The sequence below is a fragment of the Chelonia mydas genome, chromosome 2 (genome assembly GCF_015237465.2).
Source record: "Chelonia mydas isolate rCheMyd1 chromosome 2, rCheMyd1.pri.v2, whole genome shotgun sequence".
Classification (NCBI taxonomy): domain Eukaryota; kingdom Metazoa; phylum Chordata; order Testudines; family Cheloniidae; genus Chelonia; species Chelonia mydas.
In genome coordinates, this window is record NC_057850.1 from 209,617,865 (window position 1) to 209,739,760 (window position 121,896).

The following is a 121,896-nucleotide window of genomic DNA, read 5'->3' on the forward strand; positions in this document are numbered from 1 at the left end:
AAAGGATCTCTCTTATGCTGTGGTCTACTGATAGGGAAAGAAAAAGAACTACTGACTTGCTAGATATACTGTTTTTTCAGTATTAATGTTAAAAAGGTGGAATCAGTGTACTCTAGCTCAAGCGCAGTTGTAATTTTTTGAATATGCCAATTAATGGGTTAGCTTCTTGAAGATAAAAACCTCACAGCAAACACTGTCATATAAATGAATGTGTTGTTTCAAGAACAATACATAACCAAAAACGACGAAAGCTGTTCTCCCTCCCTGCACAAACCTGAGTCATCAGACTTTGCACAGGGCTTTTTCCACAGGGGTTGGAGAAATGGAAACTTTCCCCTAGGCCATGCTCCAAAACTACTGTAATGCCCCAAAATGTGAATGTGGTGGATTCACATAGTTGCAGATCAACTAGCTGCATCCTGCCCAACACCCGCTACCTTCTTAACCAAAGCTCCTTGTGATGCGGTGTCCACCCCACATAAGGCAAAGCAGGCAAATTAGGTTAATTAATCTGATAGGCTGCATCTGGGGAAGAGCCAGGGACTGAAAGGTTGATTGATGATGGAGCCCATGAGAACGAACAGGCAGGGCTAGTATAAAGCCAGGAAGCTTGCAGCAGAAGGGGGCAGCAGTGAGGGATCCTGTGGCCATTCGCTAGATATTATGGAAGGAAGGAAACTCGGGGGAAAGTAGAAACCCCCGGGGAATCTAGGCCCTGAATGAAAGGTTAATCCAGAAGGGTGGTGGAGCAAAAGCCTGAGAGATGAAAAGGCTCAGGAAAATGACAACAAGGTGGGACACTGCAAGTCTTGGGCTGCTGATTAGAGGGTTCCGGAGCTGAAACCCAGAATAGAGGGTGGGCTGGGCTCCCCTACTACCCACAGGGGAAGTGGCACAGTGAGAAAGAAGACTGCCATTTCGGATAGAGAGCCTTTGATAAGCCCTGGAAGGGGAAAACACACATTGACTTGGCGAGAGGGCCAAGCCATGAAGAGAGAGCACCCTGAGTTGCAGAGAGAGAGATAGCAAGGGTGCACGAATGAGTGACAGAAGGGTACATTAGACCTGGAAGGAGCTGATCCCCAGAGCAGCCAGGAGGAGGCGCCCTAGCAGTGAGTTAACCACTTATACTCCCCTCCACTGCTGTGTGATTTAGGAGCACAGCTCTGGTGTACCTGCATAAGCTCTCCAAGACCTATTCCCCTGTGCAGCACATTTGTTCCATTGCCTTTCGGACTGTAGGCACTTGCAGAGAGTGGTAGACTTTATTTGGGCTTATATAAATACATGTTGTATTCACGCCAGAAGCTGCGACTGGATGACATCAGTCATTTGATAATTGCCCTGTTCTGTTCATTCTCTCTGGATAATCTGGCACTGGCTGCTGTTGGAAGACAGGTTACTAGGCTAGATGGACTAGTGGTCTGACTCAGTATGGCCATTCTTATATTCTTATTCCCAAAAAATAACACCAGTGTAAAATTAAGCAGAATTAGACAACAAAAGGCCCAATTAGTTTCCATTGTAGTCAATGGCAAAATTCCCACTGGCTTTAATGGGTGCAGTATTCAGGCCATTATAGCATGTTTCTTTGTTTGAACAGAAGGGTGGTAGGATCCAATTTAAAAAAAATGAATTGCTCTCTTGTTTCATAGATAGTATTACCAATGTGCTTCAGTTACTCTAAAACATACCTGCCTTAGTCAGTCTGGGTTGGATTTTCCTCATGCCTAAATAATCTTGATTGGCTGCGCTTGATTGTCACTTGGAGCCCAAGAGGTTTTTCTATTACCATTGTCAGAGGTTCACGAATTTGCTTAAGCTGCTTTGTGAGGAATTTCATTCATGGAGGCACATGCTGCTTGCATATGCCCTTGACATTTGTCACAGTTTCTAGGACTTCAGACAAAATAAATTTGGCATCATTATCATTATGTATATTAGTTATTACATTGGTGCCTAGAGGCCCGAATCAAGGATCAGAGTCTTATTGTGCTAGGTGCTGTACAAACACATAAAAAGACATTCCTTGTGTCAAGGAGCTCACAGTCTAGAATTAAGATAAAACAAATGAAAGAAACAGACAAAAGGGAAGAGAGGAGGATGGCAGGACAAGATAACAGTGGGATGCATGCGTTATGCATGATAAAAAGTGATCTCAGCGCACCACCTGTCTTAGCATTAGAAGAGTTTTGCAGGCCTTGGAAGATCTTGGGCCTGATACTGCTTCCTTTGAAGCTAATGGGAAAAATTCCAATTTACTTCAACAAGTGCAGAATCAGACTGATTGTTCATTAAGGGTAAAATGCATAGATAACTGAAGACAGACTTGGCAGCAAATCATTAACATGCCAAGCAGAAATTCTTCTGTTATACTGCAAGACTTCAGTTCTTGCGTATAACAACAGTGAACCCACTTGGAGGGATTTGTAAGTGGGTATATGCACAAAACATTATTTTCTTTCAGCTCACAGATAACATGATTTTAAAAAACACATTTATACATTGCAGTTTCATGTTATCAGTGAAGAGGACTAAAAGATGATTAATCTAGTGACTCTATCAATCATCAGCTCTTGCCACTGAAGTTGTAAATCCAAGTTTTGGCAAGTGTTTCCATAAAAGCAAAACCAGTCTGAATGTGTTGATGCCTTATGTTGATGTCTGATCTAGTCAGCTGATAGAAAGATACAGATATTCTCCTGGGGTTTTGATGTTGATGCCTATGATGATTCACCTTGCTGATGGTGGCTTGCATTTCTGATCCTCCCTCAACCCCCCACTTTTTTTTAAAAAAAAAAAGAGAAAAACAATAGTGGCAGAGAGCTGATGGAGGCAGCAATTGTTTGGATGGGCCAAACACACAGCTGTGATTTTTTGAACATTTTAAAAATAAAGCTAGCTGACATTTTAAGCCTGTCACCAGCTTTAACAGAAAAAAGCGACATATGAGTGAAATTTACTTTTTATTTTTTTAACTGAGGGTCAGTACAGGAAGATTGTGCTGATTTTGGTGGTATGTGTCAACACCATCACAGCAGGGGTCATTTTAAACACAATTCTAAAGGGGATACAAATATGAAAAACATAATCAAAAACATAGAAGATTCTCAGCCGGTGTAAATCGGTATAACTAAATGAGCTATGCACACTTACTGAGGTTCTGGCCTGTTAGGCTCACACGCGATGGACTGTGAGTAGGTTCCTTGTTGCCTAGTCAGATTGCAGTATTGGTATCAAGTTAGTGTTTATCTTCCCAGGAAAGCTTTTTCAGTATTACTAGCTTTTCCATATAAACTGCCTTGTGGCCACACACAAAGTTTCCTTTACCTGGTATCTTATCCCACTTTAATTAATCTGCTTTGAAGTGATAGGGCTCTTTTCTGGAATGAGTTATGCTTCTAAAAGGTTTGTGTGCATGCATCCCCATTTCAAATTATCTATACTGCGTCAGGCAGTCCCCTCTGCTACCCCATACTGCATTGCTTCACACCTGCATGAGCCTCCCTGGTTATCAGTGTGCTCTCTGCTGCTCTAGGGATGTCACTTGCTTGTTTAAGTGTTGGCACACACTCATGTGCGTCCCTTTGCCATTCCAGCTCGTGGCAAATTCACGTACCTGGAGTCCATTGTAGCAGCCAGGCCCTGTGCTCCTGTCACCCTATCTGGAACTGGACTTTGTTGCACTCTGGGGAGAGGAAAATGTCCAGTCCCATCGTAACAGGAGTTACTGGAATTTGAAAATTTATTAGCCGCTATCGCAGTAAATGAAGAAGAAGGGGCCATCTGAGGACTTGAACAAGTGCTACTCAAAAGCCAAGGAGCAAAGGCAGAACTACCAACCCCCTCCCCCCCCCCGCCCCCGCCAAAAAAACCCCTCTGTTCCCAGTACACATACTCACAATAGGGACCTGGTCTGGCTTTCTGCCAGGGATACCATCATGGAACCCCAGTATCTGCAGGTCAATTTGTCCATGGCATCGAAAGACAGCCATTCAACCAGGGACCCAAGCGAGGAGGCGATTTCCCTGGACAGCCGAGGTCTCTTCCATGTGCCCAGCATCGAGCCAGTGATCCTTTGCCAATTCATCCAAAGCCACTGGTCAGCATGATTGCCAATACATCTGGAGCACCCTGTTCATAGTAATAGACATGACTGTGGCGCTCAGCAGTGCTTTCTCCAAACTGCCTGATGGCCATTTGAAAATGACACTTACCCACTAAACCCAGATGAGTTTTGAGATGTCAGGAAAGGAATCATTAGAGTTTGTCCCAAAATACCTACCAGAACCTACTGGAATCCTACAATGCCCTGCGAGAAAAATCCCAGATTGCACTGAGCCTAAGGTGGAACATTGCAACATAGGATACCTGCCCAGAATGCTGTGTGATTACTTTGAAAAAGCACAATGGATGCAATGACTCAGAAGAGAAGCAGCTTAAGCCAATTTAAACAAAGTGATGTGAATGTACTGTTTCTTTATAATTATAAATTGGTATAATCATAGTGGAAAAATGTATATTGGAAAAACTTTCATGTCTACAAGCCCTTAGATTTTTCTGTGCCCTTTCAGCTGAGGGAAACCTGTAAGTTATTTGCATGCATATAGCATCTTTCATTCTGTGAGGATTTGTGCACTGTCCCTTTAAAGGCAACTTTTTCCAAAGCCCCAAAAGAAGTTTGGCACCAAGTTTCAGTCTTTCACAGTATTGCCAACCTCAAACATTCAAAAATTACAAGTCAGCCCCTCCCCCGTCAAAATCATGAGATCTTTAAAATAATGAGTTTGGGGCTCTTTATTTGCCTTCTGGTTTGAGCCTTTTAGAATGCACTGTGGTCACATTGTCACACTTTTTAGCTTTTCTCTGCAGCCATGAGAACTAGAATCTTTCTTTAAAAAAAAAAAAAGCTGAAATTCATGTGTATTCACGTGATTCTGGGAGCTGGAAATAAAATGAAAACAGATGGCAACAATGCTTTCAGTGAGAGTTAGGCACCTAACTGCCTTTTGTCCTTTTGAAAAACTCATCCTAAATCTGTAGCAGAAAGGGATGCAGCAGTGGGGCTGGGGAAGATTCTCAGCAGAAGCTCTACAATGAAGCAGAGAGATAGAGCGCTAGTCTCCACCACAAAGGCTTTGTGGATAAAGCTAGATGGGTATAGCTACACCAGCAAAGCCCCCTAGTGCAAACAGCTGATACCAGCAAAAGGAGTTCTTTTGCTGGTATAAGCTGCATCTACATGGGGCATTTTGCTGGCATAGCTATGTTGGTCAGGGTTGTGCCTTTTTCACACCCCTAACAGACAGAGCTATGCCAGAAAAACTGTGTAATGTACTCCTGACCAGAATCAGAGTAGCTATAATGATCATCCCTTTTTATTTACTTTAATTAAGTTCCTTTTTCTGTCTTATGCCTTGCCTACACTGGAGGTTTTGTTGGCACACCTATGTCACCAAAAATCACCCCCCCTAACTGACATAGCTATGTATGCAAAACTTTTCAGTATAGAGTAGGTGTTAGAAGAAAGCGACTTTTGGGGGTTCTTCATCATCACTTGACTCACCCATGGTTCTCAAAGCATTTCACAAACAAGAACACTTCCCTATGAAAGAACTTCTTAAACCTGATTGAGCTGCTTAGGGCTTGGCTACCCTTGCAAGTTAGAGCGCATTAAAGCAGCCCCAGACGCCCTAACTCATGACCCGTCCACACTGGCAAGGCACTTAGGGCTTGTCTACACTTACATTTTATAGCGTTCTAACTTGCTGGCTCAGGGGGGTGAAAAAATCACCCCCCTGAGTACAGCAAGTCTGAGCGCTTTAAAGCGCTAGCGTAGATGGGCTCCAAGAGCTAATCCCCTCGTGGAGGTGGACTACCAGGAGCGCGACCACACTCGAACTTCAAAGCGCTGCCGCGGGAGTACTCCCATGGCAGCGCTTTGAAGTTTCTAGTGTAGCCATGCCCTTAGAGTGCCTGGACTCTGCAGCTGGAGCACTCCTTGTAGTCCACCTCCATGAGAAGCATAACGCTTGCTGCGCCTCGGTTGAAACGCCCCAGTGTCAGCATGAACAAGGTGTTGTATTATTGTGCTGCGATTGGCCTCTGGAAACATCCCATAATCCCCTTAAGTCAAGTGGCCACTCTTGTAATTGTTTTGAACTCAGCTGTAGGAATGCGGATATGCCATTTCAAAGCTCCATTTCTGACAGCCGGCTGCTTATCTGCTCCAGGACAAAGGAGCCATTAGTATGGAATGTTGCTGCTGTGAGTGTGTGAGAGAGAGAGAAGCAGAGGGGAAGGGGGTCTGCTGCTGTCTGAACTTACAAGACAGCATGCTGACATGCGCCCAGCCCCCCAAAAACCCACTCCCCCTCCCCCCACATACACACAACACATTCCCTGTCACACTCCCCCCTTCCCCCCCATTTGAAAAGCACATTACAGCCACTTGCATGCTGGGATAGCTACCACAATGCACTGCTCTCTGTGGCATTGCAAGAGCTGCTAATGTGGCCACGCCAATGGGCTTGAATCTGACAGCATGGACACACTGCAACGCTTTCCCTACTGCGCTCTCCGAGGGCTGGTTTAACTCACAGCGCTCTACATCTGCAAGTGTAGCCATACCCTAAGAAGAAAGGATTGTATAAATGCAAAGCATTATGAATGACTACAGTACAGGTGATTAAACTGAGGTGTAATGTCTTGTCCATGGTCACACGATGGATCAACAGCTGAAGCTGGACTAGAAAGTAAGAGTCCTGATCCCAGTCTCTAAACTCTACATGGTACTCCCTAAATAAATTCCTTGTGTATCTGGGATGACAGATTAGCAGCGAGGGCATGATTACAGTGTGTCTCCTACTATTCTGTCTGTTCTACCTATTATACCCAAAATTGCTCAGTTTAACATTTTCAAAAAAACACATAAAACCTAAATACAAAATAGGGGCACAAAAAGAATCTGTAGATTCCAAATACTTTCTAATAAAGTGGAGACTACCTTAAACTTTGAGAAAAGCAACACCAAGAATTTGATATTTGAAGAGATAGGCAGCCCTTTATTTTCATGTTTGATACAATCATTGTACTATTTAATAACAACCTTTCCTATTCCCACAGTTTTAATAATGATGTCACATCTATTATTTCAGCACTGAATTTGGTCTCTTGAAACATCATAGTGTTTCTAATAATGCATGTAAAAGTAAAGAAGATTTATATTCGGCCACAGAAATGTTATGCCTACAGGATGTTTATCACCAGATTAGCAAAGAGTGGTACAAATGCATTTTCCCTAGAGTGATGGAGACTTAACAGAACACACACACACAATTATATCCACCAGAGCTACATTTTAATAAGGAACTGATGTTGGCAATTCTTAGTCTTCAGCTGTTTTTGACGTCAGCATCTGTGAAACCAGAGCACAATGTAAATTGCTTACTGGGGAGAAAAAAATAGAAATGCCTTTGATTTGCCTCTTTACTGATTGCATTATACAAGGAAATTGCTAATCAGTCCTTTCATTCTTGTCTTATAGCAAAATTTTAAAAAAGCATTTTAGTGTCTGAAAGATGACCTCCAACACTTAAACTGTGGAAGCAATTTCCTTCCATGATGAGGGAGACATCCCAATCTGTTTGTTCTGCATATTTTGGGTGCAAGTTGAAAAATTCTACAAATTGTGCTATCCTGCAATGAAGTCATTGGATTCTAATGGCTACCAGAATAAAATAGAAAGCTAGCTAATCCTCGTGAGGATGATTCTGAGGCCTGGTCGGAGTTTATGTCGGATTTAGCAGCGTTAAATCGTCCTGCACCCGTCCACACAACAAAGCCATTTTTTTCAACATAAAGGGCTCTTAAAACCGATTTCTGTACTCCTCCCCAACAAGGGGATTAGTGCTGAAATCGACATCGACGTTTTGGGTGAGAGTTAGTGTGGACGCAATTCGAAGATATTGGCCTCCGGGAGCTATCCCACAGTGCACCATTGTGACTGCTCTGGACAGCACTCTGAACTCAGATGCACTGGCCAGGTGTACAGGAAAGCCCCGGGAACTTTTGAATCTCATTTCCTGTTTGGCCAGGCAAGCTCATCAGCACAGGTGACCATGCAGTACCAGAATCGAAAAAGAGCTCCAGCATGGACCGAACGGGAGGTACTGGATCTGATCGCTGTATGGGGAGAGGAATCCGTGCTATCAGAACTACGTTCCAAAAGATAAAATGCCAAAACATTTCAAAAAATCTCCAAGGCGATGAGGGACAGAGGCTACCGCAGGGACGCAACACAGTGCCGCGTGAAACTTAAGGAGCTCAGACAAGTGTACCAGAAAACCAAAGAATCAAACAGATGCTCCGGAACAGAGCCCCAGACATGCCTCTTCTACGCTGAGCTGCATGCAATTCTAGGGGGAGCTGCCACCACTACCCCTCCCCAGTCCATGGACTCCGATGATGGGGTACTCTCCACCATGCCTGAGGATTTTGTGGATGGGGAAGATGAGGAGGAGGACGAGCTTGAGGAGAGCACACAGCACACCATTCTCCCCGACAGCCAGGATCTTTTTATCACCCTGACTGAAATACCCTTTGTCAAGGTTCCTTCCCCACTCTGAACTCTAGGGTACAGATGTGGGGACCTGCATGAAAGACCCCCTAAGCTTATTCTTACCAGCTTAGGTTAAAAACTTCCCCAAGGTACAAACTTTGCCTTGTCCTTGAACAGTATGCTGCCACCACCAAGCGTTTTAAACAAAGAACAGGGAAAGAGACCACTTGGAGATGTCTTCCCCCAAAATATCCCCTCCCCAAGTCCTACACCCCCTTTCCTGGGGAAGGCTTGATAATAATCCTCACCAATTGGTACAGGTGAACACAGAGGATCAAACCCTTGGATCTTAAGAACAATGAAAAATCAATCAGGTTCTTAAAAGAAGAATTTTAATTAAAGAAATGGTAAAAGAATCACCTCTGTAAAATCAGGATGGTAAACACCTTAAAGGGTAATCAGATTCAAAACATAGAGAATCCCTCTAGGCAAAACCTTAAGTTACAAAAAGACACAAAAACAGGAATACACATTCCCTCCAGCACAGCTTTTTTTACAAGTCATTTAACAAAAGAAAATCAAATGCATTTTCTAGCTAGATTACTTACTAACTTTACAGGAGTTGTAAGGCTTGCATTCCTGATCTGTTCCCGGCAAAAGCATCACACAGACAGACCAAACCCTTTGTTCCCCCCACTCCAGATTTGAAAGAATCTTGTCCCCTCATTGGCCATTTTGGGTCAGGTGCCAGCGGGGTTACCTTAGCTTCTTAACCCTTTACAGGTGAAAGGATTTTGCCTCTGGCCAGGAGGGATTTTATAGTGCTGTATACAGAAAGGTGGTTACCCTTCCCTTTATATTTATGACACCCTCCCAACCCAACCAAGCTGGAGAAGGGACCTCTGGTGAGTGTACCTTTTAAAATGTAATACATGTTATAAAAGCAAGTATTTTTTAATGATTAAGTAGCCCTGAGGACTTGGGATGCATTCGTGGCCAGTACAGCTACTGGCAAAGTCTGTTAACGTGTCTGGGGATGGAGTGGAAATCCTCCAGGGACATCTCCATGAAGCTCTCCTGGAGGTACTCTAAAAACCTTTGCAGAAGGTTTCTGGGAAGAGCAGCCTTATTCCGTCCTCCATGGTAGGACACTTTACCACGCCCTGCTTGTAGCAAGTAATTTGGTATCATTGCATGACAAAGCCTGGCAGCGTATGGTCCCAGTGTTTGCTGGCACTCAAGCAACATCCATTCTTTATCTCTCTGTGTTATCCTCAGGAGAGTGATATCGTTCATAGTAACCTGGTTGAAATAGGGAAATTTAATTAAGGGGACATTCAGAGGTGCCCGTTCCTACTGGGCTGTTTGCCTGTGGCTGAAAAGAAATCCTCCCCACAGTTAGCCACACGGTGGCGGGGTGGGGGAGGGCCATTGGCGCTGAGCTGTTCGCATTTGGCAAGCAGGGATCTTCCCTGATACCAGCCACGCGATGGGGTGAGGGGTAAAGCGATCATCCCAGAGAATTGGATCGGGGGGGTTAGTTTGGTTTCTGCTGCTGCACGTTAACAGGAAAACCGCAGCATTAAATGGCCAACTCAACGTGCTTTGCTTGGTATGGGAGAGGAGGGCGCTGCTGTTAGGAAGGTTGCAGAAGCCGAAAGACTATCGCTTACCATGGCTGCCTGCAAGCCAAATTCTGTTGCCCAGCACTGCGTGTGGGATCTCTAACACCAAAGCTGCAGGCACTCAATATAAGATGCAAAATGTGACCGTGTATCAAAATCACGTGCTATGTAATGACAGGTTTCAGAGTAACAGGCGTGTTAGTCTGTATTCGCAAAAAGAAAAGGAGTACTTGTGACGTGAGCTTTAGCTCACGAAAGCTTATGCTCAAATAAATTGGTTAGTCTTTAAGGTGCCACAAGTACTCCTTTTCTTTGTGCTATGTAATGTGAATAGTGTTGTTCACCGTGAAAGAGTATAGCCAATGTTCTGTAAAATGTATCTTTTTAAATACTTCACTCCCTTTTTCCTCCAGCAGCTGCAAGTGTTTCAAGCCTCCCTCCTCCGTCCCAAAGGCTATCTCAGATAAGACGGCAAAAAAAATGCACACGCAATGAAATGTTTTCTGAGCTCATGCAGTCGTCCAGCACTGACAGAACTCAGCAGAATGTGTGGAGGGACACAATAGCAGAGTACAGGAAAGCGGCCGATGAACGTGAGGAGAGGTGACGGCAGAAGATCAGAGGAGGCATGATGCAACCCTGGGACTACTGCAGGATCAAACGGACATGCTCCGGCATCTGGTGGAGGTTCATGAATGGCAGCAGGATCACAGACTGCCGCTTCAGCCCGTTTAACCGCCCTCCCTCCTCCCCAAGTTCCATAGCCTCCTCATCCAAACACCCAAGAACATGGGTTGGGGGGTGGCTGGGGAGGCTCCGGGCACCCAATCACTCCATCCCAGTAGACAGCCCAAGCAACAGAAGGCTGTCATTCAACAAGTTTTGAAGTGGCCTTTTCCTTCCCTCCTCCCACACCCCACTCGGGCTACCTTGTGAGTTATCTCCCTGTTTTTATAATCAATTAATAAAGAATACATGTTTTTTAAATGATAGTGACTTTATTTCCTTTGCAAACAAGCTGTGATCGAAGGGGGGAGGGTGGGTGGCTTACAGGGAATTTAGAGGCAACCAAGGGAGCGGGTTTTCATCAAGGAGAAACAAACAGAAGTGTCACACAGTACCCTGACCAGTCCTGAAACTGGTTTTCAAAGCTTCTCTGATGCGCAGCGCTTCCTGCTGTGCTCTTCTAACCGCCCTGGTGTCTGGCTGCACAAATTCAGCAGCCAGGCGATTTGCCTCAACCTCCCACCCCGCCATAAATGTCTCCCCCTTACTCTAACAGAGATTGTGGAGCACACAGCAAGCAGCAATAACAATGGGAATATTGGTTTCACTGAGGTCTGAGCAAGTCAGTAAACTGCGCCAGTGACCCTTTAAACATCCAAATGCACACTCTACCACCATTCTTCACTTGCTCAGCCTATATTTGAACAGCTCCTGACTACTGTCCAGGGTGCCTGTGTATGGCTTCATGAGCCAGGGCATTAAGGGGTAGGCTGGGTCCCCAAGGATAACTATAGGCATTTCAACATCCCCAACAGTTATTTTCTGGTCTGGAAAGTAAATCCCTTCCTACAGCCTTTTAAACAGACCAGAGTTCCTGAAGACGCGAGCGTCATGAACCTTTCCCGGCCCTCCCACATTGATGTTGGTGAAACGTCCCTTGTGATCCACCAGTGCTTTCAGCACCACTGAAAAGTACCCTTTGTGATTTATGTACTGGCCGCCCTGGTGGTCCGGTCCCAAGATAGGGATATGCATTCCGTCTATAGCCCCACCACAGTTAGGGAATCCCATTGCAGCAAAGCCATCTCGTATGACCTGCACGTTTCCCAGACTCACTACCTTTGATAGCAGCAGCTCAATGACTGTGTTGGCTACTTGCATCACAGCAACCCCCACAGTAGATTTACCCATTCCAAATTGATTCCCGACTGACCAGTAGCTGTCTGGTGTTGCAAGCTTCCACAGGGCTATTGCCACTTGCTTGGGTACTTGAGGGCTGCTCTCATCTTGATATTCTTGCGCTTCAGGGCAGGGGAAAGCAAGTCACAAAGTTCCATGAAAGTGCCCTTACGAATGCGAAAGTTTCGGAGCCACTGGGAATCATCCCAAACCTGCAACACTATGCGGTCCCACCACTCTGTGCTTGTTTCCCGGGCCCAGAATCAGCGTTCCATGGCATGAGCCTGCCCCAGTAACACCAAGATCTCCAAATTGCCAGGGACCACGGTTTTAGAGAAATCTGTGTTCATGTCCTCATCACCACGCTGCTGTCGCTTCCTCACCTGGTTTTTCAGGTACTGGTTCTGCATAAACTACATGATAAAGTGCGAGGTGTTTACAATGGTCATAACTGCTGCGGTGAGCTGAACGGACTCCATGCTTGCCGTGCTATGGCGTCTGCTCAGGCAATCCAGGGAAAAGGGCACGAAATGATTGCCTGCCATTGCTTTCACGGAGGGAGGGTTGACTGATGACATTTACCCATAACCACCCGTGACAAATTTTTGGCCTCATCAGGCATTGGGAGCTCAGCCCAGAATTCCAGTGGGCAGCAAGGACTGCAGGAACTGTGGGATAGCTACCCATAGTGCACCACTCAGAATGTCGACGCTTGCCACGGTACTGTGGACGCACACCGCCGAATTAATGTGCTTAGTGTGGATGCATGCACTCCACTTTATACAATCTGTTCCCAAAAATTGACTTCTGTAAAACCGGAGTACTTTCATAGTGTAGACATGGCCTCAGATTCTTCTACAGCAGGAGAAGAGAGGGTTTCTGGCTATTGAGGCCAGATCTGGAGTCTAAGGAAGAAAAAGCCTGGCCTATGTCCTCCCAAGCTAGGATCCTCGTCTGCTCCAGCCTGTGCTTCCTATATGACGCATCCTCCCAGCTGCTGGAATTAGTGAGTGAGAGGTAGATCACACTGAAAAATAAGATTGGTTCAAATGAAGACCCAACATGGAGCTTAGAGCAGCTCTGAACAGGAAGTGGGGCTGGTGATTAAGAAATGGGCAGGGAGGGTAAAGAAGTTGACCAATGTGGGTGGAGGTTCATGGTGTTCATGGAAGGGTGTCAGAACTTAACTTGGGCGGGGGGGAAGCAAGACTGGTTGCGGTACTGACAAGAATGCTTCTAAGAAGAGTTGAGCCCTGAACCAGGAAGATCAGATTGAGGTCTGGATTTTAGCAGAGTTCAAAGAGGTTTAGAGTACTCATTCTAAAACAAATCCATCTTTTAGGGAAAACAGAACAAAGCTGAGACATTTGGATCTGCAATTCTCCAAAATTCAGAGAGTTCAATGGATTTTGCAGTTGATGTTCCAGTTCATGCCCATCTCTAATTCTAAACTGTGCTTTGAAATGTAATCTTTTTAAACAGGGATGGCTTTAACATTTTGCAATAGGTGAAGATTCAGGGGACAGTGGTTGAGAAAGGCTGACAAAAAGGTGATGGTCATGGTGGTGCCGGATGATGCAGTCTTAGATGGGGGTCTCAAATTCCCAACTCATAGGAGCAGTGGTTATTGTAGATAGAAACAGAAGAGAAGTCTCATTACACCTGCCAAGGAAGGAGAACTGCGTGGGAGTCCTGCTTACCCATGCTAGGGATAGGATGCAGGGAAGGGGCAAATTTGGAATTAAAAAAACAGGTCATAGTCCCAAGCGCCACTTGGCACCAAAGCTCTGCTTACCAGTAGTCTGAGATAATACGTTGATGAGCAGATGGCAGCATGATGGGCTCCGCATCAACACATAGGGTACGTTTACACTGTAGCTAGGAGTGTGCTTCCCAACGCGGGCAGAAAGACGTGCTAGCTCTGCAGGAGCTAGAGTGCTAAAAACAGAAGTGTAGCTGGGTCTAGCACGAGTGCCAGCTTGGCCTAGCTGTCCAAGCAGAAAACAACCCGGACCCACAGGTACTTATGTGGGCAGCTAGTCTGAGACACCTCTTGTGCTACCCCCAGCTACACTGCTAAATTGGGTGCACTAATTCAAGCAGAGCTAGCATATCTGCCTACCTGAGTTGGGAAGCACGCTCTTGGCTTAAGTGTAAACATCCCCATAGACAGAACAGAATAGGTGTGAATTTCACCCATTAGAGATTGGATAGAAAACTAAAATTATCCCTCCCTTTGGGTGGTCTCAGATTCCTTGTGCTGAGGTTCCTGGGTTCAAATGCTGGGTACCCTAAGTCGTCCTCCTTAGGATGTGTAGTGGGGTCTCAGTTTCCCTGTGCTGGGGTGAACACTCCTCTCCTTGACTGAAACGGAGCTGTGTTGATCTTGACCTGGAGACTCTCCTTCCTGCATTACTGCTCCTCCTAAGTGGCTTTGTGCAAGTGGGGGAATAGTCCCGCTATTGTGGGGAACTTTCCTGGCTTCTGCACTTCCCTGGTGAAGTGGGCTAGAGAAAGGATCTGAGTCCTCGCTCCCACTTCCTTTACCCAGTGGCCTCCCTGCCCTTGAGGACTCCCCTTCCACTCTCCTGTCTGGCAGAGTCCTCGTAACCCCAACAAGGCTGGGCCCAGGATTCCTGGGGGGCTCGACCCCCAACTCTGCTGTGGTCACCTAGGACAGGGGCTAGAGTGTCCCCACTCCGGGGTACTCTCTCTGCACTGGGCACTTCTCTGACCCACTGACCATTACATACAAGTTAAAGCAAATGCAAGTTATTTAATCAACAATTAATTTTAAAAAGAATATGAAATAATGGGAAAGGTTAAAGGAAACACATCAACCCGCTCTGTGGCAGGGAACATCACAAACAGTGTCTCTGGAATGTCAGGGCAGTTCACAGTCTGTTCCTTGTAAGTCCCAGGCCTTCTTCTCAGGCCTGGCTGTGCTGCAGGGATGCTGTGGGTTGGACACTTGCTCTGGTGGTGGCCACACGTTCTCAGGCTCTAAGTTGTAGGACCCTTCTGCCCAGCGTCGCCCCCGCCCTGTCAGGGTTATGATCCAAGCCTGGCCAGCAGAACCTCTTGGCTGAGGCGTCTCCCTGTGCTGGGCCTGCTGCCCAGGGTCCCCCTCGCTCTCCCCAGCTGCTCACCACACCCAGCACCGGACTGCTCTAGCCCCAGCTGCACCACTCTGTCTCTGCACTGCTGCTGCTGCTCTGCCTCCAGCTCCCTGGGCTGCTTCTTTGGCCCCTCTGGCTCTGGTTGCTACAGCTCTGCTCCCAGGGCAAGTCTGCTCTGCAGGCTGCTTCTGTGACTCTGCTCCCAGCACTTACGTGCTTCGTGGGCTGATTTTCTGGCCCCTCCAGCTCTGGTTGCTGCAGCTCTGCTCCCAGGGCAAGTCTGCTCTCTCTGGGCTGTGCCTCTGGCTTTGCGGCTGCAGTTCTGCTCCCAGGACAGGGTCTGCTCTCTCTGGGCTGCTTTTCTGGTCCCTCTGGATCTGGCACAGCTCTGCTCCCCAGCTTAGCTTGGGCCCCTGCTTTCTCCTTAGCTCGGCCCCACTCTGTCTAACCCAGGCAAATCCAGCTCACATGGAGGATGGGACCTCCCTGGCCTCCTGACTCCCTGATTAGCCTGCCCGCCCTGTCATTCAGGCTGACCTGGAGCATTGGCCTCTCCCCATTGTTCCTGGGGGCTGTCAATCTCAGGGTCCTGATTCCCCATTGACCCTTCCCCCTTTTTAGTACTGGGAGCTAGCCAACCAAAACACCCCCACTGAATGTTAGTAAGGGGGCAACAGTCCCCTTACATTTGTCTCCTCTCCAACTGCAAAGCCAGGGCACAGCTGCTGTGTAGCCTGCAGGGAGATGCTTCTCTTCTGGAATAGCAGTACCTTGGACCAGCTCCTGGTGTCTTGTGGGCAGATCCTGTCCTGTTGCCCCAGGCTTGCATGCAGAGAAAGGACTCCAGTGGCTGTACTGCCTGCTCTCCTGCCTCAGTAGAGGTTGGGGGTCTGTGGAAGGAGGGTGTTCTTGCTGCTGGCAAATCGGATGCCTGATCTGAGGCTTTCATACCCCAGCCTTATGCAACAACACTTTTTAATTTTGGCATTTCTGGCTCTGATGGGCTAGTGGCAGAATTGATGGCAGAAAGGAAGCAGGGTAAGATGGTGGGCAATTCAGAAAGGTGCTGGTACAGCGGATGGACACATACAGGCCCAATCCGAGCCCCAAGGAGGAGCAACAGAGCTTTTTATGGAGAAGGGACAGTTGTCACCAGCGATTCCCCCCTACATTAAGGCTATGTCTACACTACACAGCTTTTAGCAACACAGCTGTGCCACCAAAAGGTACGCAGAGTAGCCACTGTTTGTCGGCAGGAGAGAGCTCTTCTGTCAACCAAAACTTCCACCCCCAATGAGCAGCATTGGTGTTGTTGGCAGAAGAGCACTCCTGCCGACAAAGCGCTTTTCACACTGGCACTTGTTGTCGACAAAACTTTTGTCTTTCTGGGTGTGTGTGGTTTTTTTACACCTCTGAATGACAAAAGTTTTGTCTTTCAATTGCCAGTGTAGACAAAGCTTAACATCCAAAGGCCTCCATCTCTGGGCTTGCTGCTGAAACCCTAGATCTGTCGGCTAGAAATCTGGGTAAATCCTACATGCTGGGCTGTAGTTCAGAACCTAGCCGTCTCATTTACAGACCCAGCCCTACATCTGATCTTTCAGCTCAGTACTACTCCACACTAAGGCTTTTAGGGGAGCAGCCTTTGGACTCCCTTAACATTACTGGTCTCTGATCTGCTGTTGTGAAGTGATTTGGGGTCCAGCAGTCTAGCACATGCCGTACACAACGTTTCTTTGAGTGTTTCTTAATCCCCGATAGCTGAAGATTTAAACAAACAAAATTCCAGGCAATTCTAGATTCCCTAGTTCCAGTCTTTTGCTGTTACAAAACTAGGTGAAACAAAAACAGCCACCAGAGCAATATTCAACAGGGAAAAGCCAGTACAAAGGCAAAAGCAAACAGCATCAAAATGAAAAGGAATCTCATCAATTATATTGATCGTACTGCCTGTGGTCAGCATGAGCTCAGTGTTCCCTTCAGCTCACACATTTTGCAAGATATAGTCCCCCCATGACACATTAGATCAATGTATTGAAACCACATAAATGTATGTTTGCTAACCCATGAAATGGAGGTGGTGAAAAAGAAGCAAAACTAAGGCCCTGTCAATATTAGAACCATGACAGCAGCAGGCACATTTAAACACAGTCCTTGTCTACACCAAAAAATTCAGCCCTCATTTTCCAGCAGTGGTGTGGACACTAGTGTATACAGGCACTGGGGGAAGGGGTGACATCCTGAAAGCAAGTATACTGGATCCTAAGTAGAGAAGAGTCTGAGGGTTTTCATGACCAGGTGGTCTTGTCTACTTTAGTGCTTGCTTTCACAAGTGCAGCTGCTTTTGTTAAAAAGGGGAACACCATTATCTAGTGCAGATGCACCTATGGTCATTGCTAGCAAGGTTCTCTAGCAAAGTTACCCTGACTAGTCTTGCCAGGGTTTTTTTTCATTAGAACTGTATCATGTCACTAAACTGTGCTTTTGTCTACCCAGCTGACACTAGCTTTTTCCCCCCTTATAAAGTTTTCCACACTTGCTGTCACAGTGAAGCTGAAGCAATGTTAGCACAGTGTAGAAAAGGCTCCATGCAGCTGCATGTGTTTTTAAATGTCAGGTTGTCTAACCCTGCTGAAAGCAGTTCTAACTTGACATGCTGCTAGCAACCTTTGCAGCAGTCTGGATAATCATTACTGTTTATATGACAGTAGAGCCTAGAGGACCTGATTGAAATCAAGGCCTCATTGTACAACCACATTATAAAAGACAATCCCTAGCTCAGGGGTGGGCAAACTTTTTGGCCCGAGGGCCACATCAGGGTTACAAAACAGTATGGAGGGCCTGGTAAGGAAGGCTGTGCCTCCCCAAACAGCCTGGACCCTGCCCCTTAAGCACCTCCTCCCACTTCCTGCCCCCTGACTGCCCCCCGGGACCCCACCCCCTTTCCAACCCCCCCGCTCCCTGTCTCCTGACTGCCCCCCCGAACCTCCGCCCCATCCAACCGCCCCCTGTTCCTTGACTGCCCCCGGGATCTCCTGCCCCTTATCCAACCCCCCCTCCCCTCGCCCCCTTACCAGGCCACTCAGAGTGGCAGGACAGGCTTATTTGAAAGTCTGGGAGGTGGGTGGGTGCAAGCCGCACTGCCCGTGTGGTGGCATACCTATGGGGGAGGGGGGGACAGCAGGGGAGGGGTCAGGGGTGAGCCTCCCTGGCCGGGAGCTCAGGGGCCAGGCAGGATGGTCCTGCAGGCCGGATGTGGCCCGCGGGCCGTAGTTTGCCCACCCCTGCCCTCGCTAGAGGAGCTTGCAGTCTAAACAGACAGGCAAAGGGTGGGAACAATGAATTATTATCCTCATTTTATAGATGGGGAACTGGGGCACAGAGAGATTAAATGATCTACCTAAGGTCACACAGGGAGACTGGGGCAGATCTGCAGAGTCATCACCCAGTACTTTAACCACAAGACTTCGCACCCCTGAATGCCTTATTGCTTCCACCTTTGCTCCTACCAGTGGCGCTAAACCAGTGGCACCAATGATGGGAAATTTTATGGAAGGAAATAATTTGCATATAACCATAAACTTCATCTTACAGTGCTGAAGTTACATGATACACTGGTTCCTCAAAGGTGATGGTAGGACATGGCACTGCACAAACCATGGCAGCCATGAGGCTGGGGCAGGGAAGGAAGGGGGTGGCTGGGAGGGAGGATGTTTAGGGTTAGGTTAGATGAGCGGGTGCTGGAGAGATTTTGTCAGTGAATGCTGGAGTGTCTGAGGGTGCTGGGATAGATGGGTGCTATGGTGGTGAGGTCCTGGGTGCTATCAAGGCTGAGAGGGTGCTGGGATATCCGAGAGAGGTGGGATACTTGTATGAGTGCTGAATGGTAGGGAAGCTGAGGTCTGTCTGACATCAGGCTGGGGCTGTCTGGGAAAGTGGGGTCAGTTTAAGACCCTTCATCTGCTGTTCCCACTTGTTAGTCACTCACCACTACTGCTGACTTCTCTTGATGTTCCTCCTGCTCAGATGCGGGGGGGTGGGGACAGTGGAGAGCAGACAAGCCTGCTGGCTTCCCGAAGCCAGGCTCTGTAATGACCTTTAGCATCATCAGGAAAAACTACAGATGAACGCATGTGGACTCAGAGGTACTTCGAGACAGGACTGCCAAATATGTGTCACACAGAATGCATGAAACTTGGCAGCGCTGTAAAAATCCCCGTCCAGAGGGAAAGCCTGTTAGACACCAACTAGCAATGATCTTGTTTAAATGCAGTTGTTGCTAATATAGTTCTACTACTAGCATAGAAATGGCCTAAAAGCACAGACCTGTTTTAGGCTTTGGGTTAAATCAGCCCAGTCAGATGGCCAAATTCAGCCTTGGCATAAACAGGTGCAATTCCTGTGAAATCGCTAGGAATCATGCCTGTTACATGATAATGTTAATGTTTCACAGACAGAGTAGCTTTCTTCCAATACCGAACAAGGAACTTCTTTAGAATAAAGAAAAAACAGTATTATCACTCAGGATAAGCTCAGTCATTCTGCTTCACTGTACAGCGTTTGCCTAGAGCCTTCCCCAACCTCTTGGCTTCCAGTGACACAAGTCCTCACAGCACCAGTTTGCACCAGAACTGATCTGTTCAGAATATCATCCCAAGTGGTAGCAGATTATGAGAGGTCTGCCTATCTTTTAAATAATTGTTATGCTTGTAATTATAGCAAAGGAATAAATCTGAGGAAAAAAATTGGTTAATAGTTTCTTGCGGGAGGATCTGCCCTTTGGTGGGTTTTTTTATATGCCACGAATCCCAGATTTCATGGCATTCTGGTGAAATCTGGAATCTGTGGGGGAAAGAGGGCATCCACTTTTTTGAACTCACTGTCCCTAGTGTCTTTTTGTGGCAGGGATTGATTTGTTTAATTGACAAGTAGCTTTGCATGGGATGCTTTTGAAATCCCAGCTACTTATCCTCTGAAGAATCACTGAGCTGCTAATTATTTCAGAGGAATAATAAAAGTAAATTGGAGAAGCCAGCACATTTTTAATTTAGGCTGTACAGGACAGGGTTGGAGTACTTTTCTAAAGCAGGCCTGCATGAGCATCGCATGAGAAGGATTAGGAAAGGTAGTGTAAGGGCAGCAGGGCCAAAATAGTCATCTGCTCATCCTGGGGTCTTCCAGCAACCCTACAATGGAAACATGGCTTCAAGTGAGTGTAGCATGTCACTGTCTAGTGTAAGATAAACATGTTGATAGTCACAGGAGGGCCCAGCCCAGCACCCAGAAAACTCCAGCTAGTACAGAATGCTGCAGTGCATTTGCTCAGTGACACAGGATTCTGTAAGCACTTCACACCTGTCCTCTGCTTGCTGCACTGGCTGCCCATTGAATTTCAAAGTCCTTATCTTCAAAGCACTCCATAGGCTTGGCTCAGGATAGCTAAAAACTTGTCTAACGCTCTGGGACAAAGACTGTGGTCAACAACTTGGTTCCTTTTGGCAATGGACCATCACAAACCTCACAACTTTCCACTCCAAGTTTGAGGCATAGTTCTATGACCTCGCCTTCTCTAGCAAACACACAGCAACCAGGTATATTTCAAAACAAAACAAAGCAAAAAAACGCTACCAAAAAAGAAACTTCACTGCACACACACTTCTCCCCCTGGAGAGAGGATGAAAGAACAGATGTGTAGTCATGTTTCTTAATGCACCACTAAAAGGCACTCAGAAACTATGGCGATGAGTGTAATTAACAAACCAATATAGCATAAAAAGGGGAGTATGATAAGATGTTAGGTAACTGGGGAGGGCTAAGACTCTGATCTTGCTCCCACTTAAATCAGAACTCCCACTGATTTTAATGGTGTAGGGTTCACACCCTAAGAGGGGCCAACGATCACTGAGAAAAAAAAGAGAGCAAACATTTTGGGGGGGAAGACTGTGGGCCTCACATTGAGGCATGATGTGTCAAATGGACTCTGTTACAGAACAGGGGGTCTGTAAGGAAGTATGATTATTAAGATGTTTTTCTAGGCTATAAGTGATTTCCATAACGTATTCTCACTTTAGGCTCAAGTCTGCCTTAAAGGCACAGCCCCACATTGGGCGTGGCAGGGAGCTGCACTGCTCCAGAGAGATCTGGGAAGTAATCAGCTTCAGGGACAGAGACTTTCTCTCAGGTATGTAGGGAGAGTACACCTCTCTGCTGCCAGCCAGAGTGCAACATACTCCCCCACTGTATGCCTCCTCTCAATTCTGCTGACAGATGGCTAGAGGGCAGGGCCATGGTCACACTTCCTCTAGGCTCTCTTTGATTCTGCAGCTGGAACAAATTTTGTTGCTGTATGAGAAAGAAGAGAAGGTAGCCCCTCTCCCATAGCTGTTTTGGCTCTTTAGGACTAAAGGAGTAACATGCTTTTTGTCACACATATAAGCACGCTCAATTCTGAAACACTCCCCCATACACACACACACACTGAACAGACTGTTGAGTAAAAACCAACCCTTTTTATAGTCACCTTTCAGAGCAGGACTGCAGCTAGATATCAGAGAATGCTATAGGGCAAAGTGTATATTTAAAATATACTTATCTGATCCCGGAGGCAGGCTTCTCTGCCATGTGTAATGTTTGCTGAGATTCTGATATTGGCCACGTTATTACAGATGTAAATTACTAATACCATTTATAATCGTAAAATGGCCTTTTGGGCCTAATGATTTCAATTGTTATCTTTCAATTTCAATTTAGTATATGCTGATGAGTTATGATACTATATTTACCACCAGCAGCACATGTGATCACTAGTGATTTAGACTGGTCTTCTAGTAAAGATAACACTTCTGCAATAATTTGCTATTATAAATGGACAAAGAGTGCCCTCTCCTGTTTGGTAATAATGCAAGATGTGGCTCACCCTTGGGTGCAATTCTGAGTGTTTCTATACCCACATTTTGCCTTTCTAACCTCTGTGCAACAAGACAGTTGTGTTTGCCACTTGGGACCTTAAAACTAGGTACTGAAGCCCCTAAAGTAGCCTTATTTTCAGAGGTGCTGAGCACTCACAGCTCTCATTGAGAATATATACTTTGGTTACAGGATTTACCACATTAGATGAGACTATTGGTCCATGCTGTCTGGAGACCTGTCTTAGTCAGTCAGTGTCCAATATATCTGATGCTGTAGAGGAAACTGAAAATCCTATTTGTACAGCACCTAGCACATTGTGGGCATTGCCAGAGACAAAGAGGCCCCAATTTCCAAATCTGGGTGCTTAGAGTTAGGCACCTAAATAGAACTGAGCACAGCTTCACTGACCAATGTGGTCAAAGATGTTTTTATTTTTTAAGGAATTTATAACAAGATTTTTATTTCTTTATTTTGTTAAAGCCCTCACTGATCAGAGAAATGTTGTGGAGCCTTGCTAACAACCATTGTGCTTAAACACAGTTGATAGAATTGTTTCAGTCATAAGGCCCTAATGCCCATCTACCTAGCAGTAATCACTGTAAACACCATAATGCCCTGCCCAAGTTATAACATAGTTTATCTTGCATATGAGCCAAAACTTTGTTTATCTGTGTTTTGGAATATACTGACAGGCCCCTGTAAAGATCAGAGCTGTAACAGTGTTCTGGAACATAGTTAAAACATAGTTTGACTTTGATCCCATCTACATAAGTGAGACTAAATTCTGTTTATAATACAATTAAGGCATTATTATATTTTATAATACACTCTTCTGACATGGCAAAGATTGCTAAAATCGTGAGTGAGCAATAGGTTGCTGATTGTCCATAGGACCCCATTAACTGATCAACTGAGGTTGTAAGCTTTTCTTTTTTAATATTCCTTCTGTTTAGCCTACTTGCAGTCTCTTAGAAAAGTGCAGAGGACATCCTTTTTAAAAAACATGCTGTTTCCTTTTCCATAAAATGATCTTTACACATATTACCCATCGTGTGTCCTGCCAAGAGGGCTGCAAAAAGGAAATTGATAATTGGCTGACTAATTTGATCACAATGTTATTAACTTTCCTTAAAGATGAAATAATATGCTGATAAGCATGCACTTCTTGGCTGCTAGTCAAAGCATGTTTTGTATAACTTTGTAATGTCGCTGGATGAGCTGATATGATGGGTCAACTCTCTGTGCGTGTAAATTGATGCAGCTCTAATTTACACCAGCAGAGGATTAATTACTAGCTAATTAAATTGTCCCCCTAAGAAGGAAGTTAGTGTTTGCCATTCTTTTAAATATCAATGGGCACACAAAATAAACAAGAATGTTTCAGGAGAAAAAAAGATCAGCTTTCCACAAACTGTTATAGTGTTGTGTTTTGTCATTTTTTTACATGAAATGACACATCCAAATACAGCTAAGTTGCATTAATATAGATTTAAACAAACACTTTAAGCTAACAAACTCCCAGAATTAACCCTCTTCACCCTCCCAACACTTGAAAAATAGAATTAGATTCTTATATTTTAATGTGGTGCAGTATTCCCTGGTTCTTACACTATCAGCGACCCAGCCATGCAACTTTGTTCAATAATATTGACGAATGAAGTTGAGACTGTTTTCACTCCTTTGGCTTTACTGAGCTTCCAATTCACCATTAACAATGTAGAAAAAATATAAAAAGCCATTTTTAAAATTCCATTTCAAACTCATTTAAAAGTACAATTAAAAAACACAATTAAAATTCCTTATTTAAAAATCCACATTGACACGGAGTCCATTTGATTTACCGATGTACACACTGGCATTAAAAGGAATGCTACGAGATAAATGTTCAAAGCATTGCTATGGGTTTGAAGCTGAATGGTCCCTGCTAACTTTATAGGGAGTCGTGTGGTTAAACCACAAACACACACACTGTTTGAACGTGTTTTTTTCTAAATTCACAAGAATAAAAATAATCTGCATTCTTCACACCAGAATGACTATGTGATTCTTTGCAATTTTTGAGAGAGACCCCGGGCCAGATTCTACAGTGCTTACTCAGAGCTCCATCTTTCCAGGACACTCAGTGCTGCTGAAAGAAAAGTGGTTCCCCAAAGCATTGACACAGCACATTCGAAGTCTGCTCAGCACCTGTGTGAAGAGTTTCAGTCTCCTGCACATTGAGGGAAAACACACAATCTGTTTGGCCATATGAGCAAATCTCTACACTTGCACAGAACTGAGCACTGATGAGTAGGGGAAAAAACGAGACTGGTGCAGCCTGAGGTAACTTGTGGCTGGGATATGCAGTGTGTGCTCACAGTCCGGTGAATGAAATGATGTGTGTTCATCCACTTTTAAAGGTGTCAGTGACTCCTGCTGCCTTTCAGGAGCAATAGCTCACTTAAGTGTATTTAAGAGCAGCAGTTAGAGCAGGGGTCTCAAACTCAATTTACCTTAGGGCCAGTGCCAGTCCTCAGATCCTCCCAGCGGGCCAATAATGTCACTGCAGATGGTGTTCAAGCCACCTCCCAGCCCATTTCCCACCCTTTTCCCTTGCCTCCCTTGGCCTCATGCCGCCCCAGCTGACTCTGCCCAGTGACTAATGATGCTGCCTCCATGGCTGACTCTGCCCGGCCACTAGTGATGGTATCTGTCCCTCTCCCCCAGCCTATGGGAACTGCGGGGGGCAGCGCCTGCAGTGGACAGAGCCGGCAGCGTGGCTGCATGGGTCTGTCTTCCGTGGCTCCGCCGGGAACAGGAGGGATAGGGAACCGCTTGCAGGGAGCCAAGCTGCCCGAGGTGAATGACACGTTGCCGAGTGCAACCCCTGGGGGCGTCCCAGCAGGATGGAGCAATGTTGCGAGGAGGGACATGTGAATCTCTCCTGCCCGCTCCCCTCCAGCCTCCCCCTTCAGCCAGCAGCCATGAGGGCCGGATGAAGTAACTTCTTTAAAAGTTTCCGCAGGCCACAGTGGGGAGGTTCTCGGGCTGCAGATGGCCCGTGGGCCGGGACTTTGAGACCCCCAAATTAGAGGAATCTGAGAACAGGGATAACATGCGACCATGTCTGAGGGCTCTATAGAAACAGTGTCTGTCACAGCCAACTGTGCTGGGCCTCATGATGATATATGTTCACATCACATTCATTCAAGCCTATAGTGTCTTCTCCATTCAGATTATATCCATTTCCTGGACCACGTGTAACAAAGTATCATTTTCACATTGGCTCTCTCAGAATCCTCATCCGCACCCTGCAGGACAGAGCTCCCACTCCTAATTCAGACTGCAATGGACGTTTCGTACTAGTAAGGACTGCAGGATTTTGACACTTTAGGTAAATTAGGGCTCAATCCTGCTGCTGGGATTCTTTCCCCTCAACTTCAATGGGTCCTGGGTGGGCCAAATTGTGCTCTCACTTATGCTGGGGTAAAAAGCAGAATTTGGCCCACTGATGAATGTTAGCTTGTAAATTGTATATTAATGTGCTACTGATCTACAGGTTTTGTTTGAAAAAAGGCATTTTAGAACCAAACCAATGGTATCACTCTACATAGATTTGTAAAAAACCCAACCCGCCACCAAGAAGTTATGTTACTACTTTATCATCTCATTTAACCTTTCCAAAGCTTAGACATGCTAGTTTACGCAGAGGAATATACGAACGCTGGGGAATGTGTGACAACAGCTGCATCAATATTGTTTTACAAGCTAATGCTTAAGAATGCTAGAGAATAGTTGTGCTCTGATTGCTGTTCTGTCTGTCGTGGAGGCCTTCACCGACAGATCAGTTTTTCCATTTGTTGGAATCCCAGCCCAGGAACCAGCCTGTGAATGTAGGGGGCTCGTATCCTTGCTTCACAATAACAAGTGGAGTCCCCTTATCTCTTCCAGAAGGATCTGTCTCAATGTAGCGTTTGGCTAAAGAGATAACAGTAAAACATGGAAAATATTAGTCCATTCACCAGGAGAAAAATAATTAAAATCCTCAGCAAAATAAATGAGGATATTATTACACTGATTCAGCTTAACTACATCAAATGATCAAATAGCTATTGCTTTCTCTTAGCTGCCAGTCAAATTTTCAGAATTGTCATCTCAGATGTCAGTTTACAATAACAAGATACAGGCACAGTGGTCTTTGCCCTGGTCATTTGGGTCCTACCATATAATAGCTCTTTAGCTCTGGAACGGGTGAAGGCCTCAGGTACTGCTGCTGGAATGTAGATGCTTCACTCATGGTTTTTCCAAGGAAGAGCCTTATGGTTGAATCCAATGGTTTGTCTAAATGATGCTAGTAAATGTCTGAAAACAAGCTAGGTAACTATGTCTGAGGTGAGGGTGTGCCAGTATTTTCAATATAAATCTTGGTATGATAGCTCAGATGCGTTAATTCACATCACTGCTGGCACATGTTTTACAATAGAGGGACATTTAAAAAAAATTGGATTTCAGACTGCTCAAGTAGTTTAGGCACACAACAGATTCGCACCCATGTAAATTCTGAGAGCAGAATTTAGCCCATATGATAGAATTAGAGAAGGACAACAATGAGCAGACTTGGAAGCTTTATCTATTTCTCTGGCTATAAATAGTTTAGGGTCAAATTCTATAGTCACTCCACATACAAAACTTCCAGGGCAGGTTCTGTACATGGAGCAGCTATAGACACGGGTCCTTTATACTTTTTAATGATATTTTGTGCCTATTAACACCATGTTGATGAATTTCATTCTTTATGGAAAGTTACATTTAAGAAGAATAGAGTTGACTTTTTGGTGACTGTTGCATTGTTTAAAATGGCACATAAAGAGGGAATAACCTAATCATGGAATCTTCAGAGGTAATTGCTACTCAAGCTCACTAACTCTTTTAAACACCATGCTTAGTATAATTAGAGTGCTGACCATTTCACATCTCCTCTTTCATTCATTTTTCATCACCACTGAATCCATTTCGTTCAGCATTTTGTCAAACACATTTCTTACCAGATTTCACAGATTCATTTCGCTCAGTTTCATTAGCATCTTTACCAATCCAGACAAATACCTGTAAATAGAAGATTTAAAAGTTTAGTTGTCATATTGTTATGGGGATTGGCTCAGATTCTGATCTTATTTACACCATTGAAATCTAGAATAATTGCATTGACTCCATTCGGAGAAAAAGCAGGCATCAATGCAGTGACTCCAGAGTTACACTAGTGTAAATGAGATCAGAATCTTGCCCATCATACATAAAGACACAAGTTTTCTACAGACACGGTTCTATGCTTCAAAATACCTCCACATCCTGGACTTTTGCAAGTCCAATGCTAAATCCAAGAATTCCAGGGACATTTGTTAGACCCTCTCTTTTCACAGCTTTGTCCTAGTGGTTGGCACTGCACATGTTTCCAGGTTAAGCTAAAAATGTTGAGCCTGATTTTCCTCGGCCTTGCGCCTTGTGCAGTCATGCAGAATGGGTGAAAACCACAATCAAACAGAATTCTGGGTAGCACTGTACCCTTACTTTGCACAGATGGAAGGAACAGGGGAATCAGGCTCATTATTTATAACCCATGCTGAAATCCGCTCCTCCCCCCAGCTTGTACAGATCACAAACCAGGGCAGTGTGTTCTGCATGTGTTACTAGTAATAAGTGAGCTGTGGCTCACGAAAGCTTGTGCTCAAATAAATTTATTAGTCTCTAAGGTGCCACAAGTCCTCCTTTTCTTTTTGTGGATACAGACTAACATGGCTGCTACTCTGAAACCAGACTTTTTCAGCGTGTGATAAAAAAAATATGAGAAACATCTTTAGTGTTTATGTTTATTGGGCCAAATCCAGCCCTGGTTCTGCAATGCAGGCGATTCCTCACTCCCTATATACTGTGAAAAAGCCATAACAACCCTTTGTAGAGCGGTGTGGATGGGAGTTAGGGTGGAGGGGCATGATGGATCTAAAAGCCAAACCCATTTGCTTTGGATGGATGCTGCCCCTCAGCTGTAGTAATAGCTGCTGAGCAACTGTGCTGGTCTCCCACAAGCTGGGGGAAAGGAGCAAGCTTCTGTTTTCTCCAATCCCTGTGAAGTTCCCCTGAAGAAGACCAGTTTGCAAAGGTGCTCAGCAGAAGCCTATGATTTGGCCCATTCTCTACTCATGTGCTTTTTCTGCCACATACTGCTATGTTCTTCTGGAGGCTTCTGAAGGTTTGGAAAAGTTTTTGTACACAAATTGTGAAGACATTAAACAGAATTGTCCAAAACATTGTTGGGCTGACTTGAAGTGCACTGTGGTCGCTTATAATCAAGCAGCTTCCATTAGCATTAAGGGGAAATGCAACTATAATCTTGCACGATAGTATGAAAATGTAGTGGATATTCATACTTGCATGTCAAATAGCTCTATTTTCTTCCTCAGTTATAATTTCAAGAAAGCGAAATTCCTTCTAGCCTCACAACATGGTACTTTTGGTATGTAATTATCTTCACCCCCTCCTCTTTATGATAATTCTCTTACTGTCTTCTCGCTGGTTGTCCATCCATAAATTGTTGCTAGCAGTAAATCCTTTTTGTCACCACATAAAGCATTGTTAAGTACATAGCTTACCTGCTCCCAAGTATCTAACAACATGACATCATCTTCAGCTAAATCATCCTGAGTGAATTCTCCTGGGACCTCCTCAATCTAAAATGGATAATAAAATTGGTATTGTAGTTCCATTCAAGATTTTCCATCATGCTTGAGTTTGGACAAAGATGAGACTTTTAAAAGGGATGACTCTAAAAACAGTCATGCATTTGCTTTTTTCTTTTCTTCTGCAGAAGCAGATTCAAAACCTATTTTGATCTATGAGTGAAATGCAGTAGACTGGTGGGAGCAAATCAGACATCTGGCCACATCATAAACCCATCTTTGAATTTGGCACAATTGTCTGTGCTCAGGAGAGGCACAGATTTCAAATAGTAGCAGTGAGTTGTGTAAATTGGGACTGAGATGCACTGGCGGACAGGGGCAAGGAAATCCGCTTACTGCCTACCTGCACTAAATGCCTGGACAGAGCCAAACTTTCAGCTCGTATGTTCATGGGCATTAACATTTACTACAACACCAATTAAGTGAAGGAAGGTGATAGTTTTGATGTGCAGTCCATGGGCTCAGTCCTGAAATGGCAAAACTCCCACTGATTTAAAAAAAATGGGATCTTTGGTTTGACTAAGGAATTCAGGGTTGGGCCTCAAGAGAATCAGAGGCTAACTTCTTCAGATGTGTTAAAAGCAAGTAGGAAAACAGTTCCATTCTGGTTTGTATCAAGTAGGATAGGTAATAGTTCAGCTAGTGGTCAGGCTGCCTTTGTTTGATGTGATTTCACGGCTTGTCTGTGCTTGGCCCTGGGGCAATGCTGAGGTGAGGAGAGGGCAGAAGGTGCAAAGAACCTTCTCTCCCTCCCCTCTTTTGTGAGCATGTGCAGGAGCTGGGAATGATCAGCTCCTTGTGCTGTCCTGAGTGCAAAGACATGGGAAGGTGAGCACTAAAGTGAGGCCAGGTCCTACGGAATTTAATAGACGGTGATAACTTTGGATATAGGGTTTTTTTTAAAAACCATCTTGTAGACGTTTATAGCAAATTCTATTCCTCTGTGGATTTCCATGGCAGGGTTTGAAAAGGCTGCAGGAAAGACATACTTCTCCATTACATTTGATAAGGTCTTAGTCCTTTTCTAAGAACCTTACTGGTTCCATCTCTTTTAAATTGGATGGGAGCTTTCCGCAAGGGGCATGAGTAGGGAGAAGCTCCACTCCCTTCATGCTCGTCAGCAGCGTTTGCCCAAGAGAGAGTGCCTCTTTTCCAAGTGTGGGGCAGTGCCTGCGCTCTCAGAGCTCCCTGCGTCCATGCGCCGCAGTCACATAAACCGGCTCTGGAAGTGCCTGCTGGGGAAGCATGCCTCCTCACCTCCCTCAATACTCAGCACCTTAAAGGCACAATTACAGAAAAACATCCAGCTGCTTCCAGCACTATGGGTTAATGAGGGTTCAAGGAACCTTCCCTTTCCCCACCACTATTAGCACACACTTGATGGACCCAGGGATGATAGAGACCTAACATTTTCTTGAACAACTGGCTGTGGGCTCAGCTGGCATATCTGGCAATTCTCCAGGGCTCCATGAAAACATGGCTAGGAGGGTTTGGTCAAGGCCTTACCTATCAGTGCACCTTCTAGTTGCAGGTAGCAGACATTAGTAGGAGTACAGGCTACTTCCTTCAGAAGCAGGGCTCTCCCCAGAACTTCCTAAGGCATTCATGTCTGCATCTGCCCTATGTCTTCAGAGCACCGCTCATCCCCTCTAGCTTTCCAGCTGCCACCACCATCAACACCTCTACAGAGAGCAGTAGTGTAGGCCATGATTTTGAATTCTTAAATAAACCTACTAATGTGCAAGTCTCATTTTGACACATTCATCTTTTCCATCAAACTTTTTTTTCTCTCACCGCATTGATCTGCATATAACAAAATGAGAATGAAATAGTCTTGAACTTTTATTTCCCTCCAGCAGTCACCGGTTTGTAACCTTACAGGACTAGCCCAGACACTCTACACCATTTTTATCTTGTGCTGCTTAATAAATATTGGAATAGTAGACTAACAATTCACAAAGGTACCATGCTGTGTCAATGAAGGCCTCAGGTGGTATTTCATTTAGTGTCTATTGCTGCCCAATATGTCAAAGTACAGAATGAACAGAGGGGAAAGTATCCATCATATACTTACAATAAACCTGCCAGTCTTATTGGAACAGCCATAGAGACGGGGAGGGTGGTCTTCAGACTCAGTTAGCAGCTGTGCTGAAGTCTGGTATTTCTTCTTACCTCCAAGGGCTGTCCAGAATTCCTCTGGAATATACATGATATAATCTACTTGGCACTGAGTTTTATGTTTTCTTCTTTAACTGAATGGATATTGTTTCAAAAATCCCCAAACAATATTCCCTTTGCCCAGCCCATAATGTGTATGTTTTTCTTTAATAGTTCTATTCTTCCCAATGTTTATAAAAGCCAATGCAGATATTCATGTGATTACATGTAATCACACCTTGCTCTCTCTCTCTATTTGTTTTAGTCACTCAGTATGTGTAAAGGGCTAAATTCTGTTGCATCCACTGCAACTCAGTTGACTTCTATAGATAGCACCACTTGTAAATCAGCTCAGATCCTGGACAAATATCCTTATTGCAAAATACAGCCAGATTTTCAAAGAAAGGAGAGTGTAACCGGTTTGTCCACAAAAGTGTGTATTTGCAAAAAACCCATTTGTATGCACATTTGGGACCCAATCCTGTCTGGTATTGTGCACCCTCCATCCCACTGAGCAGCCAGATCACCCAGAACTAACCTGGTTCCTGGCCTTCTACAATCCTAGCAGTTTGACATTTCAGAATCCTGGCTACATATTGAGCTCCTTTTTCCTCTTCTCTGCTTGCTCCTTTTCCGACCCAGGTGTAGCCGGAGTTTGTTGGCAGTTTCAAAACAAAAACATCATTGGAGTTCAATGAAGTTGCATCAACATCAACCTAGAGCAAGAATGAGATTGTTTCATTCTTCTGATTTTTAAATAACCCACACATTCACCTTTCTGCACACTGATGTAAAGCTGTAATACTGGTGTAAATCCGAAGTAACTGCACTTTCTGCTGTGGTGTTTCTCTAGATTTACACTGCACTAGCTTGGGGCACATCTACACTGGAGCTGCAGGTGTAACTTCCATCCCAGGCAGACGTAAGAACACTAGTTTTTATCCAGCTAATGCACTAAAAATAGCAGTGTAGCCACAGTGGCAAAGGCTAGCCACCCAAGTATGATCCTATCCAAGACCCTACGTTTGTACTTGGACAGCTAGCCTGACCTGCTGCAGCTGCACTGCTATTTTTAGTGCACTTGTTTGATCAAAACTGGCACGCATATACTACTCAAACTGAAAATTACACCTCCAGCTCCAGCGTAGACGTACCTGTAACATCCCACTTGAAACTGATAATTGGCCTGAGAGAAGAATTTTAACTAGCTGCCCAGGTTTAGGAAGACAAGGTGGATTTGGTAATATCTTTTATTGGACCAACTTCTACTGGTGAGAGAGATGAGTTTTCTAGCTTACATAGAGCTCTTCTTCAGGTCTGTGTCCTGGTTAGCAAGAAACTTTCCATACGCTCAGCTTATTCTTTAATTATCCTCTATGGGATTTCTTGCAACTTTCTCTGAAGAATCTAGTACTGGCCACTGTCAGAGACGTCATACTGGATTAGACCTGGAATGGCATCTGATCCAATCCAGAATGCGAGCTCCTATGTTCCTACTCATACTATAACCATCAAACAGAAGTGACTTTAACTCACGCTTGCCACTCTGGTGCTCATTCCAACTGTACTATGTTACAGGGAGAATATTTTACTGAACAGGTGATTTTTACCTCCACAATCCTGGTGATGGAAGCCAGGTTCCTGCGAATCTGAAAGAGACGCTTGGAGGGAGGGGGTTTCTGACCTCCTTTCTTGGATGTTCCATCCTTGTAGACAATGAGTGGTTTGTCTTTGAACAAACTCAGCAAATGTGTAGGTTCTTTTCCTTGGGAGACCCGGATCTGTACAAATAAAGGAAAAGAAATTAAAGGATTTTACATTAGTTTTGGCATGACTGAAGACCAAGGTGATGATAGCTAACAGGGTAAGTAGGTTAGGAAGAATTACTAATGGCAAGCTGTCTCAGCTGAGCTAAGCACCCATTATTTCAGAGGCACTGAGGTTGCAGCATTCATAAGCTGTTTTGTCACTCATACTAACACATACACGCAGACTAATATTTCTTACAGAACATTGAGATTGGGACTTGTACATTTAGTTTCTAAGGGATTAAAACTCTGATGGTTGCCATTTACTTTAATAAGAAAACTGTTCCTTTTTGAAAAAACATTGCCTCTTTACAGAGGTTTTATGTAGGCATTTAATTCTCCTGGAAGACTCTAGTTCTGAAGGTTACGGGATTTGTATTTAAACGAAGTAGCAAAAACGGGTTTTTCATCATAACCATTATTTCTAGGTCTGTATGTCTGCATGAGGATGAAAAAGGGAGCATAAATCCACCAGGTGATGGATAACTAGGCTGACAATATAAACTTCTAGTGTATATGGGAAAAGATGGTATTTAAAACTGAACTGGCAAATGCCTCTAATTTTCAGGGCATCTTAATATAAAAATAACATACATTTATTATTGTACAGCAGAATTCTCTATTTCTTCACTCTGGAGGAAACAAAAAGATGACAACTAAAGGCTACATTCTGCCCAGAGACTTTTTTCTGTTTTCCTTCCCTCTTGCAGTATACAAGAGCAGCATACTTTAAGCATGATTTGAAGTATACCACATATATATCAAGTACTGTATGCATCAGAGGAATGAATGATGGAGGATAAATGAGAAGACAGGTGAAAAGTAAAGGGACGGAACAGGGAATTGGCTAAAATCTTTCTTTAAAAAGGAGCACTACAGAAGAGAAGAGGGAGATGAGGGGAGAGAAAACAGCAAAGACCACCACTTGATACAGCTGGCATGGGAAAGAAAACTCATTACTTCAGATGCCAGAAACACGTACTTCTACGTGGTGTCCTGAATGTGCAAAGCAACCAGTTTAGCCAGCAGAGGGAGCTTATATGCCCATGAGCAAGTCTGACACATTTCCTCAGAGACTGCAACATACATAGAAACAGAGCTCGCTAACCTCTGTTTTTTGGCCTGAGCCTTCTGCTTTGAACCCTGGTACATCAGCCTACCAGCTGGGTCCTCTGCCTTTTGGGCCAGATGTCAGATTCCCTCCCTTCCCCCTGAAAATGGCTTTCCCTCATCCAAGAAAAGGAATAGAGGGCCAGAAAAGGGAATGTTCAACTGAGAGAGGGAAAGAGCCTCAATACCAGCCCAGCAAAACCCTGATCACTGCCTCCAGCAGCAGCAAAGAAGCAAACTGCTCAGCACTGCCTGCTGGAGGAAAGGCAGATAAGGAAGAGCTGGCTGCCACCGAGGAGCCTGGCACTTGGACTCTAGGAGGAGCAGAGCCTGTGAGGTGTTGGTGAGGAGCTTATGTGAGATGGTTGTATGCTGATGCACTGTGTGGCTGAGAACTGTCTGCTGGATAGGGTGCGTGGCTGCAAGCCAGCGCAAAGGAGCAAGGGGACGCCTTATTACCCTGTGTGGGCTACCCACAGCACCCGAGCTTGAGCAGGGGAGGAGCAGAGCCACTGCCAGTGGGGAGAGGACAGGCAAGGATGGGGAATGGGAAGAGCCTTGGCATATCAGTGAGCACATCAGAGCAGGTGCAGAGGGGGGAGTAATCTGTGCCAACAAAAGAGCTAGGAGCACGGGGAAGCAAGAAGCAGATTGTGACAGTATTCCTACCCTCCAACCGGGGCAGTGAACCCCTTACTCTGTCTGGATTGTAGGACTGCAGTCCAACCTAAGGTTGCCAGGCCAGGCATCTGGGTTTCAGTTGGAATGCCCAGTCGAAAAGGGACCCTGGTAGCTCCGGTTGGCATTGCCGACTGGGCCGTTAAAAATCTGGTCGGCAGCGTAGCAGGGGCCCAGGGCTAAGGCAGGCTCCCTGCCTGCTCTGGTTCCACATGGCTCCCGGAAGCAGCCGCCAGGTCCTTGTGGCCCCTATGTGGATGGGTGGCCAGGGAAGCTCCGCATGCTGTCCCCACCCCGAGTGCCGGCTCCCTAGTCCAACCCAAAGCAATCATTTTAACAAACTGGAGAAACATTTTGATCACCCCAGAGATAAAGGGCTCCTTTTCAGGCCAGCCTCAGCCTGGCCGTCCATTTGCTCCCACAGTGTTGCAAGTGGCAGCAATGGAGGGCACTGTCCCATTTCGATGTCTCACTGCTGGACCGGCAGGCGCAGTCAGAGAGTGAGACAACTGAATGAAATCAATTGCACCCGCCATTTGTGCAAAATCATGGCAATTATACGCAGGTGCCGAAAGAGAGGCCACACTTTAAAAATCTGCTCCAAAGACGATGAAGTGAGCTGTAGCTCACAAAAGCTTATGCTCAAATAAATTGGTTAGTCTCTAAGGTGCCACAAGTACTCCTTTTCTTTTTGCGAATACAGACTAACACGGCTGCTACTCTGAAACCTGTTAGGAAATAGGTGGCTGTAACTGAAGTTTCAGTCTCTCTCTTTAGTGTAATTTGGATTGTAGTGCCATCTAGTGTCTAAAAAGATGGTTACACTGGAAAATGCTACGAATTATGCTAAATATCATTTTACATAATAAGATTTAGCATATATATGCTGAAAGTAATTAGCTTTTAAATATTACAGTCATTGCAATTAGATGGAACTCTTTTAGCTTAATGAAAGAAAGTTCAGTTAACTATAAAATAATTGATTATTTAACATTTATTTAGGAAGGTTTCAACTAAGTAATTATATCAAGAGATTTTAACCTTCACTTAGTGTGATGTCAATAATCCATTGCTATTGATTTAACATTTAAAACTATCCCCTGCAATCTAATTAGTTATAAACTTGAGAAAAATGACAGACCTTCACACTTATACTTAAGGGATGGGAGTCAAACGTTTTACTGTTCTCATCCCCTGCCTCGTAACCCCCCTTCTCTCCCTAGCCCTCCTCCTTCTCCTCCTCCATCCCCTCTTTCAAAGGAGAGCCCTCCCACCTCCTGAGCTGCATATCACCCTTATGGAAGTGAAGGCTTGTCCCAGTGGGCAGCTGGTCTAACGCTCCCATCTGCTACACCTTCCCTGTTAGCCACTTCTTCAGCACAGAACGGTTTCTGGGCTCTGTGGCAGGAAGTTGGCCCCCCAGCTACCTCTGCGGTAGGGAGTGGGACCAGTGGGTGATGGAAGGCAGGACGGAATGAGAGAAGGCCAGAGGAGCAGGAGGTATTTTTAGCAGGGGAACAGTGGGTCACATCAGAACTGGCCTTGCCCCAGCCACACCTCTTAGCAACCTTTGTCCTCTCCTGCACACCACATTCCTTCAGGTAAGGACTTGTATCTGATATCTCATCCTGCATTTCTGCAGAAGAGAGCACTACCATAGGGCCAGATTGTGCACAAGGGAGGAAAGACATGAGTTACCTCCTGTGCAAGTGACAAGAACAAATCAGACCCTGAAGGAGAATGCTTCACGGTGCTCTGCCTGTGGTGGTAAATCTTTATCCCATCAATGCAAAACAGTACCTCAATGGCACAATTTGGCCCCTAGCATGTCATCAGGTCTGACAAAGAGCAGCTCCATAGGGTTAGCCATTCTCAGCAACTTCAAAAATGGCATGAAGGTGGCTGGGGGAAACACTCATATGCCCTTATTAAACAGCAAGGGTCAAAGTGGGCAAGGAAACCTCCAGTAGAATGGCAGGTGCCTGATGAAAAGGTTTAAAATGGCCGAAAGAGATGGACTGGCATGGGCAGGAAGGAGGAATTCTGTGACTTTATGCTGGAAAATTCTGTTGCAAAGTGATTTGTGCCATTGACAAAGCAGGTGTGAAAAACTAAAGGGCATAGAAAACAAGCCCGTTCATTAAGGACTGTGGAGAGTCTGAACTCTTTTTTACTTGTGATCTGATCACCAGTTTCCAGAGGGAAAAAAGCCAATATATTAACGGAGTCCTAAAATGTGCTCCACAGCTTCCCTCTGCATGGTGAGAAAAACGATGGTGATGATTATGAGTATCATAGAATCATAGAATATCAGGATTGGAAGGGACCTCAGGAGGTCATCTAGTCCAATCCCCTGCTCAAAGCAGGACCAATCCCCAACTAAATCATCCCAGCCTTGGCTTTGTCAAGCCTGACCTTAAAAACTTCTAAGGAAGCAGATTCCACCACCTCCCTAGGTAACGCTTTCCAGTGTTTCACCACCCTCCTAGTGAAAAAGTTTTTCCTAATATCCAACCTAAACATCCCCCACTGCAACTTGAGACCATTACTCCTTGTTCTGTCATCTGCTACCACTGAGAACAGTCTAGAGCCATCCTCTTTGGAACTCCCTTTCAGGTAGTTGAAAGCAGCTATCAAATCCCCCCTCATTCTTCTCTTCTGCAGACTAAACAATCCCAGTTCCCTCAGCCTCTCCTCATAAGTCATGTGTTCCAGTCCCCTAACCATTTTTGTTGCCCTCCGCTGGACGTTTTCCAATTTTTCCACATCCTTCTTGTAATGTGGGGCCCAAAAGTGGACACAGTACTACAGATGAGGCCTCACCAATGTTGAATAGAGGAGAACGATCATGTCCCTCGATCTGCTGGCAATGCCCCTACTTATACAGCCCAAAATGCCATTGGCCTTCTTGGCAACAAGGGCCCACTGTTGACTCATATCCAGCTTCTCGTCCACTGTAACCCCTAGGTCCTTTTCTGCAGAACTGCTGCCTAGCCATTCGGTCCCTAGTCTGTAGCAGTGCATGGGATTCTTCCGTCCTAAGTGCAGGACTCTACACTTGTCCTTGTTGAACCTCATCAGATTTCTTTTGGCCCAATCCTCTAATTTGTCTAGGTCCCTCTGTATCCTATCCCTGTCCTCCAGCGTATCTACCTCTCCTCCCAGTTTAGTATCATCTGCAAACTTGCTGAGGGTGCAATCCACACCCATCCTCCAGATCATTTATGAAGATATTGAACAAAACCAGTCCGAGGACCGACCCTTGGGCACTCCACTTGATACCGGCTGCCAACTAGACATGGAGCCAGTGATCGCTACCCGTTGAGCCTGACAATCTAGCCAACTTTCTATCCAATTTATAGTCCATTCATCCCAGCCCATCTATCTTTAACTTCTTTAACAAGTAGCAACAACGAGAAAAAAAATACAAATCAGCCAGTTAGTGTTGTAAATGTCTATGGTGCTTTTCAAATGTAGAAGATGACAAATTCCCTGCTTCCAAAGCTTACAGGCTACGTCAAGCCATGTCACAACAAGAGAGGGAGAATATGTGGAATTACTGAGGAAGTAGGGGGGGTGCCTGGAAGATGCCTGGATCAACCATTGTTATTTCTGGTGAACTCAAATGACAAGCAATTTCATTTCATCTCCAAAGTAAGCTACAGGGGGAAGAAAATATGGTTCTGTGAGGACGTTTGTTTATGTTTACTTAGGTGCAATACAGATGTAGCTTCCATACAACAGACAAGTTGTCTGTGTGGCCTGGGGTGTTACTAAGATTGGCCACCTCTTTTAAAAGAAAACTAGGTCACATTTATTCCTTAGAGAGACACAAACCTGGACAGCCTGTCCATTTAGTGACCGATCAAGCTGAACGGTCAGGAATGCAGATGCAGTCAGCTCATCTTTTGTTGCATGTGCCCCTTGCCTGAGAGTAAAGAAGAAAGAAACAAAGCTGAAGCCCAGTTTCAAAATGATCCAGGACATATATTTCAAGCAAAGCACACAATAAGTAAGTCAGCTCCTACAGCCTTTATGCAGGTGTGGGACTGGATAGAGCCACTTTCCCCCTCCCTTCCTTTCTCCCCCCTTTCCCCCTAACCAGTCCCTAGTACTCTGTGCAGACCTGTCAGGCTGGGGGCAGCACCACGCCAGACCATGGACACAAAATTAAACTGCAGACCACTGGGAGGGTTTGAGCCAAAGAGCAGATGGGGAGGGAATGGGATGGGGAACAAGCCTGGGAAGGTTAAGGGAGACAACAAAAGAAATGGCAGAGGAGAAGCAGTAGCAAGGAGCTGGGGCAGAGACTGAGACACCCCCAGAGCACAGGGCTGCAGAGTTTACACTAGGATCATCTTGCAGGGGAGCCAGCTGCTTCCAAAAGGGGACTCTTACAGGTACACAGCCTGGAGCCGACAGGACAGCTGAGACCACGCTACAAGACCCACCTGTCTGGGCTCTCAATGCAGGTGCCAGTATCAGAGTACACGGACAGATTGGAATGACTGGGGAGGAGGAGAGAGATTTGCACTGGCTCAGGCCAGAGAGTCTGTGTGTGTCTAGCTAGGCATGGTGGCATGGGGGTGCTGTTTTGCTGTATGCTGTGCCAGGGCAAGGGAGTCTCTCTAACCCCCCACTTGAGATCCTGACCTGCATCTACTCCTGGCTCTGCCTAGGTTAGATAAAAATTAAGTGTGGTGCTTATTCCACCCCTTCCCCAACCCTGGGACCCTTGTGACATGTTAGTCTTCCCACTGGTTTCAGTGGGACAACTCACATAAAGCCAGCAAATAATACAATATCCGTGGGCTGAAGATCAATGCGGACCAAACATACCATGTGTAGATGATCTGTCCTTTAGGATAAGTATAAAGTATAATGTAGCAGTCACCGCCAAAAAATTCTCCATATGTCTCAGATGCCACAGGGATTCTGCCATTACTTTCAACACGCCAGACCTAGGAAACCAAAGCCATCACTGGAAAATATTGGAATTCATCAGCATTCGACTTGAAGCTGAATATTGGGGAAGTGGTCAAATGACTTACTATGTTACCTTCTTGAGCAACACCTGTTTTCTGTCTCCAAATACTATGTTAACCTAACTGCCATCAGAAAAGATCAGGTGATCCTAAATGACAGAGACTGAACCATCTTGCAGTGCGCTCGGCCCAGCACTGCCAACTAAATGAATTGTAGCGGGAAGTCAATTAGAAAATATTGTGCTTTCCTCTTGACATTTTGATGTCACATCATGTAATGTACTTACACTAATCCATTCACATTCCTTTCCTTCATATCATAGGTTAATGGTACCACATTAAATAAAATAGAATGATAAGTAGCAACAGAAATAGAATTCCACAAGGAAAAGGTATGCTGCACTCCAGACAAGTACCCACTGCTGCACACATTATCCTCCACTTGATCCTGTATATTTCAATTCTATGTCATATGATTAATGCTTGAGACCTGAGTTGCTAAAGGCTAAGACTGCTATTCAACCAGGGCTAAGCCCAGGGACCCACTGGCCACCTCAAACAGCAGGCAGTGCACAGAGTAATCCCATAAGGAACAAGAGGAATACTCCCCACAAGCTGCAGAGCTGTTCTGTTATGTCAGCCCAATGGCTAATATAACCCTGTGTTGCCCCAATGTATCCTCAACATGGGGGCAAGGACTCGAGGGTTTACAGTCATGTGTGGAACCCTGCACTGTGCGTATCATGCCATCTTGCCCTCTCTGAGTCCAGTCCCCACGGTTGGGTAATGAAACCCACTGATTCTGCTTCTGTGAAGGAGCTCTCTAGCCTTGAGTTGAAGACTGCATTCAGAGAACAGACCTGGTGTATGAAGGACTTACAGATATAGAGTGAATGGGTAAAATTCCCATTGACTTTTGACTTCTGGGATTTCACCCATACTCTTTAACTGGCAGGCTTCTAAGTGGAGAGAAGGGAGAACTGTCACTTTAGAATAAGTGTCATATTTAAAGTATTTCTTTTAAATACATTATATAGAAGCTGGGAAGGATTTAAGGATTAGATTTTTATCGGTAAATGTCGATAACCATTGATTTCACCATATACGCACAAACTGTCAAAAAAAAAAAAAAAGCTGTTTTCATCAATAATACTTGACATTTACAGATAGGCAAAGTAGGGTACATGCTGCTTGAGAACTTATTACAGTTTAATTTAAATCTATGTACGTTGTACATTTTGATATGTGGTGGTGACAATTTGTGTTTTAATAGTTTATCAAGCCATCTCAATTTCTACTGTCATTAAATGATTGTCTGACCCCCACAATAATTTCCAGCAATTGTGACAATTTGAATAGACAAAAATTGAAAAAAAGTGCTCAAACCCCATAATTCTGTGCAACTATAAAAATTTAAATAGATAAAAAAAATTAAAATGCTTAAAAAGAAACAGTGATATCCATTCAAATTATTAAAAAAACAAAAATAGAAATCAAATTCTGCCAAGCCTAATTTTGTAAGAGAGGTGGCAGTTCTACTTTTGTACAGAGTGACTGATATAGCATTTTTAATGGGCATCAAAGCACTTTACTGAAGAACAAACTGTACAGCACATAGATGACACGGGGATTCATTCCCTCTCCACCGAAAGGCTTTTGAGATGTAAAGCTGCAGATTTTGCAACCAAACTACTCAACAGTTTAAACCTGCAAAATAACAACTTATCCAGTAAAAGTAACACGAGAATGTACCATATATACTCGTTCATAAGCCGAATATTTTTGGTAAAAATGTGACGCATCAAAGAGCGGGGGTTGGCTTATAAACAGGTCTACACCAAAATTTGATGACTTTAAACTCTGTGAAATTATTGAATTGAATATCTAATACATTGTCATTTTGTTTACCTGGAGCATTCGCAGGCATGGAACCCTCAGTTCTCTGTGGCCGCAGTTTGCTGTTCCCAGCCAATGGGAGCTGCGGGAAGTGGCACCACTTCCCACAGCTCCCATTGGCTGGGAATGGCAAACTGCAGCCACTGGGAGTTGAGGGGCTCCGTGCCTGCGAACGCTCCAGGTAAGCAAAAAGTCCTGACCCGCCAGCTGCTTACCCTGATGGGCCAGGAGCCAAAGTTTGCCAACCTCTGAAATATAGGGTCGGCTTATGAAAGGGTCATACAGTTTTTACCATTTTTACTTATCCAACTTGGGTGGGGTCAGCTTATAAATGAACCAGCTTATGATTGAGTATATATGGTAGGTAGTTGAAATTATATATATAATATTTCAATTTTTTAAAATTACAAAATTACCTCCACTTTCCCTGAACCGTCATCAATCATATTGTGTTGGGCAGCCATTTGTGGAGATTCATGTAACTTGGTAGCATCAAATTCAATCGGCTCAATTCTAGCCACTCTCTCAGTGACATAGACTTTTCCAAAGCCTTCGCTTTGATATTTATCCTTCCAGTCTCTGAAGAACTGTTTGAAGATGGGAGTTTCCCCTCCTTCTGGAAGCACTTGAATCTGCAGGTAAAGAAGAAATGGGGGAGGGGAAAGCCGGTATGTTACTACTACTGTCCCTTTAGTGGAGCAAAGTAGAATATTTTGGGTGGCTGATGGTCCACTGGTTGCAAATTGTTCTAATTTTTTGTGGCCACTTTTGAGACCCTCTCAAATGACATGTGGCCACTGTGATCCATGCCTTTCAGACCTCCAGTTTAGGATTACTGGTAATGTTCTCAATCTGCAGGTAGCCAAAGAGTCTATCCAGAAATTAAAGCTAGTACTGCATGGAGCAATCCACCTGCTGATCAAGACAGAGCATTAAGAATGTATCACACCAGCTCTTAGCACTAAATATTGGCTGGCTATCCACTTCCAAACCCAATTCAAAGAGCTACTCCTAGTTTGCAAAGTCCTATATGGAGTGGGCCTTGTTGCACAAATCAGGAAGATAGCTACAATAATCAACTGGGCACAGTGGCCGACAGAACTGGCCCACAGTGCCAGATCCAGGGACAGAGCTCTCCGGGGAGAGATCTGGCAGCTGTGGAGCAAGCTCCTGGCGGAGATGAGGCTGACCTGAATCTGACTGCTTTTAAGGCATGCTGCATGACCTGTTTCTTCACAGAGGAGTTTTCCTAAAAGGAAGGATGAAGATGCCTGACTCCACTTCGAGTCTGATCCTTCAGGCAAGAAGTTGTGATGGGGGAGAGAGTGAAGAGCAAGGATTCTATTATGAGACATTCCACATATGAGATAAATTTCTTATTGTTGTTGTTGGTAATCTAAAAAATGAGGTCTGGAACTGAAGCCAGGCATTGAATGAGTAAGGTTTGTACAAACTATCTTACTTCAAATGAATAAATAAGAAGCTTTCTACATTAGCGATCCCTTTCACTGACTCTCCAAACTTTTGGATACTTGTGTACACCAAACATTTGGAGATTCACACATCACTGTTTATAGGCAATGTTATGAGAATTATTTTGATCAGCTAACCCCCCCCAACCTTAAAAAATGATTGGCTAAACTGATTAATAGCACCACATGCACTTTAAACCATTGACCAATATTTAAAAAAAAAATCTCTTGTATTATTTATCTCACAAACGTACTGCACCTGGGTGTTGGCAGGGTAGTTCATTTGTTGTATGAATTCTTCGGCAGTCTTCATGGCTGCCTTTCTCTCATGTGGGTTAGCATCTTTGCCTGATTAAAACAAACAGGACAAGATTACGGCAGGGGAAAGGGAACATGTTCTCAGAAGGTGTAAAAGAAAAATTCCTGGGAGAAGTTGCAAATGAATGAGGTATCCTTTAACATAGTTCATTCTTACATTTTGTTTGCCTCCAGGCTGCACAGTGACAAAACTAAAGTCTGCTAACAGAGGTAGGCAAAGAGATTCACACCAGGTCAAACTGCCAAAAATCTAAATTCTACTGATTTTGAAAATGAATAAAAATAATCTGTTCACTTTTTTAAAATGTGTCTGTTTGCATTGATAGCCTGGGTCAAAATAATTATCATGATGTGTGCTGTGTTTAGAAAGGCTCGACCTGCAAAAGCTCACTGGCTACCTGCATTGCTGGAAGGGGGAGGTAGGAAATAAGGTTGCTTTCCACAGCTGCCAAGCCCATTGCCTAGCAACCCCTCTCTTCCATAACTTGGTTAAATGAAACTCCCTATTAGCCAGACTTTGGCATGTCACATGCCACCATTGTTCCTCACACATTGCTCCTTTTTGGGCTCCAGAGTTTTTTCGACATTCCTGAAACACAGTCTGGAACTGCACTGTGTCCTGGTTCTGTTCCCCATAGCGCCATTAATAATTGCATTTTAAGGCCCAGATCTGAGCTGTTCTGCTGGAGCCTCAGTACATTTGATTTTGAATGAGACAGTTGCTGAAGCAGCCTGTGTAGCATGGCTTTAAAGCTGTCTCCTCTGAATGCAGCTTTTGCAAGAGAGAAGGTGTGAAAGAGAGCAGGGGGAAAGGGGTGCTATCGCTTTAAGGGCCAGCTTAGAGCCTACAGAAAGAGAGAGGAGTAGAAGCCAGGCAGGCTGCAGTGCATGGCATTTACTCCTTGAGGCACCTGTAGACAAGCCTAACCTGATTCAGAGACTTGGGTGTGGACTGTAAGTTTGGCATTCTGATGAAATGATTGTGGTAATGATTCCTGGACCCAGGAACTGTTTGTTGTAAAGGTGCCTGACCTAATGAACTGTTTGCTCTAATGGTCCCTGAGTTGAAGCCTTAGTAAAAGGGATATGGTTAATGTGCATTGACTTCCCCTTGCCCCTGGGCTGTTAAAATGGTAATTGCTGCCCCCAGTACAAGAGTGCAGACTGAGACAATAATAGACTCACTGAATAATAAGGAAAAAGAAAAGGAGGACTTGTGGCACCTTAGAGACTAACCAATTTATTTGAGCATAAGCTTTCGTGAGCTACAGCTCACTGCATCCGATGAAGTGAGCTGTAGCTCACGAAAGCTTATGCTCAAATAAATTGGTTAGTCTCTAAGGTGCCACAAGTCCTCCTTTTCTTTTTGTGAATACAGACTAACATGGTTGTTACTCTGAAACCTGGATAATAAGGGTTATAACCAATTGTGTTGCTAACATAAGTCACAAAAGAGAGAATGCCTGGAGCAGCACCAGTGCACCTAAGGGGACACATGGGTGCTTCCCAACTCTTCTCTATTTAAAAGATGCCTGAACATGTGCAGGTGAGATTTTATTCTGGCAAAATGTTTGCAGTACTTCCTGGATTGCTGCAGATGACTGGCGATGTATTATTTCTAATGCAGTTGCTACAAAGCAATTTTATTAAGAACTGTGCTCAGTCAGAGAACAGAACACCCTTTATACTGGATCTAATGGGAGCTCTGAAATCTGCCCAGCTGCAAGGAGTTCAGGCATTCTTGATTTTCCAATACTGTTCTATTACAGGGAAATGTGCTGTCAACATAGCTCCAGACACTGTTGCAAGCACCTATGTCGGCACAGAGAAATGTTTAAAACAAAGAAGCAATAAAGTAATGATAAACATATGCTTTTAATGATGCGTGACGTTTAGATTCTATCCAGTGCTGGCTTTACAACCTCCCATCCGTATCTAACAATATTGTGGATGTGAGAGCAAGGTACAGTTTACATTAATTATGAAGCAATCAGCCTCTGGGTTTTGTCCCTGATCATGATGATTTGCCATTCCACAAACAAGGCTCTATGTGATTTTTTTATGCTTTCTTCATAACTGCTGTTCAGATCTTAGGCACCAAGCTGATAAATACCCAAGATACATAGACTGGACCCAATCCTTGCAAACCCATACTCATGTGAGCAGTCCTTATCCACAGAAAAAACTGAGAAAGGACTGCTCAGGCGAGATAGGGGTTTGTAGGATGCCGTGCTCAGGCAGTATGTAGCCCTTCTATGTACCCACATGTACTGTGTGCACTCCCCAGGTTTTGGCAGCACTGGTTCCTGAGTGAAATCTCTAGTCACCGAGAAGCAGTGTGGGTCATCTCTTACCTTTCCACACAAAGATCTTTCTTGCAGCACCATGGTCCAAAATGAAACACTCTTCAGACAACAGCATAGCCCTCGAGAAGGGGTTTTCCTCTGCAACCACCGACACCTTCATGGACCCACTTGCATCTGACACCTGAGGAAGCAGTAATTTCAGATTTAGATGAACCCAAGCTTTCACACTCAGATCACTTTCCCCTCCCAAAACTACATTAGCTTTGCTTTACTAATCCTGTATAAATGACTTCATATAATCCGTGCGTTACTGGAAAGCTGTGACAGCTAATGAGAACTCTTTAAAAAATTGTTTCATTTCACATTATGTCCAACAGAGGGAGCTAAGCTATTAGCACTGTGATTTTTATCAGCTTCCTTTCTCACAATCTTATTAATAAATCACTTTCTACTCCACCCCTGCTTAAATACATGTTCTATGAATACCTTATATAATTAAAAATATGCAGATCCTTCAAAATTGATAATTGCAGCTGAAACACCTACACTCATGAATTATTCTTATGCATTTAAAGCCTGCTCTATCTACTGATTCACACCCACAATGTGCACGCACAACTAACGGCAGGTACAATCACTTGCAGGTACAAAAAGGGAGGCTGGCTTAAAGCCCCTCCTTGGATCAGGGCCACAGTTTTGAACAGCATGGTTAAAAACATTTCCTAGACCAAATCCTTGGCTAGTATAAATTTATAGCTCTATTGAATTTAACTGAGCTTTACTGATTTACACCAGCAACTGCAAACTGATGGAAATAACAGGCGTCTACAGCCCCAAAACAGAGTTTAGCATACAAGGGATATTGCATGTCTGAACGTCACTGTTTCAATATATCTAGCCACAATAGAAATAGAAAGATTTGGCGCTTACCATGTATAGTTTAGCAATTCTCCTGTTTGCGATATCAGCTGCCTCATCATCATTATCATCACCCTCACGAAGCAGTGGCTTAGTCCCTAAAACCTGTATACCAGAAGAAAAACAACTTCACTGCAAAGGCAACATGGGTTTCTTAGTAAATGTACTTACATATTTTTAATATCTGGTAACTCAGCAATTAGACTGGATCATCTCTGTATATTATTATGAAGAAATATAAATCCCATCCGTTGGCTGGCTTGATTGCAAACATACAGGTGTGTTCAAGCAACTGTGCCAGATTTGCCACAGTAGGGTACATTTGTATGTGCTGTCTTTCCCACACGCCAGCTCCTTGGTTTTGGGTAGGTTGGGAAGGGGATTCACTGAGAGACCCAGGCCACAAGATAATTAAGAACCAACTTCATTTTTCACTTTCTTGGTGCTTTCTGTTTGTTTCCCTACATTCCAGTTTTGGTCATTCACGCGTTGGCATTGCTAAACACTGAGAAGACCTTGGTGTTTGATTACTAAACAAAAGACATCCACTTCTGGGGGGTCATGTCAGTAGAGCTAGTTGAGATTTTCCCCCAAAAAATGTTTTTTTTTTTATCAGAAAATGTAGATTTGTTGAAACAAAAATGTTTGTGAGAAAGGGTCGGTTTCAATGCATCTCAAAAAATTTTTGAAAAAAAAATTCAGAACTGTTAAAACATCCTGTTTCAACATTTTCAAAAAAACCTTCATTTTTCAAGTTAAAATGACTTTTCATTTCAAAATTTTAGTTAATTTTACATTTTTAACCCTTTATAAAGTACAAAGGTCAAAACTGAAACAAAATAATTTGAAATTATCTAAACAAAATGTTCCAATTGATCCAATCCATTCCCCCACCCCAGATTATTAGTTTGTGAAAACTTTCAAGATTTCAATTTTCTGTTCCATTTCAGGATGGGGAAAAATTTTCAAAATCTCAAATAGTCTTACGGGATGAGAAACCCATTTCCCACCCAGGTCTGTTACCTAGTTAACCACCAGCACTTTAAGTGGCCAGTTTTGTACCAGGGCTAGTTTTATACTAATTTATCATTAAAACAAATTCACAATGCTACATTAAGAGTATACATTAAGACTGAAATGTCCAGGTATTCATTGAGAGAGACAAGGCAGGTGAGGTAATTACTTTTATTTGACCAACTTCCGTCAGGGGAAGGTACGAGCTTTCAAGCTTCACAGAACTCTTCTTTGGGTCTGGGATTGTTGTAGACATGCTGGTCCTAGGATATGAGAGAGACAAGGTGGGTGAGGTAATATGTTTTACTGGACCAACTTCTGTTGGTGGAAGGTACAAACTTTGGAAGGTCCCCAGACCTGATGAAGAGCTCTGTGAAGCTTGAAAGTTTATACCTTCCACCAACAGAAGTTGGTCCAATAAAAGATATTATCTCACCTACCTTGTCTCTCCCATATCCTGGGACCAACATGGCTACAACACTACAGGTATTAACTGGCTTTTTGACTGATTGTCAGACCTTCTTCCTAACAACCCTCATTTTAATAAGATGTTTCCTTTTTGATTCACATATGGCCAAATCCAGCAAGCCTTACTCAGGCAAATAATTTCAGTGGGATTACTCCCATGAATCAGGGCACCAGGATATGGCTTAATATCTGATAATGAACTGTTAAAATCAAATATGTCAGTAAAAACTTTTCTGTTGACAGTAGATTTGCATAGAGCCATTCTAAAACACTGTAAATATTTGATTACAGGGATGCAGCACAAAGCACACAGTTGTAAAGAGTTCAGAGGAAAAATACCATAAATATTTAATAAAAATCATCAGCCATCTGTATGATTTTCAGTCTTGGCAATATCATGTAAGCTGGATGTGATTGTCCTAGGTTAACCTCAAGTAGTTCACTTCTAACTGGAAATAAAACAAAAACACAGTGCTCTTAGCCTTTAAGAGAGATGTTCCCATTAGCTTTTCAACAGATAATAGTGTTCACTGTATGAATTTACAGTGGCTGCAAATTTAATGATATTTAAGGTAATTAGGAGTAAATTTTCACATCATTGTACGGGCCATGTAGCTGAATGACACATTATAATCAATGGGATTATATGGCAATAACTGGAAGAATTGCTTTGAAAATACTCCCCATCATGAACTTTTACATTAAGTTATAGCTATCCAAGGTACGAAGCCTCAACAGGCTATGGCCATTGGCTTTTTTACAGAAAAGTCAGACAACAACCTGGCAGTAGACATATTTCTTTATGTGAGCAGATATGGGATATATTTGAGGCTATGTAATATTGAAATGTCTGTGAAGATCTAGAGGATGAAGTGCTCATATTAATAAAATCTTCTTCCACCCACTTTAATACTTTCCTCCTGATTCACTGGGAGTTTGCAACAAACACAACAGATGGTCCCATTATCATACAAACTCAACTGTACAATGTGATTGCCTGTGGTATGATTAATGCAGAGTTTCATCTTGCCACATAGATGGGAACTATTTGTAATGCCAAAATAATGCTGCAACCCTTATTATTGTCGGTGACTCCAGGGCTAAAAGATGGTACGAGGCAGCTGCCCTTAGTTTATAGTGAGCCGCCTTCTTCTACACAGACTTTGGAACGTATGTCAGCACCATTGCAAACACCCTATTCCAACAGGGGCTGTGCAGGAAAAGTGCAAAACAGGGGCTAATGGTGTGTAAGCAGAGTCTGAATGAGCTCTCCCCGGACATCAAGTAATGAGCTAGAGGAACAGACTCCAGGAACAGACTGCATAAACATGCCAACTCTGCCTCGCTGTGCAGCATGATGGAGCTACTTTGCCAAAATGATCCCTTTGGACTGGTTGGTACAAGCTTTTGAGCAAGCTTAACAAGGAAGGTTTAATTTAAAGGATGACCCCTTCAATCAGGGCAGGCTAAGTACAATTCTGCTGCCCATTACTCAGACAACAGGGATAACACCATTTCATTACCCCACACTCAATACAAACAGATTTAATTTTTTTTAATTAAAGCTAATGTTAAAATTAGCTAATACACAGGTTAAGGAAAGAGTGTCTATACATCTGGGTATAATGCTTAAGTTATCCAAAAGTACTAAGTTTGGTCTGAAAGTCATAAAGTACACATAGTACATAATCTGCAATATCCCAAATTAATGTTAATAAATTTAAGATACAGTTAAAATATTAGCATCCAAATATTTGGGTATATCACTCATAAAAAGTTATACCAAGAGTAGCTTATGGGAAGCAAGTATAGCAATGAGTGTAGATTGTCCCTCAGTAACTGAGAATTTAGGATAGGTTGTCCCTCAGTAATCATAGAATCATAGAACATCAGAGTTGGAAGAGACCTTAGGAGGTCATCTAGTCCAACCCCCTGCTCAAAGCAGGACCGATCCCCAACTAAATCATCCCAGCCAGGGCTCTGTCAAGCCTGACCTTAAAAACTTCTAAGGAAGGAGATTCCACCACCTCCCTAGGTAACGCATTCCAGTGTTTCACCACCCTCCTAGTGAAAAAGTTTTTCCTAATAGCCAACCTAAACCTCCCCCACTGCAACTTGAGACCATTTCTCCTCGTTCTGTCATCTGCTACCACTGAGAGCAGTCTAGAGCCATCCTCTTTGGAACCCCCTTTCAGGTAGTTGAAAGCAGCTATCAAATCCCCCCTCATTTTTCTCTTCCGCAGACTAAATAATCCCAGTTCCCTCAGCCTCTCCTCATAAGTCATGTGTTCCAGTCCCCTAATCATTTTTGTGGCCCTCCGCTGGACGTAATAGAAATGGGATGAAATTTAATAGTGCAAAGTGCAAGGTCATGCAGTGAGGGACAAACAAGAATTTTTGCTATGAACTGGGGAGTTATCACTTGGAAGCAACAGAGGAGGAGAAAAACCTGGGTGTACTGGCTGATCACAGGATGAGTACGAGCCGCCAGCGTGATGCAGCAGTGAATAAAGCTAATGCAGTCCTAAAATGCATCAGGTGAGGTATTTCCAGTAGAGATAAGGAAGTGTTATCACCATTATACAAGGCACTGGTGAGACCTCACCTGAAATATTGTGTGCAGTTCTGGTCTTCCATGTTTAAGAAGGATGAATTCAAAATGAACAGGTGCAGAGAAGGGCTACTAGGACAATCCGAGGAATGGATCGTACCTTAAGAGAGGAGATTTAAGGAGCTTGACTTGTTTAACCTAACCAAATGAAGGCTGAGGGGAGATATGGTTGCTCTCTATAGATACATCCAAGGGCTAAACACCAGAGAGGCAGAGGAGTTATTTAACTTAAGGGTCTGTGTTGGCGCAAGAACAAATTGATATAAACTGGCCATCAACAAGTTTAGGCTTGAAATTAGATGAAAATTTCTAACCATCAGAGGACTGAAGTTTTGGAACAGTCTTCCAAGGGAAGCATGGGGCATGGCTGCTAAAATGAACTCAAGGAATGCAAACTTGTCACAAGCTAGAATCGCAAAGGGGGATACTTGGGTGTGTGCCAGGATTTAAATAGGAAGGTATCATCTGGTCAAGATGACCAGGGGAACAGTGGAGGGCACACTGGGAAACACATAGGCTGGTCCAGGTGTGAAGTAGTGCAGTGTGGGATAGCAGAGGGAGGACTGCCTGAAGTAATATAGTCAATCCTAAATAGGGATGCATCCTTGTCATAAATATAAAGGGAAGGCTAACCACCTTTAAATCCCTCCTGGCCAGAGGAAAAAAACCCTTTCACCTGTAAAGGGTTAAGAAGCTAAAGATAACCTCGCTGGCACCTGACCAAAATGACCAATGAGGAGACAAGATACTTTCAAAGCTGGAGGGGGTGGGGGGGAAACAAAGGGTTGTCTCTGTCTGTGTGTTGCTTTTGTCGGGACCAGAGCAGGAATGCAGGCCAGAACTCCTGTAAAGGGCTAATAAGCAATCTAGTTAGATATGTGTTAGATTCTGTTTTGTTTAAATGGCTGATAAAATAAGTTGTGCTGAATGGAATGTATATTCCTGTTTTTCTGTCTTTTTGTAACTTAAGGTTTTGCCTAGAAGGATTCTCTATGTTTTGAATCTGATTACCTGTAAGGTATTTACCATCCTGATTTTACAGAGGTGATTCTTTTACTTTTTCTTCAATTAAAATTCTTCTTTTAAGAACCTGATTGCTTTTTAATTGTTCTTAAGATCCAAGGGTTTGGGTCTGTGTTCACCTATGCAAATTGGTGAGGATTTTTATCAAGCCTTCCCCAGGAAAGGGGATGTAGGGTTTGGGAGGATTTTGGGGGGGAAAGACATTTCCAAGCAGGCTCTTTCCCTGTTATATATTTGTTAGACGCTTGGTGGTGGCAGCAATAAAGTCCAGGGGCAAAAGGTAAAATAGTTTGTACCTTGGGGAAATTTTAACCTAAGCTGGTAAAAATAAGCTTAGGGGGTTTTTCATGCAGGTCCCCACATCTGTACCCTAGAGTTCAGAGTGGGGAAGGAACCTTGACAATCCTCATGAACCTTCTAGTGATATAATTTATTCCAAAATATACGTCACTTCCCACATGGATTAAAGTGGGACAAGACACCAGATAAATCAAAAGAACTTGTGTGTGTGGACACCAAGCAGTGTATGCTGAAAAAACTAGTTATACCAAAAAAACCCTCTCCCATGTAGGTAAGCCCTCATTTCATTATGGGAAGGGGAACGTTGCTAAACTGGAGAGTGTTCAGAAAAGAGCCAGAAGAATGATTAAAAGATTGGATTAAAGGATTGGAAAACATGCCTAACCCTCAGTTAGAGTCTGACTTTGGCCAGGAGAGTTCAGATCCCTTCCAAACTTTACCTAATGTTTCCATTAGCTGTGCAAACGTGCAATCCCTTTTTGAATCCTGTTCAAGGAGCTCAATCTATTTAGTTTAACAAAGATTAAGAAGTGATTTGATCAGAGTCCATGGGTGGTGGGTGAACACCTCCTTCTGGGAGGCTAGTCTGCCGGCCCCACCCCTTCCACCTGAGGCTCTGCCCCCCCGGATGGAGGAGCCCTGAGCACTCCCCCCCCTCCACCAGCTGGAGGAGCCTGACTCATACATCCTGCAGCCCACCTGCCCCAGCAACCCAAACCCACCAGCTGGTCTGAGCCCCAGCCCCAGAGCCAGTCCACCAGCCAGCCCCAGCACCGGGCCTAGTGCCGCCGGCCCAGCCCCCGAGCCAGTCAAAGCACTGCCCCGGGCCACCCTGGGCCCTGGCTGCTGGTGGGCCTGAGCTCCAGGCCGCCAGCTGGAGTTCAGCCCCCACTGGTTTATGGAGATGGGGGAGGGAGAGCAGGGCCTCGGGGGTGGAACATGGGCAGGGCCAGAGCCTGGGTTAGGGGAGACTTAACCTGCCCTGGCCTTTGATACCCGTTGCCCATGTCACAATCTGTAAATTCCTACATGGGGAAGAGAAATTTGATAATAAAGGGCTCTTCAGTCCAGCAGAAAAAGATCCAGTGGCTGGAAGCTGATGCTAGACAAATTCAGACTAAAAATAACATGCCCATTTTAACAGTGAGATAATTAACCACTGGAACAATTTAGCAATGGTAGTGATGGATTCTCCATCACGGGCAACTTTTAAATCAAGATTGGATGTTTTTCTAAAATACATACTCTAGTTCAAACAGGAATTAATTCAGGGAAGTCATCTAGCATGTGTTATACAGGAGGTCACATTAGATGATCACAGTGGCGCCTTCTTGCTTTATAATCTATGAATAAGACATACCAGCATAAGGTCTTTATTTTAGTTATAACTATGTCCACACTATGGATTATACTACAAAATCAAAAATCACACACACACCCCTAACCAAAACAGTGATACTGATATAAAATCTATGTGGAGACCAGGCCTAAATCAACTTTATAATGTTTTACTTGATCTACAATGATTAGATGAACCATATTTATGTCAGGTTCACAATACCCTGCTTCCTAACAGGGTTAGGTGCAGGCACTGTCAACATCATCTCCTTTATGGCTTCTGGGAACCGAAAAGGGAAGAAAAAATCCTCTGCAAAATCAGCTGAGCAGAAGTCATTTAGTATGATGATATAAACGTGACAATTTTATCAATAAGATAACAAAGCCTGTACTGAATTTTGGTGTACCAGAGATAGTAGGTTTCAGAGTAGCAACTGTGTTAGTCTGTATTCGCAAAAAGAACAGGAGTACTTGTGGCACCTTAGAGATGAACAAATTTATTTGAGCATAAGCTTTCGTGAGCTACAGCTCACTTCACTTCAGAGATAGTAGGTTAATCGGAATTTTGTCATATAATTATATCTGCAGATGGTTGGCTAGACTACTATTCCACATAATTCTTCACCTTTTTATAGCAGTATTCTCTGTGCTGTACATTATAAGGAAAACTAGTCATGCCTCTGCGGTTTACCAGCTGCAGGGAAAAGCTAGCTCAGGCCATTGATCTTTCAGCAGAGCTACCCAATGAAGCCATTTAGGTAAATGGGGAATTTTTTTATGGCCCTGATTTACGTACATTTCCAATTTAGTAGTGAAACCTGTGATAGCTGGTCACATAGGACCTGATTCTGTAAACTCTTACACAAGCAGTCCCACTGAAGTTTGTATTCCTGTGGTTGGAATTGAAGCCCCATAATCCTTACTTACCACCACCAGTACATTGGAAGTCAATAACTCTTCACTCTTCTTGCAGTCACATAGAAGGGAATTCTACTTCCTTGAAAACATTTTAGATTGGCTGGGGAAAGGCCCTTATCTGGGGAGGCTCTGAACATCCTCCAGTGAATGGGGAAGAGTAGGAATTGACCACCTGCTTCCTTCTGAAGACTGCGAAGGGACCACTGGGTCCAAGGAGGTAAAGTCGACCTGAAGACAAACATGTTTGTGAAGGGGCAGTTTTTGAGGTAGACAACAAGTTGGCTGTCAGTGGCATCAAGCCATGACTCATGATGTGTTTGTGAACCTGAGATGCTGTTTGAGATTTTAATGGAACCCTGAATTCTCCCTGATTTCTGATGGTTTCATGTTTCTTCTTTGAAATATTTGAGGTACAACTTAAATTTGCAGCAGTGTTATCTGTCCTTGTTTAATCACCCAACCTCAGTGTGCATCTGCCAGCCTTCTGGGAAAGGTGCAAAATACAAAAGTAAGGTTCACTCTTAAGCAAAACCAAACAAAGAGAAACTTTCTACCCTGTAGGAATACTAGGGTAATCCTGGCTAAACACATCTCAGCAGAAGAGAGAGTCTATTTCTTGCTGTTTTAACTACAGGAGTTTCCTGCCTTGAAATGCAGGTACACGTCCTAACAAAGCAGACACTGATTTAATGGGAACACAAAGATTATGGGGAGCTGAGAGTCTGGCTGGAAATATTACAGCTGAAGGAGAGGACAGATACAGAAGGAAGTGTGAATCACATGAAACAATAGGTCAGACAAAGGTTCATTTAGGCCAATCTGCAATGACCAAACCAGTTTTGTATTGTTGAATTTGGTTACACTAGTACCACAACAATATTTGTGTTTTCTCTTTATTATAGATAATCAGTCTCTGGGGCTGAAGCTGAGCCGTTTGTTGCAGCTGTGAGCCAAAGTATTGTATCTCAGAAAACTCCAATTTCCATCTTACATATATATAAGGAGATTAATTTACTGCCCAAAAAGCAAGATAAAGAAAAGGAAGTCAGATATTTATAGAAGTCAATATTGTCTCATGGATTTGATGATATTTTACTGCTCTATGCCTTTGAAAACGAACAGGATTAGGAGAGTTTGTCATTTTCTTGCTTAACTCGCTGACACAAGGAGTTACTGCCATTTCCTAACACTATGGATTTCAAGCCCTCCCAATGTGCACAGATATCTATCAACCATTTGTGTGAATGAAAGATACACACGTGCACTGGGGATCCCTCATAGTGGATGCAGAATGATTAGTGTTGAGCTACACAATCTCTGTGTGAACTCATCAGCACTCACAGGGGGTTGTGTGTTAATCTCCTAAGTAGAGAGGAGGCTGTCACAGAGAATGTGCCTCTACAATAAAAATCACCTCAAATCTCAGTTCAACTCCAGTGAACCAATGCATGGAGACAAATTCTCATTCCAGTGAACCAATCCATTACAGTGAATAAAATTGCTCAGGGCTAGACTGTTCCTACCCGTAACAGGGCCACTGAGAGGAGTAAGAAATCTATCCCCTTCCCTGTGTGACCACACTAAGGCTTGCCCAGCTTACAATTCAGAGCCTGGGAGCTGAGGAGAAGTAGCTTGTCCCATGCTCTTTTGGCCCCCTGTAGACCAGTTGGTGAGGTAAGGTGGAACAGCCATGGCTTCACCCTGAAAAGGGATGTGGTAACTTATCTTCCCTTCTAGAGCAAAGAGGAAGCAGGTGAGGAATGGTGACCCGAAGTCACAGTTCCTTCCCGGGCCTCCTGGGTCAGCACAGCTACACTAAAGACAGCATTCATCATCTATTTTGACCTCCACTTACCAATACAAAAGCAGCAGTAAGTCACTCTATTTCCATGACTAAAGTGTTGCTACCCTTTGCGCACAAAACAGGGGGAAACTGCTCTCCTCTGTTAATGGGCGAGACTGTGCCATTAGGCCCAGCCCAGAGTAAGGGATGGTGGGGAGCTGCACTGCCCCAGAAGCAGATCTGAAAAAGAATTGAGCCTCAGGGCCACAATTTTTGCTCTGTTGCCAACTTGCTCTGAGGGGTCAACCTGTAAAGTACTTATCTCTTTCTGTGTTACTCTGGCTGGTGGGTAGGGATGCATTGCCAGGGCTCCTCCCACTATCTGTCCATCTTCCCTACTCTCCCCACCCTCCATCCTCCTGCTTGTAGCAGATGCAGTCTAAGAAAGAATAAAAGAAGCATGCCAGGAGCCTACCCTGCTTGGGCATGAGCTACAGTGCCCCCCACAGGTGTGCCACTATAAGGCCAAGGTCCTAAAAATCCATAGGAAATGCTTAATGACCACAAAGTAGAACCAAGCTTTAAGGGCTGAAGGTGACAGAAGAAAGCAAGAAGCCCCTTTTTCTCCCAACTACCTCATTCCTTGTCAGGCAGCACTCTCAAATGAAGCCACTAGTGCTGCTACCATCCCTTACTGCCCAGAGGGTGACTGGGTTTTGTGGCTGTAGGGCGGTCCTGCTGCAATGACTAACAGTGGGCTCACCTCGAGTCATAATCGCTTTCTGTTTGTCTGGCATTAGCATAAACACAGCATTACCAGCGAAAACCTCCTTTGACACTGCATGGTCAATTTAGGAATAGCAGAATAAATCTATTCCCCCTCCCACCCGCCCCGCTCTCCTGCTGGTAATAGCTCACCTTACCTGATCACTCTCGTTACAGTGTGTATGGTAACACCCATTGTTTCATGTTCTCTGTGTATATAAAATCTTCCCACTGTATTTTCCACTGAATGCATCTGATGAAGTGAGCTGTAGCTCACGAAAGCTTATGCTCAAATAAATTTGTTAGTCTCTAAGGTGCCACAAGTCCACCTTTTCTATTTGATTGCTTATCCACTGAGAAAGTTACAATCATAGGTTCATGTCCTTGGAGAAAGGGAGGCAGGCTCAAGGTAAGGAAGCTTTGCTAAGCTGCCTCACAGACAGCAGGTTCTGACTGGAATTATGTACCTGTGGTATTCATAGCAGCAGCTGCAGCCTTCCTCATGTCTGCACCTCTCCCAGGACAGCAGGAGACCTCCCATCGACCTTAGTGGAGGTTGAGAATACGGTGGAGGAAATAATAAAAGCATTTCTAATATTTAAATTACAGGCTACAATTGAACAGGTTTCTGTTGTCTCCAGAGTTTCAAACATAAATCATAATTTGATTCCTGGTACCATGTTTGACTTCCTAAAAGTGGGGCACTGTGCTTTGGCAGCTTTCCATCAAACAGTACTTTGCAGCTTTGCAGACATATTGTACAGAGTAACTTGAATATAAACTGTTTACTATTCTGATGTGGTAAAACATGCTGTCATTAATCTGCAACACTCTAAAAACAGACCTTGGTTAACATTTTCAAAAGCACCTAAGGGCTTGGCTACACTTGTGAGTTAGTTACCATTAAAGGAGCCCCGGGCGCCCCAGCTCACTACCCGTCCACACTGGCAAGGCATGTAGAGCACTCTGACTCCACGGCTAGAGCGCTCCTGGTACTCCACATCGGCGAGAAGATTAACACTTGGGTGCACCTTGGCTGAAACGCCCGGGCTCCAGTGTGAACGAGGTGTTGCATTACTGTGCTCTGATTAGCCTCCAGAAACGTCCCATAATCCCCTTAAGTCAAGTGGCCACTCTTGTCACTGTTTTGAACTCGCTGTAGGAATGCGGATATGCCCTTTGAAAGCTCCGTTTCTGACAGCCGGCTGCTTATCTGCTCCGAAACAAATCAAGCCATTAGTGTGGAATGCGGAGGGGTAGGGGAGGGGGTCTGCTGCTGTCTGAACTTACAAGACAGCATACTGACATGCTCTCAGCCCCCCAAAAACCCACTCTCTCTCCCCTCACATACACACAACACACTCCCTGTCACACTCCACCCCACCTCCCCCATTTGAAAAGCACAGTGCAGCCACTTGCATGCTGGGATAGCGACTACAATGCACTGCTCTCTGTGGTCGTTGCAAGAGCTGCTAATGTGGCCATGCCAGTGCACTTGCAGCTGTCAGTGTGCACAGCTGGTTTAATTCAAAGCTCTCTACATCTGCAAGTGTAGCCATGCCCTAAGTGACTTAGGATCCTAAGATCCATTTTCAGAAGTGACTTTACTAAAGATTTTTAAAGGTATTTATATGCTTAAATAGGCATCTAGGCACTTTTGAAAATCCCACTAGACATCTATATGCATCTTTAAACACATAATATACCTTTCTCAAATCTGGCCCTAAGTTGCATTTGAAAATGGGACTTAGGCACCTTTGGAAAATTTCCCCCTAGTTATTTTTAAGTAACTTTTTCTTTATTTAGTGATATGTGGGTGTTCAGTTTTAAAGCAAAAAGCAATAATGCACAGATAATAAACTAAAGCCTTTTATTTTTAAGACAGCCCTAACTTTTTCTTATGTGTACCTAGCTTCCTTTGTTTCTCTCTGCTAAGCAAATAATCACACTTAGGAACTCCTTTTACATGCCTGCACACTTTTTAAATTCTCACAGAAGAAAGTTTTATTTTGGCACTCAGATTTGCAACTTATCCTATTCCAACTAACCACATTGCAAAACCAAATATTTATATTCAGCATTTATGCCTATGTGGGATGCTACGGTGAGTAACAGATCACAGTCTTGGTGGTACAGCAGAGCTGCTAAGAAGAGAAAGGTGGACAGCACAGGAGAGAAATGAAGACTTCTGATACCAAAACATTTTCCATCTTCTTGGGGATTATTTCCTCAGAATTGCAAGGAAAGTTCAAAACATTTTAAACCAGAGAACAGAGCTCATGGCAATTTGCAATGGAGCAGAAAATTGTCCCTCCCACCAAATGACCACAGAAGCACTGCCTTCCAGGCCTCTATAGGCCACAAGCAGTCTGTACAGGTTAGTGACAGGCACATACCAACCCCCAAACCCTCCAAGCATCCCCTGCAGTGTCCAGCCCCTGATCCGCTGGACACTAACAAAATTACCAGAAAAAAGAAAAGGAGTACTTGTGGCACCTTAGAGACTAACCAATTTATTTGAGCATAAGCTTTCGTGAGCTACAGCTCACTTCATCAGATGCACACTGATGAAGTGAGCTGTAGCTCACGAAAGCTTATGCTCAAATAAATTTGTTAGTCTCTAAGGTGCCACAAGTACTCCTTTTCTTTTTGCGGATACAAACTAACACAGCTGTTACTCTGAAACCAGAATTACCAGATGAGCTCTTCCCAAAGGCTCAGTACACCACAGCTCACCAGTTACACCTCACCGCACTGAGATTCATTTATAGTGGAAATAAGTAGAAGTGTTTCTAACAAAAGAAAAGCGATGCAAATGATAGTAAGCTGAAATATTGGAAACAAAGCGTTATGTGCTGTGATCTTCTGTGCATGAAGCAAGCCCACCATCAGTTATTTCCTAGGTGAACGATGCACTTTGCCTCTGTCTACAGTTAATGTCCAAAAATTCATTACTTGCAAACAGGACTCACCCCCAACCTACTTGTTTTTTCCCTTGTCAGTTTTTACAATCTTGATTAGCATTTGGCTCAGACTGTAGATAGGCTTCCATTGTGAATGGACATCACCCAATACACACGTGCCCAGTCAAAGAGAGATAAGCATCTCTTCCTTCTTGCCTGAGAAGTGTGTGTAGATCACCTTCTGGTGACCTGCCTTAACCCACAGACCTGAAGAATATAATTTTCAATACATGTGCATGTGTATGTACATATTGTCTGTACATACATCTTGCAATTATTATAATGACCATTGAGACACTGGCTTCCATTCGAGAACTTACATGACACTCGTTGGTGAACCAGATCACCAAACCAGATCCAGGGAATCCCTGTAACCCTTATGTATCTCTGTGCCCTCTGCCAGTTGGCACCAACAGGTCCCTGGGTCAGAGGGAGAAAGACGCACTATCCTTCTATCACCTTCAGCCCTTTAAATGTGGTTCCTGTCTGTGGTTGTGCATTTTCTATACATTATTAGCACTGGGGTACTTACATCAGTCAGGCAGGATAGGCTTAGTTCATGTCTGAGCAAGGGCATGGTAGGCTCCAGCCACCTTTCTTCACAACCTCTTTCTTAGACTGCATCTGTTATGGTGTTATGGGCAGCATTGCTGCAGCCATGTAGGTCCCAGGATATTAGAGACAAGGTGGGGGTGCAGTTTTGCTTCTCATCCACACTTGTGCTCTACTATACCATTGCAGCTGCACAGCCCAGTGAGTGCCCAGCTCACTGATACTCAGATCTTAGTGGTTCAGGAGCCAAATTAGCAATCAACATTACCAAAAAAAGCCACAGCAGTGTGAATTCTTTGTTTCATTTACTGTAGTACAATATATTGATATTTAAACAGTACGACAGGGGAAATATTTAGTTTACATATATTATTCTCACAGCAAAATGACTGACCACTATTATTATTTTATCAATTACAATTGGTTAATAACATAGTAAAAGCATCCTGATTGGTTAATAACTTAAATTGGTTAATAATTAAATCACACAGTGTTTTAATATCATGTGCTGCAAAGAGTCACAGGAGACACATTAAAGAACCACTTGCAGCTCACGAGCCTTAGTCTGAGTATCACTGGCCTAGCTCAAATTCAGTGGCTCAAACCACAGTGGCTTCTGGGAGATTTTGAATGGCCCTCAAAGGAGCTTTTTCTTTTTTTAGGTTTCAGAGTAACAGCCGTGTTAGTCTGTATTCGCAAAAAGAAAAGGAGTACTTGTGGCACCTTAGAGACTAACCAATTTATTTGAGCATAAGCTTTCGTGAACTACAGCTCACTTCATCGGATGCATTGGATGCTATAGCTCACGAAAGCTTATGCTCAAATAAATTGGTTAGTCTCTAAGGTGCCACAAGTACTCCTTTTCTATTTTCTTTTTTTAAAAACCTTTGGAGGTCACCTAGCTCTTGCGCCCTTTTTAGCTTCTATATGTAGCATGAAAGAAGCCAGAAAGGGATTTTTTAAAGGTTTTTTGGGAGTAGGGCCTGCTTTTTATATTGGAAATTCATGTTGCGTCTAGTCTGAAAGACATGCATTTGTTTCCTGTGAAGCTCTGTATGATTTATGATGGTAGGGGCTTATGCTTCTAACAATATGACCAAAGCAAATCTTCAAAGAGAGTTGCATATTTCAGAACGGTTTGTTAAATACTTCAAAGCAAGCCCCAGTGGCCTGATCATGTGCTGCTTCTTCTGAGCATATGCACAACATGCCTCAGGTGGCACATGACCAGGATTCATCACCGAATTTTGTCTGCAGGTTAGATCATTAGCTTCCCCAGCCTGGACCAGATACTGATGGGGGCTGTGACGTGAATGCTGATGCATGCGCTGATTGAAATCAACAGGAGTTTTCCCACTGATGTCAATGGGACCAGTACTAGGCCACAAACAGTGAAACGTTATACAATATAGGGGAAATTCCCAGTTCTAGTAAGCATTTACAAACTGTATTTTAAAATATCCAGTGGGTGGGATTTTTCCAGTGCTCAGTGTTGGCCTAACTACTTCCATTCAAGTTAAGGGGAGTTTTGCTGTTGATTTCAGTGGGAGCTGAGTTAGGCCAACACTGAGCGCTTTCAAAAATCCCATCTTGTTGCTCCATTATAATGCAGTGAAACTCTCTTATGACTAAGAAGGTTTGCTCATGTAAATTCATTATATCCTAGCTGGCCACCCTAACTGGATCTGGTACATCATAAGGTATTGAAACAATCTGGGAATTTCATCCTGCTTCATTATACAGGAAGGGTCTGAATCTCATTTTATGTTAAAGTGAGTGGGAATGTAATTAACTCTCCCTTTCGAGCCCCTTAACTACGAAAAGCTTATGCTCAAATAAATTTGTTAGTCTCTAAGATGCCACAAGTACTCCTTTTCTTTTTTCCAGGAGGAAGGATGGCCAGTCATAAAAGACACCTGTTGGGAAAATCACACAATGTATGCAAACACTCCAGAGCTCACTATTACAGCCACAGAAGCTGGATAATGAAAATGGGGCTGTTTACCTGCTCAGTATAATAAAGTAATTCAGTTATGCAAAGGAAGAAAGCAGCCCAGCTTTCATTATGGAGCCATCTTGGATTTAATGTTTTACCCTGAATGCTTACTCGTAATGTCAGTATTAGCCATACACCACACTATTTTAACCACTTTATTGCTGGTCCTCCCTCCACTCTTATTAATTTTGAATCACATTCCACTGACCAGTCCACACAAGAGATCCACTTCCTGGACACTATGGTGCTAATAAGCGATGGTCACATAAACACCACCCTATACCGGAAACCTACTGACCGCTATTCCTACCTACATGCCTCCAGCTTTCATCCAGACCACACCACATGATCCATTGTCTACAGCCAACCTCTACGATACAACCGCATTTGCTCCAACCCTTCAGACAGACACAAAGACCTACAAGATCTCTATCAAGCATTCTTACAACTACAATACCCACTTGCTGAAGTGAAGAAACAGATTGACAGAGCCAGAAGAGTACGCAGAAGTCACCTACTACAGGACAGGCCCAACAAAGAAAATAACAGAACGCCACTAGCCATCACCTTCAGCTCCCAACTAAAACCTCTCCATCGCATCATCAAGGATCTACAACCTATCCTGAAGGACGACCCATCACTCTCACAGATCTTGGGAGACAGGCCAGTCCTTGCTTACAGACAGCCCCCCAACCTGAAGCAAATACTCACCAGCAACCACACAACAGAACCACTAACCCAGGAACCTATCCTTGCAACAAAGCCCATTGCCAACTGTGCCCACATATCTATTCAGGGGACACCATCACAGGTCCTAACAACATCAGCCACACTATCAGAGGCTCGTTCACCTGCACATCCACCAATGTGATATAAGCCATCATGTGCCAGCAATGCCCCTCTGCCATGTACATTGGTCAAACTGGACAGTCTCTACGTAAAAGAATAAATGGACACAAATCAGATGTCAAGAATTATAACATTCACAAACCAGTCGGAGAACACTTCAATCTCAGGGAGCTGGGGTTCCAATTCCCAACTAACCACCCAGCCCACCCCCAGAGAGGACCTGCTCCTCACCCACCCACTCACTCACTGGATGACCTGCTGGGGATTCCATAGACTGCGAGCTCTTTGGGGCAGGGACCCTCATTTCCCTCTCTGTACAGGACCCATGTGGTCCATGACTAGAGCCCACAATAAAAATAACAATCATACTGCCATACTGGATACTCGACTGCCACCACTGTTGCTGTGAGGAAAAGTTCCCAGGAGGAACCTCCCTGGGAAAAGGGAAGCACGATAAATTGAGAGAGGGTGGGGATGGCCGAATCAATAGGTTGGGTGAAGGAGCTGGTGGGATTGAGGGATTTGGCAGGGGAAGGCTAGAGCATTCTACCTCAACTGAGGTGGACACTGTTTGAGGGACCCCTAGTTAAAATGTTTGCAGCACAGCACGGGTAAGACATAGACAGAGTTTTTAAGGCCAGAAGGGACCACCTGATCAGCTAGTCTGACATCCTGTGCATCGCAGGCCACCAACACCTCCCAGTACCCCCACACTAACCCCTACAAGCAACGATCAGAATTAGATCAAAGCGTTACAGGATTACACACCTCAGGAGACTAAACTATTGAGTGCCACAGGTGGAGAACAGGAGGGACTGAGGTGCCCAAGGCCCCGGCAGTAACAGGGACTTCATTAAGTGAGATATACTCAGATGATCCCAGCACTTCAGAGGAAGGCGATCCCCTCCACCAAGGACACTGCCAATCTGACCTGAGGGAAAAGTCCTTCCTCACCCCACATATGGTTCTCTTCTGAGGCACAATCCCTCCCAGAAGTTCTGCCAGGGTGTGTAGCTCTGCACGGCCCACAATGCAAGCCCATGGCTACAACCCAGTGTCTGATCCATACTGGACAGTATTGCTGAATGATTACTGTTGGATTGAAGGCAATGCACTCTAAATAAGCACCCTATCAATTATTTTAACGTAAGCATTTTCCCATTATGAATGTTACTTTGGCCTGAGGTCTCTGTTAGTATGCACCCTAAGGTCCCTGTTTTTCGGGGAGTTGATTGGGGCAGCCAAGGATATAATGCAACAACCTTTTCTACTTCTGTATTTATCAATTATTCAGACACCCAAAGCTGTGTTCAGATAGCATTAGAGATCTGCCTTTAAACACACAGAAAACAGGGAAATTCTGTGGTTGAAACTCTGGGTCAAGTTCTCAGCATGTGTAAACAGACAACTTTCCACTGAAACCAAAGGAACTGTACCTATTTGCATGAAACAAGAAATTGGCCTCCTGATATCTCTCATCGCATTGGTGCTTAAGAAAAACTCGATACTTCGGTGTTACATTACATTCCTACATTTGTCTGGAAATCTGAGGTAATTGATTTTTCACATTCAGAATTTCCTTATTCTTGTAAGCTGAAATTCAGTCTACAATATTGTTTGAATGTATTTTTAATGGTTTAATTGTCCTTGGATTTTTGTTGTTAAAAGTTACGATTAAAAATAAGGCACACTCACTAATTCAACATAACCTTCCTCCGGATTATTTTATTTTCCAAGATAAGGTCAAGTTCCATTACATTTGGATCTTTTAGATCACTGAAACAAATATCTGCATGCAAGACGTTTACAAAATTGTACTGATGACTAATAAATACAGCATCTATGAGACATCATGCTGGGACTCCCTTCCTATGATGCTCTACATGTTACCACCCAACAGAAATGAAAGATGGCCCTGTTTGGTTTTTTTTCCCTTAAGCAGCACAAATGCTGGAAACAACTTTTGTGTTCACTACTATTTACCTTGGCAGAATTTTATATATATAAAAATGTAGATGGATAATATTAATGTTTATCTTAAAGCATTTTTCAATTTTTATTGATTTAAATTTTCACAGTTATGGAAAACTGTGGGTTTTTAAGCATTTTTTCCTGTTTTTAGCTATTCAAATTTTCATAATTGTGGGAAATTATGGGTGGTGGGAAGCCAGACAATTATTTAATGACAGCAGATATTGAGATTCAAAATGTTAAGTCTTTATAATATTAAAATACAACTTGTTAACATCACATGTCAAAATATGCAAAAATAAATGTTTTTCAAAGTCCAATATGTTCTTGAACAACATTTTTCTTTCTTTGTAAATTTCAATTATATGTTTCTGTTGGTTTGTGTGTTTACAGTGAAATCGACGTTACCAACATTTACCAATAAAAAAAAAATGTATGGTTTGATTTATACAAGGTAAGTAGGTGTTTAGTTTTCAGAGCAGCAGCCATGTTAGTCTGTATCTGTAAAAAGTAAAGGAGTACTTGTGGCACCTTAGAGACTAACCAATTTTGAAAGCTTATGCTCTAATAAATTTGTTAGTCTTTAAGGTGCCACAAGTACTCCTTTTCTTTGTAGGTGTTTAGTTACACACTTCTCAAGAAACAAGCCTCTAGTCATACTATTGTATTGTCACTATTTATTTTTCAAACATTGCTATATATACATATACACATACACACACATATACATATATATACACATACACACACACGACAGAGACAGAGCCAAAGTTGGTATTGTCATATCTGTGTTTGTGTGTGTCTCTCTCTCTCTCACACACACACACGACAATACCCATTTTGGCTCTATGTCACATATATTCCTTATCTTATAAAAAAAAACTTTTTTTAATAAAACAAGATTCAAACAAATTAAAATTTTATAAGTCATTACAAAAACCATTTGCAGTATTCTTTCCCTGACTGTATTGACTCACAGTGTTACAAATTCTTATTTACAGCTTTAAAAATATGTAGGCCCAAATTCTGCTCTCAGTAATACTGATGTAAATTCAGAGTAACTCCAGTGAAGTAAATGGAGTTATTCCAGATTTATACCAGTGTTACTAAAAGCTGAATTTGGCCTATAGGATTGAAAAGGTCTGTAATAGCCAGCAAATGTTTTGGCCAGAATTTTAAAAACTGACATGTAAATATTTATTGGATTGTTGTTTAGGGTTATCCTGATCTATTTCCTGCCACAATTTCTATTAAAATAAAACACTATGTTGAAATGTAATTCTCTGCAAAATAGAGCTTTGCACTTTTAAAATCTTTAATGGCTGTCTTCGATGACAACCATCAGTTCACTGCTCACTAGTCTGATAGATTAACAGTTTTATTGTTGGTCACAACATCTGCTGTGCTACCTTTGTAATTTATGTTCATTTAAGTTAGTGGAATGTAAGAATGGGTGTGCCTGATGCATTGTGCAGCACACCAGGTGAATTCAGCTAGATATACAATACCTGGAGCAGTCAAATGATTATAGAGAGCTGAAATGCATTTTAAAATCATGAAATTGAAAATTCTTTTCCAAATTGATTTCTTACTGGGAGTTGCAGTTTTATGGAGTACATTTCAAATTAAAAAAAATGGTTTAGAATTAGTTTCTCTATCACTAACAGACAAGACCTCAGTTCAGAGTTCTACATTTCTCTTGCAACACTAGATTACAGTCACTAATGCCTGAAACCAATATGAGGCATACAGGCAGAAACTTGACATCCTAAATTGGAATCTTGGAAAGTGAAATGGCTATCAGTTCACCTTTTATACTAGATGTGTGTGGTCTAACTGCACAGTATATCATCAAAGGTGACCACTGTAATAGTAACTCATAAGCTTTAAGTGTCATTTCAGTCCCTTTATTGCATAATCAGTTGACAGTGGTTTTCATGCATGATAAAGTGACTTATCCTCTAAAGTCTTCTACATTCTCATGAAAGTTTAATTTCCCCTTCGTCCCTATTTGTTTATATTTGGCTGCATGTGAGTGGTCTCAAAAGGAACTGGTGTGATTTTCATTGTTTCCATTTCTCCTACCTCTTGGTTGCATAATGAGATCTCAACTCTCCTTTGCAAATGTTTGTTCTCGTTGTCTCTTTGATATGGGGCTTTCTGCAGAGAAGCAACTTGTTTTCACGGTTACTTATTCCCACGTCATAATTTAATTTGGTCAAATGATTTCTCTAAATTCCTTGCTATCTGGTTTATCATGTGGGGCTACATCTATAAGTCATTCAGGGTCTCTGCCTCCTGGTGAAAGTCTTGAGGGGTCTATGATGCTATATGTTGTTCAGGAAAAGGAATGAAGTCTCTCAAGATAACTGTTTATACTCCATTTCTAGACCAGGTAATCCCCTTTTTTATATTCCTAATTAGGGTGACCAGGTATCCTGTTTTTAAAGGGACAGTCCCGTTTTTGGGGACTTTTTCTTATATAGGCACCTATTACCCACACCCACTGTCCCGTTTTTTCAAGTTGCTATCTGGTCGCCCTATTCCTAATGGACATAAAGGTATTTTAAGGGCGGTATTAGACATTATTGCTTTCTCAGTGCTGTGAGGGCAGCGACCATGTTATTTTCCCCTATATGGAAGAAGCAAGCCCTTGATAAGCCTATGAGCCCAGGATATATTAGTTAGAGAAAGGCCCAGATCCACAAAGGAACCTTGGGTGTTGTGATGCTGAGCACTGCAACACCTAACTTTTAAGTGCCAGGAACAACACTGCAATCCACAAAGCCCGGGTTAGGTGCCCAGGCTCCTTATACAATGAATGGGACAAGATAGGCACCCAAGAATGTTATCCACCAAAGCCAGCACACTGAGTAGTGAGTAGTCTAAGCAGTCCAATAGGAGATGCTGACAAGATGAGTGTTTCGTAAGCCCTGCCCCCTCACAAAGATAGGCACCTAAGTCCCAGGTTCAGGAAGGCACCTATCTCTGTTTGCAATCTACAAACAGGAATCCCTCTCCTGGAATCAGACGGCTCAGACGCTTAGGTCGTTTTTTGTGCAAATGAGTTAGGTGCCTGCCTCATTCCACACAAAACCAGAGGAGGAGCCCACCTTGTGGCCCAGTGGTTAGAGCACTTGCCCGGGATGTGAGAAACAATTACAATTCCCACCTCTGCCTAAGCATGAGATAGGAGTTGAACAGGGATCTCCCACCTCTCAGAAGAGGCATGATAACCACTCAGCTGTGGCACATCCTGAGGGCAAAGTGAGGGAGGGTGGCTCCCTCACTTGAAGCTGTTCCACTTCGTATAAATACTTAAAGAGTCATTGGACCAGAGAGCAAGAGAGACTATGATTCTGTAGTCTAGGGGTGGGCAAACTACGGCCCACGGGCCGCCTCCGGCCCATCAGACCTTTTAATCCGGCTCTTGAGCTCCCACCAGCGAGCAGGGTTGGGGGCTTGCCCTGCTCCGGCGCTCCAGTCGATGAGCGGAGCCAGGGGCTTGCCCCATTCTGCCCACCTGGTGCTCCCCAGCCCCCGACTCACAATTCCTTGATGAGCACCATCTTCCTGCACGCGGAGCCACACTGCGCAGGCGTGACAGCACCGCTCACCCAGACTTCATTTGCAGAATCAGAACCCCACCCCACGCGGCAGCGCGCCCAATCCCCAAAGTGCCACTCTGTTTGCACCAGCTTCCGCCCAAACTAGCCAATGATCAAGATTAGCAGCATCACAAGATACTGCCCCTAATTGAGTCCAGTTAGAAACCACAAGCTCTTTCATCAACCAATCCCTGAGGTACCGCTCTTCCAAGAGACTCGCCTCATTCCTCATCGGCCAATCACCGTGCTCAGACCCTCCCAGTCTCCTACAGCCCCACCCTCGAGACTCTCAAAACTGCCCAGGGGCCGCACTCATCCCAGCTAGGTTGCCTCTGCCCGTGGCAGTGCATGGTACGGCCACCTCAGTGTTACTGCCAGCAGGGCCCCTAGGAGTCCCCAGTACCGTCCCTGTAGAGCACCCCCCAAGCCACACCCCATGAGTCCCCCTCCCCCCGCTTTAACATCTCTTATAGAGCCCCCCCCATGCTATATCCCATAGAGTCCCCCTCCCCCACATTAATCAAAGAGGGCATGGGAAGGGGGTAAGTTTTGTTTAATTATTGTAATACGTTGTTATAATGGTATATTTATAATAGTAAGTAAGGTTTTATGTTTATTTCCACTAAAATGTATCTTTATTAAATAGAATTTATTTGAACATTTCTAAATTGTTAATTTCGAGAGCATTCATGACCTGCAATACAATTTCCATACCCAGATGTGGCCCTCATGCCAAAAAGTTTGCCCACCCCTGACCTACAGGGTTAGGCGGCAGTTGAGCAGTTTTGTGAATCACAGTCTGGCTTTGAAGGTCTGGGCTTTTCAAGCTATGCTTCCTTATTAAGGAGAGAGAAAGGGGAAAAATCACCACTAATCTTTATGGGCAAGGGGTTAACAAAAATGTTGCCCATTCCTTTTATTACCAAACTCTGAAAGCAGCAAAACAAGCTAGTTCTTAAATAAGTTACAAACAGCATTTCACAAGAATTGCGTTCACACACAGAAGAAAATTGAGCACCAGTGCCAAAGATTGCTGGGAGGTTACTAGCATGCATCCGATGAAGTGAGCTGTAGCTCACGAAAGCTTATGCTCAAATAAATTTGTTAGCCTGTAAGGTGACACAAGTCCTCCTTTTCTTTTTGTGGATACAGACTAACACGGTTGCTACTCTGAAACCTAATAAAACCAGTAACACCAATACCAACCATTCATGAATCCTGGGTAGGACCTCCAAACATAGTGAGATTAGCCTACAAATCATGAGATTTTAAAACAATAATAAATGTGGGCTCTTTTTATTTGCCTTTTGAGTCTTGCGCAGAAAGAACAATGTTGTCATGCATTGAAGTGTGGGTGGTTTGCATCCTCCCCCACAGTGCTCTGCTGAGACATGACTGAACCCCGAAAGCATATTTATGCACACCATCTACACTACAGCTAATAATTTTAGCCACTCCACTGAGTAGAGACTGCATGAAAGGCAGGTCAACTAGATGACTAATTTATTTATATTTGTAGTTTACAGTGCGGCCAGAATGCTGTGAAGAGATAAAGTAACAGCGTATGCTTTCAGCTGCCATAAACTGAGCAATAAAGTAACCTCATTGGATGCAGAAACTACTATACTTCAGCCAGTCAATAACCCACATGTTCATCAGTCAGACAGTTTTAATAGACAAAAGATCAAAATGCCACTGAATAGAAACAGATAATTTATTATGCAATTTTTAATAACTTATTTACTTTGCCAGATAGCCCCAATCTTTTTTCCTTGAGAAATTACATGTGATATTCAACCCATGATTTTCAGAAAATGCCATATCTTAAGTGTCTGACAGTAGCTAATAAGCAGGTCCAGTGCTTTGCAACATGTGTCAGAAATGGATGGAACTAATTTATGGGAGTATAGTAGCAACATTCTAGAGGCCCTAACTAAGATCAATGGTCTGTGGGGAGAAGTATCAAACACAATGTGCAAGAGGCTGTCTCTGCCCTGAAAACCTAACAATCTAAGGCCTTGTCTACAATGCCACTTTAAAGCACTGTGACTTTCTCGCTCTGGGGTGTGAAAGAACAGAGTAGACAGTGCACAGGCACTGGGAGGTGTGCTCCCAGCGCTGGTAGCTACTCCGCTTGTGGGGGTGGGTTTTTTTTTTTTTAATTTTATTTTTTTTACAGCGCTGGGAGATCTATCACAGAGCTGGTGCCGCAACTACACAGCCACATTAAAGAGCTGCCGTGACAGCGCTTTAACGTTGCTAGTGAAGACGTACCCTACGTCGCCAAACGGTGGGAGAGTTTACCAGTCAAAGAGGCTAAGTAATTTGCCCAAAGTCACACAGCAAGACAGCAGCAGTGCTGCAAATTGAACTCCTAAGTCCTAGTCCAGTTTAACCCCTTCACTTAGAAAAGCCTCCTTCAACCATCTGACTAGCCCTAATGTGACTGCACAGGAGGAAAGTTTGACCCTTAAGGAGTAGGTATTTGTAAGATGCTATGGAGTTCAGATAAAGATCCCTGTAAATACTGAACTTGCCACTCAGGCTCTGGGATTCAGAGTAGTATTTAAGAACATGAGGAATGCTATTCAGCTATTCATATGCAAGTACTCAAGTACCTTGCTAATCAGTGTCTCACTCTAAAAGGGACTTGCTTAACAGGCTCAAAGAAGAGTGAATACAGTTATTTAGGCATGATCTACATGTAAAACTTAGGTTGACCTAGTTACATTGCTCAGGGGTGTGAAAAATTCATTCCTATGAAGGACATAGTTAAGCTGGCCTAAGCCCCTGTGTAGACATCGCTAAGTCGACGGATTCTGTGGACCTAGCTACCACCTCTCAGAGGGGTGGATTTACTACAGTGATGGATAAACCCCTTCCATTGCTGTAGCAAGCATCTACACTACAGCAGGGCAGCTACAGCACTTGTAGTGCAGACGTACCCTTAATCCGTTTTACAAGAAATCTTAGGCCTTGTCTACACAGGGAAATTTCCTAGCATAGCTGTAGTGGAGCAGAGATTCTATTCCAGAATAAAATCACTTTTATTGTAGAATACCCATAGCAATGCCAGAAAATTTTCCCCAAGACGACAACACCTTAATTTCCTATCAAGAAATTCTTAATACAAGAACAGTTTCTGACAACATAACTATGAACGTTTAATGCTTTAACGAAACTCTGTACTCTTTAAAAGTATAAAAGATGGATGACAATAAAAGCCATAATCTGATGGTCTAGGTATACCTGGCCCTGCCTCAGCACAGGGGCCTGTAATAGATGACCTCTCAGGTTATGTCTACAACACTACAGTTAGACACCTGCAGCTGGCCCATGCCAGCTGACTCTGGCTCATGGGGCTCAAGCTAAGGGGCTGTTAACTGCAGTGTAGCCATTCATGCTCGGGCTGCAGCCCGAGCTCTGGGACCCTCCCACTTTGCAGGTTCCTAGAGCCTGGACTCCAGCCTGAGACCGAATGTGTACATCGCAATTAAACAGCCTTAGGCCGAGCCACACAAGTTGGTCAGCTGGCAAGGGGAGCTGCGGGTTTTTAATTGCAGTGTAGACATACCCTCAGGGTCCCTCTTCCAGCCCCACATTTCTATAATTCTGTGAAATGCATAACATGAATCAAGAGAACATACTCACCAACTATTCCCCACAGATCCAAAAACATCAAAGCTCAAAAGAAACAGTGTGAGATTATTTAAACAGGGTTTGCTTTAAAAAACAAAAAAACAAAAAACCTGATGTGAACAGGTTAAGAAAGAAACAGGGCTGGGGAATGGCTAAAGTTTCATTCCTCATATTTTTTAATGGGACAGGAAAAGATATTGTAGGTGCAAGAGACCATAAAAGAACATTTGTTGTAACTGCTCTCCTTACTGAGTTCTGGATTGTCACTGAAAGGTGACTACAGTACCATTACACTGGTGAGCAACAGATGGGATCAGTATCAGTTTATAGTGTTCACTATATATATTTATACATATTAATTTTTGACATGTGACTGTTTCTTTTCTAACACTGCCACTCAATAAGGATGGTAACTATTTTTCAGCAAATTAATTGACCGGGTAATCAATTTTCCTGACATTTACAGCTGGATGGAATCTACAGGGAAGTTACTCTGACTTGGAAAAGATGCCAACTGGCAAAATAAAGCTGTTCATTTGAAAGATAAAACTCTCCTTCCAAAGACTGAAGAGTGAGGAAATAACCCATATCTATGAAAGTCTGGTTGTCTACATTAGATTCACATTATTCCCAACCCAAAGTTAAAAAACAATGAGTCAAACACACCTCCCCCCAAATGATGAGATTATTAAACTAATCAATTTTGGGTTCTTCTGGGGATTTTTTTTTTCAGCTGATAGGCTTTATGTTTCACCCACAACCAGGGGGGCTAGAAAATTACTTCTTTTGTTTGACACTTTTAGAGTTCTTCCAGCCGAATCTCAAGAGAGTATTGCACCCCTGCTTCTGGTCACATAAGGCTACTATATTTGCTGTGTAAAACTGTCACTACAGTAGCTCTGTTGACTTCAGTGGAGTTTCTCCAATTTACAACCTCAGAGATCCTAGTTCGTACCGTTGCCCTTCGTGAAAGTAGCGAAAGCAGAAGGAGAATGAAACTAATAATATCAGCGTTTCTCTCTGCTGCTCCTCCCAGGGCTAGTGCTGGGAAGAGAACGCACCGTGTGACAGGTGTAATACAGCCAACAGATTAAATCATCTACTGCAGATAGAACTGCTAGAGATGAAAAAATAGGGTCTCTCTCCCTGTTCTCTGATCACCCCAGCAGCAGCTGAGAATCAGATCCAATCATAGAACTAAGTGAATAACTCACAGTGATCAGTGTAGTTAATTCAGGCCATGTCTACCCTACAGGGTCTATAGCAGCATAGCTCTGGCACCGTAGCTATGCCAACGCCACCCCATAGTGTAGACGCTACCTACAATGACAGAAGGGGTTTTCCTGTCAGAGTAGGAACACCACCTCCCCAAGCGACAGTCGCTAGGTTGATGGAAGCATTCTACATGGTCTACACTGGAAGCTAGGTAGCGTTGTTACAACACTCAGAGTGTGGACTCTTCATACCCCTGAGCGACACAGTTTTGTTGATATAATGTTACGTGTACATCAGGCCTTAGCCAACTTTTCCTAAGTCAATGTTCAATACTTTTTTTACTCTGTAGATTGATCAACACAGCACAAATTTAGAATATTCATGCTTAGTTGTGATTGGTCAGCTGAGTCACATGTTCTTGTTCTTCAAGTAGAAATACAAGTTCTGCCAGCTTGAAGAGTAAAATTTGCCTCCACACAAACATTAATGCTAGTAAACTCGATCATTAAGATTTTCAAAGTCTCCTAAGGGATTTAGGAGCGCAAATGTCACTGAAAAGTTTAGGAGCGCAAATGTCACTGGAAAGTTTTTCAGGTAGGGGAGAAGTTTCCCTGACAGACAACTGAAGCTTAGACTGCAGAGGTTTCTGCAAACTGCAAAAAAAACTACACTTGTGCATTAAGCCAAACGCAGGGCATGGCTTTCACCAAGAGGCAAAAAACTAATTCCTACAACCCAGGCAGCAATTCTGTTGTAAATTCTTCATCTGTATTTGCATTGCAAACATGTACTTATATGGCAGCAGCCTGGCATCTTATCAGCAAGAAAAACTGCGTACCAGAATAGGATCTATTTGTGAGTGTTCACAAGCAACAGGAAGAGCCATGTGCCTGCATCCAAGGGAGAAAACCGCCTCAGGAGTTCCAGTCTGGTACGGGATCGTGAGAATCTCACTTTTTCCCACCTACTCATTTTATAATTTATCTTTTAGGGAAATGGGTGGCACCCTCCTCTGCCCCGGCCCATGCCACTTCTCTGACACCAAAGTGAACAAATACAATGACGTTTCCGATCTACCCAACAGCATTAGGGAAGTCTTATGAGCAAAAGCAAAGAGGCACTCTTTTATGGGGAGCAAGGGTAAGCCACAAAAGATCAAACAAAAAGGGAACAACAGGGGACAGATGCTTAAAGAAGGAAAGAGGAGAGATGGCCTAGTGCAGCATTTCTCAAATGCGGCCACCTGGCCGCATGTGGCCACCAGGGGCTTTTCTTGTGGCCACAGCCTCCTGGGCAGTGATTGCAGGTGAGGGTGGGGGCAAAGCAGTGGTTCCTTCCCTTGGGCTGCAAGGAGGGGTTGGGCCCTGCCCCCATTTGGAGCCACAAGCGCCAGAGGAGCAGACAGCTGGTGTGAGTTCCCCACCTTCCCAGGAGAGGTGGGGCTCAGGCTTCTGGCTTCAGGCCTGGGGTGGCGGGTGCCAGGTGGCCGGCTCTGACCATGGGGCTTTCAGCTCTGGGTTTTTGCTGTGCAGTGGCAAAACCCCGGTCTCCGGGTTCACCACCCCCCTCAACACCCCTGGCCCACACTGCTGCCTCAGCCCCTCACTTATCCACCCCATCACCCTTGGCCCCCGCTGTCTCCCTATCCACCTCCCCGTCGGGGCTTAATTTGTCCCCCGGCTTGCCAGGGCTGAGTAAGTCTGCTGTGAAAAATGGTATGTATATGTTTGTAAATATCACTCATCACTGCTTCAGAGCTAGATAACAAATATACAAATATCACTTTTCACAGGAGCAGACTTACTAGCTAGCAAGTCTAAAAAAAACAAAAACAAAAAAACACCACCACCACCAAAAGATAAGAACATGCAAAACACCTTATTTGTGCTTCTATTCTGCTTAGGTCCAGTCAAGAATAGAGATAACTGTACATTAATTATTAATGATTGTTATCATTGAGTGTACAAATAAAAACCCTACATAAATAACTATGATTTGGACATGTTTATGTGCATATTTATTTGTTTTTCCTAAATTAATTATTTTAGAGAAAACTGTCATAGTGGCAACCAGCAAGATTTGGTGGCCGCACTCTGGGGCCACTGAAACATTTGTGGTGAGAACTCCGGGCCTAGTAGCTATATGACAGCACATTTCCCTAAAGCTTGCAATGACTGGGCGTGCGATGGAGGCATGCAGGCGCAGCTCCATATTTCTTTATTGAGCCAACACTCCCACCCCTGCCGCCTGAAGTACTGCCCGCAGAACTTCCCTGGTACTGCTGATCACAGGAGAAGAGTTGTCACAATGGTGAGCAATCAGAGCAATAAACACTGTTCACTTAACTCACCAATAGTCTCCCACCTTAATATTTACCTTCGTAAGAAAGGAAAAGCTGAAACTTTCCCTCCATTGTTGCTGGGCAAGTAATGAAAATCATTATTCACTAATATTTTCCAAGACAGGGAAATCAAATTACAACCGTGGCATTTTCCCTGTCCTTTTAATCACCTGTCTAGGTCTCTATAGGTTCCAGGAAGTTTACACGAGTTAATAGAACCACAGCTGAATGAGGGCTTTGTGATGAGATCCGTGACCCAGCCTGTAACATCTTCCTCCCACACAACCCCATGGACTTCTTCAAAGATACCGAACACCAGAGTTACGGACTTACCAGTCAACCAGACACCCTGTGAAACCGGAAGTCCTCAATCAGGCAGCAGCGCAGACAAAAAAAAAAAAAGAAGCAAATACTGTATAGTCTAGTAGCTGGGATATCACAGAATTATGCATTCCTGAGCATCACAGTGGAGCAGAGGTGACACTTCATCAGGGCCCTCAACGCCTTAATGATGAATGGGTGTAACTTTTCCTTTATAATATCTACTATGTATTAGGTCCTGAACTAGTTGAAAATGGACATGTGTGTGTGCGCGCGCGTGCGTGCGTGTGTAGGGTGGTGGTGGGGGATTGCTTAAGGGATGGGAACCCTATTAAAAAACAAAAAAAACCAAATTTACTCAATTTCAACCAGCTCTAGAGAAGATTTTTAAAAGTGGGGGAGGGGCAGATTTGTAATTTTTCCTTCTGAAATGCCACGCCCCCTTCCCTCCCCCTGTTTTCTGAATCTTCAACAGCTGAAAAGTGTTGACCAACATTGTGATCTGGTTACAGTTCACATACTAACCTCCTAACACACTCGGAATTTATTAATGTTTCTAAATCAATTTTTCCCATTCAGACTCTCCCCCGCCCCCTCCAAAATGGGAAAGGAGCAAAACGCTGAACATAAAATAATTCTTCAGCAAAATGGAATAGGCACATTTAATTTCTGATTTGGCGTGTGTTCTGCCCCATGTTATCTGCATGAAGCAATACTAATGGAGTGTGCATGAAGACTGTGTTTCTGGTGCACCACTGTTTTGTCATGCTGATTGTAAGCAATAATTGTTTAAGCAATAGAGCAGAACAGGTTCTGTGCCTTTTGCCCCTGAGGCAAATTAGACTTCAAAGTCAATTATTTTAGGGGCATGTTTTCAAAGTAGAGGAGATGTGGCCTCCCTTTCTGAAGGTGCATTGCATGTCCAAAATATCCACATGCAATTTTGCAATTTGAAAACGAATTGAAAGTGCACATCAGGACACTTGCACCTCTCATCACCTGATCTGCACCTAATTAGAGGGGGAAGTACAGTAGAGCCTCAGCGTTACAGACACCGCGGGCATGGAGATTGTCTGTAACTCTGAAATAGTCTGTAACGCTGAACAAGACACTACGGACTTCTGCTATGGGGGAATTGGGGCTGCCGCTGTAGGGTTGAGAGGGGTCAGGACTCCAGGTGGGGAGGGGGAGTCGCCAGGGTTCCCGGCAGGGGGCTCAGGGCTTCTCCCCCTGGGAGCGCCAGGGCTCATGGCTTAAGACCTGGAGGGAGTGCTGGGGATCGGGGCTTTAGCCCTGCTGCTCTGTTCCAGCTTCAGCCCCACAAGGTGTGCCAGGGATTGGGGCTTCAGACCCGCAGTTCTGCTCCCAGTTTCTGCCAGGGGTGGGGGAGGGTGTGCGCCGGGACTCTAACTATGGGAGGAGTGCTGGAGCTGAAACCGGCACTCCCCCTCATAGCTAAAGCCCTGATCCCTGGCACCCCCTGCGAGGCTGAAACTGGGAGCAGAGTCCTGGGGCTGAAGCGCCAATCCATGGTGTGTCCCCCACCAAGCTGAAGCTGGGAACGGAGCCGTAGGTTTGAAGCCCTGAGCCTCAGTGCTCCCCCGGTCTAAAGCCCTGAGCCCTGGTGCTCCTGCAGGGAAGAAGCCCCAAGCCCCTGCCTCAACCCAGAGCCCTGACCCCCCAGACACACCCTGCGGCTTTACAGCCCCAACCCCCCCAGGACTCTGCTGGAGCATGGAGCCAGCGTATAATGGCAAGCACTTTCGGTGATTAAATGAGACTGAGGCTACATCAAACCGCTGAGCAACTAACCCCAAGTGTAGAGAGTGCGAGATCAAGTTCTTCCATCAATCAAACCCCTCGGGGAGGTGGATTACCTACACTAGTTAGAGAACACCTCCCATTGGCTGCTGCAGTTGTGCTGCTGTCACGTTTCACGTGTAGACAAGCCCTGAAGCCTGGCCTACACTTAAAATTTAGGTCGACACGGGGACATTGCTCAGTGGTATGTAAAATCCAAACCCCAGAGTCACATAGCTATGTCGACCTAACTCCCGGTGTAGATGCAGCTAGGCCAACAAAAGAATGCTTTCCTTAACCAAGCTACTGTCATTCAGAGAGGTGATGTTACTACACCGACAGAACAACCTCTTCCTTTGGTACAGGCTGTGTCTACACTATGGGTCATGCTAGAATAGCTACAGTGCTGTAGATATGCCAGTACAGTCCCCCTAGTGTAGACATGACCTGACTCAGCTGATAATCTTTTTACATATGACTGTATTCAAAGTCTGTGTTATTATTTTAAATATCTCTGTGTATGAAAAATAACTTTGCCATATAGAATAAAAGGGGACTTACTCAAGTCCCCATGGACTAGCTCCATAGTACAAAGGTGTTCCTAATAGCTGTGATGTTCCAAAGCAATGCACGAGGACTTTTGTCCTCCCTCCCAAGTCCTTCAATTTGTTTGTTACACTCCCTTCACCAGTTCTCTCACAAGCTTTTCAAGGCACTCCCACCACTCATCTCTCCCCTCCATAAACTTCCCCACAACTCTATCTAGCACTGATCCTGCACTATTGAGGGAGCTTTTCCATTGACTTCAAAGACCATAGGACCAAACCCTATATGAGTATTGTTTATTTAGGAGAGGAAAGGAATAACTTTGCTAGGGAAACTGCTGGATGAATTTATGCTTGTAGAATGTAATTACTCCACTGGGATTTGTTCAAGACACAAGGGCTAACATTCTTACTTTTCCAAAAAGGGGGCCATGAAAGACAGCACATAAAGGGAGTAAATCATCTCATAGCACTAGGCTGGGGCACTAGCTCAGTCCTGACTGAGAGGGAAGAGCACCTAGCAGTGTTGTGTATACAGCACTCTTACAACAGAGCAATGAAGTTGATGGGTGTCCGGTGAGGATCTCGTCTATGTAAAGACTGGGTCCAGTCCTGCTTAGATAATGAGATCTGATGACATATCCTGAGGTGAAGTATTATGGCAGCAGGACACGTCCAGAAGTCTGGATAACAGTGTATTTGAACAGTGTATACCTTTGTAAGTTGTCTTGGCTCACTTCCTTCCTCTACAACAATTAGCTGAGATCTTCCATTCCTCTCATTGTCCCGAATGCCAACAGCAACTTGAGTAGCCTTCAGACGCTCAAATTTATTGCATGTTGAGCCACACCACTGGTAAATTTCCTAGAATAAATGAGAACAGATACTTCAGTCATCAGAATCAACAAAGGGCAGAATTATGAAATACTTTAGAGCTGTTACTAAAACACAAAGGGCCAGACTGTCAGGTTGTGTAAATCAGCACACCACCATTGAATTTAATAGAGTTACCTCAAATTACACCAGTTGAGGATCTGGATCAAAGACTGTTTTTGTGTCATATAGACTGGTGCTATAACTGAAGTATTCATGTAGCCTCACTCACCATAGTGTCTATGCACTAGGGCTTTGGTTTGGTCCAGAAGTGCAAAAATCTGGCTGTTTATCTGAAGCTTATCTAAACAAGCTGAATCCCTTGGAATTTCTTCATGAGAAATTTCTTCCCCAATCTCAGAAATGAAATTTCTGGTACTTCTTCCAATGAGGAACACTCTGAGTTCAGCCCCTCTTATGGAACTGTCAAGGCTAATTTCCTACTCTGGCACTTTGAGTGCAGAAGGTAGGGGCCCGCAAGGATTCTAAAAATTAATACAGGCCACTCCAGGCTTGTATTAAACTCCCAATGTTACAGCTACTTTCTCTGATCTTGGATTGGTAGATGCTGCCACCACCCAAGTAGGACTCCTTTTAGACCCCAGGAGGGCACACTTGGGAATTCCTTCCTGTGGGGTACCCTCAAGCCCTTTCACCCCCTCTCCAGGCACGAGCTGACAAAGAAAAAAAAGGGAAATCAGCTGTTGTCACCAGCTAATTAAGCAACATGTGCACAAAACTCTTAAGACACACAAATCCAATTCTGTTCTTAAAAAAGGTAAATTTTATTAATAAAAAAAAGAAAATAAATACATCTGGGAACTCAGGCTATTGCTAGATTTTAAAAAAGCAACTACAAGGATTAAGCACTAAGAATAGCTTTCTTGAGGTCCAGCTTAAAGGATACAAGCAAAACAAAAGCACCTGGGGTTAGCACAGAGGAATCCACAAGCCATAACGAAATAAAAGGAATAAACCTAATTGCATCTTCCTAGACATTTCCTGATCAACTTACATATCTGGGGTTTTAAATTAGTAGTTTCTAGGTATAATACTGATGATTTTTTCATACCTGGCCCAAGCTTCTTACAGCATAGCTGCGGCCCTGTCTGCCTCTCCCGGGGAGAACAACAGACAGACAGACAAAAGGGGAGTCTTTTTTCAATTTTAAAAAGTTCTAGCCTTTCCATTGGCTCTTCTGGCCAGGTGCCCACTACTTCCTTTTACCTATGCATCACAGTGAGACTTTTTAACCTTTTACAGGTAGAGCAATTAGAGAACAGCTATTAAGAAGGATTTTATAGCTACTGGTTGGCTGGGTGTCCATAAAAGGGAGCCCCCCCACCCTTTCATTTATCACGGGGACTTTGACAGTTGCAGTTCTGATTCCAGCCAGAAACCAGAGCCAAAGAAACCTCACCCAAACATTTCAGAATTTTGAGTCTGGTTCTCAAAAATGGACAAAAGTCCTTCAATTTGGTCTGCTAATTCCTGTTTTGAGGACCTTTCATTTTAGATTGCTATTCTCGTGTAGGCCCACTGCTGCTTTGACACATCACTAAAGTCTGGGTCACTCAAAGGCACTTCCAAAAGAGCAAATGCCTATTGGCCTTCAATAAAGCTCTTCTGTATTGGAGAGTTTGCTCACCAGTGTTCTGATCCAAAACCACATGAAGTCAATGCAAAGCCTCTCACTGAGTCTAGGTCAGGCCCTAGGTAGGCCCTTCCAGGATCTAGTTATCACTATGGGGATTCTTCAATTGTCACAATGATTAACGTTTGTTTAGAGCATCTGAAATGTGTCAGAAGTCAGATAACCTATCCTAGAAGCAGACTATGTGTAATAGAATTTCAGGGTTGGAAGGGACCTCAGGAGGTCATCTAGTCCAACCCCCTGCTCAAAGCAGGACCAATCCCAACTAAATCATCCCAGCCACGGCTTTGTCAAGCCTGACCTTAAAAACTTCTAAGGAAGCAGATTCCACCACCTCCCTAGGTAACGCATTCCAGTGTTTCACCACCCTCCTAGTGAAAAACTTTTTCCTAATAGACAACCTAAACCTCCCCCACTGCAACTTGAGACCATTACTCCTTGTTCTGTCATCTGCTACCACTGAGAACAGTCTAGATCCATCCTCTTTGGAACCCCCTTTCAGGTAGTTGAAAACAGCTATCAAATCCCTCCTCATTCTTCTCTTCCGCAGACTAAACAAGCCCAGTTCCCTCAGCCTCTCCTCATAAGTCATGTGTTCAAAAATAGTCCCCTAATCATTTTTGTTGCCCTCCGCTGGACACTTTCCAATTTTTCCACATCCTTCTTGTAGTGTGGGGCCCAAATCTGGACACACTACTCCAGATGAGGCCTCACCAATGTCGAATAGAGGGGAAAGATCACGTCCCTCGATCTGCTGGCAATGCCCCTACTTATACAGCCCAAAATGCCATTGGCCTTCTTGCCAGCAATGGCACACTGTTGACTCATATCCAGCTTCTCGTCCACTGTCACCCCGAGGTCCTTTTCTGCAGAACTGCTGCCTAGCCATTCGGTCCCTAGTCTGTAGCAGTGCATGGGATTCTTCTGTCCTAAGTGCAGGACTCTGAACTTGTCCTTGTTGAACCTCATCAAGGATTTCTTTTGGCCCAATCCTCTAATTTGTCTAGGTCCCTCTGTATCCTATCCCTACCCTGCAGCGAATCTACCTCTCCTCCCAGTTTAGTGTCATCTGCAAACTTGCTGAGGGTGCAATCCACACCATCCTCCAGATCATTAATGAAGAAATTGAACAAAACCGGCCCGAGGACTGACCCCTGGGGCACTCCACTTGATACCAGCTGCCAACTAGACATGGAGCCATTGATTACCACCCGTTGACCCCGACAATCTAGCCAGCTTTCTATCCACCTTATAGTCCATTCATCCAGCCCATACTTCTTTAACTTGCTGGCAAGAATACTGTCGGAGACCGTGTCAAAAGCTTTGCTAAAGTCAAGGAACAACACGTCCACTGCTTTCCCCTCATCCACAGAGCCAGTTATCTCGCCATAGAAGGCAATTAGTAGCAGCGAACAGCAGAGAGGCTAACAGAGGGAGTTTGCCTGGGATCTGTCTGAAGAGGAGTAAAGAAAACAGATTTAGGTCTTTGAAGTACTTGCTGAAAACATAGGCAGAATAGAAAAAGTGAAGAAATTCTGGAGGTTGAACTGGAAGGAGCTAATCAAAAGGGCATGAGTCAGTTAGTATTTCTAGTTATTTTTTTCATTTCTTTTTAGACAGTGTTAATTTGAGAGAAAAAAAAATGTTTTCAATAATTCTGCAGGGTCTCCAATACAATAGCAATGACAAAAGCTACACAATATACACATCACATTTTTAATAACAAGGATCATCACTAAATAATTAATATTTTCATCTTTCAAAAAGGAGGTTAAACAATTGGCTGAGCAGGCTGGTGTCTCTGGATATGGTACAAATAGTAAGAGATGCACTGTCTGTCAGCACTTTCACAGGTAAATAACTGGTTTGTAAAGTTTAGGTCAATATAATAAAAATAATGTGGCCCAATTTTTTTATCACAATTTTAAACTCTTCCTTGCAGACTACCTCTGTAACTCCCACACAAGAGTTGTAGTCACGGAAGTATCAGTTTCAGATAAGTGGGTTATGAAATATTGCTTATTCATGCAAGTCAAAGCAAGTACCTTCTTGTAAATGCTAACTTGCTGTGTATAGAACAGACAGTAGATACCCTACTCAAAGCTTATTTCAAATGTCTGGCTTTGACTGATTAAAGGAAACTAAAACACATGTGACTCACAGTCTAGACCCTAGGCCCTTCCCCACCAAGTGGTTACCCATGTTTGGAATCAGCTGCCACCAACCAGCTGTTTTAGGCTTTCATTAAGAGTAAAGGTAAACTACAACCAGAAGCTCAAATCTGGACCTCTTCAAATTTCAGGGGGCTCATTTCTGAATCTCTATATCTTTGAACCTGCCTTTATAATTTTGATCCTAGGTCTGAGTCAAAAGCAGATGGGCCTGTTTTCCCATTCTGGTTTGGATGTGTACTTTGTGAGCTATCCACAATCTGGGACCAAAATCTTGCTTCAAATTTGGCTAAATCTAATCTGATTTAAAAAGTGCCTTCTTGACCCATCTTTAAAACAAGATTTTGTTATGAAGTATTCTAAATCTGTATCAAGAGAAGTCAGATAAAGTTATTGTTTAGAACTGTGCTACACTGAGTATAGATAGGCTTGGAAGGATTATATTTTTATTGGTAAATTTCAGTAAACATCAATTTCACTGTACACAAAAAACAGATGAAAAATGATAAAGATAGGAGGCAAAGAAAGAAAAATGCTGGTTGAGATCTTATTCAAGTTTGATTTAAGGATATTTACTTCTTATATTTTGACATGTGATGTTTACAATTTGTGTTTTAGCAGTTACAAAGCTTTAACTTTTTGAAATCAATGTCTACTGTTATTAAATAATTGACTGACCCATTCTGTTGCCTGCCTCCCATATTTTCTTGCAACTGGGCACATTTTAAAAAAATGATAAAAAGGAAAAAATGCCTTAAAAAAACCAACATTTATATCATCCATCAAATTTATTCAAAAAAATTGAATTCTGCCAAACCTAAGTATAGAGTAAAAACCATTGCAAATCCAGTCTCATTTACCATATTTTTTATTCAAAAACAATCATGTATTACCACAAAACTAAGGGTGAGGTTAGGAAATCAAGGATGTCTTAGAAAGACCATGTAGCATCCACATAATTAACCCCACTCAACAAATGTAGGCAAACATTTACCAAAGCCAAAAATATTAGAAAGATGTATTAAAAACATAAATACTGAACAAATAAGGTGTACCTAATGAACGACAGAGAAAAGACACTGGAACTTAGTAAAGCATAAGGTAATAAAAACATAGAAAAATAAAAACTGAGAACAAATATTTTTCCTTTGTAATCATACTGTATAAAATTAACGCTCATTGTAAACAAATATGACAACCCGTATGAAGATAGCGGGAGATCTCAAATGGAGTGGTTAGTGTTGTTTTATTGCTCTTTCGCTAAATGGAGGAGAGAGAGAGGGGAGCCATAAACAAGATGTCTCTTCTCAGAAATCCTTCACAAACCTATAAATCCATTCACCTTTTTATTTTCTTCCGAAAATCTTATTTATTTTAGATCTTGTCTACACAGAGGAAATTGACCGGCATAGCTATTCCAATTTAACTGTTCCATGTGGGCACTCTGTTCCAGAATAAAATTGATTTTATTCCAGAATAATTACTTGGCTTTGTGAATGGAGTAATTACTGTGGAATAAAGCCACTTTTTTTCAGGAATAGTGTCTGCATGGAGAGCTATTCTGAAATAGCTATTGTGGAATAGTTTATTTTGCAACAGCTATGCCAGTCAATTTGATCAGTTTGTAAATAGGGCCTTAGTGCTGGACAGATCTCAAAAGACTTAGAATTTGGTTCTGAGAAGCACCCAGAAGTTTACTTCTTTATCCAAATTTCTTAGATCTGCAGAACCCAACTGGAAATCTTGTAAGAAGTCTCACCTGCAAGATTTTTGGTACTACTATGAATTAGGAGGCAAACCCTGCAAAAAAAAAAAATAGTCTAATTATTTCAATACTTCTGGTTTTCTCACAAGAAGCAGAACAATAGAGGTCAAGATAATAAAAAGAGAGAAGTAACCAAGCTTTTGAAACTTCAGTAAAGGTTTATTTTAAGTGAAAGATAAAGGAACTATAATTTTATCCAAACTGTTTTCCCCCGATCTGTTTCTCATGTATGCTCACATTTGAATTTTTTTTCAATGGCTTCCTCAATTCTCAAAGACTTTCTGTGTGCATATATACCTTTTGTTCATATTATATTTATGCAGAAGTGAAACATTCAAACATATGTTTCAGGCTTACTTTTCATTCTCATCTTGGCTTTTCTCTTTGTTGCTCCCAATTTAGCTGATTTCAAACATCAGTGACACATGCTGGGACCACTGAAGATGTATCAGCAATAACTAAGAGTTTTTTATTTCTCGCAAAATATAGAAGCAATAAGGAGGAGAAACAAAATATGTTTCTACAAAATTAACTGGAGAGATTAAGGAAGTCTTGCCTTATGTGTGCTTTGCAAGTTGAAAGAATCTCTCTCTCCAGCACTTTCATTAAGGTTAAAGTTCATCAGGTTTCTACTACACCATACCTGAGCATTATTCTTTGCACCTTGACTCTCTCTTCTTTAAATAAATATTACCTAGCTGTGTAAAGTTCAGTCTTGGAGGATGACTGCAGCTCTATAAATATATACTACAATATTAACAATACTCACACTGGGCTGTCATTTGCATTTAAAAAAATAAGGCCAAGATGATCAAAAGTGAATAATGATTTAGGGTGCCATCTTAATGCATCTTAAGAGAGTCTGGTTTTCAGCACTTTCTGAAAACCAAGCCCCTTTAAGGCTGAAGTTAGAGACCCAAAAATCAAGGTACCTTAAATCACTTTTGAAAAAAATCTTGATCCCAGTTTCCTCCAGTGGGATTAACATGGCTGACTGTATTTTGGGTTTTATTTGCATTGGAATTAAACCTGACATGTACGTGGTGAGCCCAGGGAAGGTATTTTTTTCCTAAAAGCAAGACACAATGATCTGATCACTCCATATGTTAAATCTGTGGGATGGGCCTCTGTGGGAGGAAATCTCCACAAAGAGATCTCCCCTAGATCCTCTCATATCATCCCATTAGGACAGGCATGATATTTGCAAACCTCCACTCAGCCCAGCCCAAACCATGGCAGATCCTGGATAATCACGAGGGTTATGTGTACACTGTAATTAAACATTCACAGCTGGCCTCTGTCAGCTGACTCTGGCTCACAGGGCTCGGGCTGTATGGTAGTAAAACTGCACACACACAGACTCACTCTCCTGCTGGTAATAGCTTATCCAAAGTGACCACTCTCCCTACAATGTGCATGATAATCAAGGTGGGCCATTTCCAGCACAAATCCAGGTTTTCTCACCCCCCACCCCCATACGCACACAAACTCACTCTCCTGCTGGTAATAGCTCATCCAAAGTAACCACTCTCCCTATAATGTGCATGATAATCAAGGTGGGCCATTTCCAGCACAAATCCAGGTTTTCTCACCACCACCTCCCGCCCCAACACACACAGAAACTCACTCTCCTGCTGAATAACAGAACGCCACTAGCCGTCACCTTCAGCCCCCAACTAAAACCCCTCCAATGCATTATTAAGGATCTACAACCTATCCTGAAGGATGACCCAACACTCTCTCAAATCTTGGGAGACAGGCCAGTCCTTGCCTACAGACAGCCCCCCAACCTGAAGCAAATACTCACCAACAACCACATACCACACAACAGAACCACTAACCCAGGAACCTATCCTTGCAACAAAGCCCGTTGCCAACTGTGCCCACATATCTATTCAGGGGACACCATCACAGGGCCTAATAACATCAGCCATACTATCAGAGGCTCGTTCACCTGCACATCCACCAATGTGATATATGCCATCATGTGCCAGCAATGCCCCTCTGCCATGTACATTGGTCAAACTGGACAGTCTCTACGTAAAAGAATAAATGGACACAAATCAGATGTCAAGAATTATAACATTCATAAACCAGTCGGAGAACACTTCAATCTCTCTGGTCACGCAATCACAGACATGAAGGTCGCTATCTTACAACAAAAAAACTTCAAATCCAGAGTCCAGCGAGAAACTGCTGAATTGGAATTCATTTGCAAATTGGATACTATTAATTTAGGCTTAAATAGAGACTGGGAGTGGCTAAGTCATTATGCAAGGTAGCCTATTTCCCCTTGTTTTTTCCTACCCCCCCCCCGCCCCCAGACGTCCTGGTTAAACTTGGATTTATGCTGGAAATGGCCCACCTTCATTGTCATGCACATTGTGGGGAGAGTGGTCAGTTTGGATGAGCTATTACCAGCAGGAGAATGAGTTTGTGTGTGTATGGGGGTGGGGGGGGGTGAGAAAACCTGGATTTGTGCTGGAAATGGCCCACCTTGATTATCATGCACATTGTAGGGAGAGTGGTCACTTTGGATAAGCTATTACCAGCAGGAGAGTGAGTTTGTGTGTGTGTGTGTTTTTTGGAAAAAAAAGGGGGGGGGGGTGAGAAAACCTGTATTTGTGCTGGAAATGTCCCACCTTGATTTTCATGCACGTTGTAAGGAGAGTGGTCACTTTGGATAGGCTATTACCAGCAGGAGAGTGAGTTTGTGTGTGTGGTTTTTGGAGGGGGGTGAGGGGGTGAGAGAACCTGGATTTGTGCAGGAAATGGCCCACCTTGATTATCATACACATTGTGAAGAGAGTGGTGACTTTGGATGGGCTATTACCAGCAGGAGAGTGAGTTTGGGCGGGGTGGGGGGGGGGGCGGAGGGTGAGAAAACCTGCATTTGTGCTGGAAATGGCCCAACTTGATGATCACTTTAGATAAGCTATTACCAGCAGGAGAGTGGGGTGGGAGGAGGTATTGTTTCATGGTCTCTGTGTGTATATAATGTCTTCTACAGCTTCCACAGTATGCATCCGATGAAGTGAGCTGTAGCTCACGAAAGCTCATGCTCAAATAAATTGGTTAGTCTCTAAGGTGCCACAAGTACTCCTTTTCTTTTTGCTAAATAACTGAAGTCTTGAAGCACAAAACCAAGCAAATGTTATCCAGGATATTATACACTTGTGCTTTTAGTCTAATTAGTGTGTACAGAAAATTAAAATATAAATATGAATATAATTTTTAATACTATTCCATATGAAGAGCAACTTATGTGATCCTTTTCAATTTCCATTATTAAAGATCACTATAAGGACACAGTCCACATGATGGACTAGCAGCCTCCAACTTAATTTAAATTGATTTAGTTTAAAAAAAATGGCAAGAAAGCAAACAAAAACATATAAGTGGGTTTTGCAACAGTCCAGTTTTACAAAAAACAATGTGATTCAATTTGAAGTTTGTGAAAGAAAACAATATGACCATAAAAAAGAGTTAGCCCTAGATTGTCGAGCTTGTCAGTCAATTTTCACATTTTAGAATGTTCTTTGTCAAGTGAGAGGCCCAGGAAGAGGTGAGGGAGTTCACACAGGAAATGAATACATTAGGGACCAAGCTAGTGCAGTAGATCCTCAGGGTTCCTGGGTCTTATTCTTAGCCTTTCAGTGGTTAGCTATGCAACCTTAAGCAAGTTAGAGGACTAAACTGAAATAGAGTGACTGTCAAATGGATGATACATACTGTGCCAATCACACAGGAGTGTTGTGAAAAGTAATGTGTGTGTTTTACATTCAAAGTATTTTTTACTATCTCCATCTAAGCAGCAGAATTAGAATATACATTAAAATTTTATGCAATATAAATATTGTTTCAGGTACAGGATATATAATTTCACAGAATTTACTTAAGCCACTATTTTTAGTCTTACTTTACTAGAGTTATTCTGAATTGGAAGGCTGACAAATTAAATATCTATTAGAGTGAAAATAGCCTTCAAATGCTCACTCTTCTCAAAACAGCAACTTAATTCATGAGTAATTCCTATGCTATACCCTGTTTATTTTTCAGAAGTCCCTTTCTGAAATTATATAAACAGCCAGCTTGAGAGGAATCAAAGTGACTATGTATGTTACAGAGCTATATTATGTTACTGGTATGTACGGTGCTTTATATCCTTCTCTATTTTCTTTCAGTGTCACTGTAGGACAAATTATCTCCTTCCTCACATTTGTAAGCAGCTATTCACATGAGCAATTTCATTGAATTCAAGTCTATGGGACTACTTGTGTGCGTAACTGGTCACCAATGCGTTTATGGAGATCATATGCTAAAAAATCATGACTGACTTTAAAATCACAATTTGAAAAAAAATAATTGTTGAATTTTTTGTTATTTGCCTTCTGGTTTTCAAGCCTCTAAGGTGAAGTTGGGTTACAGTTTCCATCTTTTCTCCATAACCATGTGCTGTTGCCTGCACTGTATGTACTGACTGATGGGTGTCTGGACACAAATGCTTGCCAACAGACCTTTTCCCCCTTGGAGCTGCAGTGTATAAACTGGCATAGTAACAGGTCCACATTTCTAGTGCTCTCTCTGTCCTGCTGCTTGTGTGTGAAGAAAGCATCTAGCTCCTCAGGATAAAACAGTTATTTACCTGTGTTGTACCTGTTGTTCTTTCAGATGTGATGCTCACAGAGGTGATGCATGGGAGGGGAGGGGGTAACGCGTGGTCACATGCTCTCGCTGCTGCCCTCACACTGCCCCCCACTACCGGCAGGTACAGGATGCGCACATGTATTCCATGTACGTGTGTGTGCCCCCAGTGTCCCGAAGCCAGAGAACTTTGCCTAGCAGTACCCATAGGGGCAGTGCTCATGACCTATGGCCCTAGCCCCTCTTCTGCGTGTATAAGGGCAGCACTGCCCCCATTCCCCTCAGTTCCTCCGCACCAAACGTTAAGAGTAAGGACCTCAGTGCAGAGGGGATGGAGGGTGGGTTGCAGAATACATGTCAGCATCCCATCTCAAAGAACAAACACGTAAGTAGCCATGTTTTCTTCTTCGAGTAGATGCAGTCATGTATTCCATGTAGAAGACTCACAAGCAGTACTCGCAGGAGGGGCTCAGAGTCTATTTAAACACAGACTGCAGGACTGCCTTCCCAAAGTTTGCATCTGAGCTGGATGTAGTAGTAATGGACAATGGTTTGTAAACATGTGCAGAGGACCAAGTGGCAGCCCTGTAAAATGTCCAATATAGAAACATCATTTAGACCAGTGGTTTTCAAACTTTTTTTCTGGCGACCCAGTTGAAGAAAGTTGTTGATGCTGGTGACCCAATGGAGCTGGAAATGAGGGGTTTGGGGTGTTGGAGGGGCTCAGGGCTGGGGCAGAGAGTTGGTGTGCGGGGATGAGGGCTGCGGGGTGGGGCTGAGAATGAGGGGTTTAAGGTGTGGGAGAAGGCTCTGGGCTGGGGCCAGGGATGAGGGGTTTGGGGCTCAGGAGGGGGCTCTGGGTTTGGGGGGGGCCTCAGGGCTGGGGCAGGGGATTGGGGCGTTGGGTTGGGACCCAGGCTTACCTTGGGCAGCTCCCAGTCAGTGGCGCAGCTGGGGTGCTATGGCAGGCTTCCTGCCTGTCCTGCACCGTGGACTGGAAGCAGCCAGCAGCAGGTCTGGCTCCAAGGCGGAGGTGCGCAAGTGGCTCAGCGTGGCTCTTGCCCACAGGCACTGCCCCCCAGGCAATGGGAGTGCAGAGCTGGTGCTTGGGGCGGGGGCAGGGCACGGAGCCCCGTGGCCCCTCCACCTAGGAGCTGGACCGGCTGCTACCCACTTCCAGGGCACAACACAGTGTCAGAACAGGTAGGCACTAGCCTGCCTTAGCCGGGCAGCATCGCCAACAGGACTTTTAAAGGCCCGGTCGGTGGTGCTGACCAGAGCCACTACAACCCAGTGCCTTACATTCTGCGACCCAATACTGTGTCATGATCCACAGTTTGAAAACCACTGATTTAGACAATGTTGCCAGGGCCCTTGTAGAAAGAGTTTATGCCATTTGGGCAGATGCAATCTGAGCTATTTTGTATGCTGTCACAATACAGCCCAGAAGGTGCCGAGGACACAATGGAGGATGAAGTGCTAGAAACTCCTGGAAACACCAGAAAATACTGGAAAATTCCTGAACTACTGGAGACTCAGGGATTGAGAGGCAAAGCAGGACTGAAGCCACCTCCTATGCCACTGATGTGGAAACATTCAGTGCGGGTCCCGATGTCATCACTACTGGACTCAACAGACCCCCCAAGGCCGGAACGGGAGTCGATGATATGGGCTCTCACTGATATCAGCAGGGTACTGGTAAGTGTTTAGATGGCCCTGCTCCAACTGCATGTAGGAAGGAGTATGGTGCTGTCAGTACTCCCCATAGAAGATGAGGAAGAGCTACCCGAAACAGGGAGTGGTCCTGATTAGTCTTACGGGACTTCTTCCTCACCGCATCAGAGAGAGAATGAATCCTCTTCCTCTTGGGGGAAATAGCAGGGTCCAAATGTTGTGCAGCATCACTTGCCAGTTCCATAGGTGACTGCCAATCACATGAGGGCCTCAGTGCCAGCTTCGGAAGGCCTGCTTCGGAAGGTGCTGCTTCAGCTGTAAGACCCTCAACACTTGTGTCCTCTTTTTGAATGACTTACAGATGGAGCACTATTCTTTAATGTGCCAGTCACTGAGACACAACAAGCACCTCTTGTGGGGATCACTATTGGGAATGGCTCCCCCACACGATGGACAATGCTTGAACCCTGGTGAGGACATCACACAAGGCAGCCAACTACTCCAATACTATACTAACACTAAAGTAAACCTAAGGTTCTACTAACCAACTATTATCTGGGGGGTGGGGGGGAAATCTCTCAGAAAACTGAGGCTGAAAACATGAGGTGAAAACACCACACTAAACACCAGACTCGAGCCCTGGGCAGCGAAAAGGAACTGAGGAGGAGGTTGGGGCAGCACTGCTCTTATATAGCCAAAGGAGGGGCTAGAGCCACATGACGTAACCACCTCCCCTACGTGGATACTAGGCAAAGTTCTCTAGCTTCAGTGAGCTGCGTGTGTGTGCACACACCTACATGAAATACACAGCTGCATCAACTCAAAGAAGAATTCTCCCTTTTCAACGTATTAGTGTAGAAGGGACAATATAGTGTGGTCTACTGGGTACAATGTGCAACTAGGAATCAGTAGTCCTGGGCTCTTCTTCCGACTGCTAGGGGCATGCTAAGTGACATGAGTTCTCTGTGCCATTTGAAAGAACGATATAACAATACTTACCTGCTAAACAAAAGTGTTCTGAGGATTGATTACTTACAGTTTGCAAAGAACTCTGAGATCTTAAAATGAATAGTGCAAGCAATTATTACTGGAGAGAAATTATAAAAGCACATCCCAGTGCATCCATTTCTGGCTCTGAACTAGGTGTGGAGTTATTAATAACAGTGCAGGCAAAAACACTTGCTCCATTCAGAGGAGGTTTGGTATGAAATTCCGCCCCCACACACACACCCTTCTCCACATACAGTGCACTTTATATTCAATTGGCACCCTGTCCTGATTGAAGGCAAATGAAAATATGTGTCCTGTCCATGTACTATAAAACCTTAGCTGGCCTAAAAAGAGAAAAGCTAAGGAAGCCAAAAACAAGTGCCATAAAAATTCTAATAACTAAAATAATTTCACAGGAAGGGCATTCATGGACTGGTGTACAAAGATTTTGTTCCATAATCTGTTTCTCCAAGTACCTAGTATCTATCGAGCCTATGTTTTACTCTTGATACTGCGCTGATCCCATGCTAATCAGTGATGGATACTTTTTCTCCCCTACAAATGACAGACCACTGAGCACATTACACTCCCCATTTCAGAAGTTTCAGCAGCTGCATGACAACTCGTAGCAAAACAGATGCACTATACTGCATAGAAAAAACCCATATTGGACACTATCTTTCATGGCTTCTTTAAACTACGCCTTTGAGATTAGAATTTAAATAAAACAAGCTGTGGAGTATTTGGAGTAAAAACCTGTGTTCATGAAATGAGCAGAATTAACTACTGTGAGAAGTTGATATGGAGGAACTGAATACATTGACTAAACAGTTTTCACTAGCTACCTTTCCATGTATACTCTCCCTGTGGTAAGTACTAGTCCCACATGTCTTGTTCCTTAAATTATAGATTGTTCGGAAACCATATGCTAAGCAACTCAGAATTCACATGTTCTGATCACTTAAATAGAAAAGAGAACATTAATGTCTGGCCCTTGTCTTCGAAGTCAGATGCGGTAGTAGAAACAGGCACAAAAAAAAGCCCCAGATACAGACAGCCCCAGACTTTGGGGAAGTTTGGATCCAGATCACATACATACGAAACTGCCATTCATTCACTTAAGTACAGCAAATTTGGTTTAAATTTTGTTTTCTGTTACACCAATAAAATCCCCATTGACTTCAAAGCCCAGGTAATAAAACAAATCACATAAGATTAAGCTAGGTGTTGGGTTTTTTGGGGGAGAAGGGGGTGGGGAGCGGAGTTGGGCAATCAAGGTATGTCTATACTGCAATTAGACACCCATGGAGGGCCTGTGGGACTCAGGCTAAGGGGCTGTTTAACTGCAGTGTAAATTTTTGGGCTCCAGCTGCAGCGCGAGCTCTGGGACCCTTCCACTTCAGTGTCCTGGAGCCCAGACTCCAGCCCGAGCCCGAACATCTATATTGCAATTAAACAGCCCCTTAGCCTGACCCTCTTAGCCCAAGTCAGCTGGCATAGGCCAGCCATGGGTTTTTAATTGCTGTGTAGACTTTACTCTCAATTACATGAAGGTTACTGAGGGTAGACTATGTTGCCCTTAGTTTGGGCAACAGGGCAAGCAAAATATATAAACACAGTTTCAGTCTGTGGAGGGTCTTTTTAAAAATGAGTTTGAAGGAAATTGAAGTGCCTGGATTAGATTATACTGGTACACAGGGAAGAATAATCACAATAAGATATGTAATGGAAGATCACATAAACTGGACCAAGGGGGCATCAACACTATCAGATTTTTGATTATCAAATAAAATGACACTCAGTAACCTGTTTGCTGCCTGGTATAAAGCAGGGTTACTTTCAAAAACTTGAAAGGAAGAAAGTATAGAATATTTACATTAATTTTGTAATGTGTTCCACTCCTTCCACCCCCACCTCATCTCACTTCTCTTCACTAGGAAAACAGCTGTGTTCTCACCACATGTTGGCTAGTTTCAGTTAACTAACATGAGGTAAAATTCCAGTGAAGACAAGGTGCTCTGCAGTTTTCACATTTGTCAGCAGGTCAAGGTACACCCCAGACTCCCCCATAGTAACTTGTGTGAAAGCTACAAACTGCCTTGTCTTCACTTAGGATTTTACCTCAGGCTAACTACAATTCACTAATGTGGTCTGGACACAAGGTTTTTTCCCCTCCAAGTGAAAACATGCCCTTTTAGTTTGACTGGCTTTTCTCTATTTTCCTCCAGTGTTATTTCCATTTTCTGAGACTCCCCTTCAAGTTGTCTTTTAAAAAAAAATTGGTTTAATTCCTCAATCCTTTCTCCTCCCCACCTCCAGTATTTTCTACATTGTTAAATTTAAGCAGGTCAGAGTCCAGGGAGAAATAGCCAAATCTCAAAAACCATCACTGCAATTTCCCTCTTGTTGGTAAATCTGCAGTGAAGCCAAAGACTGAATGGCATGAAACAGAAAAAAACAAAAACTGTAGAGAACTGAAAGTGTGATAAAGAAGGTGGCCAGACAGAAGCCAGGGAGAACATCTGGGGTGAAATCCTGACCCTAAAAAATAAAATGGGAGTCTTGCTATTGACTTCAGTGGGTCAGAATTACACTTTTGAGAGGATTGGCCAGGTCTATTGATGTTACAGCCAGTTGGAATATATATGAAGGCTCTGCAGACCTCGACACATGACTCTCAGAGTGTCCGATAAAACACTTCCCCCTGTTTGGGACTTCACAGATTCTCTTCTTGTGAATGTAGGCTATGACTTATTAAAAAGTTGAGTAACTTTTTTTGTGTGTGAAAGGGTTCCTAATTTTTAACATTTTGGGTTTTGTTTTTAAGGTAATGGGAAAGGAAAGTATAGATTTAAGGGGCAATGGCAATTCAAATTGAGCCTCAAGTTTAGGTTTTCTAAAACCTTATTTTTACAGAAGTAGAGACCAATAGAAACGGTTCCATATTTTTTTAAGTTTCAATAGAATTAGTTTTAAACCAAAATTCCAGTACCTCACGAAGCATCTAACTCAAACACTGCAACCTCTGGAAATGGAAAGTGAAGATGACTAAATACAAAAGCATAAATTATGTCATTGTTTTTCCACTGTCCCAAAGGAGAAAGTGCAAAACCAAACAATCAGCACAAACAGTGAAGAATAATTTGGATTTTACTATTTTGTTATGTCATGTCCTTACACCAGCTTTCCACTAGCTCATCTACACTCTGTCTGGTGAAGGTAAGTATAAATAAATATACTGATACCGCAGAATGCTCTGATTTAGCATGGTTAGTGTGGACCGTTTTGGAAGATTTTCCCCATTGAAATTACTTATTTATTCAGCTAAGCAGTTGAATTGTCAATGCTTATTTTTGTCTAAACTGTTTAATTCTGGGTACTGAGAGAGAAAAATCCTGTCACAAAAAATAGTTAAATCACCTTTTTAAATTCCTTTGAGACCATGACACAATGAACCTTGGAATGATCAAAACTCTGCAAGTTTCAAAGCAAACTCCGTATTCATTCGGTCAGAATAATGTCTGAGGGCCCTAGAGTCCTTTCTATGCTACAGTTACAATTGTATGTCTTTTTAACCCATTTATGATACTGCCATCTGATACAGCTGGAACAAATACAGCTGTTATGAAAAACACGGAATGGAACAATGTGCAAAGTAATGCACATTGGAAAACATAATCCCAACTATCCATACAAAATGATGAGGTCTAAATTAGTTGGTACCACTCAAGAAAGATCTTGGAATCATCGTGGATAGTTCTCTGAAAACATCTGCTTAATGTGCAGCCACAGAAAAACAGAAAGCTCCTCAAAAAAACTGACAATGTTAGGAACCATTAGGAAAGAGAGAGAGATAATAAAACAGGAAATATCATAATGCTTCTATATAAATCCATGACATGCCTACACCTTGAATATGGTGTGCAGTTCTGGTCACACCATTTTTAAAAAAGATAGAATTGGAAAAAATACAGAGAAGGGCAACAGAAGTGATTAGGGGTATGGAACAGCTTCCATATTAAGAGAGATTAAAAGGACTGAAACTATTCATCTTAGAAAAATGATACTGAGGGTGGGATATGCTAGAGGTCTATAAAGTCATGAATAGTGTGGAGAAAAAATGTTATTTACCCCTTCACATAATACAAAAACCAGGGATCACCCAATGGAAATTAATAGGCAGCAGGTTTCAAACAAACATAAGGAATTATTTTTTTACCCAACGCACAGGATGTTGTAAAGGCCAAAAGTATAACTGGGTTTAAAAAAAGAATTAGATAAGTTCACGGAGGATAGGCCCATCAATGGCTATTCTCCAAGATGGTCAAGGATGCAACCCCAAGTTCTGGGTGTCCCTAAACCTCTGACTGCTGAGACTGGACGACAAGGGATGGATCACCCAGTAATTGTCCTGTTCTGTTCAGTCCCTCAGAAGCATCTGGCCCTGGCCATTGATGGAAGACAAGATATTGGGCTAGATGGGCCATTGGTATGAGCCAGTATGGTCATTCTTATATTCTGGAAATGGCAGTCATGTGTCTCCCATGTGTGTGTTTCTCACAAACAATGCTGCCTAACTATTGTATTTGTGCATTCTGGGAATATCTGTGTCACTATCACTTACTGCTCAGCAAAGGATAAAATACTTGAAGGACATGCCCTCAGAGTGGCACCAGCAGCATGAGAAGCAATGCACTCTTGGATGTCTGACTGCATACAGAGCGGCAGGAAGACAGGCCAACCTAACTGGATACTCTAGCACAGCTAGCAGGTCTGTCTACACTGCATAACTATCATCAGCTCTGACAATTTTATTGCAACTCACACTATGGGGCGTTTTTTCTTAAAACCCTACCTCCAGGAATCAGGCATTTACATGAGAATCAAAGCTTTCATTAAAAAAAACAAAAACAAACCAAAACAAAAAGAAACAGTAGGTTTTCTAGATCTCCTGGTATGGAGAAAAGCTTGAACACCTGAGCTCTAATGTGTCAAAAAACTGGAGTGCAAATAAAAGGTTCTCAAAATTTATTATTTTTCATCTCAAGATTTTGTAAAACTGACTCATGAATTTTGAATGCTTGGAGCTAGCAATACTGACACTGCGACAACAAAGTTCTAGGAAACCCAGTTTGACCGACAAGGGCAAAACGCTATGAGCTGGCACACTTGCTAAGCAGGTGTCAACTATCATGTAGGGATACAAACCAGGTCTCGGAGTCCGTTAAAATTATGTGGACAGGGCCCAATTTCTTCTCCTGGATTTTTAACCCAAGAACTGCTCTAGCAAGGTCATCTAGACAAATTGAGAGTCGGTGACAAATTGTGGAGAACAAGAACCGTAGGAGAAAAAGGCATGTGGTGAAGGAAATGAGGCTTTTTCTTTTCTTTTTTTTTTTTTGATTACTGGTAGTGTAGTAGGGAATAGAATGAGAGAAGCAGAAGTAGCCCACCATATAAGAAACAGATTTATAAAGGTGAACTCCCATGTGGCAAGATAGGAGGCTGGAAAGCCAGATTTGAGTGTATTGATTCCCACAGCATGGCTAAAAAAAATAAGTGACTAATATACTGACAGGAACAAGTGGTCCCTTAAATGGTACAAAACATCCTAGAAAAAATAACCCACTCCAACAGGAAGAGAGAGCACAGAAGTAGATAAAATGACAGCACCCATGCAAAAGTGTGATGGTGAATCATAACTACTAGTGTGGAGCCACTGTCGCGCTGCGAGGGCAGACACTCTAAGCTGACAGGAGAGAGCTCTCCCGTCTACTTAATTATTCCAGCCCCGTGAACGGTGGTAGGTATCTTGGCAGGGGAAGCTCTCCCACTGACATAGTGCTGTCCACGCCAGCCCTTAGGTCGGTGAAACTTATGTCGCACAGGGGGGTGGCTTATTCACACCCCAGAATGACATAAAGTATACCGATTTAACATGTAGCGTGTATATAGCCTTAACTAGGTCTCTGTGCTCTTGATTTTATCATTGTCATGAAGAAGAAATGCAAGAAGCTGAATTTGTGTCTACAATGCAGACGAAAAAATCAGCTGATGGCAAAAACAGCAATTGTTATAAAGAAAACAGATTTAAATAAACAAACAGATAATCCAGATGAATTCTATGGCCCTTTGGAAAAATGGGCAGTCTCTGTTCCCCTTTCAAATAATGCTGGGGTTCATGCTGAGTGTACAAGCAGGAACACAGAGAGGCTTGTGTGGTCACACAGGGTAAGAGCTTTATTCAAGACAACCCAGAAGAGACCCACATTGTGGTCCTCTAGCAACTAGAACTTTTACAACTTGCCCTAACTTAATTCTCCACTGGGTAATATATCTTGCCCATCCTGTTGATTTCTTAACACTAGGCATCGGTATCAATTTATAGCGGCCTATGCTCAGAGAAAAAATTATCATTCCATGAAGTTATTAGTTCTGACTCAGGGCCGGATTATGACTTTCTGAGGCCCTAAGCTATGTCAAGTATAAGAGGCCATACCATTAATAAATTTTTCCCCCCTCCCCGCCACAGAAAGGGCATTGAATATATAAACACAAAAGCTTTATATTTGCATATATACACAAAGGCAAAGTTGTAAAAATAGAATAATAATCTTCATTTTCAGCAGCCCTCTCTGGAACAATCAGATCATGACAAATAAATTTTAAACAAATTCTCTGAATTGCAAATGTAAGTAAAGTAGAAGTAAACAATACACTATAAAAAATACAAAATAAAAAAAATACAGTAAATAGTACAACGTACTAGAAGAGTTCTCAGGAAATTTCTCTTCTCTGTTGGGGCATCTGAATTGTGGAATTCCTTGTCTGAATAGGCAAAGAGACTTTTAGAGGATATCAGATGGCAATAGAGTATACAAGAGGCAATAGAGGATATAGGATGCACATAACCCATAGGCATAAAGCTCAAATATTATGGTAGTTCTACTGATATGAATTATACCCAGATTATAAGCAAACCATCAGAAAATTGTATGCAGGTTGTATTTTTCCAATCAGTTGATTTGTTTTGTTTTTATAGAAGGTTATGCTGAATTACCTAGTATTGGTAATAAAATTAGTAGCAGAAAATTTTTATTGAAACCAGTAAAAAAAAAAAAAAATTATATATATATATATATATATATATATATATATATATATATATATATATATATATATATATATATATAAAACCTGTGTTATTTTACCAGGATATTTCTGTGAAAGTTAGTGCTATGTTATCACAGGGAAACAAGAAAGGATATATATTTTTTTTTTCACCATGAATAAAGAAAATTATTCTTCTTGTCATATGAATAAATAAATAAAAAAACATTTGATTGATTTTGTTAGGGAAATATAAAGTTTATCCAGACTATATAGAAAATATATTTACAAATGTTTATTCTGATTTAATTTTCACTATGAAACAATGAATTGTTGGGATTTTTCTTTTGCCATACTATAAAAATACAATTATGCATATGATATGTGATTTATAAATATATATAAGAATTTTTACATAGCATACTACCTATAATAAAATATTATCTTGCATGCTCCAAACCTGCCGAGCTGAAAATCCCAGTCTTTTTCTAGGCAAACATCTCTCTTCATGTTGGCTTCTCTATCCTCTGTCTCCCACAGGACCACTAATTAATCTCGAGTAAACACCTCGGACACAGTGACAATAAGCTATATGCGCAAAAGAGAAAGGAGGAATTTGCCAGTCTTTTTTCTGCTAATCTCTAGACAGGCATTGAGAAAATGAGAAAAACTATCTTATATTTAAAGCAAATATAATGAATATTATAGGCTTTAATAGCCTATAAATTATATATGCACATGGTGAGCAAGTTATTTCAAACTAAGTACTCAGGATATTTTGAAATATATGTACATATTCCTTCACTTATCTCAAAACCCTCTATTTATCCTTTCATCAACACTCTGATATTTACTGTGAAGGTTCCCAAAACTGACGGAGGAAAGCCAACACAAATTTATTCTCCTCAAGATCCACTGGACCCAAGTCCATAAGATGATCACCAGCAAACTCAATCATGTGAAGCATGGATAGTGCATGAAGCAGAAATAGGCGTACACACTACAATACACAGTTGTACGTTTTTACAGATCAAAAGAAGAATACACTAACATATGAGTGTGAGGTTGGCAGGATTGTTTCACAACACTGCTGTCTCTGACCTCACATTTTTCCCAATTTTATCAGCAGTGAGATTTATTTATTTAAATAAGTTATGAGGGCACGGTCACAATTTTACCAGTAGCAGCTGGCCAATGAAATGCTGCTTTAGGAGACTGATAGCAGACTTACTCAAAGAAATACTAATTTTACAAGTGCAATTATCATTTCTTCCTCAGCCCTGGCCTCTCGCCAATTAGTGAAGGGTAAGAGTATTTGTGTAGCCAGATGTGCTTATTTTTGTCATATTTGAATGAAAATATCTATATTTAGAGCGAATCTTCTTTTTCCCCCCCATGTCTCCTTTATTTATCAATGGATTTTGATAAAATTTGAAGTGGAGTCAGTTTTTTAGAGGTCCCTCATGTTGAAAGGCCCTAAGATGTCGCTTAGTTCGCTTATACCTTAATCCGGCACTGTTCGGACTGCTAGTTACCTGAAAGTGTGCAGGAGTCTTCTGCATGTCTAGCAGCATCACCACCACCAAGCATTTTCCATTGCAGAGATATTCGCTGGGACTTCACGTCTCCTTAGTTTATGTTTCATTGTAATACTGTCACTTGTTCCAACTAACTTTTTTTGGAAAGCTTTGCTTTCCCTAGAGTTGAGTGTGAAAGATGCAGTACACTCACTGTACATTGTCACAGTATCCCTCATCGTCTGCCTTCTGGCTATCATGATTATATTGGAGAGTATGTTTTACAAAAGCAATAGAAAATGAGCTAGGATGCGATCATTACATATTTTATTTTTTTGGTCGCTGGAAATAGCTTTTCTAGCCCCACAATGCACCTGAAGAATCTGGAGGCCAGAAGTCAATAGGAGTTGCCAGGGGCAAGTACCTCATGGGAGGATCAGGCCCTGAGATGACACAGCTATACATACAGCATTTTCCATTCATGTTTATTTGCTCCAATATTCTAATCTGTCAATGGATTATTTTTGGAGGGGGGATTTGGCTCTTCCTGGTGTCTTTTGTCCAATCCCAAGATGCCATTTCCAGATAATAGTGTGGGCACTTAACAGTTGGTTGTTTCTTCCATGTCTGGAGGGCACCATCTTGGCGGGAGTGGGAAGCTGTAAAGGCATCACAGCCAAAGGCCTCTGGACACTTACAAATACAAGACAACCAATAAAGACAGTAACATGCTCCAATATCTTCCCTGAGTAAGAAACGGAGGAAACCATACCAAGCATAAACCAAACAAGCCCCCCAGATCAGGGCCTATGCTAGCCTCCCCAAAAGGGTCAGGTCTATATTACCTAACCCAAGTTGCATACCTGGCAGAGGTATAGGATTCTCTTTCAGAGTAAAGAATCAGTCAGGTTTATAATGCAAGTTTAGACTCAAGAGCAGCTGCTAAGAGGAGAGTCCAGTTATTTTCTTTCATGTGTTCTCATACCTTAACTATGACAGTGTCAGTTATGCGAATAAATTTAAACTGATGACAATTGACGTAATGTTTAACTAGTATGGATTACATCCCAGGAATTTGTTTTAATATAAAAACATTAAACTACAATTCAGACATTAATTCCATGAAGGCAACATTGTACTAGTGTTTCCAAATCTTATCTGCACAAGCAGACTTCTGTATGGGTATGCAATTATGTAATATAAAGAGAAAGACATCTGCTGTAAATCAGTCTGTTTTTTTCACTTGAAAGTCTCAAGGTAGAGGACGGTTTCTCATAATACCCTTCTCCTGTCTCTTCAAAGGATCATGTTTAAAGGTTTAAATATTCTCAACCCTAAATGAACATTGTTTACAAAGTGTCTTCTGAATTATAATTGGTCTCAGATTACCTAAACAATTCTACAGCAAGCCTATCATTGTTTAATATATATTGTAAGCTTGTTATGATGGTTATTTTTCAAGTGCATTGTTTGTAGAGGATAAATGTAAAGGGATAATGAATATTAAGAATTGCATTCAAGGCAAAAACGGTTTCATCATTCCACACAGTGGATTTCAACTCCAATATTTTGCCCCTGATATCAGTAGGCGAGAGCAGAATATAGGAGACCAAATTCACCATGCGGTTTGGAGAATGCCACTTTAAATGTATAACCCTGGCAAGACAGGCAACTCAGAAAGGGACCTGGGTGTCATTGTAGACAACTCAATAAAGACTTAAGTAAAATCCTGCTCACACTGACATCAAGGTCTATACTCTCAGAGCCTTCACTGACTGGGTCCTAAATCAGGATCTGCTTATACAAGACTCTGATATCGGTAAAGAAAATAAAACTAACTTTCTAAAGTTAGCCTTTGTGAGTCATTTATCATAGGATCTTCAAATCCTCATGTGATACTACATCAGTTTGGGTCTTTCATTCAGTTCATGGGACTGTGACAAGATCAGCTATACAGTTCATTCTATCATTCAGACCTTAGCAAGGATGTTGCTGTTATTTTTCAAAGCCTTAGTTCTATAAAAACTTACAGTTCCGAGATCAACAATGAAACAGTCTCCTTTGTTGAAACTGGCCCAGCTGAGAGGAACTTCTGTAGCTCTCACTACCCTCCGGCCCTTAATATGCAGAAGCCTCTCTGCACTCAAGTCATTCGTGACTACGTGTTTAAATCCAGATGCAACGCCACCAGCCTAAATATAAAAAACAAATATGGAAACTTTGATTAAGTTTGGTTTTCTTTCTACAGTAGTATTGAGAAACCAGACCTCGGACATGTACAAAATGAGAGATATGTGGCATGCTGCTGGGGATTACCAACACTGACCACAGCCCAGAAGGACAGAGACAGTGGGTCAGATCAACACCTGCACTTCTGTGAACTGGGGGGAATACAGCTGTAATTCAGATACACCAGTGTGTGGAACTACCACAGAAGGGATGGGTGTCAATATCATTACACCCCTTCCCCTGTTCCTATGGGGACCCTCTGAATGAGGGAAGCAGAGAATGGCACTGGCTGCTCTCTCCATCACTATTTCCCACAATCATGTGAGGAAACCCAGCATAATGTAATGCTGACCCAGAATGTCTGGGCAGAACCCAAGAGGGGAGTCCATAGGGGCTAGGAGGAAGTATGGAGGCATATGGCCTCTGCACAGGTGACTAGAGATGGGCAACACTCCCTCCTAGCAGGTGAAAAAAATGCAGATTTGGAAACACTGAAATGATCTGAGAGTTCATGTTGGTTTTGCTCAATTGTTTCAAAAGACATCTACAATAATTTTTTTTAAAACAAAACATTTGAATTTTTTTTATTCAAAATGAGTTTGTTTCAAAATTCCTTTAATTTCATTTTTAAAAAAATCAAGTTAAAAAATGGTCAAAATCAGAATATTTTGATTTTGTCAAAACAAAACATTTTGTTTGACACAGAACAAACCAGCCATATTTTATTTGAAAAAATTCATTTTCAGTTTGACCGAAATGATTCCTGCCCCCGATTTTCCAGAATTGCCAGCAACACCAAAAAATCCATTACTGACACTGCTCTACAAATGACCCTACCCTCCTCCGTTCTCAAGAGATCTCCTGGTTTCAAGATGCTGATCTGTGTGGGAAGGAGAGAGAATTCCAAGGTAATTCTGTGAGTAATCTCCCTGACCCTGAAGTGGATGTTTGCCACCTAGGAAGCAATCTGACCCAGTGTGCTGCCCACCCAGGGAAAATCCAAAACACTGGTTTAAGCTTTCATGAATTTAAACGTATTCCCTTGGGATTAAACTGACTTGGCCTGTGTGCCTGCACAGGGAAATAAGCACTTGAGACCTCTAACAAGGTGGCCCAGACCCTGGGCTCCAGCACCCATCTACTCCCTTCCTCAAGCAAATGGTCAAAGAAGGAGGAAGCAAAGGAAGAATTATGACTGAGTTTCAAGTTGTGGAGCTACTCCTGGAGCTGTGTGGTTCACACAACATCCCTTGCTTAGGGTTATGCCTAAAGGCACAGACTATTTATTTCTCAGCAAGCAGCAGTTGAATTAACAAAACAATATTTTTAATGCCCAGAGAGGTTTCCATCCTTCCAAATGACTAATTAGCTACTGCTGCCCAAGAGAATTTCTGAAGCAGCTGGTATGACAACCTACTGCAGGCAACACCACAGATAATAAGTTATTGCTGTTGGGAAGTAGGCACTAGTACTGGTTGGAATTTTCAACTTTTTGAAATTTCAATGAAAGTTGCATGAAAAATGCTTGCTGTTTTTCAGCCAGCTCTACTACACATACAAAACTCCAATGTAACAGGAGTGGGCAAACCCCTCCATACAGGATGGAAACAAAACTTTTTGAAGCAAAAACCAAAGGAGGTTCTGGGTATCTTCCCCATTTTTCTTTTTCATACACTTCCAAACGCTGGGTTCTGTATGAGGCCAAAAGCAGAGGTGCCCCAAACCAGTGAGGCAGAGGTCATTCTTCTGGTATTGACAGTTTACCCAGAAGCAGAAAGTACCAAGAATCGCAAGACTGCAGGCTCACATGCGGTTTAACAGCCCCATTTTGCAATCTTAAGAAGTTGAGAGCTTATTTGAACAGAACCTTTGGGTCCCATATCACAAGCAGGCATGGGAGGGAGGCACCCTTTTTGTGAGCTTAGACAGAGACCTTCAAATCTTGTCATGTACTCCATGAAACATTTTTTCATGCCTACTTTTTATTGGGCAGATTCTGCCACTCTTATGTCAAAAAATACCTTACACTGAGAATATTCCCACTGAAATAAATGCTACTTGCAGAGAAAGGTACTAGTCTATATGAGTAACCATGGTAGAATGTAATCCTATATAGTTATTACAAGAGGGAAAGATGGTTCTTTTGAATACCAGTAAAAGGTGTCAAGAAATTGTGTTTCTGATTTTTCAAACATTCTAAGTCATTAATTGTGTAAATATGGTTACTTTGTATTAAAGCTAGGTAGAAAGCAGAACGTTTTCCAGAATCCAACAAAGATATGTTTTGACCTTTTGGGTGGTGTGGGGGGGGAGGGGGACTTGTGTTTTTTCTGGAGAAACATTTTCATAGCTCACTGTTTACCTTGTACTTAATCCCTCCTTTGAAATATCCAACAAACTCAGTAGACTCGTATCCTTGAATTTCTCTACTCTGCACAGGTTTCCCACCTAGATAGTCATCCATCTGAACAGTGAAGATTGCCGCAGCTGTGCTTTCATCCTGGGTGCATTCTTTTCCTGAAAAAAGATAAAATATTACCCTTATGAGCAAATCATTCTAGTGTAACAAGATGGGTAGCCTGGATTTTTATTTTCCAAATAGTTTTCCCGGACCCAATAATCAGATGCGTGATGATATCCTGATGCAACATTCAGCAGAATAACAGTCTATCAGTTTTGCGAAAATGCACCCAGCCCTTCCGCCTTTTGACCCTTTCAGCAAAAACACAGACACCTTTCAGGACTATTTCGTAGCCACTTGCAGTACTGGCTTTCTACAGTAAACAGGAAGGAGGAGTGTCTAAACAGAACCTGTCTCAATCTTCTTGAGTAACATTCTAGTTTAGTGAGACAAATTCAAGCCTGAAAAATGGCTCTGAAAGCTACTTTTGGCTTTCCAAAATGACTTGTTTTGAGCGTGAGCATGGAAAACACTTGGGAGGGCCAGGGAGTAGAAAGTAGTTACCTGGGGCAATATTTGAGGTGGGAGGAGGATACCAAGTTTAGCTAAACGTGCTGGTTCCATTTACACTGAATTTGGTGTTAAAAAAAAAAAAAAAAAAAGGAGTACTTGTGGCACCTTAAAGTACTCCTTTTCTTTTTGCGGATACAGACTAACACGGCTGCTACTCTGAAACCTGAATTTGGTGTGTTATCTTTTCAGAGAATAGCACACAACAATTCTTACCAAGAAAGTATGACCACATTTATGGTCAAGGCTCATCTCAGTCTACTATAGCATGCTATGTAAAAAACCCTTTCTAGCATGATTAGACTCTCTCTACAGTCCAGGAAACCTATATTGCACATGTTTAGTAAGATAGATGTTTAAGATTAATTCTCTGGAAAGGCACCAGTAGTCTCCGGTCTCACCAGAGAGGGCTTTTATTCCATCATCTGCAGTGCCTGTGCCTGGTTTCTGGTACTGAGGTGAAGCAGGGTTCAGAAATTCTGAAGCAATCACATAAGGGGCAAGGTTGCTGTTTTTTTTGCAAATGGAAAAAGTTGTGTGCTTTCAGCTGAGTCATCAATAGAAGAGGACCACTGAACTGGGCTGTTGCCTTTCTGGTAGATGACTGAGGAACGCCTGGTCAAAGAGAGACCCTGGTGGCTCCTGTCAGCACTGCTGACCAGGCCACTAAAAGTCCAGTTGGCCACAGTGGCCGGTTCTGCACGGCTCCCGGAAGTGGCTGGCATGTCCCACCGTCTCCTATGAGCAGGGCAGCCAGGAGGGCTCCACGTGCTGCCCCTGCCCCGAGCGCCAGCTCCTCAGCTCCCAACCCTATGTACCCAACCTGGAGCCCCCTCCCACACCCTGAACCCCTCATTTCTGGCCCCACCCCAGAGCCCATACCCCCTCCCACACCCCAACCCCCTGCTCCAGCCCGGAGCCCCCTACTGCACCCCAAATCCTCATCCCAGGAAGGACAGGCAGGGCAGAAAAGGTGGGGGAGTAGCACTGTATGTAAGGGAGCAGTATGACTGCTCAGAGCTCCGGTACGAAACTGTGGAAAAACCTGAGTGTCTCTGGATTAAGTTTAGAAGTGTGTACAACAAGAGTGATGTAGTGGTGGGAGTCTGCTATAGACCACCGGACCAGGGGGATGAGGTGGATGAGGCTTTCTTCCGGCAACTCACGGAAGCTACTAGATCGCATGCCCTGATTCTCATGGGTGACTTTAATTTTCCTGATATCTGCTGGGAGAGCAATACAGCGGTGCATAGACAATCCAGGAAGTTTTTGGAAAGCGTAGGGGACAATTTCCTGGCGCAAGTGCTAGGGGAGCCAACTGGGGGGGGCGCTTTTATTGACCTGCTGCTCACAAACCGGGTAGAATTAGTGGGGGAAGCAAAAGTGGATGGGAATCTGGGAGGCAGTGACCATGAGTTGGTTGAGTTCAGGATCCTGACGCAGGGAAGAAAGGTAAGCAGCAGGATACGGACCCTGGACTTCAGGAAAGCAGACTTCGACTCCCTCAGGGAACAGATGGCCAGGATCCCCTGGGGGACTAACATGAAGAGGAAGGGAGTCCAGGAGAGCTGGCTGTATTTCAAGGAATCCCTGTTGAGGTTACAGGGACAAACCATCCCGATGAGTCGAAAGAATAGTAAATATGGCAGGCGACCAGCTTGGCTTAATGGTGAAATCCTAGCGGATCTTAAACATAAAAAAGAAGCTTACAAGAAGTGGAAGGTTGGACATATGACCAGGGAAGAGTATAAAAATTTTGCTCGGGCATGTAGGAAAGATATCAGGAGGGCCAAATCCAACCCGGAGCTGCAGCTAGCAAGAGATGTCAAGAGTAACAAGAAGGGTTTCTTCAGGTATGTTGGCAACAAGAAGAAAGCCAAGGAAAGTGTGGGCCCCTTACTGAATGAGGGAGGCAACCTAGTGACAGAGGATGTGGAAAAAGCTAATGTACTCAATGCTTTTTTTGCCTCTGTTTTCACTAACAAGGTCAGCTCCCAGACTGCTGCGCTGGGCATCACAAAATGGGGAAGAGATGGCCAGCCCTCTGTGGAGATAGAGGTGGTTAGGGACTATTTAGAAAAGCTGGACGTGCACAAGTCCATGGGGCCGGACGAGTTGCATCCGAGAGTGCTGAAGGAATTGGCGGCTGTGATTACAGAGCCCTTGGCCATTATCTTTGAAAACTCGTGGCAAACGGGGGAAGTCCCGGATGACTGGAAAAAGGCTAATGTAGTGCCAATCTTTAAAAAAGGGAAGAAGGAGGATCCTGGGAACTACAGGCCAGTCAGCCTCACCTCAGTCCCTGGAAAAATCATGGAGCAGGTCCTCAAAGAATCAATCCTGAAGCACTTACATGAGAGGAAAGTGATCAGGAACAGTCAGCATGGATTCACCAAGGGAAGGTCATGCCTGACTAATCTAATCGCCTTTTATGATGAGATTACTGGTTCTGTGGATGAAGGGAAAGCAGTGGATGTATTGTTTCTTGACTTTAGCAAAGCTTTTGACATGGTCTCCCACAGTATTCTTGTCAGCAAGTTAAGGAAGTATGGGCTGGATGAATGCACTATAAGGTGGGTAGAAAGCTGGCTAGATTGTCGGGCTCAACGGGTAGTGATCAATGGCTCCATGTCTAGTTGGCAGCCGGTGTCAAGTGGAGTGCCCCAGGGGTCGGTCCTGGGGCCGGTTTTGTTCAATATCTTCATAAATGATCTGGAGGATGGTGTGGATTGCACTCTCAGCAAATTTGCGGATGATACTAAACTGGGAGGAGTGGTAGATACGCTGGAGGGGAAGGATAGGATACAGAAGGACCTAGACAAATTGGAGGATTGGGCCAAAAGAAATCTGATGAGGTTCAATAAGGATAAGTGCAGGGTCCTGCACTTAGGATGGAAGAATCCAATGCACCGCTACAGACTAGGGACCGAATGACTAGGCAGCAGTTCTGCGGAAAAGGACCTAGGGGTGACGGTGGACGAGAAGCTGGATATGAGTCAGCAGTGTGCCCTTGTTGCCAAGAAGGCCAATGGCATTTTGGGAAGTATAAGTAGGGGCATAGCGAGCAGATCGAGGGACGTGATCGTTCCCCTCTATTCGACACTGGTGAGGCCTCATCTGGAGTACTGTGTCCAGTTTTGGGCCCCACACTACAAGAAGGATGTGGAGAAATTGGAGAGAGTCCAGCGAAGGGCAACAAAAATGATTAGGGGTCTAGAGCACATGACTTATGAGGAGAGGCTGAGGGAGCTGGGATTGTTTAGTCTGCAGAAGAGAAGAATGAGGGGGGATTTGATAGTTGCTTTCAACTACCTGAAAGGGGGTTCCAAAGAGGATGGCTCTAGACTGTTCTCAATGGTAGCAGATGACAGAACGAGGAGTAATGGTCTCAAGTTGCAATGGGGGAGGTTTAGATTGGATATTAGGAAAAACTTTTTCACTAAGAGGGTGGTGAAACACTGGAATGCGTTACCTAGGGAGGTGGTAGAATCTCCTTCCTTAGAGGTTTTTAAGGTCAGGCTTGACAAAGCCCTGGCTGGGATGATTTAACTGGGAATTGGTCCTGCTTCGAGCAAGGGGTTGGACTAGATGACCTTCTGGGGTCCCTTCCAACCCTGATATTCTATGATTCTATGATCCCCAGCCCCACTCCAGAGCTTGCACCCCCAGCTGGAGCCCTCACCCCCTCCCGCACTCCAACCCTCTGCCCCAGCCTGCTGAAAACGAGCAAGTGAGTGAGGGTGGGGGAGATCGAGCAACGGAGGGAGGGGAGATGGAGTGAGCGACGGCAGGGCCTCTGAGAAGGGGCAGGGCAGACCAAGGGTGTTTGGTTTTCTGCAATCAGAAAGTTGGCAACCCTAGGTGGGTGAGAAGTGACAAAACTAAGAAGTTACTTCCAGCATCAGGCTCCAGGCAGTCTATGCCAAGCCCAGGAGACCTTTCAGGGGTTGCATGGAGGGAAAAAGATGGAGCAAGAGATGAAACTCCAGCCAACTGTCATATTACAGGAGGCCAGACAACTGTCTTCCCCACCAGCATGTACTGGGAAAGGGCAAGGAGAGGCAGAGAGCGGGGACTACATTTCTTAAGGATGGCCACTTAACTAGCCCCTCACATCAATATGCATCCTGCGTTGCTTTGCAGTTTTAGAGAATGCTTGTACAACTCATGTGGGAGAGAAGAACTGCTGGAGCTGCTTTTGAAATGGAGGAAACCCTGGTTCTCAGGGAATCGAAGGGAGGAGTAATAACAATTTATGCAGAATCCTCTGGAGGGTGGACTCATACAGCTGCCTGACTTTATAGAAGCAGCTTTAGATCAGACAAAGCCAGCAAGCAGACAGTTAAAAGCCTTGAAGGAACCATGCCAGCCCAGAGAAAGAGAGAACTCTTCAATGGACTACCCCACTTTTTGAGATTAGAACAGACCAGCGGAAACCTAGAATTCTGACAATTTGATCCCAACGAGCAGAGCTCCATTAATTTCCAGGTACTAAACCAGCAAGTGGAAGCTTGTAAACTGGGTGCCCCAGCAGAAAAGCCAAGGCCAGGACTATTAACTCCATAAGCAGTATAGGTTTCAGAGTAACAGCCGTGTTAGTCTGTATTCGTAAAAAGAAAAGGAGTACTTGTGGCACCTTAGAGACTAACCAGTTTATTTGAGCATGAGCTTTCGTGAGCTACAGCTCACTTCATCGGATGCATAGCATATCGTGGAAACTATAAGCAGTATAGGCACAGACAGACTGGTGGTGAAACACTTTCATATAAATCACAGAGCAACTGTTAAAAATTGGTTTAAAAATTAATTTATGGACATTCATTTCCGTAAGGTACATACTTTAAATTTATAGCATGTAATTATACCACAGGGTCCAAGGAAATAGGCCCTGAAATACTGTTATAGATAAGAGTCAATTTCTATACCAAGTCTTGCAATAAAAATTTAATATTGTTTAAAATATCAGGTAAATTCAGCCTGGCGTACACAGCTCAAACTCAGCTGGAGCTAGTGGGCCTGAATCCACACTCATACACACACATGTATGCCAGGAATGGCTCCACTAAAGCAAGTGCGAGTGAGAAGACAATCAGGCCCAGTGGCTCAGGGCTGATTCTGGCTCGTCCATTTTTGTGTAGATAATTCATCTCTGGGTATACAAAATGGCCTAGAACTAAACCTTGAAAACCCAGAGGCCATGGCAGTCTAGGTAAAGATGGTCTCAAGGAGAGTGCCATCCTGGTAAAAGACGACTAGTATTCCACAGAACTAAGAACCCAGAATATTAAAACTATAAAGTCATAAAATCCTCTCATTAGCATTGCTAGCAGGCAACGTGGGGAAAGCCACAAAAACCACATACAAACGGAAAGTCTCATTATCTCTACAACCGGTAGAGATTTCCCAGGAGATAGAAGGGTGAGCTTAGAGATATGCCTGGCTAGCATGCAAGGGCTTTAACTATGTCCTAATGGGGCATGGTTTGATGGCTAATCCCTAAAACAGACTGTCAAGGTTCCTTTCCCACTCTGAACTCTAGGGTACAGATGCGGGGACCTGCAAGAAAACCTCCTAAGCTTACTTTTACCAGCTTAGGTGAAAACTTCCCCAAGGTACAAACTATTTTACCTTTTGCCCTTGGACTTATCGCTGCCACCACCAAATTTCTAACAGGGATATAATTTGGAAAGAGTCCGTTTGGAAACGTCTTTCCCCCCAAAATCCTCCCAAACATTACACCCCCTTTCCTGGGGAAGGTTTGATAAAAATCCTCACTAATTTGTATAAGTGACCACAGACCCAAACCCTTGGATCTTAAGAACAATGAAAAAGCAATCAAGTTCTTAAAAGAAGAATTTTAATAGAAGAAAAAGTAAAAAGAATCACCATAAAATCAGGATGGTAAATACCTTACAGGGTAATTAGATTAAAAACAGAGAATCCCTCTAGGCAAAACCTTAAATTACAAAAAGACACAAAAACAAGAATCTACATTCCATTCAGCACAGCTTATTTTCTCACCCATTTAAAGAAAACAGAATCTAACGCATATCTAGCTAGATTACTTACTAAGTTCTATGACTCCATTCCTATTCTGTCCCTGGCAAAAGCATCACACTGACAGAGAGAGAGGCTTTGTTTCTCCCTCCCCCCAGCTTTTGAAAGTATCTTGTCTCCTCATTGCTCATTTTGGTCAGGTGCTAGCGAGGTTATCCTAGCTTCTTAACCCTTTACATGTGAAAGGGTTTTTCCTCTGGCCAGGAGGGATTTTAAAGGTGTTTACCCTTCCCTTTATATTTATGACACAGACTCTGCCTAGGCTGCCCATAGTAGCAAGCACAAGCTGTAACCACGACTACAAGCCAACTGGTGCTTGCTGAAAGGAGTACTAAGTTGGGCAACAGTGACATCCTACCCAGAACAAAAAAATATTCTTTATACTCTGGACACACGGGCAAGCATCTTTGCTCCACTTTTCCATTGCTTCACAGGCTCTTGGGCGAACAGACTGGAATTGATCTTTTACTGCTACACTGGCTTGAAGCCTTCACAACTGCAGAGCAAAGACAGCTAGGAAAAGATAAGAAAAAAAAAAACAAATGCCAAAAGCAAACTAGAAGTTTGTGGTGGTCAGTTAAGACTCATAGGGAACCCAAGAATAAACCATGTTAACATGGTGCAGCCATAGTCGCATTTTCCTAAGGCACAAGAGGCAGAGGGTAGGGTTAGGTCAATTACATAAGGCTGGAAGTTTCCTCTCCTAGAATTGTATTGTGACAGCAATACCACGTCTCTAAATTGGATTACACTTTTGTTTAGACAGAGTATTTGAATGGTGGAGAGAAGATCCTTTCAGAACATTGCAGTCAAACCGAAACCTATTTGACCCCAGAATTAGGATCAGCCTTGTGGATTCCAAGGTATCAAATCTTTAGGGACCTTTATGGCCAGAGACATTTAGCGCGTTCACTGAGTAGAGCCTGTATACTGTAAATCTTTAGTAGAAACCACAGTTATTATTTAGGTCCCTGTTTCTGAAAGCTTACTCTTTTGTAAGAATACATCAGACACTGGGGAAAAGAGAACAAAGCACAATCTTGTTAATAGCTCGAGGGATGGAAAAGTTATGAACTAAACCCCATGCTTAAAAAAACCCAGATACACTCATACAAATAAGCCAAGGTGTTTTTTTGTTTGTTTGTTTTTTTGCTTTGTTTTTTTAAGTAGAACCTAGAGGCCTCAGCCATGGTCCAGACCCTTTGTGAACTGTACAAAGATAACAAAGTGACAGTCCCTGCCCCAAAGCACTTTTAATCTAGACCAGGGGTCAGCAACCTTTCAGAAGTGCTGTGCCGAGTCTTCATGTATTCACTTTAATTTAAGGTTTCGCGTGCCAGTAATACATTTTAACATTTTTTAGAAGGTCTCTCTCTATAAGTCTATATATTATATAACTAAACTATTGTCATATGTAAAGTAAACAAGGTTTTCAAAATGTTTAAGAAGCTTCATTTAAAATTAAATTAGAATGCTGATCTTACACTGCCGGCTCGCTCAGCCCGCTGCCAGCCTGGGGCTCCGTTCACCTAGGCCAGCAGCGGGCTGAGCGGGGCCTGCGGCCGGGACCTTGGCTGGCAAGAGGCTGACAGCCAGAACCCCAGACCGCCAGTGGGCTGAGCGGGGCCAGCAGCTGGGACCCCAGACTGGCAGTGGGCTGAGCGGCTCAGCCCGCTGCCACTCAGCCCACTGCCGGTCTGGGGTTCAGTCCGCCGGCTACTGCCAGCCAGGGTCCCAGCTGCCGGCCCCACTCAGCCCACTGCCGGTCTTGGATCCCAGCCCTGCCCACATAGAGTGGGTACCTATCTTCTCCCTGGTTCTAGCCCATTCTCTTCCTCTCTGTCTGCACTGAGCTGAGGGTGGGAGTGCACTGACAACAGGACTGGGGGTGAAGGAGCAGGCTGGGGGTTGGGATGCAGGGTCTGGCCAGGAGCTAGAATGAGGGAGGGGGCTCAGGGTTGGGGCAAGAGGTTTGGTTGTGGAGTGCTTATCTGGGCAGCTCCCATTTGGTGCACGGGGTGCAGGTGGGAATGTGGGAGGGTGCAGGAGCTCATGTTTGGTGCTCAGGGTGGGGGTGGGAATGTGGAGGTGCAAGAGTCAGGACATGGGGGGGCTCGGTATGTGTGGGGGTACTGGAGTCAGGGCTGGGGTCGTGGGGGATGCAGGAGTGAGGGCACAGGGCTGGCTGTGTATGAGGGGAGTGCAGGGGTCAGGGCAGGGGGCTGGGGGATGTAAGGTGCAGGGATCAGGGCAGAGGGCTGGGGTGTGTGAAGGGGGTGCAGCGGTCAGGGCAGAGGGCTGGGGGTGTGGGCTAGGGTCCTGGGGGCACTCCCAGCCCCCTGCTCAGAGCAGCTCACAGCAGGGGGCTGGAGGGGATATGCCCTGATTCTAACCCCCTTCCCCAAGGCTCCATCCCCACCTCTTCTCCACCTCCTCCCCAGAGCGGTGAGCACACTATGGCTGGCTTCTCCCCCTCCCTTGCAAGGGCCATCAGCTGATCTGCGGCAGGGAGGGAGAGGAGGAGGGGCAGGAACCCAGCAAGCTGGGGGAAGAGGCGGGGGAGGGGAGAGCTTGCCTTCCGTGCAGCAGCAGCCGGCAGGACCAAGCTTCTTCATCCTGCCAGTGGGGCGGGGGAGGGCAGAGAAGAGCTGGCTGGGGCAGGCAGGATTTTTAATGGCACGCTGCTGCCTGCCGGGGTCCCTTTTGTGTCCGTTTATTCTTTTACGTAGAGACTGTCCAGTTTGGCCAATGGACATGGCAGAGGGGCATTGCTGGCACATGATGGCATATATCACCTTGGTAGATGTGCAGGTGAACGAGCCTCTGATAGTGTGGCTGATGTGATTAGGCTCCTAGGATGGTGTCCCCTGAATAGGTATGTGGACACAGTTGGCAACAGGCTTTGTTGCAAGGATAGGTTCCTGGGTTAGTGTTTTTGTTGTGCGGTGGGTGGTTGCTGGTGAGTATTTGCTTCCTTGCACCATAACTGAGACTAACAAACTGAACAACAAGTAGGGCTGGGAAGACGAAAATGTCCAATCTCTAAGGAGAAACAATTATTACTGTTAGGGAATTTATTTCCATGTTTTTATTATTATTTCTGGTTTTGTGTTTGTGGGGGGGGAGTTTTGTTTTTTGTTCATTTGGGTTTTTTTTAAAATCCTTAATTATAAAAGAGGACCAGATAATATTTATTCTGGACTGTCCTCCACACCCCAGTTGTGACAAAGTCAGGCTGGATAGTTGCAAGAGAGTGGTCTTATTGTGTTCCTGGAAGAGGGCAGGTATGTTAACCCTAGAATGATAAAGGTCCTTTTTCCTAGAAGCTCAGAAAGACCTACATCAGGTCAATTAGGGACACCTGGTCCAACTAAGGGCTGCCGCAGACCTTTAAAAACCCCTCCTCTGGTGAGAGAGGCTGATGCCAGGTTCGTGGCAGAAGGAAGATAGGCTACTCTAGGGTTAGAAGCTGCTCTCCTCCCTACAGGGCCAACAACCAAGACTGACAGGTTTCAGAGTGGTAGCCCTGTTAGTCTGTATCAGCAAAAACAACGAGGGACAAGCCTTGTCAACTGTTGAGAATAGGCTACTTCCACCTTAATTGAATTGGCTCGTTAGCACTGACCCCTCCACTTGGTAAGACAACTCCCATCTTTTTATGCGCTGTGTATTTATACCTGCCTACTGTATTTTCCACTCCATGTATCTGATGAAGTGGGTTTTGGCCCACAAAAGCTTGTGCCCAAATAAATTTGTTAGTCTCTAAGGTGCCACAAGGACTCCTCATTGTTTTAACCAAAACTGAGTGCCTGTTTAGGGAAGGACTGACACCCTGGCCAACCACAGGACAACACTTCCCCAGTGAGGAGGCAGGGAAAGGTATCCCCCTTTGTTTTGTGTTTGTAAATTGGTTTCTTTTGATTGGAGGAGGAGGAGCAGCATTCCTTGGACCTGCCCAAGGCCTACCTTGAAAATACCGATCAGTACATACAGAGTGAGACTGATTTACCCCAGGCCCTGCCACTGCCAGAGGGCGAAGTGCTAAGTGTAGCCACACAGTTTAGTAGCCTGAGAGGAGCAAACCCTCTTTCCATTGACAATGGAAACCCCGGAGAAGATGGTTTCAATTTAATTGACTGTTCCTTAAGCACTGAAGACAGAGGCTCCAGTCCTGGTCTCCTCGAAGTCAAAGAGAGTTTTGATACTGACTTTAATGAGAGGTGACATAGGGCCCAAACTGCCTTACATTTTCAAATACATTTTGGGGTTTTAGCAGTATCCCTTCCATTGGTGTGAAGGGGAGCTGCACAGCTGAAACCTTGTTCACTGTTCTGAAAAGACATACATACACAAATGTTTTTGATTAAGGCTTTGACCAATAAAGCAGAGAAAGTTCAGTGCATCACAGGCCATTTCAGCTCTAGCATATTATTTCTTTGGCTTTGCCGGAGCACAAAGGTAATTTTACAAGTGCAGAGACCTTATTCATAACAACCTCTAGAAACATTTTTACCAACCACCAACTAAAGCACACTAATGGAAACTCCTCAGACACTTGAAAACCAAGAATATTAAACATTAAATATTAAAGGTTGGCTTTTAATCAAACAGCTGATCAAGGGAGCCATTTGCTCATTAACTGTATAAGCCCACAATTTTACAATAAGTGTCACGGTTAACCAGGTTATTTTTGTTTCTTTATTACACTGACATACAGTCTATTAGATTTATTAAGCAAGCATAATGTTCATATTTACTATATGGGTAGCATATTTTTTAAAAGGGAATGTGAATTTAATGGGAGATATTTTACTGAACACCACCATCCACACCAACACAGCTTGAAAGATGCAGCTCAAGTAACTCACATATAGTTATTTCTGTCTGCTTCCTCTATATGCATCCATCCTTTTGTACACTACAGTAGTAGCCTTTTTTACTTGAAATATCCCATTAATTTGCTTATAATATGGGGGGATTCTCAAAGGCAAAAAATGGCAGTAAGTGCCAAACTCCCATTGAAAGTCAAGGAATTTAAGCACTTCTTATTGTTTGGGCCTTTGAAGATCTCCCTCAGGGTCTTCTCTTGCTACTAAAACAGACTTTGTTTAGTTATACCTCAAGAGAACATTTCCTGTTGTCAAGAAACTCAAAATAGCTAACTGGGGGTTGGGGGAGGGGGAGATTAAAAATTAACTACACACTGCTGTCCAATGTTCTTTTGCATAAATGAAGTAGACCTACACCATTTGAAGTCATCTAGCATATGGGTGTCAGCACACTTGTTAGGAGGGTGGCGATCTTTTACAAGAAGAACTGCAACATGTATTTGTGTTAAGTGTTCATTTGTTTTCCATTTTAATCAAAAATAAATATTTCTCCACGCTCTTGTCACAGCATCATCACAATGCAGACAGTATTTGTTTCCTACATTTGTTGGAAGTTTGACAAGTTTTTAGAATGTCAATTCTTATTTAGATTCTAAGCCCTAAGGCGGAAAGAACTTTTTCTGCATCTTTAACCGTAAAGTGCCTACTACACTTTGGCCACCCTATCAATGATAAAGTAATACAAAATACAGAGTTAACTGGTAAAGGTGCTAATTACCACACCTGCTAACAACCTCTAGTACCTGAAGCCAAGTGAATATCTGCCAAAACGCACTCCCATCTAACTAGAGCAGGGTAAAAAAATTTTGGCAAATAGTATGTTTTCCAAAAAGTGCATTGGGGGGACACTAAAACTACTGGTGAATTTGAGTCAAATTCAGAAAATAGTTACAGCCCCCCCCCCCCCCCCAAAAAAAAACTGATTTTTTTTTTTTTATTGGCGATGTTGAAACATTGTTTGACTCAAATAACATTTTTTCATTGTGGTGAGATAAACAAAACAAAAACAGAAAAAACAAACAATTCAGGTTTGATTCAGAACAAACCAATTTTTTTTACTGTAAAATCAATTATTAATTCAGGTCTCCTAACACTTCTGGCACTGACATCTGTTGTCCAATACCTTATGCAGACAACACTTCTCATTTCTGATTGGATAAGAGCTAATCAGGGTGAGCCCAGTATGATCTCCACAAACATCTGAAGGTGAATAGCCCAAGCTCCACCACTTTGCTCTGGAATTTCCTCCCAAGGAGTCACACAGATCCAACATACTAGTTATGTGTCTCATATGCAATCATTGCATTTAGAATCCATGAAAAACAAAACTTCAAACACACTAAATTGTTATTAATTCTTGGTAATATTAATAATAGTATTAAAATGGATTTTACTTGTCTGCATTTAGCTGTGTATGTATGCGAATTCAGAGAAAACTTGTGGGAAACACTGCAAAACTTTTCCTTCACCTGCACTAATAACTGGAAAAGCTAGATGACCTCTTGGTGGCTAAGATGGGAAAGTCTCAATATCCTGGATACACAAAAACATGTCTTCATCCCAGCATCCCCATGTTAGGCTCCTATTTTCATTCTAAACACTTTACGGGAATAGAGTGTACATGGAGTTGACAGACATGAATCCCAGCCGTTCCACTTGCTGCAGGAAGAAATTGTGCTTGGATTGCAGATATGCTAAAATGGAGAGTGGGAAGAGTCTGGGTAAGAGAGAGATCTAGTCACATCCTGTTGATTTTGCACCCAAGCTTCGCCAAATTGTACCATTAAAATAGAAACCAAGTCTAGTGGCTCTACTACAAACAATTCTAGACCCCCACACATCCCAGTGCAGCACCACTGCAAAGCCCCAGATCCCGCACCTGGGATGAAAACTTGTCCACGCTGAAGTTGAAGGCAAAACTCCCATTGACTTCAATGGGGCCAATATTTCGCTCCTGGATACTGCTAGATCCAACCAGCTTTTGACATCATCATCCCTCTTCTCCTCTCCCACATCCCAAATTATACTCCATGAATAGTAAGCTCATCTTTCACTAAAGCAACCTGGATCCTAACGTATGCAGGTCCAGCAGCCCCATAACAAGCCAGAGCTGGCACTAGCTGGATCCTGCTTGGTTTTGGTCCCAGTTCCATCGCTTAAGTAGAGAACATGCTTAGCTTCTCCAGCTCCACCTTCACAATTTAGGCTTTGTTGTGCTACAAAGACAACCACCTTCGATCATCTGGCATGTCGCGCCTGCCAAATTTTGGCTGCAAACTTAGAAAGTGTATTATCGAAATAGCCAGCAAGTGCTGCTTCCCCAACACAAAAGCTGCACCCCAAGACATCCTGGTACAAGAACGCTGCAAAGCCCCTCGTTTGGCACCCGTTTCCTGCTGGATCCAGCTAGTTTTGGGCAGCACACCCCGCACTTTCAGGATCTAAGCGAAGGACAAATGCCACTCCTCCCCCCCGTCCACTTTTTGCAAGCATGTTCCTTGGCGTCTCTGGGAGGCTTCACAACTGAGCGCTCCCGGGGCATTTAAATGCCCGGCAGCTCTCAGACCCTGGGCGAGACTGACAGGAAAGGCGGTCCGCGTACCACCAGAGGACCGGGACGAGCCCTCTCCCTCTGCCTGATCTCCCCCACCTCCTTACCTAGCCAGAAGTGCAGCTTGTAGAAGGTGGCGTTGCTCTTCTTCAGGGTGTGGAGCACCAGGTACGCATCCCCCACGTAGAAATTGCCGTGCAAGTTCTCAGGCACCGGCCCCAGGTCCATCTTCTCGATCCTCCAGATCTGCAGGCCACTCTTCAGGCCAGCGTTGGCAAACTCCTTGTGGTACAGCTCATGGGCCATGGTCGGGCAGGCAGAGCCACGGGGGCGAGAGAGAGAAGTGGAAGCGACGCCGCGCTGGACCCAAGCGACCCAGGGAAAGCCCAAGTCTCGCTCTGGCTCTGAGCCCCCGCTGCCGGGCCAGGCAGCTTTATAAAGCGAACCCGATTGGCCCAGAGGCGCTCAAGGGGCGGGGCCTAGGACTCCGAGGGCTGCCTCCGCGCTGGGGCGGGGAGCCGCTCGGCAGCCGGCCCGGGGAGTTCCCGTGGGGCGCCTGCCGAGCTCGCGGCCACTTGCCCCCGCCTGCGGTTAGTGCCGGTCAAAGGCTGCTTGTGCTGGAGAACAGGAGAGACTCTGAGGAGCGAGGCTTCGGCCAGTCTCCAGGGGCTGAGCCTGCCCTCGCTCGCAGCCTAATCAAAGCCCTAGTGTGAGACTGAACGCACCTTCGGTCAGCGCTCAGCCGGTCCTTTTGCACCTGGGATCTCTGTCAAATCATGACTCTACCCCGCGAAAACCAGTGGGGGGGGGGGGGTCACATTGTTCAGGAGCCCGGCCATGAATCCGCCAGGCCTTTTGCTCCTATTACAGGGAGCAGTAAAGACTTGGTTTTTCTCAGGAGTGCCTAGTTAGGGGCAAAGAAAGGACCATGAAGGCACAGGTTTCAGAGTAGCAGCCGTGGTAGTCTGTATTCGCAAAAGAAAAGGAGGACTTGTGGCACCTTATAGGCTAACCAAGTTGTTTGAGCATAAGCTTTCGTGAGCTACAGCCCACTTCATCAGATGCATCCGATGCAATGAGCTGTTGCTCACGAAAGCTTATGCTCAAATAAATTTGTTAGTCTCTAAAGGTGCCACAAGTCCTCCTTTTCTTTCATGAAGGCACAGTAACCCACTGAGTTACAAAGCCCGGATGTAAAAGGCAGGTAGTTGGCATGGCGCTCAGAGCTGTGTATGGGCACTTCTTTATTCTAAATGGAAAGAAAAATAAAAGAAGCCAGGAAAGCAAAATACAACTGAGGCATCAATCATAGGTGTCATGCAGCTCTGTTTGCCTACATAATTGTATCATATCAGGCTTGGTTTTCTGAGCAACTCTTATCTGAGTTCATAGAGTTCTTATAGCTTTCACTTGCTGCAGGGCTGTATTTACTCAGGACGTGTACGTGCGTCCCTGGAAGGCAGCGCACACCTATCGCATCGCCTCCCCCCCCCCCGCCATCCCCCCTTCCATAATTTTACTTTCTTTGTTCTGGGGCAAAGATTTTTCAAAGAAATCCAAGGAAAAACACTGACGACTCCGTGTCCAGGACAGTTCCTATACCGTACCTTTTCTTCCTTCAGAGGGTTACAAGGGTTGTATTTGTGTGAGGAGGAAGCCACGTAATCACAATATAGTCAGTGGTGACAATGAACTCTTCTTATTTTTCCAGGGGTGGAGGGAGAGAACAGGAAAACCACAGACTGCCCGCTAGCGTGGAAGAGACGCCCCTGGAGTGAATTTTTTTTTCTTTCCTCCAGACAACTCATAGGAGTACTAATAGCAGCCTCCTCTGTGAGCACAGTTACTCCCACAAAAAAATACAGTACTCCGCAACCCCTCCCCCGCCCTGCAGGCAGCATAATCCCTCAGCCATCCTGGGTGCTCTCACCTGTGCTGCGGTGACCCTTGGCACGGCAGGTGTCTTTGGTGACTGATTCAACATGAAGCCCTGCTGAGACAGAAGCACTGTCCCCTCCAAAGATCAAGTTTTGCGAGCTGGGGGTGTCAGAGACTAGAGGCAGTATTGATGAGGGAATCAGTGGTTGGCTCGAGAGTAGGCGCATCTGAAGTCTCCTCTGGAGCAAGGTTGCTTGGTGCTGACGGTCTCAGCTGATCAACGTGGCAACACCAAACTTCTCCTTTGGCAGTCTGGACCTTTATATGAGATGAGTCCAGTGACCGCAGTGATGGTTGAAGGAAGCCACCTTGGTCTAGCTCTGTAACTTTTAGCGAATACACGTCCTTATGGTGTGAAGGAATG

The 121,896-nt window shown here is 43.7% G+C and overlaps 1 protein-coding gene across 2 annotated transcripts; it reads right to left on the bottom strand.

Annotated features, from left to right (window-relative positions):
* Nucleotides 1-23,783: 23,783 nt before the first annotated feature.
* On the bottom strand, nt 23,784-120,036 carry SCIN (scinderin). 2 transcript variants are annotated; one of them, XM_007053213.4, is made up of 16 exons: nt 119,702-120,036; nt 105,489-105,643; nt 102,928-103,089; nt 79,214-79,363; nt 46,492-46,584; nt 45,610-45,742; nt 43,197-43,285; nt 41,882-42,097; nt 39,424-39,545; nt 38,422-38,512; nt 32,599-32,769; nt 31,527-31,704; nt 30,906-31,027; nt 28,745-28,822; nt 27,143-27,203; nt 23,784-26,075 (listed from the first exon to the last, which is right to left on the bottom strand). In XM_007053213.4, exons 1-16 carry the CDS (start codon nt 119,898-119,900, stop codon nt 25,942-25,944), a joined length of 2,154 nt encoding a protein of 717 aa, XP_007053275.2. In that variant the 5' UTR covers nt 119,901-120,036; the 3' UTR covers nt 23,784-25,941. The 2 variants fall into 2 exon arrangements, with proteins under 2 accessions (XP_007053275.2, XP_043397070.1); XM_043541135.1 differs by lacking the exon at nt 119,702-120,036 and adding an exon at nt 112,167-112,208.
* Between the last annotated feature and the right edge of the window lie 1,860 nt (nt 120,037-121,896).

Coding starts and splice junctions, on each gene's coding strand:
- SCIN (XM_007053213.4), bottom strand. CDS start 119,900: ATGGCCCATGAGCTGTACCACAAGGAGTTTGCCAACGCTGGCCTGAAG. Junction 105,644..119,701: donor CAAGCTGCACTTCTGGCTAG/GTAAGGAGGTGG, acceptor ATCTTTTTTCAG/GAAAAGAATGCACCCAGGAT. Junction 26,076..27,142: donor AAATGAATCTGTGAAATCTG/GTAAGAAATGTG, acceptor TTATCTCTTTAG/CCAAACGCTACATTGAGACA.